We start from the raw sequence: 144,179 nt of genomic DNA on the forward strand, positions 1-144,179 counted from the left end.
CTCCTAATTTTTATGTCCTGAGAGCGTGCACGTGGCGATAAAAACTGTATTCATGAAATGGAACAGGGATTATTATCCCCGGGCCACACGAGCCCTCGAGTTGCTGATGAAAGACCAATTATGTTACATGTGACGAATCCATTTTTTGTCGGTTATGAACAAATCCTGTTGTAAACGTGTACCTACGTGGTGGCTTTTTATCGGGCTAAATTGTGACAATGTTTATTCTCTTTACAATTGGTAGTCACGCTAAAAATGGGTGAACAAATGACTAAAATATTTCTTTTACATAATACAAGTTTCAACTTACTTTTGTAAAACAGGCCTCATGTACATTAGGAAATGTACACTATTTGGTATATAACATTTGTTTTGCGTTACAACTGGCTGTGGCAGGTCTCCGGGTTTTCGCCGCGCGAAGTGATGCATTATCTTTACTATTTCCATGTAATAGTAGCTGTATTTACGAGAGCGAAAGTGTGTTCTTCGTGTAGTGAATATTGTTTTTAATTGTTGACTGCAGTGTACATGACAACACCCTAAGCATACGGGCATCGTGGACATCGCTGTGGCATCGTAGTACAACGATACGAGGGTGGCAAAATGTACATGAAACGACAAATCTGCATTTCAGACGAACGCCATTAATGAAATAAACACAATTCAAAGAAATAATCAATGCCACATGACTTTGTATTGTTCCATATTAGTTCCGTTATCAATTTTCTCATTGGAATGCCAAAGTAGATAAGGTCTGTACTTGTGCACTATGGAAGCAAGTCTTATTGGCTCGTTATACACTTGATACCCATGGGTATTAGTGCTATCGGCTCGTAAATATATTACGAGTTCCTGTAAACATAGGCTATGTAAGGGATTAATAACAGTTATTAGCATATCCACACCTCCATTCTTCCTATTAACGTAATTATCGAAAATAAGCCACGTGTAACATCACACTTTAGTTTCTTTAGCGACGATCCCCTGCTCTACAACCACCTTCCTACAGAGTTACATTTATTATTATCGTGTATCGCAATGCCAAGACTCATAGGTACCACCCAATCAGTGGCCTCGACAAATTTAAAAGCACACGTGTGTTTCAAATCGGTCCTGCTTATCGGTCCTGTACTGTTTCGCGGGATCAACAGAACTACGACATGCGAATTTGTTGTGGCAGAGACGATCGATCTACACTTTGCCAGTTCGTATGCGTGCAGAAAATGTAGACTGAGAGCGTCAACTCTGCATAAAACATGGATGAGTTCAGGAAGGAATTTCAGAAAGCTAAGCGAGAGTTATTAGAAAGGTCGCAGGCGACTGAATGGCAACTGAAAGTGAGGGATCCCTGCTTTCGAAACGAGTTTCTTTTGATTAGACGAATGTCAACACGGCACGCAGACGAACACATCTCCCCCTTCTGTGTAGTTTGCGATAATAATTACTCGCTTGTATTCTTTGCAAGAAATATCATGGTAGTCTAAACGTTCCAGCACTTTTATAATGCATTCGTCAAGATTTGTTTGTGTTATGATATCAAAAACTGCTGTGGAAATTGTCGCGATCGCATACAGTCAAAACAAACTTCGCGTAAGTCGTTATCGATTCTAGTCGCCAGCGACCCCTGGTCCTTTTTACGATTGGCCACTGTAAAAATGATAGACATCTGCGTGACTATTCATTTGCATATGAAAGTACCCGGATCTGGTAAGAAATCTTACCAGTGAATTGCAGCACCGGACAGTCGGTCGTGCCTTACGGCACTCCATACTTTCTGTCCCAGCGTTTGCAATTATTTCAGGCCTATTACGTTTATACACAATTTTTATTAATAATAACAGATTAATATTAGGTACGACCGACTTTCGACAGTCCAATCTCGATTTCACTACACTGAAATATCCTGGTTAGTTGTGTCACACAATTCCGGGAACTTTGTGAAAGACCTTAAACTTTTATAACTTCCAGTCCAGTATACACATGTACTTCCGGGCTAAAAATATCAATGACCAAAGCGTGGTATGAATTCAATACGAATAATATACCACGAGTTTCCGCTGATGAGAATGTCACCATACTTGTCCATGTAAGAAAATTATAATCCAATTTTAAGTATTACATCCACTTGATGTACGAAAAGAACACTTAATGACAAATTAAATGAATAGCTAACATATCACACAAATAATTATCAGCCACAGAATGAAATATTATTGTAATCATCTTTAACTATTGTTATTAATAATAATTCATTGACAGTGTACTAAATGCCTCTACCAGCAGACTACTGGGTAACAATCTAAAACAAACTTTAAAATATTATAATTACATTATGTGTATATTTTCAAAATACAAATTTACTCACACTCAGATTCCTGTTTAATGTTGACATTTGTTGCATAAATGTATCTAGATTGGAACGTATGCAGTAATAAACTGGAATACTTTTCTAATATTGCATACTAAATATGACAGTACAAAATAAAATTAAAATAAAAGTTGTTTTTCAATGATACATGACTAATAATAATCCTACTGTACCAATACCTATACCTTGGGACCAGATGTGAATGGCAACACACACTAGATTGCTATCCGCTATATTTAAAAACAAACATGTACATGTTTACAATCCTATAATCATCTTTATTCAATAAAAAACGTTGTCTGTTGTATTTCATATCAAAATATCATGATCTAAATGTCATCACACGTTTTGATACATGGCAAATTAGAAAAATACCACATGTCTGAAGGTTTCTGTGCCCTTACTTTTTACAAAATGTTGGTCCAGTTTATTAATTTTATAGCTCAACTTCTCATTCCCTTTTAATGCCTTCTTATTTCTAGAACGAAAGCACATTCTGAATGTCTCTGTTCCCTGGCTCAATTTTTTAATGCCACTCCTATTGTCCTCTTGAGTACTTTTCAAAAATTCTAACCCGACCAATGATCTCTTCTCCAGCTGATTAGCGTTCTTTATGAACTGGATATTTCGAGTGTGCCTTTGCTCTCCTAGATCGCTTTAATATACAAAACTCTTGTCATATTCTTTGCACTGGAATAACTTCAGCCCTGTATGTGTATGCATGTGATTTTTAGACGACCAGACTGGGTGAAGCATTTCCCGCGTTGTTTGCACTGAAATGGCTTCAATCCTGTATGTGTAAGCATGTGATTATTTAGGTTACCAGACTGAGTGAAGCATTTCTCGCATTGTTTGCACTGAAATGGCTTCAATCCTGTATGTATAAGCATGTGATATTTTAGACTACTAGACTGAGTGAAGCATTCCTTGCATTGTTTGCACTGAAATGGCTTACATCCTGTATGTGTATGCATGTGCTGTTTTAGATTACCCGACTGAGTGAAGCATTTGTCACATTGTTTGTACTGAAATGGCTTCACCCCTGAATGTACAAGCATGTGGTCTTTTAGATGGCACGACTGAGTAAAACACTTCTTACATGTTTTGCACTGGAATGACTTCGATCCTGTATGTGTAAGCATATGATGTTTTAGACCACCAGACTGAGTGAAGCTATTTTTACATTGCATGCACTGAAACACCTTTTCCATGGACTGCACACATTTAGGTTCTCTGTTGATTTTGTCAAATCCTCTACTGGTATATGGCATTTTGCAGTCTGTATTTACTTTCATTATGAGGTTATATAAGTATAGCTGAGCGTACGGGTTAGAATGCAGTATGAAGGTAATCTTATTGGATGTGGTCAATTTGAAATATACTAGATTGTAATAAATCAACAAAACTCAGCAAGCAATCACATTACACATTTCCCCCCAATGAACTAATATACAATTCTAATATCGCACATATTAGTTGTGTTGTTGTTTTCATTAATAATTCAAAGCATACCATGTGACATTGCAAGCATAATTCTCTATGTGTATATGTTGGTAAGTTTCATATATATTTTCAGTGACTTGAGTATACAAATGTTTAGGAATTCGTCTCACTTCTCTGGAAATCTTGAAAATCTTGGGAAATGAAATGTACTGCATTGTGTTCCAGGGCTTCATTGTGTGAAGTGTTCTTCATCTATAAATTGGCAGCAAGTTCAGTTTTCACCTACAAAATAACAGAATGAAACAATACAACAAAATATATTTGGAGTGCAACATCATAAAATGATGGTTATCTAACTGCAGTTTACCATGTCTTTATGTGCTTCTACAAAACCTATCCTAAACCTATCAAAATATTATTAACTGGCATTGTAGATTGTTATCTGACAAGAATGATTCCAGCATAATAAGCGGGTCTAGCTCGAATGCTAGTTTTATATGTGTCTTTACAGAACCTAAGATAAAACATGCATGTAAATACATTGTAAGTGGAATGTATCTAAATAAAAATACGGTGTGATAACAATGCAGCCTATCTATCTATAATACAACATTTCTATGTGTCTCTACAGAGTTTATCAACATAGCTACATGTAAATACTATTTAGAGATAACGTATCAATGTAAAAGTATTATGTGATCACAAAGCACCATATCTAGCTAATTTTCTGTGTGTCTCAGAGTCTATGAAAATAGCTACATGTGGTACAATAAAAAAATGATAATAAAAGGAAGGTGTGATATCAGAGCAGCCTACATAGCTAGAATGCTAGTTATTTACGTTTCTGTTTGGAGCTTGGAATATTACCTACATATCTTCACAGAACTATGGATAATACAATGTAGATGCAATGTATTAAAGTAAACGTATGGTATGATGTGATATCAGATCAGCTTATCTGGCTAAAATGCTCGTTGCATATTTGTTTTATTAGAGCCTGGATTATTACCTACATGTAGATACAATGTATTAACGATCGACGTAGTTTATAAATAGGCGCGGGTGGAGTTTACTATTCAAGTAAAGTCTCCTCTCTCAATTAATATCTGTGTATAAAAGCTCCACAAAAAATATTATATTTCTGTTTTTCAAACGTGAGTGGCGCCATGAATGTTCAGGTTAGTTAAAAATAAAAAATGAATAGTAATGAATTTTGCCGGAAAAATGGGTTTCAAAAGCGTCGAGTTTCCAATTTGCCGGCACTGTAAGCCCCACCCACATCGTTTTCAAAATGCCTACTTTGAATATGAGGTACAATAAACGCTACCAGTGCATTGCTGATACATACAATGGAATGAATTACAGGAAAGAAAACAGAGTTTGTCAAAACCAGACAGAATATAAAGTGTCTGTCTGAAAACACAGACGGTGGTTGATGTCAACTTGTCTACGATAAACGGCATTGTTAAGCCGTAATAACAATTTTGCCTGTAATTATGATATATTAGTATATGCACTCGATGTACATTTTTATTTATTCAACAATCTTCGCTCACTGCGCTCATCAGGAAAAGTTCACACGATGGTGTGTTGTCGATCGACAATCTCGTTCCATTCACGGTTATTAGTAATTATGTTCAATGTAGAACCGCTTGGAATAAAATTCTATGCGCATGTCATGAAAAACAATCAACAATTTGTTGACGCTTTCCACATAACTTATACAGTAAAAGTATGGTGTGATGTGATATCAGAGCAGCCTATCTAGCTCGAATGCTAGTTATCTAAGTGTCTTTGTAGAACAAAGAACAATATCTAATTGTGGATGTAATTTATTAAAATAAAGATAAAGTATGGTGTGATATCAGAGCAGCCTAACTAGCCAAAATGCTAGTTATCTATGTGTCTTTGTAAAACCAAAAATATTACATGTATATACAATGTACTAAAGTAAACGTATTATATAATTTGATGGGCTTAGCTTGCTAGAATGCTCGTTATATGTTTGACTTTTTTGAGCCTGGATTATTACCTACATGTAGTTGCATTGCATTAAAGTGAAAGTATGTTATTAAATCAGAGCAGCCTATCTAGCTAGTATGCCCCTTATACATGCGTCCCTTTAGGGCCTGGAATCTTACCCACATGTAGATGCACATGTATTAAAGTAAAAGTATGGTGTGATGTAATAGGCTATCTAGTTAGAATGTTCATTATATACATGTCCTTTTGGGGCCTGGAATGTTACATACATGTAGATACAGTGTATTACAGTAATAGTATGGTGTGATACCATAGCAGACTATATAGCTAGAATTAGGCAGAGTGTTTTCAACCCATCTATTCACATAGTTCATACCCACCATAGACTCATGTCAGTCAACACTATCTGCGATTCAGCCAGCAACAGAGAGAGAAATCTAGGTCAGGGGAAGCCCCATGACCTCCTAGATTTTCTTCCACAGTGGGGACCTTGTGTCTATGTTGGGTAAGAACTGTGTGAATAGGCGGGTTGAAAACCCACTGCAAAAATTCACTATGTTAAATTACCCACCTTAGACTCCAGTCAGTTAGAATGACCATTTTGAGTCAGACGCAGAAAGGTTGTGGGTTTCCATGCAAAAAAGGGTGTCCCAGCCCTGCACAATATTCCCTACTTACGACTACCACTTAGATAAGACCAGTGACAGTGTCTTAACTTGACAGTGTCGTGCCCAAAACAAAGCAACTGCAGATAGGGTGACAGAGTTGCCCGACAATGCTAGACCCAAACTCAGATGCTTGGGTGACTAGCATTCCGAAAAGAAAAGAGGCTGAAACAGTTCTGCATGAGGGCATAGGCCGAAAATGAGACCTGGATATGTCCAAGGAGTGCTGACGGGAGAAACTTCTCTGCACAAATCTGTAGCAGAGACTACTCTTTCCCCTATGCGCAGTGATCCCTTGTTCAACTGGGCTTGCTCAGTAACCAAAGTCTCACCCACTAGAACGGGTCCCACCGTAAAAAGACCTTCCTCAATTGTTTGGGTGTCTCTTTGGTAATAAATGCCCGCCCTCAGTATATGCTAGAGTGGGAGGGCACCTGATGCAAGAGCCAGTGATTCAGTGATCGCACAAAGCCCATGTGCTCGTACTCTGTGTCTCTGTAGACCCTGTGTCGAGGATGCCAGATGGTCACAGACCTTGCACACTTATGCAGTGATTCACCTGGAAATGAAGTCGGGTAGACTGATCTGTCCTACTTACTCTGGTCATAACATATGAACATGTGCTTGCTGCCATGCCTCGATTCCCTAGTACGATTCTTGTAGTAACTCAACGCTCGAACTGGGCATAGAGGCAATTCTCTATGATGGGTGACAATGCTGGCCTATAGCCAATAGTAATAAATCCTGCACACTGCCGCAGTGATCCACCTGGAAATGGAAGTCGGGGAGAATGGTTTGTTCTGCTTACCCTAGTCATAACACATAAACATGCACTTGCTGCCATGCCTCGATTCCTTAGTACGATTCTCGTAGTAACTCAACACCCAAACTGGGCATAGAAGCAATTCTCGATGGTGGGTAACAAGGCCAATGATCGCTGCATAAGACAAGCCCAACTCGTCAAACAAATGGATGAAAACGTTAGCTACATGGTCAACAGAGATGGCATGGATCAACCTCCCTTCCACTACACCAACGTATGCCCGCCATTTTAGGACGCAGGCTGCATTGGTGGAATCCCTATTTGCCTTGGCCAGATTGATTGCAGCTCGCTCAGATAAACCTGAGTTCCTTTGCACACACAAAAATAAGAAAAAAAACTTAGCCTACCAGCCACTACGCCTACTGTTACCAACGGTTCACAGCTTCTTCAGAAATCTCAGTCGAAAAACTGGAGACTGAAGCACACTGTTTTTGCTAGGATGCTCACTTGATGCATAGAAAAACAGAAGTGAAGTCATAAGGCAAGATGATATCCCCTGCCTTGCCTCGGTGACGTGGTTCATGATGTGGAAGAAAATATATGAAGTCATGGGACTTTCCCTGACATAGATTTTTGTCTTAGTCCTTGGTTGAATGGCAGAATAATGCCTACATTTTGACTGACCAGAGTCTATGGTGGTAATTGAACGTAGTGCATGCTTGTTTTCTCTGTGTCTTTACAGAAGCATGGATAATATACAATGTAGATGCAATGTACCAAAGTAAAAGTATGGTGTGATATCAGAGCAGCCTATTTAGGTAGAATACAAGTTTCATGTGCAGAACCAATATGTAGACACAATGTATTGAGATATCTTTCTATAGAACGCTAGTTTTCTATGTATCCACAAAACCTGGCATGATAGCTACATGTGGATAAAATGTTGGTAGAATGTATGAAAGTAAAATAAGACATAACAATCTACATATATACATATTTAAAATTATCGAAATGACTTAACTGAAGTGGATTCTGCATGTGAAACCTTTAGTCTGTACACTACACTACACTACACTACACTACACTATAAAATCTGATTCTATCCAATATATATATCTAAGTTAAAATAGTATAAAAGATTATGTTGTTATTAAAGGACTTAAAGTATAAATGATAATAAATACCAGTGTTTGGTTGTGTCAAGAGTGGCGAACAATTTGTCTCATATTTAGCAAGCAATTTGCTTAATTTATTCTTCAGTACGAGTAGCACTTTTATTTTCAACACCAGAATTAGTATTATTTCAAAAGTTTTTTTTTCCAAATCAGATGTTGGTCGTGATTTCTACGTGATTTATGAAGTACCATAAGCATGTTGTACATTTCGACATAAATTTGCTATTTTTCATTTTCTTTAAATATTTTCTTTGGCATCCAGATGATTAGCCAGTCACGTACCAGACTAATTACATATACATGTTGAACTAATTGAACTTAGCTGCTTTCTGACTTATAGAACAATAATCAATTGAAATTATTAACAATAGATCTGAAATGGTTTGGAGCGTGGCATTGACCACCAAGCATGACAATGCTACCAGCTGTTTGTGACCTTGGGAAAACACTGATTACACACAAAAGATTAACAATAAAGCAAACAAAATCATTGAAACTACAAAGAGTTCAGAAATTTGAATGATGAATACAAGTCATTGGTATAACCCAGTCTCCAACAGCTCTTCTACATAAAATAAAATAATATAAAATCATAACTTTGAAATCATCATTAAATCATTTTGGTGTGAATTATGTAAATTTGAGCCCTTCTGTCACTAAGCCTTTGTTTTACTGCTCCGCTGTTAGCGTTGAACACGTGCTGGTAATTTGCATACCATACATCTAATGCAAAACAAAGTAGTTAGGAAGTATCCATCTAAGTCGGAGATTGTTAATTATTTTCCTACTCAAATTAATTGTGCTTGCTAAACAATTAAACCGTACTCTTGATCTAATTAGTGAGCAAATATATAGCTGATTAAAATGTGTTTCTGGTTACCAATAAGCATCCTTTATTGTGTTAAGTCTTCCATGGGCAACGACGTGATGGTAGATCCATTGATAGTTAATTACTTTTCAAATTTATCATTTCCTTCAAGAAGTCTCGGTTTTAGTATTTTTTGTTGTCATATTTATTTTCTTTATACTTTTGAACGCAAGTTGTTAAATTGAGAAAAAAAAAATTATGGTGTAAATACCTCGTTCGATTAATTTCCACAACTGCAAGTTCATAAGATAAAGAAATAAATCCTTAGAATGAATATTTGATGTTGAAAAAATGTTAACTTCTGAATTCAAACCCTTAATGAATTCCACATAGGGTATAAATACCTCTATACCACAGAGGGTATTCCTCTCTCTCCTGAATTGATTTTGCAAATATAGGGCACACCATTTCGACACTTTAATATCGAGCAAAACTAACTTTGTTTCTGTTTATTTCTTGTCAAAATCAGGTAATTGTCAGTTTAATTACCATGTTTACTTAATATGCTGTTTTCTTACTTATTTTTTTAGTTCTGCATGGCAGCGTATCATGCGGTTTTTCTTTTCTAATATTCTTTATTTACATTTTATGGTTTGATATTTTTCAGTTTATTAGATTTTAAAGCTAATTTTGTTTTATCGCAATGGCATATTTGTGTACCATTCCACAGGGTTGTTCTTTGACTAGTGTTCATTTTGCTGACTACTTCAATGTTCTGATTAGTTGAATGGGAAAGCTATAACGATTGATTTGGTATTTGCATCTGTTTATCCAGTTTAATCCACACCCCTGGCGTTTGTATTTTGTTTTTTTATTTCCCATTTTGCTACGTTGTAATATGCTACCACTTCCCTGTTTTATTGTAATATTTGAGTGTTGATGATGTCTTCTTTGTCTGTCTCGCCATGACCTAGTTTTAAAATCACGGCCAGGTTGCAACAAAGTGCATGACCTTTGACTTTGAATTTGACAACTGACCCACAAGACCACGATGGATTGACTGGTTGTGTTTGCATTTGATGAGACTATACAGTGTGTATATATATAGAAAAAATATAACACGTTTCTATTTTTGAATTACAATTGTCCAAAAAATTGCCAATTTTGTGTTTTTACTTGTGTAAACTATATACATCCCATAACCCGTTAGTGTACATCCTGCCAATTGGGTGTTTTCCATTTGCGTTGTTCATACCTGACCCGACCCTAACCCTAATGCCAAGACACGTTCCTGTTAATAATTGTTCAATAATGATACTCTGTTGTGCACTGTCTGCGAGTAAGTTGCATTGATGTCAACTGATTGAACAAGTTGTGTTTAAGTAATTTCCACTATTAACAAGTGGTTAAATTGTGACAATAAATGTGTGGAAATATATTTGAGACTTATTTTGGTGTAGACAAGTTGCGCGTAATTAATTTCCACCAGTACAATTTGTTAAATTGAGGAAATAAATGTATGGACTAATATTTGAGTCTTATTTTGGTGTAAACAACTCGCGTTTGATTAATTCCCACAATTACAAGTTGTTAAAGTGAGAGAATAAATGTGTCAACAAATTATTTTGGTGTAGACAACTCTCATTTAATAATTTTACACCATTTAATAATTTTACACCATAACAAGTTGTTAAATTGTGAAAATAAATGTGTGGACAAAAAATCGAGACTTATTTTGGTGTAGGCAACTCTCGTTTAATAATTTTACACCAGTACAACTTGTTAAATTGAGGAAATAATTTGTATGGACTAATATTTGAGTCTTATTTTGGTGTAAAGAACTCACGTTTGATTAATTCCCACAATTACAAGTTGTTAAATTGAGAGAATAAATGTCTCAACAAATATTTAATACTTATTTTGGTGTAAAGAACTCACGTTTGATTAACTCCCACAATTACAAGTTGTTAAATTGAGAGAATAAATGTCTCAAAAAATATTTAATACTTATTTTGGTGTAAACAACTCATGTTTGATTAATTCCAACAATTACAAGTTGTTAAATTGAGAGAATAAATGTCTCAACAAATATTTAATACTTATTTTGGTGTAAACAACACACGTTTGATTAACTGCCACAATTACAAGTTTTTAAATTGAGAGAATAAATGTGTGAACAAATTATTTTGGTGTAGACAACTCTCATTTAATAATTTTAAATGACCATACGACCATTTTGCAACGAAGTGCGTGACCCTTCATCGTTCTGTTCAACTTTTAAGCTATGATTTATTACCGTTATTATCATTATATTGTCACGTGATTTGTTTTACCTTATGTGTAACATCTTAAGTATTGTAATTGTATTGTTATTGTAATTTGTATATACAAATTCGTATATACTGAAGAAACGACCCCGATTCTGTGAGACTATTACCATCAGTTATTCCTCACCAGTGCAAAGCAAGAAACGGAATGGTCGCATGTGTTGAGATTACACGCCGCTGAGACAACAAACGCGTTCTGTTCATACATACAGTGTTCACATGTATTAATTATAATTTCACGAGGTCCATAACTCAAACATGAATATCTAACGAGTATACTCTAATCGTAGATATAGATCACTTACTTCGCTCGGAATATTCCTCAGTCCTGACATAAGCTCGTCCTGTAAATTCTGTTTCATGCACGCAATCGCACAATGGCGGAAACCCCGTTAACCTCAAATTAATGCCCTCTACGGTGACAACATTAATTAACAGTGGTATTGCCTCTAGATGGCGCTCTTGTTAAATGATTTTGTATCACAGGTCATCACAGGTTAATTCTGCATAGTAGTCACGCTTTAGACAGGTATTGTTATTGTATTGTATTGTGATTTTTGATTTACGGGTATGTAAAACGAAATTACATTAACGGATGTAACTGATAACTTTTCCAATGAAATCGTTAGCACCCCGTTGACAGTCCAGTCACACTGGTTCTCACCACAAGAGGTTACGACCCCCCCCCCCTGCCAAATGCTAAGAACAACTGAAACTAATAAATACATATTTACATGACAAATTTTCCACCTATGCGGATCTGTTTGTGCAGGAGTTTTACGACCGTGTGCCTTTACTGACGTCAACCAAACTTGTTATATGGGAAGTTGGCACCCAAGGCTCACAAGTGCTACACCTTCCCCAAGGGTGACCTGGAGGTAGTTGTGGCAAAGGGTAACCTCATTCTCCCACGTACATAGACTCCACAATCGGATGTAGTTTAAAATGTATTTGTATTGTATTGCACTGAAAGAAAACCTTACCTTCTGTACCTCTTGTATATCTGAAAATCATGACGATCTACTGTACAAGGCCTTACCCTTGCTCAAAATAATGGAAATCATATAGTAAATACAGTTTGGTAAATAAAGCAATCATACATCATTAAATTGAAGTACCAACGACCTGAAACCCCGAAAATCACTAATACTTTTTTCCGATCAATCAGCCTGCACTATATATATGCACACATTTTTATAAGATAGATACTGGGCTATTCAAACAGTTATACGATTCACGCGTTTATGACAAGTTCTGTTTTTTTGTATATATGTATATATGTAAATATGTGTGCGCAGACTGTATATAATTTCACTAATTCTTATCGACATTTTATGAAAAAAATATATTCATATATGACCCACTAAAAGTATTTACGCACCGCACTACACAAAGTGGCTAACTACGATATCGTATAATAAAATAGCGAGTTAGAATAACAAAATTATAAACTATGGCGGCATTTTGAAACGATATGTTATGACTTTGAAATTATTATTTTTTGGAATCAAATTTTCGCAAGTTTCTCCCCATGAATATTGTTTTATTTTCAGTTTGTTAGTTAGTCTGGCATTTAGATCAGACAATACTAATTTATAATTTAAAAAAAAAATGCGCGACAAACTCTCAAAAGTGTGTGTATTTGAAATGAGTTGTAAGATGTTATCTGTTGCACCATGTTTTCTGCCGGTAATGCTGAGAGGAACGTGGGATATTTGCCAACTTTTATGGTGGCCTATATATATATACAAATTTGTCCGCTACATGAAAATTCGTCCACTACTTGAACACCGCTGTGCTACTTGAAAAAAAATCTGTCGGCTACTTGGGAATTGCTCCGCTACATGTAAATCGATTGGCTACTTGGCAATTGCTCCGCTACATGTAAATCATTGGCTACTTGGGAATTGCTCCGCTACATGTAAATCGATTGGCTACTTGGGAATTGCTCCGCTACATGTAAATCGATTGGCTACTTGGGAATTGCTCCGCTACATGTAAATCGATTGGCCACTTGGGAATTGCTCCGCTACATGTAAATCGATTGGCTACTTGGGAATTGCTCCGCTACATGTAAATCAATTGGCTACTTGGAAATTGCTCCGCTACATGTAAATCGATTGGCTACTTGGGAATTGCTCCGCTAAATGTAAATCGATTGGCTACATGAAAATCAGCGGCTACATGAAAATCGGTTGGCTACTTGAAAATCATGGTAACACATAATCATTCAATTTGTAAATACATATAACACAAAGGGGAAACCGCATTGTAACCAAAACATGTCTTCCTAACGTTATTTGTAGGACCCCGAGTGTGGATGGGCTTTGTGTGTCGTGCCAAAAGCGCACACATTGCAATTATTTTAGATAACTTAGTGTTTTTCTGTGTAATTAGATTTAGTGGTTCAATCGCCTTTGCGATGATAATCGAAAAACAAAATCATGACCATTAGTGTGACCTACGTACAACTTACAGTTGCGAATAATGTGTAATGTGAACAACGTGTAGACACTCTTTTTACAGATGAACTAAAACCAAACTTAGTAGTATTAAAGTGTTTCATGTTTGCTCAATATTCGGATGCCATGAAACTCATTTTTACTTATGTAACCGTGATACACGCTACAGTCGAATTTGGCAACGAGTTGTACTTTTTAGAAGTATGTACTGTGAAATTTGTAATTGTATAGGGTTAAAATGACCTACTGACTTGTAACCTGTTTATCTTCAAAGCCTAGAGTCTGTATGCATTAAATTAATTAAACACATGCAAGTAGGATTCAAGCTGGCAGGTTGCTTGAATTCATTATATTTAACAAACATATAGGAGCTTTGCTTCACCAGTCGATTCACCGTAAATTCGTCCAAATTCAAACTCGTCCCACGAGTTGATTCGTCCCGATTCGCATTCGTCCCATTGTGTGGTCAGCATTACGATCTTGGACAAAGTGATGTCGATTCATGTTTGTGTGCTATGAATTTTTGGCAGCAGATGACTGCATTCATTCCGTGCTTTACGCTTTCTAGAATCACTTTACTTTGAGATGAATACTCGCGTATAACTAGCATTTCAATTACTTTGAGCATTACACCATTCGTAATTTCTCACTTACATTTTATTGTCAAAGGGATGTTTAAATGTTCTTGCTTAGTATCTGTATATTCACGCATCGGCTATCAATCATGTTATTTGCTATAAATAGTTGTTACTTTCGCAGGTTACTTGAACAATTCAGCATCATCATCAATATTAAGATGTAACCTTTTGCTGTAGCTTTCATATTTTATTTTCATATTTGAATATATCCGAGAACTATGATGTGATTTGTATTTACCTTAGTAGTAGCTTCGCGATGAGTGCCTTCGCAATGATTGGTTTCTGCGATGAGTGGCAAAAACTTTTCATCAGTTTGTGTCATTAACAACCAGTGTTATCTAGAATACAATATATAATTAAAATGATATAAAGTATATGAGATATATAATTATATGCATAAATGATACACACAAATGAGAAAACGCTTTCCGTGTTAAGAGTTATTTAAATTAATGTTTGTTAACAATTTTATAAACTGGCTTGGAAATTCCCACCACCAATACAAATTTGCATAATTCTGTTTACTTTGCATGTGTACTATGAATGTATATTTTAATACATATTGTCATATAACATAGACAATAATAATTTGTCCATTCCATGAGACATTTCCTCTATCTGTGTAACTTCATATTTTAGTGTAAAGTAATAAAAATGATATACGTTACTTGGGATGTAATATATCCTAGCTAGTTTCTAGTGGAACCCCTCATATTACTTGACAATAGTCTATGAATATGTTGCGAACGATGAAAGTGGTATACGTTAACTGGAGGAGACAACTTAACACATACTGTCCATCAATTACTGAGATACAAAGGGTGGCAGCCGCATGACTCAAGCTTTTGACAGGGTGTAAAATCGCGACTTTACGTACCTCTTGGTCTTTGATATAGCTCTATAAAATTCACTACATTGTGTTGAATCCATGTGGGCATGGAAGCTGTGATGTTTTCCACTGAAGAAAACTTACTGTGAGCACATGTGTGTATAAGTGCTATTTATCCGTTTTCAACGCATGACCCCCTCCCCGCCACCTTCACGAACTCCAATATGTCGCGTTTTTTGTTTGGATCAGGACAACTGCGATTTAGCGAGGGGTCACTGTATCACTAATGTATTGCAATTCAACAAAATAAAATTAAGAAATTGCAATATAAAATATTCCACCAGTGACAATGATGGGTGTATTTCACGGTTAGTGTTGGTTAAATAAATATTTGCTCACTATTTTAGAAAATGGCTTGGTAGTTCCCACCACCATCATATATAATGTTACATCATGTTGGCAAAAGTTTAACTACCGGTAAACGAAAGTCACTCAAGATAATTTTGTTTACTCTGTATGTGTACTACGGTTGCATTTTGTTATTTGCTATCATTTTAATGGTGTGCATATTTTACCGGCAATACATAACGGTACACTTTACAAAAATACCCATTATATATTTATCAATTATAGTTACCATTATAAAACCAGAACAAAAGAAATAATGATAACGTGTTATTTCATGCGGAAATTCTAATGAGATGCATTTTTATTTTGAAGTATCATGTTCATGTATACCATAGGGTCCATAGTATCGTTTACTTACTGATACTACTGACTACACTTTGTACTTGGCAGTTCCCATCATAATTATCGAATTATTTGGAAACATAATATTGTAATGTAAATTTCTTTTACTAATGTTTACTAATGTTGACGCTACCTTCAGAGACTCATGTTGACTATGCGCCGGATCGTTTACTAATTTAATACTTATCAGTGTAAAATTCGACGGAGGAAAAGTCAGGAAAAGTCATAATAGTCAAGAAAACTTAAAGAATGAGAATAGTCTATCAGCCGTTGCTGTCCACACCAGCGATATTTGCACATAGAAATTGAGAATCATAATTGCATATAAATGAGCAATACAGCTATTCCGGCCATCAATCGAATCATCAGTCTTTATGATTGATTTAACTGATAATTGCTTAGATGTCTGAGACCGAATGTTGAGTTGAGTTCGAGAGTGTGTTTACATTTACCGCGATGTCAACGTTATTGATTACATCACAGCCCCCAACACTGATTGCTTTAGAGGCGCGTTGAAAAGGAAGCCTATTTTGGGCTAGTTCCATTGTCGCATTTCGGAGTGTAGAGAGAGAGGAATTTGGCCCTATGTCCTATGGCTCTTGTGTTTCAAGCCAAAAAAACAACACAGATTCCCGGGGATGTGGGAATAGGTGACAAATTCCAAAACAATGAAAGAAAATCGTAACTTACTGCACATGAATTTCATGATGAAGTTTTCAACATTGTGGTGCGTGACTGCAGTCATTGAAACAAAAATAAGGGATTCTAAAAACGCAATTGATGGCATGACAAAAAACGCAATGTAATGCAAGTTATGCAATATCACGACGAATGTGTATATTTTCAAAATATAAATTTACTAACACTAAATTCTTGTTATTTACATTCGTTGAATAAATGTATCTAGAAGAGGATGTATGTAGTAATACGTTGGAATAGTTTTCTAATAATGCATAGTAAATGTTACATTACAAAATATATTTCAATGATACACGACAAACAAAAATCATACTGTACCAATATACTACTAGCTGGAGACCAGGTGTGAATAGATAGATACACTAGATATATATCCAGCATATTAAAGGCAAACATGTACATGTTTACAATCCTATGATCACCTTCATTCAATAGAAAACGTTGTCTGTTTCATCTATTTCATATCAAAACATTATGATCTAAACGTCATCACGCTTTTGCATATATGACGAATTAGAAAAATACCACATGTCTGAAGGTTTCTGTGCCCTTACTTCTTACAACATTTTGGTCCAGTTTATCGATTTTATAACTCAACTTCTCATTCCCTTTCAATGCTATCTCATTTTTAGAAAGAAAGTACATTCTGAATGTCTCTGTTCCCTGACTCACTTGTTCAATGCCACTCATGTTATCCTCTTGAGTACTTTTCAAAAAATCTAACACGACCAATGATCCCTTCTCCAACTGATCAGCTTTCTCTATGGACTGGATATTACGAGTGTGCATCTGTTCTCCTAGATCGCTTGAATAAACAAAACTCTTCTCACATTCTTTGCACTGGATGTGATTTTTTAGACCACCAGACTGATTGAAGCATTTCACGCATTGTTTGCACTGAAATGGCTTCAATCCTGTATGGGTAAGTGTGTGATATTTTAAACCACCAGACTGAGTGAAGCATTTCTTGCATTGTTTGCACTGAAATGGCTTCAATCCTGTATGTGTAAGCATGTGAGTTTTTAGATTACCAGACTGAGTGAAGCATTTCTTGCATTGTTTGCACTGAAAAGGCTTTAATCCTGTATGTGTACGCATGTGCTTCTTCAGATTCCCCGACAGAGTAAAACACTTCTGGCATTGTTTGCACTGAAATGACTTCAATCCAGTATGTGTAAGCATGTGATATTTTAGACTACCAGACTGGGTGAAGCATTTCTTGCATTGTTTGCACCGAAATGGCTTCAATCCCGTATGTGTAAGCATGTGCTGTTTTAGATTACAAGACTGAGTGAAGCATCTGTCACATTGTTTGCACTGAAATGGCTTTACCCCTGTATGTACACGCATGTGCACTTTTAGATAACTTGAACTAGTATAAGGCTTCGCACATTGTTTGCACTGAAATGGCTTCAATCCTGTATGTGTAAGCATGTGATATTTTAGACCAACAGACTGACTGAAGCATTTGTTGCATTGTTTGCACTGAAATGGCTTCAATCCTGTATGTGTACGCATGTGAGTCTTCAGATTCCCCGACTGAGTAAAACACTTCTCGCATTGTTTGCACTGAAATGGCTTCAATCCTGTATGTGTACGCATGTGAAGTTTTAGATCACAAGACTGAGTGAAGCATTTCTCGCATTGTTTGCACTGAAATGGCTTCAATCCTGTATGAGTACGCATGTGCGTCTTCAGATTCCCCGACTGAGTAAAACACTTCTCGCATTGTTTGCACTGGAATGGCTTCAATCCTGTATGTTTTTCCATGGACTTCACACATTTAGGTTCTCTGAACTAATATACAATTCTAATATCGCACATTTCAGTTGTGTTGTTGTTTTCATTAATAATTCAAAGCATACCATGTGACATTAAAAGCATAATTCTCCAAGTGTATATGTTGGTAACTTTCATATAAATTTTCAGTGACTTGAGTATATAAGTGTTTAGGAATTTGTATCACTTCTCTGGAAATCTTGAAAATCTTGGGAAATGAAATGTACTACATTGTATTCCAGGGCTTCATTGTGTGAAGTGTTCTTCATCTATAAATTGGCAGCAAGTTCAGTTTTCACCTACAAAATAACAGAATGAAACAATATAACAAAATATATTTGGAGTGCAACATCATTTTATGATGGATATCTAACTGCAGTTTACCATGTATTTATGTGCTTCTATAGAGCCTAGCCTTAACCTATCAAAATATTATTAACTGGCAATGTAGAATATTAGATGGCAAGAATGATTCCAGCATAATAAACGGGTCTAGCTCGAATGCTAGTTTTCTATGTGTCTCTACAGAACCTAGGATAAAGTGGAATGTATCTAAATAAAAATACGGTGTGATAACAATGCAGCCTATCTATCTATAATACAACATTTCTATGTGTCTCTACAGAGTTTATCAACATAGCTACATGTAAATACTATTTAGAGATACCGTATCAATGTATAAGTATTATGTGATCACAAAGCACCATATCTAGCTAATTTTCTGCGTGTCTCAGAGTCCACGAAAATAGCTACATGTGATACATTAAAAAATAAAAATAAAAGGAAGGTGTGATATCAGAGCAGCCTACTTATCTAGAATGCTACATGTAGATGCAATTTATTAAAGTAATAGTATGATGTGATATCAGAATAGCCAATGACTAGGAATGCTTGTTTTTCCATATCTTTGCAGAACTATGGATAATACAATGTAGATGCAATGTATAAAAGTAAACATATGGTATGATGTGATATCAGATCAGCTTATCTGGCTAAAATGCCCGTTGCATATTTGTCTTATTAGAGCCTGGATTATTACCTACATGTAGATACAATGTATTAAAGATCGACATGGTTTATAAACAGGCGCGGTTGGAGTTCATTATTCAAATAAAGTCGCCCTCACTCACATTAATATCTGTGTATAAAAGCTCCACAAAACATATTATATTTCTGTTTTTCAAATGTGAATGGCGCCATGAATATTCATGGTAGTTATAAATAAAAAACGGATTGAATTTGGCAGGTAGACCATTTACTTTTGCCGGAAAAATGGGTTTCAAAAGCGTCGAGTTTCCAATTTGCCGGCAGTGTAAGTCCCACCACATCGTTTTCAAAATGCCTACTTTGAATATGAGGTAAAATAAACGCTACTCGTGCGTTGCTGATACAAACAATGGAATGAATTACCAAAAAGAAAACAGAGGTTGTCAAAACCAGACAGAATATAAAGTGTCTCTCTGAAAACACAGACGGTGGTTGAAGTCAACTTGTCAACGATAAACAGCATTCATAAGCCGTAATAACAATTTTGCCTGAAGTTATGATATACTAGTATATGCACTCGATGTACATTTTTATTTATTCAACAATCTTCGCTCACTGCGCTCATCAGGAAAAGTCCACACGATGGTGTGTGGTCGATCGACAATCTCGTTCTATTCACGGTTATTTGTAAATCAATGTAGAATAGCTTGGAATAAAATTCTATGCACATGTCATACAAAACAATCAACAATTTGTTGAGGCTTTCCACATAACTATTACAGTAAAAGTATGGTGTGATGTGATATCAGAGCAGCCTATCTAGCTCGAATGCTAGTTATCTAAGTGTCTTTGTAGAACAAAGAATAATATCTAATTGTGGATGTAATTTATTAAAATAAAGATAAAGTATGGTGTGATATCAGAGCAGCCTAACTAGGCAAAATGCTAGTCATCTCCGTGTCTTTGTAAAACCAAAAATATTACATGTATATACAATGCACTAAAGTAAAAGTATTGTATAATGTGATGGGCTTCGCTTGATAGAATGCTCGTTATATGTTTGACTTTTTAGAGCCTGGATTATTACCTACATGTAGAAGCAATGTATTAAAGTTAAAGTATTGTGTGATATCAAAGCAGCCTAACTAGCCAAAAGGCTAGTTGTCTATGTGTCTTTTTAAAATCTGGAATATTACCTACATGTAGATGCATTGCATTAAAGTAAAAGTATGTTGTGATATTAGAGCAGCATATCTAGCTAGAATGCCCCTTATATATGTGTCCCTTTAGGGCCTGGAATCTTACCCACATGTAGATGCACATGTATTACAGTAAAAGTATGGTGTGGTGTAATACGAGAGCAGGCTATCTAGCTAGAATGCTCGTTATACACATGTCCTTTTACAGTGTATTACAGTAATAGTATGGTGTGATACCATAGCAGACTATATAGCTAGAATTAGGCAGAGTGTTTTCAACCCGACTATTCACATAGTTTATACCCACCATAGACTCATGTCATTCAAAATTATCTGTCATTCAGCCGGCAACAGAGAGAGAAATCTAGGTCAGGGGAAGCCCCGTGACCTCAGAGATTTTCTTCCACAGTAGGGACCTTGTGTCTATGTTGGGTAAGAACTGTGTGAATAGGCGGGTTGAAAACCCTCTGCAAAAATTCACTATGTTCAATTACCCACCTTAGACTCCAGTCAGTTAGAATGACCATTTTGAGTCAAACGCAGAAAGGTGGTGGTTTTCCATGCATAAAAGGGTGTCCATAGCCCGGCACAATATTCCCTACTTACGACTACCACTTAGATAAGTACAGTGACAGTGTCTTAACTTGACAGTGTCGTACCCATAACAAAGCAACTGCAGATAGGGTGACAGGGTTGCCCGACAATGCTAGACCCAAATTCAGATGCTTGGGTGACTAGCATTCCAAAAGAAAAAGAGGCTGAAATAGTTCTGCATGAGGGCATAGGCCTAAAACGAGACCGTGACATGTCCAAGGAGTGCTGACGGGAGAAACTTCTCTGCACAAATCTGTAGCAGAGACTACTTATTCGCCTATGCGCAGTGATTCTTGTGTTTATCTGGGCTTGGTCAGTAACCAAAGTCTCATCTACTAGAACGGGTCCCACTGGAAAAAGACCTTCCTCAATTGTTTGGCCCTTTGGTAATGACTGGTAAACCCGTTTGCGCTCTCCTAAAGCCCGCCCTCAGTATATGATAGAGGGGGGGGGGCACCTGAGGCAAGAGCCAATTATTCAGCGATCGCACAAAGCCCATGTGCTCGTACTCTGTGTCTCTGTAGACCCTGTGTCATGTCTTGATTCCTTAGTACGATTCTCGTAGTAACTCAACCCTCGAACTGGGCATAGAGGCAATTCTCGATGATGGGTGACAAGGCTGGCCTGTAGCCAATAGTCATAAATCTTGCACACTGTCGCAGTGATCCACCTGGAAATGGAAGTTGGGGAGAATGGTCTGTCCTGCTTACCATAGTCATAACACATAAACATGTGCTTGCTGCCATGCCTTGAATCCTTAGTATGAGTCTCGTAGTAACTCAACACCCAAACTGGGCATAGAAGCAATTCTCGATGGTGGGTAACAAGGCCAATGGTCGCTGCCTAGGACAAGCCCAACTCGTCAAACAAATGGATGAAAACGTCAGCTACATGGTCAACAGAGAGATGGCATGGATCAATCTCCCTTCCACTACACCAACATATGCCCGCCATTTTAGGACGCAGGCTGCATTGGTGGAATCCCTATTTGCCTTGGCCAGGACGTTGGCAGCTCGCTCAGATAATCCTGAGTTTTTTGCACACACAAAAATAAGAAAACAAACTTATCCTACCAGCCACTACGTCTACTGTTACCAATGGTTCACAGCTTCTTCAGAAATCTCAGTCGAAAAAATGGAGACTGAATCAAACTGGTTTTGCTAGGATGCTCACTTGATGCAGAGAAAAACAGAAGTGATCATAAGGCAAGATGGTGTCCCCTGCCTTGCCTCGGTCACGTGGTTCGTGATGTGGAAGAAAATATATGAAGTTATGGGACTTTCCCTGACATAGATTTTTGTCTTCGTCCTTGGTTGAATGGCAGAATAATGCCTACAGTGAACGTAGTGCATGCTTGTTTTCTCTGTGTCTTTACAGAAGCATGGATAATATACAATGCAGATGCAATGTATCAAAGTAAAAGTGTGGTGTGATATCAGAGCAGCCTACCTAGTTAGAATACTAGTTTCATGTGTATCGCTACAGAATGCAATACAATGTAGATGTAAAAGTGTTGTGATATCTTTCTATAGAACGCTAGTTTTCTATATATCCACAAACCTAGCATGATAGCTACATGTGGATAAAATATTGGTGGAATGTATGACAGTAGGAAAAGACATAACCATCTACATATATACATATTTAAAATTGCCGGAATGAACTACACTTACCTAAAGTGGATTCTGCGTGTGAAACCTTTACTCAGTACACTATACAAAATGATTCTAACCCAAATATATATCTATATTAAAAGAGTATAAAAGATTATGTTGTTATTAAAGGACTGTATGGTAATAAAAAACAGTGTTAGGTTGTGTCAAGAGTGGCGAATAATTTACCTCATATTTAGCAAGCAATTTGCTTAATTTATTCTTCAGTACGAGTAGCACTTTTATATTCAACACCAGAATTAGTATTACTTCAAACGTTTTTTTTTTTTCAAATCAGATGTTAGTCAAAGGAGGCGGCAGGTTTTTTTTGACTGTGCGGCGAATATTTTACGTAAATGTAAACAAATCGATTTTTCCGGGGGGGGGGGGTCCGGGGAGCATCCTGCCCTTGGGAAAATGTTGATATCTAGACCCTCTGAAACGCTAATTCCTGTATTTTGTCGACTGACCTTCCATTTGTTTATTGACTTTTCTTTTATATGATTCGCTGAGGGCGCGAAACACCGGTGTTTTTAACTAGGTGGGAACGCGAGCAGACAATTTAGCATAATATTTACACACAAAAAAAACAGTGCTAACACCGGCGTGTGAGAACGTATCTATAGTGATACTCCCCGCTCCATACTTTCCTGCATTAAGATAAGATTTGCTGATACAAGTTGATTCATCTTGTATCAACAAATATTTACATCATGCAGTCTCTGTCGCAGGAGACTCCAGATGTTACATTCTTTGGGACGGCCTGGATTCAGAAATACTCTAAAATTGCGAAGAAAACGAACATTTTGCTGAGAAAAAAAAACTATGAAAAATGTTGTATTGTTACGACGTGGAGATTTTATGAGAAAATGATTACGACTGTGACCGACCTCCACAGTTGCCCATGGAAGACTAGATACCAATAAAGGATGTTTACGGGTAAACAGAAGCTCTGTTATCAGGGATATATTTGCTCAATGATTAGGTCAAGAATACGGTGCAATGTTTGGCAAGCACAAGTAACCTTCAATTTGAGTAGGAAAATAATTAACAATCTCCGACTGATATGGATACTTCCTAACCACGTTGTTTTACAGTAGATATGTGGTATACAAATTACCAGCACGTGTTAAACGTTATTATAGAAGCAGTAAAACAAAGGCTTAGTGACAGAAGGTATCAAATTTACATTTAATTTATTTTATATTAAATAACTAATGTGTTGCACTGTGGAAGACCTGTTGGAGACTGGGTTATAACAAAAACTTCATCATTCAAATCTATGAACTCTTTGTAGTTTTGATGATTTTGTTTGCATTATTGTTAATCATTTCAATTGATTATTGTTCTATAAGTCAGAAGCAGCTATGTTCAATTAGTTAAACATGTATATGTATATGTAATTAGTTTGTCACGTAAATGGCTGATCATGTCACAGCCGATGTCAAAAACAAAACATTTAAAGAAAATGTGGAAAATAAATCGTAAATGAAAAACAGTAAATTTATGCCAAAATGTACAATATGCTCACGGTACTTCAAAAATCACCTAGGGGACATTGTCAGAGGCGGCGGCGGCGTTTTTTGACTGTGGGGGTGAATATTTTATGTAAATGTCAATTTAGTCTTCCATGGGCAACGGTGGAGGTCGGTCACAGATGTAATCATTTCCCTGGCACTCTCAGGTAACACTTTTACTTGAAAGCTAATTCAAAAGTGATGGTTAATTACTTCTCAATTTTATCATTTCCTTCAAACAGTCTCGGTTGGCCAAACTTGAATTTTATATTTCCAACAATTCTAGTCTATTGTGTTGTCATATTTATTTTATTTCTACTTTTCTTGAATTGAGAAAATAATTATTTCAAAAAAATATTTGAGACTTATTATGGGGTAAATAACTCTCGTTCAATTAATTTCCACAATTGTAAGTTCTTATGATTAAGAAGTTATTCTTTAGATTGGATATTTGATGTTGAAACAATGTTAACTCCTGAATTCAAACCCTCAATGAGTTCCACACATGGTATCAATACCATTATACCGCCGAGGATATTCCTCTCTTTCCTGAATTGTTTTTCGAAATATAGGATACACCATTGTGACACTTTAATATCGAGCAAAACTAACCTTGTTTCTGTGCTTTTTTGTCAAAATCAGGTAACTGTCAGTTTAATTACAATGTTTACTTAAGGTAGAGATGCAGTTTACCTGACAGGTATTTTAATTAGTTAATTAGGAAATCAAGATGACCTCCCTTGTCCACAAAACTATATATTTTCGGAAAGCTTATTGTATATTATTTTTTTGATTTTGTTAGTATTTGTTTATGGACACTGTAGTTTAAAATGTACACAAAAATGTGCTTTCTTGTTCAAAAGTGATTACAAAAAATTAGCTTCTAAACCATGCTTCTGTTTCCTGTCAAAATTGGTTTATGGGTACAACTGTTTACTCTGAAGAAAGTGCCGTCTTGAAAACTGTCTACCAGTTGTCAATTTTGCAGGGCAGCAGCTCAAATTTCACTACTTCAAGTTTATGTATAAATGAACACCCGGGCTAGTTGTCTGTAAGATTGTTGTAACACTGTTCAACCAAAAACAATGCCCCGGGGGCGTTTTGAAGATAAATACATTGTCAATTATTTGTGAAAATTTCAAAACAAAACGTCAAAACGTCACGGAGCTATTTTTTTAAAGTTCTGGGATGTGCACTAAAAAGAAGCTGAGATAATTGCTAATTTGCATAACAATTCACTCAGTAAGAAGTTTACTAATGCTCATAATTAAAATGACTGTAACAGTTCCAAATTTAAATGGATTATCGTTTTGTAAAAAAGTTAAATATAGTGCATAATATGGAGATCCTGCCATTTCTTTTTTTCACCAGGTTTCTTTTTTATTGTTTATGTACAGCCTTGCTAAATCTTGCTAAGCATTAAAAAGTTTGCACCTGTTATCTATATTTATTTGATTTTAAAACTAATTTTGTTTTATCGCAATGGCACACTTGTGTAACATTCCACAACGTTGTTCTTTGACTATTGTTTATTTTGACGACTACTTCAATGTTCTAATTAGTCGAATGGGAAAGCCAAAGCGATTGCGTTGGTATTGGCAAGTGTTTATCTATTGTGAGTCGCACCCTTGGCGTTTGTATTAGGCGGTTTTTCATTTCCAATGTTTGCTACGTTGTAATATGCAACCACTTCCCCCGTTTTATTGTGATGTTTCAGTGTTAAATGATGTCTTCTTTGTCTGTCACGCCATGACCTAATTTTACAACCACGGGCAGATTGCAACGAAGTGCATAACCTTCGGCTTGATTCGACTGGCTGTATAATTTTTCTGCCAACAAGCAAAGATTTATTACCGTTATTATCATTATTTTATCACGTGATTTGTTTGTTTGTATACAGCAATTCATATATAACGACCCTTAGTGAAGGGCATTTTTTGTGACATCAGCAATTTGTACAGTGTGGATTTGGATTCTCGAATTGTGCCTGGACTTTTAGCCAGTGTATATTTCATTATTAAAAAATCATGTCATATTATTATAACTGAAATTTTGAACATAATAATTTTGTCAATAAAAATATTGTTCTACCGTTAGACTATTACTAACCATTATTCTACACCAGTGCAAAGCAAGAAACGCAATGGTGGCATTGACGGTCGCATGTATTGAGATTACACGCCGCTGAGACAACAAACGCGATCGTTCATACATACATACAGTGTTCACAGGTATTATTTATAATTTCACGAGGTCCATAACTCTACAAACATGAATGTTTGACGAGTATACTTTAATCGTAGATATATATCACTTACTTCGCTCGGAATATTCCTCAATCCTGACATAAGCTCGTCCTGTATAATCTGCACTAAATTGCACAATGGCGGTAACCCCGATGACCTCAAATTAATGCCCTCTACGATGACAACATTTTATTAACAGTGGTATCGCCTCCAGATGGCGCTCTTGTTAATTGCTTTTGTATCAAAGGATATCAAAGCACAGGTTGATTCTGCATCATAGTCCCGCTTTATACAGGTATTGTTAAATAAATAGATATTGTACTGTAAGAAAACCCTACCTTCAGTACCTCTTGGGTATCTTAAAATCATGGTGATTCACACAGGGACCTGATGAACTACTTACGTCAATACATGGACGTCTTTGGGGCGGAGCAACTATGTCCCAGTACAAGACCTTAACCATTCTCAAGATAATGGTAATTATATAATTAACACAGTTTGGTAAAGTATAGCAATACTACTTCATTAAATTGAATTATCAACGCTCCGAAACCTCGAAAATCACTATTACTTGTTAAGACCAATCAGCCTGCACTATATATTACAAGGGATGAAACAAAATATGCACATGTAACCCGGGCTTACTTTGGGTATTTTTAGATCCATGCTATATACGATTTTTGCCCATTGTTCGTCTTACATCGCTTAAATATCCACATATGCCGTTTTGTGATATAGCGCTCTCTTGTGGTACACTAGTGCTAGCCTTATGTGGTTTTCGATAGTATTGTATACGTTATATCACCCTGTAGCACGCTTGGTGAATTTTCCTAATTTTTTCTTGTGCGTTACTTGGGCCGTTCTGACTGCTGCTTGTTGTCATTTTTAACGGTCTTTTACTGTTTACGTATTTCGTTATAGGCCCATGCCCTGCGTTGTTTTGGCTGTTTTTTCTGGTGAAGTTCGTTTTATGGCATGAAAAAGTGTTGAACTTGAACGTACTTTTTTTCTTTAGTACACCGTCATTTTTGTTTTATTACCTAACACTTTTAGGTTCATGTGCTGCAAGTTACAGAGAACATACCTAATAGGCCGTCCCTCAGCAAATAACTAATCCAAGGCATTTTCAAAATCGGGAAACTTATTTATTTATTCATTCATTTATTTATTTATTTATTTATTTATTCATTCATTCATTCATTTTGAACAGCGGTGTCTTCCTTCAAGTATTGCATTGTGTTGTTGTGTGTTAAAACCATCAAGTACAATAGAATGATGGTCCAGTGGCCGACATCCTGTGTTTATAATAAACAAATAAAATAGTGTCGGTCTGCAACTTTTATTCCTGGTTGGAAATTCTGATTCCTGGACGGAACCGTCCGACGTGGGAAGAAACATGTGATATAAATGTTTGATGTGTAACAGATACACTAGTATGACTTTATGTCCGGAAATGAGGGTATTTACTCGGTGAAGTTAAACTATTCTGTAATTACGGCATTCATCGTACTTTATCCACCATGTAATATGTCAGGTATGTAATGGCAATCCTGAGCTTCAACCTGAGCTTGCTCAGAGTCAACCTGAGCTCCATTCTGAGCTTCAACTTGAGCTTGGGAAATTGCTTACAGCTCAGAGTCAACCTGAGCTCCATCCTGAGCTTCAACCTGAGCTCGGAATATCGTTGTTCACATCAGAAGCTCAAAACGAAGTTGGGCCACCGACTCCGAGCTCGCTATCGAAAACGAAGTTGGGGCGCCGAGTCTGAGCTCTAACCTGAGCGTCTAAGATCAAATCAGCTGCGTTGAAGTCACTTATTAAAATATACTCGCTAGCGAAAACAAAGTTGGGGCGCCGACTCTGAGCTCTAACCTGAGCGTCAACAATCAAACCTGCTGCGTTGAAGTCACTTATTAAAATATACTCGCTAGCGAAAACAAAGTTGGGGCGCCGAATCTGAGCTCTAATCTGAGCGTCTAAGATCAAATCAGCTGCGTTGAAGTCACTTATTAAAATATACTCGCTAGCGAAAATGAAGTTGGGGCGCCGACGATGAGCTTCAACCTGAGCGTCTAAGATCAAATCAGCTGTGTTGAAGTCACTTATTAAAATATACTCGCTAGCGAAAACAAAGTTTGTGCGCCGACGCTGAGCTTCAACCTGAGCTCAAATCAGCTGTGTTGAAGTCACTTATTAAAATATACTCGCTAGCGAAAACGAAGTTGGGGCGCCGACTCTGAGCTCGCTGGCGACAACAAAGTTGGGGTGCCGACTCTGAGCTCTAACCTGAGCGTCTAGGATCAAATCAGCTGTGTTGAAGTCACTTATTAAAAGCAGTCGTTTCACACGTGTGAAACACGTTTCCTGTTTTTATTATCTTTATTTCTGCTTTTACTGTTTTATTTTCTTCTGAATGTCTGTGTCAAAGTCAAATAGGATATTCTAAACACGTTTCCTGAGCTTGAACTTGGGAAATTGATTACAGCTCAGAGTCAAGCTGAGCTTCTATCCTGAGCTTCAACTTGAGCTTGGGAAATATAGTGCGACTCACCGAAAGGGTCGCAGTGTCGCTCTGCGAAACGGCATATTTTGTTGGGAAGACCAGTTGTCAAAGTGTAATTACGTTGGAACACATATGCGTGCATTGTTTTATGTTGATGTCAATACTTTTTTCTGAATTTCGAGTTGACATTTAATTTCGCGGTTTTGAGCTGTCCATGGACCATGAGCTGTCCAAGCCATTCGCGGTGTTTAAATTTTGCGGATTACCGGAAAACAAAACGAAGGATCACACCACAGGAAGCATAAATAAATCAATAGTTGCATAACATTTGTGTATCATTTTTTTATTGGAAATGTGTGACAGTGGGACAACTGGGAGTACTGTAGGTTGCTGAGAGCATTTTCATTGTTATTCATCTTCTCGTTTGTCGTGATAAAAACACTGGGAAATCGCAGTGTTTTCAAAAAACACGATCGACATGGAAATCAAGTCCAAGTTCCGGGTCCCCGTAAACTTCATTAGATTGTGTGTGTATGGCGGTCTGTGAACGTGCATGCACCTCCATGGTACTGTACTACCGTGCACTGGGTCTCAGACTAGTAATCTGAGACTGGGCACTGAGGAAAACGAACCGATATCAGGTTGTCATGACGTTGACCATTGCAGGCACAGTCAACCAATGGTATAAGTGGATTCACGCAACCATATTGCTACATTGTACCAAGCATGAAAAACTGGGAAAGACGTTTCACCGGTGAATTATTGGAGAGAAACGTTGTAAATCACAGCGTTCCACAAAGCCATGGTATTCATAATTATAATTGTTTATTGGAGGTGTTCATAGTTGCGAATTACTTGCATAGCTTCTATTTACAGAAACAAGCTGATAACACTAATCAATGTGTATAGCGAGCCTGGTATAGCAGTCCAGTCACGCTTGCTTCCATAAAGCGTTGATCTGATCTGAGCTGAGACATTATGTAACGATGAGATAGTTGGTGGGTATTTACAAACTACATAGTCCAAGTTGGCCACGTCGTGGACAACATGCATTCACCGTGACCACAGTGAGTTGGACAAACTTATGTATTTTAATAAATTATTAAATAATAAAATGTTATATAACTTTTCCCTTACCCCCTACCTGGTATTGATTTCAAGTAATCACTGATCTTTGTTAATACTACTCTTTCCTTTAATGCGCGATGTAGACACACTATAAAATTTGCATATAACATTAGCGCATAACAAAGATTGTGATTCGATATGGTGGTGTTGAATATCTGTGCAATATGGCAGTGTCGTCTGAAAACCACGCATCAAAATGGTTTCTGTTTATTTATTTACTGTTATAGATCCTGTGAACTAGCCATTGAATATGATGTCGGGAATAAATGGTTTTCTGAACAAGCTTTATTACTTATTGCTGGCAATATTCCAGTATGAATTGGGAGCAAACTGTGACACCAAATCCAGTCGTTGTTTTGTTATGCTTCTAAAATATATGCTTCTAAAATATATTTTTTAAATAAAATAAATTAAATAGAAATATTATGTGTATTTGTATGTGGAAACAAGACTGGCTCACTCAAAAATATAAAGAAATGAGGTCTGCAGTTTTTTTTAAGTTTTTTTATTTGTGAAAAAAAATGGCATTTTACAGTGTAAACAATTAAACACTCACAATGCGAGGCCAACATGTCAATTCTCTTGCTTGAGTGTGAAAGTACATGGTTTAGTGACTACCTCTTATATTTTTAAATTTTAGAATTTCATTTATTTGGGAAGGTTCTTCTATAAAAATAGAACAGATACATATATAGAAGCAATGTAAAAGTTGCTTTGTCGAAATGTGTTTGAGAACTTTCGAACCGTTTGGGTCCGCTTCTTGGCGCATGGCAAGTTATGCCCGTCTAATCGTTTAACAGGGGAAAGAGACTGCATATAAACTTGAAAAAAATGAATTTTTCTCGATGTCAAACCGGTTGCTATGTAGTAATTGTATGGAACAATGCATTCTGGTTGTCCAACTACGGAATGCGGTAAACCTATCCATAGCTATAGTACACTATTTTCAGAGACTCATTCTCGCCCCAGAGTTTATTTTCGCTTCGAGACTCAACTGAAGAAATCTGTGTAGGCTTGGCGTAAAAGAGGCCGGGGCCATGGCGTACGACGATGCGGCGACTTGGATTCAGTAATACTCCACTATTTGGCTCAAGCAAGACTGTAAGGCTGTATGTTAAACCATGGAGCTCCATGGTTAAACGTACGATGTATAAAACGCGTCGCCGTGTTCACATTACTAACTATTATCAGCTCATTACCGACTGGCACCGAACCAATTCTGTCGTCGTATCGCTTATTTGGAATAAAGACGTGTTTTAAGAGCAGGTCAAACCTTCCACCATTATTCGACTGAAGTCTGTCATATTGTATTGCTTAACTGAAGAATGACACCTCTTGGTGTGTGAATTGAGTCTTATCCATTTAACATCAACAAACCACCAACTATTAATTGCAGCGGATTTCCTAATTTGTAATACACATTTTAAATTTAAATATTTTATTATATTATTAACAGTTCCATAATGTCTCTCACACGGGCATAGTTGTACCAAGGCTTCGAATGTAATTTATTCCAGGGACGTAACGACAAGCGTATTTTATTTACGAATTGTACAGCTACCAGTCTTTTCAACATCAGCTTCCGCTATTGTTATTTGCACATGGTGGGATCTAGGCACGCGCCGAAATTTTTAAGCCTTTATGTTTGGAGAGAATTACAGCACTGGGTTTACGATTGTCCGGACCCACATCTTGACCCACTGGGCTCGTGCAGAAATCACGCTGTCATTCGTCGATCTGTTAGTTGAACCAAACATGGAAAGGGAAACACATATGATGAAAACAGTAATTGACATATTGAAATTAATTCCTTTTGTTATTATAGTATTTATTGCGAGTCATCGTGCAATGAGTGGCTTAGAAGTTTTGATATTTATTTGTTTACGTCAATGTAGCATTGCAAGAAAATATCGGTTGCAGCACATGAATATTCGTCGCCGACGACACAGTCACTCTACTCACCTAGTGGAGTGACTGTGATTTCAATCATTACTACTGTATCCGATCATATGTATATTTATGTGTTCTCTGAAAATTCACCACTGATTTCGTTTCGTGCCGAGCGTTCAAGTAGATCTCTAAGGTGAACGCCACTAATGTGTACCCGGCTGAGAAATGATTACGTACTACAATATACTAACACTGACACTCTTTTTCTAACTTTTGAAAGTAATAGTTTTAAGAAACATTCATTGTGTGTTTTAATCATAGGTTAATCAACAGTATGTTTATAAGTTCAGTCACATCAGACAAAACACATATCACTTGATGCCACAGTGGTAACACCTCTTTAATTGTAGAAGTAACACACATGATCATAAACAATTGCTATGTTCACTCGGCAGCATTTTATCGGAGCCGAACTACTGCTCCTCCCACGGATTAACAGGAGATTATCTACAATGCGTTCATTCGTTCGGGAGCCGAACGAGAGCCGAGATTTGCCAGAGTTAGATTTGGTTCGATCAGAGCCGAGCGGAACAGTGCCCTTGAATAATTAGTGACTGAAAACGATTTTAACGTCGTGCTTGTGTTTTTTCTTTACATGTCATGATGCTGTTGAGCTAGGAGAAAAAAGAGCCTGAGCATGGAGGTAGAAAAGACAATGACTGATATTATGATTTAGGCATATGTACTGGTATCTCGAATAAACAGGAAACACGGCAGCTAAAATGCGTTTAATACAGCCTATTCGCTCAAGATATCGTCATGCAAAATTATTCTATACCAGTGCAAAACAAGAAACGCAATGGTCGCATTCTTGGTCGCATGTGTTGAGATTACACGCCGTTGAGACAACAAACGCGATCGTTCATACATACAGTGTTCACAGGTATTATTTATAATTTCACAAGAACCATAACTCCACGAACATGAATGTTTGACGAGTATACTTCAATCGTAGATATATATCACTTACTTCGCACGGAATGTTCCTCAATCCTGACATATGCTCGTCCTGTAAAATCTACACTCAATCGCACAATGGCGGAAACCCCGTTGACCTCAATAAAATGTTGTCACCGTAGAGGGCATTAATTTAACAGTGGTATCGCCTCTAGATGGCGCTTTTGTGAATTCCTTGTATCACAGGTCATCACATCACAAGTTCATTCTGCACAGTAGTCACGCTTTAGACAGGTATTGTTAAATAGATATTGTACTGTTAGAAAACCTTACCTTCAGTACCTCTAGGGTATCTCATACGAAAATATCTGCTTACAACTGGTTTTAATCCATGTCGAACACGTGCGCAAAATGACCGTTTTCGGCAAGGCTTATCAGCCACCTCAAGTTAAAAAAAACATGAAATAAGAGCCAATGTCAATAGAGTAGCCTAGTTGTTAAAAGTGGATTAAGTACTGGCGGCTACCCGACTTCTGCATATGTATGTCTCTAAACGCTTGCTTTTCAGTTGATTTAGTCATCTTTTTTTAACTCAGAAGCCCTCAAAACGTAATATTACATGTGAGAACGAAACTAATCCGTCGAGATTTTACGTTTTCCTCGTAAAAGGGATGCTGGCTGTTCCCTTTCTGGACTCCCTCCCACGTATACTAGTACTTCCAATTCCTACCATGTTCTCAGTTGGTGACGCTTGTCAAGCTAAAAATGCGCAATCAGTACTCATTTTCAAATTGCCCAATCTCTCACTATTTTCGCATTCTAATCAGCCGCATATCGCTTAATTTTCGACCGAAAAACGACCATATTTTTATCACTTTCTTTTTTCACTCGCTTATTAAAAACACTGGCCGCTTGTTCAAACACTGATCACTGGCACATGAATTGTCGAAATGGTTGTTTTAGTGCTAAAGTTTGGGATTCAACGAGTGTTAACTATTATTTAATTTCGAACAACACTTCCAATCCATCATACCTTGTATCTTTCGCGAACGCAACTTGAACTATGACCTCTTGTTATGTGAACGTTCCACAACAAGCTGATAGAGCGGGACTGTGTTCCGTTTAAATCCAGGGCTGCTACTGCGATTCAAGAATATGATTATCGAGACATTAACGTGATACAGGCAGTGCTAATTCATTAGGACAGAGAGCAGAGAAACCAGGAACATATGCCACGGCCATGTATTTGAAATGTGAGCGAGCAGACGGGCGATATTTCTGGGTTCACGCGGTCAAAAAATAAAGCAGAAATTATTCAACAAGCGGTTGCAAAAGCGAGTGAAAAAAATGATCGAAAAGCAGAAGCGAGCAGGGTGTTTGGTGAAATTAGTGCTGTACATTCAGGTCCTTTGTAAAAACACGATCGGCCAAGATCTGTCATTCTGAAGCACGCCAGAGACATAAAAAATGCAGTTTTGAATATTGACACCGTTCGTATTTTTTAAATGACAAAAAAACAAAAAAAAGTGTATGCTGCTTAAGCGGTGATCGATCGAAACAGACTCGTTTTGCAAGTTTTAACGGCTACGTTTTGTTGAAGATATAACACTTCACTTTCGGAGTTATTGCCAAATATAATGTACGACAGCAAAAAACAACATTTGGTTATATGAAATTGATTAGCATTCATGTACGTCAGTACTGTTGAAATTGTATCGTCTGTTTCGTCAACCGAACGTTACAACCCGAACCTGTTCGACAATTATTATTGCAAATGTAATTTCTTTATCCCTGGTCAATAAATCCAAAATCAAATCAAAATCGTACTTATAGTACGTTATTTTAGAATGATTTTGATTTGGTTTCACGTGATAGTAATGCTAAATGATAAGTCAGACTATCTAACACTCGTTTTGATGAATGGTGTGGCTTGTGGGTAAGAATAGAAAATGGATATCGATGATGTTGTGATTATTACTTTTTCAAGGCCGATCAGCCTGCCCTATATATATATGACAAGGGATGAAACAAAATATGCACATGTTACCCCGCTTACTTTTCGCATATTTAGACTCGTACTATATGTCATTGTTTCCTATTGTTCGACTTAAATCGCTTAAATATCCACGTATGCAGTTTTGTGATATAGTGCCCTCTGTGGTACAATAGTGCGAGTCTTATGCGGTTTTTGATTTCGGAAGATTTCATCATCTGCCTCACCCCGTCGGGTTCCCATGAACGCCGAAGGGCGGCGGTGGCACACACATTTTTTTAGGTGCCGAAAATAATCCCTCAAATTACAAAGCACATTGTCAAAATCAGTTATGAGTGCTGATAAGATACTCGGTTATTGCACACTGTCGTCCGATTACATATAAATCATATGTTTTTCCAAATTTCACGCATTTATGACGAGATTTGACAATTTATGTTTCTTGTGATACCAGATACAACTGTGCATGCGTAGAGCGCCCACAAGAAGACAAAATTCACAGTCTTATAAATTGAGGGCGCTCCATGCATGCGCCGATTGACATAAACACCAGTATCTGGTATCACAAGAAACATAAATTGTCAAATTTATATGTTTGTGTGCTATGAATTTTTGGCAGCAGTTGGCATCGACTGCAAGTCATTCCGTTCTTTATTCATTCTAGTTTCACTGTACTTGGAAATTATTACTCGCGTATAACTTGCATTCCAATTATTTTGAGCATTACACCATTGGCTACTTCTCACATACATTTTATTGTCAAAGGTGTGTTTAACTGACATTACTTATTATCTGTATATAGCTACTTGAATTTGAACCAAAACGTTATTGGCAAGACTCAGAATACGGCAGTGACAGCCAACAACACGTAATTGAAGGCAAATAAACACTTGAAGCAGAAAGGGCTGTTTCGAGTCGTAAAAGAAAGGACGAAACCATTGTTGACTTTTGAGGGGAATGGAAATCAGTCGATTAAAGAGTGTCACAATAAGCGAGGGAGCAAATCGTTTTTATGCTATGAAATAGTGAAGACCTTGAACGTACTTTTTAACTTTAGTACAACGTCATTTTTGTTTTATTACCTAACGCTTTTAAGGTTCATGTGCTGCAAGTTACAGAGCACATACCTTAGCGACCGTCTCTCTGCAAATAATTAGGCAAAAGCATTTCCCGTTTCAAAATCGCGAAACTGTCCGTTTTTACGCTGTCTGGGAAGTTGCAATTACTAAACGAAGTGCAGAACGACGAAGCTGAAATATCCAATAACCAACACATACTAAACATTATATATGAATTTGTTACCACTCTTTTACTTACTACCTTATACTAACATATTATACATGGAATTAAACTGCAATGGTAAATATGCCTTGTTTATTTATTTATCACTCCCCCATTATCTTGATATACGACAAATTACGATCTGGTTCGTTTGTTTGTTAAAAGTAACAGAATATCAATCGCATTGGAGAAGGTTAAAACCAAAACACATTAGGCCGAATTCACACGTGTACGTTGATTTTGAAAAGCGGGAAATATACTTGCTAAGGGTAAACTATGTTATAATATTTACCATAGTTTATTCACTATGTGATAGATTGATAAATATATTTATGATATTCGTGATATATAAGCCGATATTTACTCGATTATACGATTCAACTGTATGTTGTATAATCACGGCATGTGCCGTGAATAGGGAATATTGCAAGGAGTTATATAAAAACATATAGGCTGATTTATCAGAGTACAACATTCATATACATTGTCCACATAAACACATGGTAATTATGCCTTTCAAAACTATGACGTCGACGTATTTCGAACAAAGTCATAACATATGTGAAAAAGATGGTCACATCAATCTAAATAAACGACTTTATTCTAATACATCGGGAGTTTTATAGCAAATACAAAAATATTCATGTGCCACATAGACATATTTCGATACCTGCATGTGAACCTAATATATTATTAGATTAAAGGAAGTTTAGAAAGAACTCCCGTGTGCTGAGAGTATTGGAGACACATTAAAATTAATTCAAAATTTAAGGTTTGCTTTTCAAACAAGTAGCTTGACAACAAATTTTTGTTTGCTATTTGAGATGCATAACATGAAAACAATGTGATTCATTATCAAAAATTATAGTACATACAGTTTTTAGTCCAATTAGAGCTAGAGCAATGAATTCAATTTAAATCTGAATTTGTTAGATATCAGAAATGGGCTAATAATAGTTAATCAAAATGCATGTTTATCAAAATTAAACTAATCACGTCCGTGGATTACCTCAATGAACTAAATGAATTATTATTAAAATTAAGCAATTATTATGCATAGATGCATGTATATTGTTTCAGGGTGCACATGTACACAGTTTCATTATAATGTGATGATTAATCCTAACAAAATTTGTGGAAAGCTGAAAGTAGATTATTATGCAAAATAGGTAATTATTATAGATGTATATAAACCTAAAATTAATTTGGTCATCACATTGTGTTAGAGTAATATGTAACAAGATTCATTGAATTGAGATAATTTACTGTCACAGACGATGTATGTGCGAAGTTTCATTGAAATATGATTAGAACAAAAAAATTATGATTTTTATGATCTGATTTTACCCAAAACTCAGCAGGTATGTGCATTGTTCTGGAGCATCAATATACAAAGTTTCATTGAAAGGAATAATTAGTACATGTGATATCAGTGTAAAAGCTGAAAATGTGCTCATTATGCAAATTAGGTAATTAAACATGCACTGATTTTAACCCAAAACTAATCACGTCTGTGCATTAGTTCAAAGCATCTATGTATCAAGTTTCATTAACATCTAATAAATGGCTCTTTAGATATCAATCGAACAGTCAAGGAACAGCTACAAAATAGCTAATTATCATGCAAATCATGTAATTAATATTTATGAATTTCAGCTAAAACCTAATCAAATCTGTGCATTAACCCAGAGTATCTATACACCAAGTTTTATTAAAAACCAATATACGGTTCTTGAGATATCTGTGGAGCAGTCAGACACACACACATACAAACAGGGTAACTGCAAAGACTCACATTGTCAAAAAATGAACAATATGTATAGTATTATAAAGCAATCGGATTCCTTTTTATCAAAAATGACAAAAATCAAAATTAAAGAATCAAAGATATCATCACAAAATGAACAAATCTGAGAGAAGTCCACATGTAGTATCTATATATATAATATCAGAGTAATCAGACTTGCGGTTTACAACAAGACGTCAAAAATATCCTTTTTGTACCAAAAATTACAAAAATTGAAAAAGTGACATGCAATTTTAACGAGTTGCGTATACTTGCTTGCAGTCTGTTGTCATTCTGAAAAATAAATATAAATTACTTAAACGAGTGATGAACGCGAAAGTCATGTGACTGCAAAATCCAAACAGACTTGCCATCAGTGTAAGCGCCCTCACATTACCGGCCATATTTGGGCTCGCAAATTTGCATGTACATCATACAGTGGATGGAGTAATCGTGCCACGGATCATAACAATAAAAAGCAAGTCTATGAATTGTGGTAAAATGACGTAATATCGAAATGTTGATTTAGCAAATCTGTCTTGTCATTGTTCATTTCCTGTTTTCACAATACTTGTCTGTCGCGTGCCAAAACAAATGCGCAGTTATCACCTGCATGACAAGACAAACTATATATCAGTATAACTTCATTGGTGTTATTTATTCATTTATTTATTTTCATTGAAATAATGACCACAATGAATGCGTTTATTTTTCTGTGTTAATTTACTTTTCAATAAAGTGTATTCATCATGTCAGTACGTTTACTTTGTGTTGTTTTTACAAATTGTGATTGAGGAAAAAAAGACGTTGTTTGGTGGACATTTTGAATTTATAATAAAGTCATTAGCTACATCTTGAATTAGCGAATCAGTTCTCTCGCTAAATTCGCTAAAAAGACATGCTCGCGAAAAAGACATGTTTTACAGTATTCATCAAAATTAGAGAATCAAAGATATAATCACAAAATGAACAAATCTGAGAGCAGTTCACATGTAATACCGATATGTATCAAAACAATCAGACTTAAAGTTTTCAGCAATAAGTCGAAAATATCACTTTTTACCAAAAAACACAAATATTCATCAAAATTAGAGAATTGAAGATATCATCATGAAATCAACAAATCTATGAGAGGTCTACCTGAGGTACATACACGCATTTTGTCATTTTCAATGAAATGATCATTACTAAACGCGTCAGAGTGGTTTCAAGAGTATGTTTTCAGGATTGGGTGATACCAAGGCGGAAAATGGGGGTTATTCCTGGAATTGCAATAGAGAGGGTTCAGGCTGTTATATAATATGTAGTGTTTTCATGTTTTGTCTGATATTTCTGCGGTATTCTGCTGTTCTAACTGATGTGAGATTTGTTCCGAAATTCGGTGGATTGTGTGCACCCCAGGGTTATTCGTTTTATGCTGAAACACCCCTATTTTTCGATGGAAGAGTCGAACCAGTTTCACTCCCACTGGGAAATCTGCATTCTTGCTTGAAAGAGAGCTAATTAAACAAATTTTCCAGACCGGCGGAAGAGTATGTAATTTCCTATCACGTGATTTTACTCAGAATGTTGACAAGGAAAGGGGCTATTCTATATTACGCAGGAATAATTGGGAGCAGAATATGTGGGGGATTGTATCAACAGAGATGTTTATACTTAAATACTTTTGTTTATACTTATATCTATCTTCCTTTTGCATTCCTAAGCATTTCTGTTTTAGTATACTGATTTGAAAATGTTGAATTTGTATGCTTTACGATGTTTTTTTTAACTGAAACGCCCCTACTGGTAGAATCCCGGGTTTGAACAGCGCACACGTCATTCGTTTGAATACAATGGCGAAGAATTGGCACGATAGGTCGCCGTCCGATCTCGATGGAACGTTTCGAAGTCAGTCGTTCGTGGACAACAATGTCGAAGCAACAACGTTCCTTTTACAATGAGATAAACTAATTTCAGCGATTTCGTAATGGAATAGTCTTCAACACAACTTAGAAAAATCACATAATAACAGGCTCTAAAATTATATATATATCAAAGGCAAAGGCCTTCAGATCTGGCTGTAGTAGGATGGTGAAAGTAATGGTACAGCATTGTAACAGTGAATAAGTACTGAGAAATAATTTTAAACTCATAGTTGCTGTTGACATAGGAAGTAAAGTAAGCAAATAGCACCGAATAAACGGCAAGGTAAAGACTATGTCTAATTATAGTAAATACGTACTGCGCGCGTGACTCGAACCGGCGCTCGCGTACGGCACCAAATCGCCTAGCTTCACGCCACTACACGTCTGTATGCACATTTTCCGCTAAAATAAATCCAAGTGAAAATGCCATTTCCGATATACTCTATGGAGACTTAACACTTTTTTTATAAGGCCTTTGCCGCATTCTGGCCATGTTGTGTGGCGCGTATCGCGTGGACGGGTTTCATGTTCTCTGCACGTAATAAGCTCGGTTATTAAGCATCCTTTTTTGGGGATGCCCGGTGGCCGATGGGAAGACGTGTAGTGGCGTGAAGCTAGGCGATTTGGTGCCGTACGCGAGCGCCGGTTCGAGTCACGCACGCAGTACGTATTTACTATAATTAGACATAGTCTTTACCTTGCCGTTTATTCCTATGTCGACAGCAACTATGAGTTTAAAATTCTGCAGGTTACTTGTTGTGGTTAGTATTGTTTACTCCTATTTTTTATGTCCCGAGAGCGTGCACGTGGCGATAAAAACAGTATTCATGAAATGGAACAGGGATTATCCTCGGGCCACACGAGCCCTCGAGTTGCTGATGACAGACCAATTATGTTACATGTGACGAATCCATTTTTTGTCGGTTATGAACAAATCCTGTTGCAAACGTGTACCTACGTGGTGGCTTTTTAACGGGCTAAATTGTGACAATGTTCATTCTCTTTACAATTGGTAGTCACGCTAAAAATGGGTGAACAAATGACTAAAATATTTCTTATACATAATACAAGTTTCGACTTACTTTTGTAAAACAGGCCTCATGTACATTAGGAAATGTACACTATTTGGTATATAACATTTGTTTTGCGTTACAAGTGGCTGTGGCAGGTCTCCGGGTTTTCGTCACGCGAAGTGATGCATTATCTTTACTATTTCCATGTGATAGTAGCTGTATTTACGAGAGCGAAAGTGTGTTCTTCGTGTAGTGAATATTGTTTTTAATTGTTGACTGCAGTGTACATGACAACACCCTAAGCATACGGGCATCGTGGTCATCGCTGTGGCATCGTAGTACAACGATGCGAGGGTGGCAAAATGTACATGAAACGACAAATCTACATTTCAGACGAACGCCATTATTGAAATAAACACAATTCAAAGAAATGATCAATGCCGCATGACTTTGTATTGTTCCATATTAGTTCCGTTATCAATTTTCTCATTGGAATGCCAAAGTAGATAAGGTCTGTACTTGTGCACTATGGAAGCAAGTCTTATTGGTTCGTTATACACTTGATACCCATGGGTATTAGTGCTATCGGCTCGTAAATATACTACGAGCATATCCACACCTCCACTCTTCCTATTAACGTAATTATCGAAAATAAGCCACGTGTAACATCACACTTTAGTTTCTTTAGCGACGATCCCCTGCTCTACAACCACCTTCCTACAGAGTTACATTTATTATTATCGTGTATCGCAATGCCAATACTCATAGGTACCACCCAATCAGTGGCCTCGACAAATTTAAAAGCACACGTGTGTTTCAAATCGGTCCTGCTTATCGGTCCTGTACTGTTTCGCGGGATCAACAGAACTACGACATGCGAATTTGTTGTGGCAGAGACGATCGATCTACACTTCGCCAGTTCGTATGCGTGCAGAAAATGTAGACTGAGAGCGTCAACTCTGCATAAAACATGGATGAATTCAGGAAGGAATTTCAGAAAGCTAAGCGAGAGTTATTGGAAAGGTCGCAGGCGACTGAATGGCAACTGAAAGTGAGGGATCCCTGCTTTCGAAACGAGTTTCTTTTGATTAGACGAATGTCAACACGGCACGCAGACAAACACATATCCCCCTTCTGTGTAGTTTGCGATAATAATTACTCGCTTGTATTCTTTGCAAGAAATATCATGGTAGTCTAAACGTTCCAGCACTTTTATAATGCATTCGTCAAGATTTGTTTGTGTTATGATATCAAAAACTGCTGTGGAATTTGTCGCGATCGCATACAGTCAAAACAAACTTCGCGTAAGTCGTTATCGATTCTAGTCGCCAGCGACCCCTGGTCCTTTTTACGATTGGCCACTGTAAAAAATGATAGACATCTGCGTGACTATTCATTTGCATATGAAAGTACCCGGATCTGGTAAGAAATCTTACCAGTGAATTGCAGCACTGGACAGTCGGTCGTGCCTTACGGCACTCCATACTTTCTGTCCCAGCGTTTGCAATTATTTCAGGCCTATTACGTTTATACACAATTTTTATTAATAATAACAGATTAATATTAGGTACGACCGACTTTCGACAGTCCAATCTCGATTTCACTACACTGAAATATCCTGGTTAGGTGTGTCACACAATTCCGGGAACTTTGTGAAAGACCTTAAACTTTTATAACTTCCAGTCCAGTATTCCCATGTACTTCCGGGCTAAAAATATCAATGACCAAAGCGTGGTATGAATTCAATACGAATAATATACCACGAGTTTCCGCTGATGAGAATGTCACCATACTTGTCCATGTAAGAAAAGTATAATCCAATTTTAAGTATTACATCCACTTGATGTACGAAAAGAACACTTAATGACAAATTAAATAAATAGCTAACATATCACACAAATAATTATCAGCCACAGAATGAAATATTATTGTAATCATCTTTAACTATTGTTATTAATAATAATTCATTGACAGTGTACTAAATGCCTCTACCAGCAGACTACTGGGTAACAATCTAAAACAAACTTTAAAATATTATAATTACATTATGTGTATACTTTCAAAATACAAATTTAGTCACACTCAGATTCCTGTTTAATGTTGACATTTGTTGCATAAATGTATCTAGATTGGAACGTATGCAGTAATAAACTGGAATACTTTTCTAATATTGCATACTAAATATGACAGTACAAAATAAAATTAAAATAAAAGTTGTTTTTCAATGATACAGGACTAATAATAATCCTAATGTACCAATACCTATACCTTGGGACCAAATGTGAATGGCAACACACACTAGATTGCTATCCACTATATTTAAAAACAAACATGTACATGTTTACAATCCTATAATCATCTTTATTCAATAAAAAACGTTGTCTGTTGTATTTCATATCAAAATATCAAGATCTAAATGTCATCACACGTTTTGATACATGACGAATTAGAAAAATACCACATGTCTGAAGGTTTCTGTGCCCTTACTTTTTACAAAATGTTGGTCCAGTTTATTAATTTTGTAGCTCAACTTCTCGTTCCCTTTTAATGCCTTCTTATTTCTAGAACGAAAGCACATTCTGAATGTCTCTGTTCCCTGACTCACTTGTTCAATGCCACTCCTGTTATCCTCTTGAGTACTTTTCAAAAAATCTAACCCGACCAATGATCTCTTCTCCAGCTGATTAGCGGTCTTTATGAACTGGATATTACGAGTGTGCCTTTGCTCTCCTAGATCGCTTGAATATACAAAACTCTTGTCATATTCTTTGCACTGGAATAACTTCAGCCCTGTATGTGTATGCATGTGATTTTTTAGACGACCAGACTGGGTGAAGCATTTCCCGCGTTGTTTACACTGAAATGGCTTCAATCTTGTATGTGTAACCATGTGCTGTTTTAGATTACAAGACTGAGTAAAGCGTTTGTCACATTGTTTGCACTGAAATGGCTTCAATCCTGTATGTGTAAGCATGTGATATTTTAGACCACCAGACTGAGTGAAGCATTTCTTGCATTGTTTGCACTGAAATGGCTTCAATCCTGTATGTGTAAGCATGTGATATTTTTGACCACCAGACTGAGTGAAGCATTTCTTGCATTGTTTGCACTGAAATGGTTTCAATCCTGTATGTGTAAGCATGTGATTATTTAGGTTACCAGACTGAGTGAAGCATTTCTCGCATTGTTTGCACTGAAATGGCTTCAATCCTGTATGTATAAGCATGTGATATTTTAGACTACTAGACTGAGTGAAGCATTCCTTGCATTGTTTGCACTGAAATGGCTTACATCCTGTATGTGTATGCATGTGCTGTTTTAGATTACCCGACTGAGTGAAGCATTTGTCACATTGTTTGTACTGAAATGGCTTCACCCCTGAATGTACAAGCATGTGGTCTTTTAGATGGCACGACTGAGTAAAACACTTCTTACATGTTTTGCACTGGAATGACTTCGATCCTGTATGTGTAAGCATATGATGTTTTAGACCACCAGACTGAGTGAAGCTATTTTTACATTGCATGCACTGAAACACCTTTTCCATGGACTGCACACATTTAGGTTCTCTGTTGATTGTGTCAAAACCTCTACTGGTATATGGCATTTTGCAGTCTGTATTTACTTCCATTATGAGGTTATATAAGTATAGCTGAGCGTACGGGTTAGAATGCAGTATGAAGGTAATCTGATTGGATGTGGTCAATTTGAAATATACTAGATTGTAATAAATCAACAGAACTCAGCAAGCAATCACATTACACATTTCTCCCCAATGAACTAATATACAATTCTAATATCGCACATTTTAGTTGTGTTGTTGTTTTCATTAATAATTCAAAGCATACTATGTGACATTGCAAGCATAATTCTCTATGTGTATATGTTGGTAAGTTTCATATATATTTTCAGTGACTTGAGTATACAAATGTTTAGGAATTCGTCTCACTTCTCTGGAAATCTTGAAAATCTTGGTAAATGAAATGTACTGCATTGTGTTCCAGGGCTTCATTGTGTGAACTGTTCTTCATCTATAAATTGGCAGCAAGTTCAGTTTTCACCTACAAAATAACAGAATGAAACAATACAACAAAATATATTTGGAGTGCAACATCATGAAATGATGGATATCTAACTGCAGTATACCATGTATTTATGTGCTTCTACAAAGCCTAGCCTAAACCTATCAAAATATTATTAACTGGCGTTGTAGATTGTTATCTGACAAGAATGATTCCAGCATAATAAGCGGGTCTAGCTCGAATGCTAGTTTTATGTGTGTCTCTACAGAACCTAGGATAAAACATACATGTAAATACACTGTAAGTGGAATGTATCTAAATAAAAATACGGTGTGATAACAATGCAGCCTATCTATCTGTAATATAAGATTTATATGTGTCTCTACAGAGTTTATCAACATAGCTACATGTAAATACTATTTAGAGATAACGTATCAATGTATAAGTATTATGTGATCACAAAGCACCATATCTAGCTAATTTTCTGTGTGTCTCAGAGTCTATGAAAATAGCTACATGTGGTACAATAAAAAATGATAATAAAAGAAAGGTGTGATATCAGAGCAGCCTACATAGCTAGAATGCTAGTTATTTACGTTTCTGTTTGGAGCCTGGAATATTACCTACATATCTTCACAGAACAATGGATAATACAATGTAGATGCAATGTATTAAAGTAAACGTATGGTATGATGTGATATCAGATCAGCTTATCTGGCTAAAATGCTCGTTGCATATTTGTCTTATTAGAGCCTGGATTATTACCTACATGTAGATACAATGTATTAAAGATCGACATGGTTTATAAACAGGCGCGGGTGGAGTTTATTATTCAAGTAAAGTCGCCTCACTCACATTAATATCTGTGTATAAAAGCTCCACAAAAAATATTATATTTCTGTTTTTCAAACGTGAGTGGCGCCATGAATGTTCAGGTTAGTTATAAATAAAAACAGAATAGTAATGAATTTTGCCGGAAAAATGGTTTTCAAAAGCGTCGAGTTTCCAATTTGCCGGCACTGTAAGCCCCACCCACATCGTTTTCAAAATGCCTACTTTGAATATGAGGTGTATTAAACGCTACCAGTGCATTGCTGATACATACAATGGAATGAATTACAGGAAAGAAATCAGAGTTTGTCAAAACCAGACAGAATATAAAGTGTCTGTCTGAAAACACAGACGGTGGTTGAAGTCAACTTGTCTACGATAAACGGCATTCTTAAGCCGTAATAACAATTTTTCCTGTAGTTATGATATACTAGTATATGCACTCGATGTACATTTTTATTTATTCAACAATCTTCGCTCACTGCGCTCATCAGGAAAACTCCACACGATGGTGTGTGGTCGATCGACAATCTCGTTCCATTCACGGTTATTAGTAATTATGTTCAATGTAGAATCGCTTGGAATAAAATTCTATGCGCATGTCATGAAAAACAATCAACAATTTGTTGACGCTTTCCACATAACTTATACAGTAAAAGTATGGTGTGATGTGATATCAGAGCAGCCTATCTAGCTCGAATGCTAGTTATCTAAGTGTCTTTGTAGAACAAAGAACAAAATCTAATTGTGGATGTAATTTATTTAAATAAAGATAAAGTATGGTGTGATATCAGAGCAGCCTAACTAGCCAAAATGCTAGTTATCTATGTGTCTTTGTAAAACCAAAAATATTACATGTATATACAATGTACTAAAGTAAACGTATTATATAATTTGATGGGCTTAGCTTGCTAGAATGCTCGTTATATGTTTAACTTTTTTGAGCCTGGATTATTACCTACATTTAGATGCATTGCATTAAAGTGAAAGTATGTTATTAAATCAGAGCAGCCTATCTAGCTAGTATGCCCCTTATACATGCGTCTCCTTAGGGCCTGGAATCTTACCCACATGTAGATGCACATGTATTACAGTAAAAGTATGGTGTGATGTAATACGAGAGCAGGCTATCTAGCTAGAATGCTCGTTGTATACATGTCCTTTTGGGGCCTGGAATGTTACATACATGTAGATACAGTGTATTACAGTAATAGTATGGTGTGATACCAGAGCAGACTATATAGCTAGAATTAGACACTGACTGGAGTCTAAGGTGGGTAATTTAACATAGTGAATTTATGCAGAGGGTTTTCAACCCATCTATTCACATAGTTCATACCCACCATAGACTCATGTCAGTCAACATCATCTGCGATTCAGCCAGCAACAGAGAGAGAAATCTAGGTCAGGGGAAGCCCCATGAGCTCATAGATTTTCTTCCACAGTAGGGACCTTGTGTCTATGTTGGGTAAGAACTGTGTGAATAGGCGGGTTGAAAACCTTCTGCATAAATTCACTATGTTAAATTACCCACCTTAGACTCCAGTCAGTTAGAATGACCATTTTGAGTCAAACGCAGAAAGATGGTGGGTTTCCATGCATAAAAGGGTGTCCATAGCCCGGCACAATATTCCCTGCTTACGACTACCACTTAGATAAGACCAGTGACGGTGTCTTAATTTGACAGTGTCGTGCCCATAACAAAGCAACTGCAGAAAGGATGACAGAGTTGCACGACAATGCTAGACCTAAACTCAGATGCTTGAGTGACTAGCATTCCGAAAAAAGAGGCTGAAACAGTTCTGCATGAGGGCATAGGCCGAAAATGAGACCTGGACATGTCCAAGAAGTGCTGACGGGAGAAACTTCTCTGCACAAATCTGTAGCAGAGACTACTCTTTCCCCTATGTGCAGTGATCCCTGTGTTCATCTGGGCTTGCTCAGTAACCCAAGTCTCACCCACTAGAACAGGTCCCACCGTAAAAGGACCTTCCTCAATTGTTTGGGTGTCTCTTTGGTAATAAATGCCCGCCCTCAGTATATGCTAGAGTGGGAGGGCACCTGATGCAAGAGCCAATGATTCAGTGATCGCACAAAGCCCATGTGCTCGTACTCTGTGTCTCTGTAGACCCTGTGTCGAGGATGCCAGATGGTCACAGACCTTGCACACTGACGCAGTGATTCACCTGGAAATGAAGTCGGGTAGACTGATCTGTCCTACTTACCCTGGTTATAACACATGAACATGTGCTTGCTGCCATGCCTCGATTCCCTAGTACGATTCTCGTAGTAACTCAACGCTCGAACTGGGCATAGAGGCAATTCTCTATGATGGGTGACAATGCTGGCATATAGCCAACAGTAATAAATCTTGCACACTGCCGCAGTGATCCACCTGGAAATGGAAGTCGGGGAGAATGGTTTGTCCTGCTTACCCTAGTCATAACACATAAACATGTGCTTGCTGCCATGCCTCGATTCCTTAGTACGATTCTCGTAGTAACTCAACACCCAAACTGGGCATAGAAGCAATTCTCGATGGTGGGTAACAAGGCCAATGATCGCTGCATAGGACAAGCCCAACTCGTCAAACAAATGGATGAAAACGTCAGCTACATGGTCAACAGAGATGGCATGGATCAACCTCCCTTCCACTACACCAACGTATGCCCGCCATTTTAGGACGCAGGCTGCATTGGTGGAATCCCTATTTGCCTTGGCCAGGTCGTTTGTAGCTCGCTCAGATAAACCTGAGTTCTTTTGCACACACAAAAATAAGAAAAACAAATTAGCCTACCAGCCACTACGTCTACTGTTACCAACGGTTCACAGCTTCTTCAGAAATCTCAGTCGAAAAACTGGAGACTGAATCACACTGTTTTTGCTAGGATGCTCACTTGATGCAGAGAAAAACAGAAGTGAAGTCATAAGGCAAGATGATGTCCCCTGCCTTGCCTCGGTGACGTGGTTCATGATGTGGAAGAAAAATATATGAAGTCATAGGGCTTTCCCTGACATAGATTTTTGTCTTCGTCCTTGGTTGAATGGCAGAATAATGCCTACAGTGGTAATTGAACGTAGTGCATGCTTGTTTTCTCTGTGTCTTTACAGAAGCATGGATAATATACAATGTAGATGCAATGTACCAAAGTAAAAGTATGGTGTGATATCAGAGCAGCCTATTTAGGTAAAATACAAGTTTCATGTGCAGAACCAATATGTAGACACAATGTATTGAGATATCTTTCTATAGAACGCTAGTTTTCTATGTATCCACAAAACCTGGCATGATAGCTACATGTGGATAAAATGTTGGTAGAATGTATGAAAGTAGAATAAGACATAACAATCTACATATATACATATTTAAAATTATCAAAATGAACTACACTTACCTGAAGTGGATTCTGCATGTGAAACCTTTAGTCTGTACACTACACTACACTACACTATACAATCTGATTCTATCCAATATATATATCTAAGTTAAAATAGTATAAAAGATTATGTTGTTATTAAAGGACTTAAAGTATAAATGATAAAAAAATACCAGTGTTTGGTTGTGTCAAGAGTGGCGAACAATTTGCCTCATATTTAGCAAGCAATTTGCTTAATTTATTCTTCAGCACGAGTAGCACTTTTATTTTCAACACCAGAATTAGTATTATTTCAAACGTTTTTTTTTTTTTCAAATCAGATGTTGGTCGTGATTTCTACTTGATTTCTGAAGTACCATAAGCATGTTGTACATTTCGACATAAATTTGCTATTTTTCATTTTCTTTAAATATTTTCTTTGGCATCGAGATGATTAGCCAGTCACGTACCAGACTAATTACATATACATGTTGAACTAATTGAACTTAGCTGCTTTCTGACTTATAGAACAATAATCAATTGAAATTATTAACAATAGATCTGAAATGGTTTGGAGTGTGGCATTGACCACCAAGCATGACAATGCTACCAGCTGTTTGTGACCTTGGGAAAACACTGATTACACACAAAAGATTAACAATAAAGCAAACAAAATCATTGAAACTACAAAGAGTTCAGAGATTTGAATGATGAATACAAGTCATTGGTATAACCCAGTCTCCAACAGCTCTTCTACATAAAATAAAATAATATAAAATCATAACTTTGAAATCATCATTACATCATTTTGGTGTGAATTATGTAAATTTGAGCCCTTCTGTCACTAAGCCTTTGTTTTACTGCTCCGCTGTTAGCGTTGAACACGTGCTGGTAATTTGCATACCATACATCTAATGCAAAACAACGTAGTTAGGAAGTATCCATCTAAGTCGGAGATTGTTAATTATTTTCCTACTCAAATTAATTGTGCTTGCTAAACAATTAAACCGTACTCTTGATCTAATTAGTGAGCAAATATATAGCTGATTAAAATGTGTTTCTGGTTACCAATAAGCATCCTTTATTGTGTTAAGTCTTCCATGGGCAACGACGTGATGGTAGATCCATTGATAGTTAATTACTTTTCAAATTTATCATTTCCTTCAAGAAGTCTCGGTTTTAGTATTTTTTGTTGTCATATTTATTTTCTTTATACTTTTGAACGCAAGTTGTTAAATTGAGAAAAAAAATAATTATGGTGTAAATACCTCGTTCGATTAATTTCCACAACTGCAAGTACATAAGATACAGAAATAAATCCTTAGAATGAATATTTGATGTTGAAAAAATGATAACTTCTGAATTCAAACCCTTAATGAATTCCACATTGGGTATAAATACCACTATACCGCAGAGGGTATTCCTCTCTCTCCTGAATTGATTTTGCAAATATAGGGCACACCATTTCGACACTTTAATATCGAGCAAAACTAACTTTGTTTCTGTTTATTTCTTGTCAAAATCATGTAATTTTCAGTTTAATTACCATGTTTACTTAATATGCTGTTTTCTTACTTATTTTTTTAGTTCTGCATGGCAGCGTATCATGCGGTTTTTCTTTTCTAATATTCTTTATTTACATTTTATGGTTTGATGTTTTTCAGTTTATTTGATTTTAAAGCTAATTTTGTTTTATTTGTGTACCATTCCACAGGGTTGTTCTTTGACTAGTGTTCATTTTGCTGACTACTTCAATGTTCTGATTAGTTGAATGGGAAAGCTATAACGATTGCTTTGATATTTGCATCTGTTTATCCAGTGTAATTCACATCCTTGGCGTTTGTATTTTGTTTTTTTATTTCCCATTTTCCTACGTTGTAATATGCTACCACTTCCCTGTTTTATTGTAATATTTGAGTGTTGATGATGTCTTCTTTGTCTGTCTCGCCATGACCTAGTTTTAAAATCACGGCCAGGTTGCAACAAAGTGCATGACCTTTGACTTTGAATTTGACAACTGACCCACAAGACCACGATGGATTGATTGGTTGTGTTTCATTTGATGAGACTATACAGTGTGCATATATATATAGAAATATAACACGTTTCTATTTTTGAATTACAATTGTCCAAAAAATTGCCAATTTTGTGTTTTTACTTGTGTAAACTATATGCATCCCATAACCCGTTAGTGTACATCCTGCCAATTGGGTGTTTTCCATTTGCGTTGTTCATACCTGACCTGACCCTAACCCTAATGCCAAGACACGTTCCTGTTTATAATTGTTCAATAATGATACTCTTTTGTGCACTGTCTGCAAGTAAGTTGCATTGATGTCAACTGATTAAACAAGTTGTGTTTAAGTAATTTCCACTATTAACAAGTGGTTAAATTGTGACAATAATTGTGTGGAAAAATATTTGAGACTTATTTTGGCGTAGACAAGTTGCACGTAATTAATTTCCACCAGTACAATTTGTTAAATTGAGGAAATAAATAAAACTCACGTTTGATTAATTCCCACAATTACAAGTTGTTAAAGTGAGAGAATAAATGTGTGAACAAATTATTTTGGTGTAGACAACTCTCATTTAATAATTTTACACCATTTAATAATTTTACACCATAACAAGTTGTTAAATTGTGAAAATAAATGTGTGGACAAAAAATCGAGACTTATTTTGGTGTAGGCAACTCTCGTTTAATAATTTTACACCAGTACAACTTGTTAAATTGAGGAAATAATTTGTATGGACTAATATTTGAGTCTTATTTTGGTGTAAAGAACTCACGTTTGATTAATTCCCACAATTACAAGTTGTTAAATTGAGAGAATAAATGTCTCAACAAATATTTAATACTTATTTTGGTGTAAACAACTCATGTTTGATTAATTCCCACAACAACAAGTTGTTATATTGAGAGAATAAATGTCTCAACAAATATTTAATATTTATTTTGGTGTAAACAACTCATGTTTGATTAATTCCAACAATTACAAGTTGTTAAATTGAGAGAATAAATGTCTCAACAAATATTTAATACTTATTTTGGTGTAAACAACTCATGTTTGATTAATTCCCACAACAACAAGTTGTTAAATTGAGAGAATAAATGTCTCAACAAATATTTAATATTAATTTTGGTGTAAACAACTCATGTTTGATTAATTTCCACAAATACAAGTTGTTAAATTGAGAGAATAAATGTGTGGAAAAATATTTGTGACTTATTTTGCTGTAGACAAGTTGCGTTTAATTAACTTTCCACCATTAACCAATGGTTAAATTGTGATAATAAATATGTGGACAAATATTTTAGACTTATTTTGGTGTAGACAACTCTCGTTCAATAATTTTACACCATTACAAGTTGTTAAATTGAGAGAATAAATGTATGGACTAATATTTGAGTCTTATTTTGGTGTAAACAACACACGTTTGATTAACTGCCACAATTACAAGTTGTTAAATTGAGAGAATAAATGTGTGAACAAATTATTTTGGTGTAGACAACTCTCATTTAATAATTTTAAATGACCATACGACCATTTTGCAACGAAGTACGTGACCCTTCATCGTTCTGTTCAACTTTTAAGCTATGATTTATTACCGTTATTATCATATTGTCACGTGATTTGTTTTACGATATGTGTAACATCTTAAGTATTGTAATTGTATTGTTATTGTAATTTGTATATACAAATTCGTATATACCGAGGAAACGACCCCGATTCTGTGAGACTATTACCATCAGTTATTCCTCACCAGTGCAAAGCAAGAAACGGAATGGTCGCATGTGTTGAGATTACACGCCGCTGAGACAACAAACGCGTTCTGTTCATACATACAGTGTTCACAGGTATTAATTATAATTTCACGAGGTCCATAACTCAAACATGAATATCTAACGAGTATACTCTAATCGTAGATATAGATCACTTACTTCGTTCGGAATATTCCTCAGTCCTGACATAAGCTCGTCCTGTAAAATCTGTTTCATGCTCTCAATCGCGCAATGGCGGAAACCCCGTTAACCTCAAATTAATGCCCTCTACGGTGACAACATTTATTAACAGTGGTATTGCCTCTAGATGGCGCTCTTGTTAAATGATTTTGTATCACAGGTCATCACAGGTTGATTCTGCATAGTAGTCACACTTTAGACAGGTATTGTTATTGTATTGTATTGTGATTTTTTGATTTACGGGTATGTAAAACGAAATTACATTATCGGATGTAACTGATAACTTTTCCAATGAAATCCTTAGCACCCCGTTGGCAGGCCAGTCACACTGGTTCTCACCACAAAAGGTTACGACCCCCCCTGCCAAATGCTAAGAACAACTGAAACTATACATATTTACATGACAAATTTTCCACCTATGCGGATCTGTTTGTGCAGGAGTTTTACGACCGTGTGCCTTTACTGACGTCAACCAAACTTGTTATATGGGAAGTTGGCACCCAAGGCTCACAGGTGCTACATCTTCCCCAAGGGTGACCTGGAGGTAGTTGTGGCAAAGGGTAACCTCATTCTCCCACGTACATAGACTCCACAATCGGATGTAGTTTAAAATGTATTTGTATTGTATTGTACTGAAAGAAAACCTTACCTTCAGTACCTCTTGTATATCTGAAAATCATGGTGATTCACACATGGACCTGACGATCTACTGTACAAGGCCTTACCCTTGCTCAAAATAATGGAAATCATATAATAAATACAGTTTGGTAAATAAAGCAATCATACATCATTAAATTGAAGTACCAACGACCCGAAACCCCGAAAATCACTAATACTTTTTTCCGATCAATCAGCCTGCACTATATATATGACAAGGGAGGAAACAAAATATGCACACATTTTTTATAAGATAGATACTAGGCTATTCAAACAGTTATCCGATTCACGCGTTTATGACAAGTTCTGTTTTTTGTGATACCAGATACCATAGCAGGAAATATGTGTGCGCAGACTGTATATACTTTCACTAATTCTTATCGACATTTTATGAATAAAATATATTCATATATGACCCACTAAAAGTATTTACGCACCGCACTACACAAAGTGGCTAACTACGATATCGTATAATAAAATAGCGAGTTAGAATAACAAAATTATAAACTATGGCGGCATTTTGAAACGATATATTATGACTTTGAAATTATTATTTTTTGGAATAAAATTTTCGCAAGTTTCTCCCCATGAATATTGTAATGGAAACCTGTGCTTTATTGCATTATTAAACTACGATATTTGTTAACCTAGGTAGAAATTTCGGGTCGCCAGGTAGTGGAGGAATATTCCACTCCATATATGTATTAGATGTACGCCTATTACAGATATTAGCCTATCGGGTTGAGTATATAATATCACATGACTATTTTTGATTGACATGTACACACTCTGTAATTCTGTTCGAGCAGCATGGCGTTGATGTGATGGTTCATGGAGAATATAACTACTCTGTTTTCATCCACAATCCGTGTGTGAATTGTTTTATTTAGATAACATCGTGAAGTGGTTGGACCGAGGCGGTATCAGGATCCCCCTGAGAAGAAAGTGCGTGCTGTGTGTCCGCCAAAACACCGTGCGACACGGTATCGCGGTAGAAAGTGTCGTCGTTTATCGCCCCTAAATTACTCGGCCGGGTAACGTTCATTTTTGTAGTGGAGCCCCGAATAAATTCCATTACATTTGGTGGGCAGCGGTGGCATGACTGTTGAGTTGTCAAGTTTTCCGATTCTCAGCCCAAAGCAGATTTTGTGCTTGGGTATTTAATTTGGCCGCTTGTAAGTACCACGTTACCATTTCAGTACATGTTGGTCGGCCATATTTGTGTTGACTCATCAGATTGCCAGTGGATACGAACGTTGTAATTTGGCGATTGAACGTCGGTGATTTTTGCACACTCGATGTGGTTTCCGACAGAAAGAAAAACGAATTGTCTTCTTTGTTTCAATGTTCTGGGTATTTGAACTACAGGGTCTGCTATCACGTTGTTTATTAGCTAGGGAAATTCTATCGAGTCGGTACGGTCACGCGTCACACCTCCTTCTTGTCTAAAAATACAATACTACTTTTTCTTCATTCCTTCTTTCATAACCGTGAGGTGATTGGTCCGATCGATGTAGTATGGAGGGTTCTGATAGCGAGATTGTATTTAATGTTGACTCTGGGTTTTCTGCATCGTCACAGAAACAAGTGAGCAGTACCCCTTTGGCGGTACAAGAAAGTGATAAAATGAAAAGAACGTCTTGAAAAGGAAAATAATGAATTAAGGAAGGCGTGACAATCTTTCTATTTGTCTGAGTCCGTATTGAAGGTAGCAGACAGAGAAAATCAACCTGTAGAGACAAGGCAGGAAAAGCATAGTGACGTGTTATTTTCACCACAAACCCCGATCATGCAAAATGCTGTTTTTAAACGTGAATTTGACAAGTCTGTGAACTTTTCCCCAGAATCGACTTGTAATAAAGTGAAGGAAAATACTAGTGATGTTTCTGTGCATGCGACTAATGTTGGTGTCCCGATGTACCCTGAACAGAAACCGCCTGTTGCTATGGGAACTAAATCCAGTCATCCTATGGTTAACAGTCCCAGTCAAACGGAGCATGTTACGAGTACCTGGGTTGACAATAAATTTAGGCACACTTCATATAGTTATAAGCTGACCCCTGAACGATATTCAGGAAATGTATCGTGGGATATATATCGAATCCATTTCAAGATTTACTGTGATATGCACAAACTTGAAGAAATGGAACGCAAAGAGTATTTGTTGGCATTGTTGACTGGCCCTGCACTGCAATTGTTGAATTCTCTGGATATTGAAAGTCTGACATATTCCCAACTTTGCCAAAAACTTGCTGATCGGTTTGGTTCCATAGGTAGAAGGGATATCTGTAGGTTGCGACTAAAACAGTGTGTGAGAAAAGATGGTGATTCTTTACAAGGTTTGGCACAAGAAATCAGAGAACTAGTTTCTGTTGGTTGTCCCGATACCAAGGGTGACATGTTTGAGCAGTTATGTATCGATGCCTACTTCAATGCAATAGATATTCCAGAAGTTCGTAGAAAAGTTAATGAAACTGCACGTAAACCAGGGTGTATGTTTGATGAAGTAGTGCGTGAGAGCATATTGGAGGAGAATTATTTGACACTAACTGGTCCCAGAAAACGACCTGTTGTACGAGTTGTTGGCGATAGAGAGGACTCCTCTGACAAAATAAATGAGTTGACTGGTGTTGTGAAACAGTTGCTGCAGAGTGTTGATAAAATGCAGGATGAAATTACTACTCTGAAAAATTCAACTTCGACTCGAGATCAAGGTCAGGGGAAAGGTCAAAGATATTCCAAGGGTAAAGTCAAAAACTTGGAGTGTTGGAATTGTCACTAACCTGGACACAAACGTTATGAATGTCCTGCATTAGAAGTAAAAGAGCAAAGTTTAAACACCAGCGGACTGGGTGTACGGGTCAACCCCCAGTCCAAATAGGTAATAAGAGTAATGTCAGGTTGGCCCAAGGTGTTATAAATGAAGCTACAAAGAATGATTTAAAACATGGTGGAACTACTTGGTGTGGTAAAACTAAACTATTCACTGAAGTAACAATTCAGGGTGTCAAAGGTCATATACAAGTTGACACAGGTGCCACAGATACCTTTCTTGCAGAACATTGGTTCCTCAAAATTCCAGAAAAAGATAGACCTCAGCTGAAGGCCATTCACGAGTCAGTTATTCTTTTTGGGGACAGTAAACAGGAAATTCTTGGAATGTGCCATTTAGACATTGCTTTAAATGGAAAGCATGTATTGGTACCAGTGTATATAATAGAGTTGGAACCTTGGGACATTGGTGTCTTGGGTCTTTCTTCTATTGGGCCATTGAATTGTAAAATTGATGCTTTTAATGGAGTGTTGGAGATGGATGGACAAATTATTACATGTTCTGATAAACTTGATAATAATGTTGAATTTAAACCTTATGTCTCGAGGATGAGTGTCACCAAAGACACATATATCCCTGCATTGAGCGAATCTTTGGTGATTGGTAGAAAGGTTAAACCACCAAGGATTGGTGAGGTTGGGTACTACTTGAAACCATGTTATAAAACTAATGGTGGGAAAGCTACAGATAGAGTCACTGCTTGTATGAAATGTGACACAGAGTACACTGCACTGTTGGGTCCTACGGTTTCAACTAAATCTTTCGAAAATGGGATTGGTGTGTGTAACGCTATTGTGAATCCCTGGAGTACCAGAATACCTGTCCGTGTGCTCAATGTGAATGAGATTGATCAGTTCTTAAAGGCAGGTACAGTTATAGCACTTTTGCGAGTTGGGACAGGAGAAGTTGAACAGTTTGATCTGCCTGAGGGCAATGTTAATAATAGTGGTGATTGTGAAGATAAACACTACTAGTTGTGAACCCTCTGTTATTAATATTTCGGAATCTTATGAGTCAATAGTTCCTAGTCATCTTCTTGAGTTGTTTAATAAGGGTAGCACAGAATTGAACCTTCAGCCGAAACATGAGTTTGCTGAATTGTTGAGAAAATCCGGTGACGTATTCAGTTGTGATGATAGAGACCTTGGTAGGACAGATTTAATAAAACATAAAATCATAGTACAGGGAAATCCTGTGAGACAGGTGCCTTATCGTACACCTAGATGGAAGCAAGAGGAGATATACAGGCAAACAAGCGATTTGTTGAAAAGAGGTTTAATAGAGGACTCTGTCAGTCCATGGTCTTCTCCTGTGGTGTTGGTAAAAAAAAGAGATGGATCTCAACGACTGTGCGTTGACTACAGAATATTGAATGCTGTAACAGTCAGAGACAGTTTTCCCCTCCCACGAATTGATGACATTCTAGAGTCTCTTCATGGTTCACAGTGGTTTTCCACGCTGGATTTGCAATCAGGTTATTGGCAAGTGGAAGTGGAACCGAAGTCCAAGCCTTACACTGCATTTTGTACTAAAACAGAATTGTATCAGTGGAATGTTTGTCCTTTTGGTCTTGCTAATGCTCCAAGCGCATTCGAACGAATAATGGAACGTTGCTTCAGTGGTCTGTCATGGAAGATACTACTCTTATATCTAGATGACATAATAGTCTTTGCTAGGACCTTTGGTGATGCATTGCTTCGACTGGAGACGGTTTTTACTCGATTAAGGCAAACAGGGTTGAAGCTCAAGCCTAACAAATGCATTCTGTTTGGTAAGGTTGTAGAATTTTTTGGTCACAGGATTTCAGCAAAGGGGGTTGAAACCGATCCTAGTAAAGTAGAGGTTCTGCAAAATTGGCCCACTCCTCAATCTGTATCCGAGGTACGTGCATTCATAGGTTTAGCGTCTTATTATCGGTGTTTTGTTGGAGGCTTTGCAGAGTTGTCTCACCCATTACATGACCTGACAAAAAAGAATGTTGTTTATAACTGGAACGAAAGATGCCAGAGTGCATTTGCTAGTCTAAAGAAAGCTTTGACTACAGCCCCAAGTCTAGGTTTTCCTTCTCAACATGGTACTTTTGTCCTGGACACTGATGCCAGCAATACTGGCATAGGTGCTGTCCTCTCTCAAGTCCAGGACAACAAAGAGAAATTCCAATTGGTTATGCTGGTCGTGTCCTGTCTGCTGCTGAACGTCGGTACTGTGTAACTAGGAGGGAGTTGTTAGCTGTAGTTAACTATGTAAAGTACTACCGTCATTATTTGTCTGGGAGGCATTTCATATTGCGTACAGACCATGCATCTCTAATTTGGTTGATGCGTTTCCGTAATCCTGAAGGACAACTAGCCCGTTGGCTAGAAATGTTACAACAATTTGATTTTAAAATCGTTCATAGACCAGGTCTGAAACATTTTAATGCAGATGCCCTCAGTCGCCTGCCATCATATCAGTGCAAACAATATGGACAGATTCACCCCAGTAGCTATATTTCTGAATGTCAGCAAAAGTTAGAGGAAACAAATGTGAGAACTTTTGCGTTAGATTCTAAAGCTCCACAGTATGTACCTGTAGCAGGTACAGAGCATAACAAAGATGTAGAAGTTGGTGATGCTGTTCAATCTCTATCTGTGAGGATGGGGACTGCAGGGAAGCCTTTGGTGGCCAAGAGCATGGATTCCCCTTCTGATAGTAATAAAGACCTTGATATTGGTCAGAAAAGCGAGCAGCATGATGTTGGGATACTGGTAGCAAAAGCACTATGGACCAACATGGAACTTCGTGTAAAACAACTTCAGGTGGATGGTATGAAAATTTTGATTTCTGCTGTGGAAACCGGTGCAGAGAGACCTGCTTGGAAGGACATTTCATTGTTCTCACATGAGGTTAAGATGTGCTGGGCTGTGTATGATCATCTGCGAGTAAATAATGGAGTTTTGTATCGCCTGTTTGAAACACCTGATGGTCTCAGGTTGAGGTGGCAATTGTTCCTTCCATTTGATTGTCGAGAACGTGTACTGCAAGAATTACATACTGCTAAATCTGGAGGTCACTTAGGAATGGAAAAATCCCTTTCTAGACTGAAAATGAGATATTTCTGGTATGGCATGGCTTCAGATGTGCGGGCATGTATGTGGTCTTGCGATGTTTGTGCTCAATGTCAATCTGCACGAAAACCAAGAAAGGCAACACTACAAACATACTTGGTAGGAAATCCAATGGAGCGAGTGGCAAATGACACATTGGGGCCTTTTACTGATAGTTCTGAGGGAAACAAAAAGGTCTTGGTCTTTGCTGACTATTTTACTAAGTGACTAGAATGTATACCCTTGAAAGATGAGAAAGCAACAACAGTTGCCAAAGCATTGGTTAGTGTTGTCTTCAGTCGTTTTGGTATGCCAGGTGAAATTCATTCAGACAGAGGACGAGATTTTATCTCATCTACCTTCCGGGAAGTGTGTTCATTGTTGGAAATTTCCAAAACTTACACCACTCCACGACACCCTCAAAGTGATGGAATGGTAGAAAGGCATATGAAGGTCGTAGTGGGAGTAATTAAGTCTTATCTAGACCCATTGGCCCACCAGCGTGATTGGGATCAGTTCTTGACATATGTGCCCATGGCCTATCGCTCATCCGTACATGAATCTACAGGGGAAAGCCCAAACTTTTTGATGTTGGGACGAGAAGTAACATTACCGGTAGATTTAATGTTTGAAGTCGACAACGATGAGTGTGACAGTGGTAAATCTGACTATGTTTTGGATCTAAAGGCCAAAATGCAGAGTGCACATGCATTGGCACGAGAACGACTAGGTGCAAGTGCTCGTCATCAAAAGAGACATTATGACCGTTACCTCGATAAGAAAGAGTATCTAGTCGGAGAGTTTGTGTGGCTAAAGGAAGAACGGAGGAGGAAAGGTCTCAGCCCCAAACTACAAATGAACTTTGAAGGTCCATATATGGTTGTCAGTAGAATATCTGATGTGGTTTACCGCATCCAGCGTAGTCTCCGCAGCAAGTTTAAAGTAGTTCATTATTAGAAACTGAAAAGATACCAAGGAAAACCAATCCCCCCTTGGCTAGACAGTGTACCATTATCACTCTTGGAACAGAGAATACAAGATGGTCACCCAGAAGAACTCCAAACTACGAAGGTGACGGACCAGATTTCTGCTGACCAATCATTAAGTCCTGTCATGTTGCCGGATGCACCAGTGGAATATTGTTCAACAACTTTATTGAAGCCCAATGTGAACACAGACGCTACCTGTGATCACCAACTGGATGTGACTGGTAGCACAGAGCAAGAAGCTGTTGAAACTCTACCTTTTGACCCACCTGGAGGGCCAGAAGAGTCAGCGAACTCTGAAACTGAGACCATGACTGTGCCTTGTGAAGATAATAATTGTGAGAAGAACAACCAGAGTGACAGACAGTCTAAGTACCCAAGACGAGATCGGAAACCAACACATTCTGTAATTCTGTTCGAGCAGCATGGCGTTGATGTGATGGTTCATGGAGAATATAACTACTCTGTTTTCATCCACAATCCGTGTGTGAATTGTTTTATTTAGATAACATCGTGAAGTGGTTGGACCGAGGCGGTACCAGGATCCCCCTGAGAAGAAAGTGCGTGCTGTGTGTCCGCCAAAACACCGTGCGACACGGTATTGCGGTAGAAAGTGTCGTCGTTTATCGCCCCTAAATTACTCGGCCGGGTAACGTTCTTTTTGTAGTGGAGCCCCGAATAAATTCCATTACAATATTGTTTTATTTTCAGTTTGTTAGTAAGTCTAGCATTTGGGTCAGACAATACTAATTTATAAATTAAAAAAAAAATGCGCGACAAATTCTCAAAAGTGTGTGTATTTGAAATGAGTTGTAAGATGTTATCTGTTGCACCATGTTTTCTGCCGGTAATGCTGAGAGGAACGTGGGATATTTGCCAACTTTTATGGTGGCCTATATATATACAAATTTGTTCGCTACATGAAAATTCGTCCACTACTTGAACACCGCTGTGCTACTTGAAAACAAATCTGTCGGCTACTTGGGAATTGCTCAGCTACATGTAAATCGATTGACTACTTGGCAATTGCTCCGCTACATGTAAATCGATTGGCTACTTGGGAATTGCTTAGCTACATGTAAATCGATTGGCTACTTGGGAATTGCTCCGCTACATGTAAATCGATTGGCTACTTGGGAATTGCTGCACTACATGTAAATCGATTGGCTACATGAAAATCAGCGGCTACATGAAAATCGGTTGGCCACTTGAAAATCATGGTAACACATAATCATTCAATTTATAAATACATATAACACAAAGGGGGAACCGCATTGAAACCAAAACATGTCTTCCTAAGGTTATTTGTAGGACCCCGAGTGTGGATGGGCTTTGTGTGTCGTGCCAAAAGCGCACACATTGCAATTATTTTAGATAACTTAGTGTTTTTCTGTGTAATTAGATTTAGTGGTTCAATCGCCTTTGCGATGATAATCGAAAAACAAAATCATGATCATTAGTGTGACCTACATACAACTTACAGTTGCGAATAATGTGGAATGTGAACAACGTGTAGACACTCTTTTTACAGATGAACTAAAACCAAACTTAGTAGTATTAAAGTGTTTCATGTTTGCTTAATATTCGGATGCCATGAAACTCATTTTTTCTTATGTAACCGTGATACACGCTACAGTCGAATTTGGCAACGAGTTGTACTTTTTAGAAGTATGTACTGTGAAATTTGTAATTGTATAGGGTTAAAATGACCTGCTGACTTGTAACCTGTTTATCTTCAAAGCCTAGAGTCTGTATGCATTAAATTAATTAAACACATGCAAGTAGGATTCAAGCTGGCAGGTTGCTTGAATTCATTATATTTAACAAACATATAGGAGCTTTGCTTCACCAGTCGATTCACCGTAAATTCGTCCAAATTCAAACTCGTCCCACGAGTTGATTCGTCCCGATTCGCATTCGTCCCATTTTGTGGTCAACATTACGATCTTGGACAAAGTGATGTCGATTCATGTTTGTGTGCTATGAATTTTTGGCAGCAGATGACTGCATTCATTCCGTGCTTTACGCTTTCTAGAATCACTTTACTTTGAGATGAATACTCGCGTATAACTAGCATTTCAATTACTTTGAGCATTACACCATTCGCTATTTCTCACTTACATTTTATTGTCAAAGGGATGTTTAAATGTTCTTGCTTAGTATCTGTATATTCACGCATCGGCTATCAATCATGGTATTTGCTATAAATAGTTGTTACTTTCGCAGGTTACTCGAACAATTCAGCATCATCATCAATATTAAGATGTAACCTTTTGCTGTAGCTTTCATATTTTATTTTCATATTTGAATATATCCGAGAACTGTGATGTGATTTGTATTTACCTTAAGTAGTTTAGGCGACACTATAGGTACGACCATGAGGGCGCTGTTCATGGGATGACGTCATTACGATGACGCCATATTGGGATAGGATGACGTCATCCCATCCAAATATGACGTCATCATATCCCAATATGACGTCATCGTAATGACGTCATCCCATGAACAGCGCCCTCAAGGCCGTACCTATAGTGTCGCCAGGATGACGTCACAATGGGAATATGTGAATAAATTATGACCTATAGTGTCGCCGGATGACGTCACAATGGGAATATGTGAATAAATTATGAGGGCGCTGTTTATGACGTCAAATTTGGATGGGGCGGTGACGTCATATTCGGGTGAAGACGTCATAAAATGTGACGTCATCTTATGAGGGCGCTGTTCATGACGTCATATTTGGATGGGACGGTGACGTCATATTGGGGTGATGACGTCGTAAAATGTGGCGTCATCATCATGAATTTTTCAGAACGAACGACAGAGGGCGCTCACACACAAATAAATACACGTCATTTTAGAAACTAACGTTTATTACACAAAAGAAGAATATTAGCATTAAAAACATGACATTTTAAAATAGTTGAAATACATAGGGTATACATTTTTGACAAAAAACTAGTAAGATCAGTTACATTACATATATTTTTTGTTTATTTGTTTTGTGTTTTGTTTTTGAAGTAATTAATCATAAATTGAAATGGTATACATTTTCAAACGCTGTTAAGTATTCACACTGATTAATATAAGAATGATATTATTAGATGACAAAAAACTAGTAAGATCAGTTACATTAAATATATATTTTGGTTTTTTGTTTTGTTGTTTTGAAGTAATTAATCGTAAATTGAAATAGAATACATCTTTTCAAACACTTAAGTATTCACACTGAGTAATATAAGTATGATATTATTAGAAGTAATATAAGAATGAGTTTGAAATACATACAGTATACATTTTCAAACACAGTAAAGTATTCACACTGAGTAAATAAAAATGGTTATACATGACATTTAAACAAATATTGCAAAACTAGGTTGAAATAAATGGAATAGGGTTAGGGTCAACAGAAAACTCCCAAGTTTCTACATTTCACTAAAAAATTGACATTTTTTTTTTTAAAAAAGAAAGTTGAAATACATTTTCAAAACGAAGTAAAGTATTCACACTGAGTAAATAAAAATGGTTATACATGACATTTAAAAATAATAGCAAAACTATGTTGAAATAAATGGAATAGGGTTAGGGTCAACAGAAAACTCCCAAGTTTCTACATTTCACTAAAAAATTGACATTTTTTTTTTAAAAAGAAAGTTGAAATACATTTTCAAAACGCAGTAAAGTATTCACATTGAGTAAATAAAAATGGTTATACATGACATTTAAAAATAATTGCAAAACTAGGTTGAAATAAAATGGAATAGGGTTAGGGGTCAACAGAAAACTCCTCAAGTTTCCTACATTTCACTGTACTATAGAGAATAACTGCTAAAGTATGAATGACATGTTTTATTCTATATATGCTGCTGTATGATGTCAAAGAGTTGGGAATCCATTTCGCGTGTTGATAACATGATTTTACAAGACGGTATGCATAATTCAGGGCTCGATTTATAAAGTTGGAATAACACACGATTATACTGTCTAGAATATTTTCCGACCAGTTCTGGGTGAATGCGTTGAAAGGCATCGTAACAAGTGGCAATTTTACGGATAACAATATCGCGCAAAGCTTTGACGATGTATTGGTGAATTTGGCTAACCTGGCTGTCTTTATCACAGAATCCACAAGATAAACAAGCGTGTCGTGTTTGTGAAGGATGGTCTATTTGACAACCTAGACAATTGGAGCGAACGATGTGTCTGACTTGTGAACAGATAAATTCAGCTACAATTTTTTTTAAAATCAGTTTATCCAATAGTTTTGTGTTTCCTGTGAAAAAAATATCTCTATCAACAGTTTCAAACGTATTGTGATAGGTATATTTGATGGTTAAAATCACCCGAGACAGCATTAAATTTCGACTAGCTCGCCATCTGACCTTGTCATTAACCTTTATCAGTAGATGTCATGGCAACCACTGTCAAAACTGACTGACCTCGTCATTTAACCCCTATCAGTAGATGCCATGGCAGCCACCGTTAGGCTGAAAATATAACTCATGACAGTATAGTGGGAAATCTGATTGCAATGTTACTGACTACTTGTGTTTTTCATTCTGAACGTATCGATATAACAGCAATGGATGTGAGGTGTTCACGACAGCTTACATAAATCATTGATTAATATGTTATTTGTTTGTAAAAAAAAAAAAAAAAAAAAAAAAAAAAAAACGTACCTGATAACACTGTTGATTTGGGGTAAAATTTCAATGAAATTGTTGTACTGTTCCATTGTTAATGCTACCCCACGCTTCGTAGGGTACCCATTGTAATATTCCCGAATATGTACATAACGTTTCCCACGGAATGAATTAATCGTTACGTAAAGGCATTTGCTCGTACAAATCAACCGGGTAAAGATGTTCTCACCTCGTGGGGCAATGGTGGAGGATTTAGCAGCCATTGCACTGACGTCAGGTGCTACCTTTTTAGAACATTCACCAGTTGATGAATGCATTGACTCAGATGTAGTAGTAGCTAGCGAATTAACGGTCGAACGCGATGAGCCGTCGGAAGCCAAATTAATAGCCCTGCGTTTCTTAGGACGACTCGTCATGTTGCCCTGTTCATACATTGGAGATGAAGTCACAACATCTTTCTTAGGACGACTCGTCATGTTGCCCTGTTCATAGATTGGAGATGAAGTCACAACGTCTTGTGCTAAAGACCCAGCGAACTCGTCTAAATACGTGTTTAGCGGATTCATCTTGAACCAAGGCTACTATCTGAAGAAATGACGTGATCCACTGACTACACGTGTTTCAAATTCTAATGTTCGCTCGCTGATTGGACAATGCATTATATTTTTAGATGTTGAGAATGAATCATCTTTTTTATTTTCCCACAGATACAACATTCCTTGAGACATTAATCTCGGTGATAATGTAGGTAGACTTTCACTACTGGTAAGGGGGGCTGGTAACCTAATTTGTATTTCCCACACATTCCTCGGAAGCACTTGCTCTTGTGTTGAACGATGAATGCGTACAACTGGTGTCCTGATACAATTGTATCAAGCCAAAACAGACATCAAAGACACCGTAAAATATCACAGCCGACTATGATGTTGAAATATGAATGCCAAAAGAGTTGGTTAAACTTCCGTGTTATACGAAGGCATTTACGCTCTATGACACCTAACTTCCAACACGATGTCCAAGCGGGCTCTAGAATTGGATCAAGTGGATCCCACTTTTAAAATGTATTCGATTCATTTTTTATTTTTGTTTTCACGTTTTCAAACACTAGTCAATGTTTTGTTTTGAAAAACTATCAGTTTAAATCACTGGGAAAAAATTTGCCACATAGACAGTGAGAAATGTCAAAACACATCTCAAATATGTAAGTCTAAGTAGTCAGAATGTATAATAATGGAGATTTGTTTACAGAAAAGGAATACTACAATGCTTTCAATTGATGTCATATCTCTCATTCACAAAAAAAATCATTTTTTTGAATCGAGTCATTGCTTGAACTCAATTACCGAGCGTACCCCTCAGCTTTAAACAATTATTATGTGTGGAGTTGCATTTTTCTAAATTACTTAGGGTGTCTTTTCACTAGACATGACCTTAGTTTGTTATGTAGGTCGCTACACAAACTCAAGACCACGCCGATATTCCAACGCTCACTAGGCTATATCTTTTGTGTTTTTGTATGTGTGAGTACGTTTTTTTTGAACTGGACTTAAGTTGGCGCTGTTTTCTGTTATGTAGGTCGCTACACTAACTCAAGACCACGCCTATATTCCAACGCTCACTAGGCTATATCTTTTGTTTTTTGTATGTGTGAGTACGTTCTTTTGAACTGGACTTAAGTTGGTGTTGTTTTCTGTTATGTAGGTCGCTACACTAACTCAAAACCACGCCGATATTCCCAATGCTCACTAGGTTATATCTTTTGTTTTTTGTATGTGTGAGTATGTTTTTGAACTGGACTTAAGTTGGTGCTGTTTTCATTTTTCAGACATATGGTAGAATATGACAATTCAGATGATGGGTAATTAATTAATTAAATATTTATTTATTTATTTATTTATTTATTTATTTATTTATTTATTTATTTATTTATTTATTTATTTATTTATTTATTTATTTATTTATTTATTTATTTATTTATTTATTTCATTCATCGAAATTTATCCGTGATATTGATTTTGCAAAATCTCTTTCATCAGGGCAGACAATCGAGAACCATCAGTCTCAACACGCACTACATTTTCCTGTTTAAAAATCCAAGGGACGCATCACAAGTCAACGTTCTGGCTAGGCAAATGTACCCCGGAAACATTAAGTTTCTTCAGGAGGCATTTACCGATGCCACCCAAGAACCTCACGGTTACCTCCTCGTGGATCTGATCCAGACACCCGTGAGGAAATACGCATTCGAACGAACATACTTTCATCTCAAGTACCGATAGTGTACGTGAGAAAGGTATAAAAAAAGACAGTCTTTCATCGTCAGTCATTTCACCATGTCATCCCGCATGCGCAAGAATGCTGATTTTCTCTCTGTATTGCAGAAGGCCAACTCGAAACAACAAAAGGGGATAATTGATGGAGCCTCTAGTGACTTGATACAGTGTCTGTGCGAATGCTCGCTCAATGTGTTGAAAGGGAACGTCCAGCTATCACCTAGTCAGAAACGAAAATTGGCGTTGTACGTGAAACATCTCCGAGCACTGTCCAATAAGAAAACTTCAGTAAAGAAAAAGAAAAAAATTCTGGTTCAGAAAGGGGGTTTCCTAACCGCCTTAATCGCTCCCTTAATTTCGAGCATACTCCCACCTTTACTCGGTCTTAAATAGATGGAATCCCTGAAGAAGATGGCTTTAGTCCCTGCTGAGCTATTATCTACCATTCAAAGCCAGAATGCTCAAATGACGAGACCTGTGGTGAAATCATTGACTTCGCTGGATAGAGACATGAATGACATAACGCAAATGGAAGAATTGCCTGAAGATGAAAAGTCAAACTGTACCAACAAGTTCTGCGCAAGTACTTGTTGTTGCGGGAGAAGAAAAACGAACCGATTCCAATCTCCGTTATGCAGCAATTACCCAGTGCTGTCCCTGTAGCCGATTGGGAAAATCACCCCGACAAAGACGGTGTACCAGATCAAATTACATCCGAAGTCTTACAAAGTGTTCCCAAGAGCGTGCCAGGCACGCACATCATCGATTTAGTCAATGATTTCTTGCGTAAAAGGAAGAATTTCACCCCCACAGGTTGGAGAGAATTTGCCGAAGTTATGAAAATGTCAAATGTACCTCAAGACCTAGTTGGCAATACTGATCGGTGGTCTTACATGCATACCAACACACTCAAGGGGAGAGTTCCGAAGAGACGTGGACCCCATGTGGTTTCCACTCCCATTCATCCTCGACACACGTGGGTGACGTATTAAATAGAACCTCTTCGTAACCGCTAGATCTCACTTTGGTTCAGTCGGTCGTGATGGATCCACGCTGTCCTGCTTTGCTTTCGTTTATCGAACATATCCACTGCCTCTGCGCGTGTGAAATAACCACACCCGTAAACAATGACGAAGAAGATGGACACCATCCTAGACGAACTGTTTTACAATGTCCAAAGTCCTGGAAGTTACGGGGGTTTGAATTCCCTTTACGCTGCCGTAAAAAAACAAAGAGAGGAAAAAAGATAACCAAGTCGGACATGAAGAAGTGGTTGAGTAAACAGGATACATACACTCTGCACAAACCCTCCAGACGGTCCTTTAAAAGAAGGAGGGTAGTGGTTTTCCAAGTGGACGAGCAGTGGGAGGCCGATCTATGCGATCTCTCCTCGATATCCAGATACAACAGAGGATACAAGTTCTTATTGACGTGTATCGACGTTTTTTTCGAAATATGCTTTCGTCGTACCTCTGAAAGACAAGAGAGGGGGGAGTTTGGTCGAGGCATTTCGGAAAATACTTAAGAAGGGGCGTCGCCCCGACGTTTTGCACACGGACAGAGGAACTGAATTCACCAACAGACTTTTTCAGAACTACCTCAAGAGCGAAGACATTAAGTTCTTCACTACAGGCAATGAGACTAAAGCCAGCGTTGTGGAGAGATATAACAGAACCATCAAGGGAAAAATTTTCAGATATTTCACGAAGAACAACACGTTGACTTATCTGCCTGTATTAGACGACATGGTACGTTCTTACAACAATACTCATCACAGAAGTATAAATACCAAACCCTCACTTGTTACCTATGCAAACCAGAAAAAGGTCAGAGACGTATTGTATGGTGATTTAAGCACAGAGAAAAAGGGTTGGAAGAAGATTTATAAACTCGGTGACAGAGTCAGAATCAGTAAAACCAAACACGTTTTCAAGAAAGGATACCTGCCCAATTGGACCGAAGAGGTATTCACGATTGTTGGACGCCTCAATACGCAACCACCTGTTTACAAAATTTCTGATTACAATGGTGAAATGTTGGAAGGTACTTTCTACGAAGAAGAACTTCAGAAAATAGTGAAGGACGATGATGCATTGTACATTGTGGAGAAAGTACTGCGCAAGAGAAAACGTAAAGGCCGTGTGGAATATTTCGTTAAGTGGCGTGGGTATGACGATTCGTTTAATTCTTGGATCAGAGACTTGGAACGTTTATAAATACCTTTCACACGATGACCTGATTCATTTCAAAGATCATCATGTCGGGGCAGGATTTCTTTTTGACGCTCCCTAGTAATGCCTCGCTTGATGTGTTCCCGAACAACACGTTGACAAAATACACTGTCAAACTACCGAGAACGGTTTTGTTAGATTGCAATTGGGAAGTAGTGTTGGCCGACATCCACTACCCAAATTCATGGTACAATGTTGTACATGGTGAAAATAGGATCTTTTACGATGCCTCACTCAGTCTGAGAGATCACGGAGAAGTGAAATTGAATCCGGGCTACTACAACTCGATCGAAATGATTTTAGACGCGATTCGAGAAAAAGGTCTGCCAGATGAAATACTGATGACATATAATTCGAGGTCTAGGAGAGTGACCATTGCGGTCGAAGAAGGAGCTCGTGTAATCTTGATGGGCGGATTGGCCGAACTGTTAGGATTTCCCACAAATACAACAATTACAAATGAAAGACGCACTAGTCCCTACCTTGCTGATGTTAGAAGTTTGTATTCTCTCTACGTGTATTGCATTATAGTCGAACACCAAATGGTCGGTGATGTTTCCGTACCTCTCTTGAGAATAGTCAACATTGAAGGAACCCACGGTGATAGCGTCAATCACACTTACAACAAACCATACTTTCTCCCAATTCGAACGTCAACATTCGAGACTGTGGAGATTGATATAAGGTCTGATACAGGGGAGAAGGTGCCATTTCAACGTGGGCGTGTGATCGTGACGCTGAGTTTTCGCAAAGCTCGTCCTTCGCTAGTGTGAAGAAAAGAAAATGAACAGACATCGACCTTACACTCCCCACGTGGGGGTTTATAGAAATTACTACATGAATCAGATTGGACGGGGATCTGTATTTTCTGGCGCAAGACTGCAACGCGGATATGGAATCGGAAGTATGTTTTCTGGATTGGCGAGATCGGCCGCACCTCTGTTAACACAGGGTCTGAAAGCAGTGGCAAAACCAGCGCTCGATGCCGGTTTGGGTATTCTAGGTGACGTTGTACAAGGGAAAAACTTTAAAAAAGCGGCTTCGAGTAGAGCAAAGACTGCAGGTCGTCAAATTACTTCTTCGGTATTGAGCAATTTATTTGGAAGACCCTCTCAAACAGGACGAGGACGCAGCATCAAAAGGAAGAAGACGACGAGACATGTCATTTCTTCCAAGGCTAAGAAGAGGAGAAGATCTCAGGATATATTCGACTGAACATCATGGCTTTTGTACACGAACACTCCTGCGAATGTGCAAAGACGGAACTCGATCTCTTTACTATTCCTCCGACACAGACAAGTATTGAAAAAGGAAGTTGTGAAGAGGTAAACCCACTCACGAATATAGCCGATGGTCCGATCGAATTCGTAATACCTTCGGCCGGAAGTGACTACATCGATATTGGTTCTACGCTTTTGCACATCAAGGCTAAAATCACGAATGCCAACGGAAGTAATTTGGCTGCGGACGCCACTGTAGGGCCTGCAAACTTGTGGTTGCATTCCCTCTTCAATCAAATCGATGTGTACCTGAATGGAAAGCAGATTTTGGACGCATCTCCTACTTATTCTTACAGAGCCATGATCGAAACGCTATTGAATTATGGAGGGGACGCCAAATCAACGCAGATTGGTGCTGCAATATTTGAGAAGGACACTGCTGGAAAAATGAATGTCGCACACCCGAGAGCTGATGATGGTGATGCTAACATGGGACTCAAACGTCGATACGCATATACATCGCTCAGTAAGACGGTCGACATGATCGGACGAATACACGGAGACATATTTTTTCAACCAAAGTATTTACTCAATGGGGTGGAAGTTAGACTGAAATTACATCGAAGTAAAAATCAGTTCTGCTTGATCAGTTCAACCGAAAATCCAGCATTCAAAGTAGTCATCACCGATGCTACCCTCCTAGTGAGAAAAGTCAAGTTGAGCCCCAGCGTACAACTGGGACACGTCGAAGCGTTGAAACAGGATACTGCAAAATACCCCATCGATCGATGCGTTATGAAAATCGCTTCCATCCCGGCTGGTACAATGTCATTAAACAAAGATTTGATCTTCCTCGGTCAGCTGCCCAAAAGGATCATCCTGTGTCTGGTTTCTAATACGTCTTTCAACGGATCCTACGAAACCAATCCATTCAACTTCCAGAATTACGGTATCACATCACTGGTTCTCAATGTTAGAGGTGAGGAAGTTCCGGCAAAGCCATTGAAGACGGACTTCACGGCAGGTGGTGGTAGAAGTTGCATCATGGCTTATTACAGTCTATTTACCGGTACAAATAAAATGGGTCAAGACCAAGGCAACGGCATCACTCGAGACGAATATCCCGAAGAGTACACAATCTTCGCATTTGACCTCACTCCCGACGAATCGGCCAGTGATTATCACCTCAATTTGATACAAGAAGGAAAGATTGGTCTTGAGATTCAGTTCAGACAAGCATTGACTGAGACTGTGTCTGTTTTGATTTATGCTGAATACGACAACGTTATCGAGATTGACAGAGACAGAAACGTATTGACCGATTTCTAGCTGCGATGGACACGAATCAACTGAATCATATTCTGTCGACTAATCCATACACTAGAAATGTGTTCTTCGGCGTTTATGCTAGAGATCAACTGCCTAAGGCAAAAGTGTTGGAGTATCCTGCAGCGTTCGTATCAAACACCGATGACAGTAGCGGAGGTGGGACACATTGGGTGGCTTTTTATCTAAAGGATCCCTACCACGGAGAATATTTTGACTCGTACGGATGTCAACCTTATTACGCGGAATTTAAGAGATTTCAAGATAAAAACGTTTGTACATGGATCTACAATCATCAAATACTACAAGCTCCGTTCTCTACAGTGTGTGGTCAATACGTCCTGTATTACTTGCTGCGCAGATGTCAAGGGGAACCTATGAAGTCCGTAGCCGACTCTTTTACGCATGATAGACATTTGAATGACATTTATGTGAACAGATATATCAAAAACGTAACCGGACTCAACCTCCCTATTTATGACAAATATTTGTTCCCACACAGTTTTACTAGACGACTTATACTTTTGAAATTCCACATGTATATATAACTTGTACCCTCTTTATGTAACTATCGATTTCATATTATTTCTCTTTTTTTCTTTTCATCACAGATGAGCGATTCTGATTCTGATTAGAAAAAGTGTGTATTGACTCTTCGATGTTACTCGTTTTTCTCGTTTTTTATTATAATCGAATACTTAACCGCATTTGAAAATGTATGTATTTCAATGTATGTATGTATCTATGTATTTTCAACCTTTTTTAAAAAATGTCGTTTTTAAATCATATTATTACTCTTAAGAATATTATTCTTATATTACTCCTAATAATATCATTCTTATATTACTCAGTGTGAATACTTAACAGCGTTTGAGAATGTATACCATTTCAATTTATGATTAATTACTTCAAAAAAGCAACAAAACACAAAAAACAAAAAAACAAAAAATATATTTCATGTAACTGATCTTACTAGTTTTTTGTCAAAAATGTATACCCTATGTATTTCAACTATTTTAAAATGTCATGTTTTTAATGCTAATATTCTTCTTTTGTGTAATAAACGTTAGTTTCTAAAATGACGTGTATTTATTTGTGTGTGAGCGCCCTCTGTCGTTCGTTCTGAAAAATTCATGATGATGACGCCACATTTTACGACGTCATCACCCCCAATATGACGTCACCGTCCCATCCAAATATGACGTCATGAACAGCGCCCTCATAAGATGACGTCACATTTTATGACGTCTTCACCCCAATATGACGTCACCGCCCCATCCAAATATGACGTCATAAACAGCGCCCTCATAATTTATTCACATATTCCCATTGTGACGTCATCCGGCGACACTATAGGTCATAATTTATTCACGTATTCCTATTGTGACGTCATCCTGGCGACACTATAGGTACGACCATGAGGGCGCTGTTCATGGGATGACGTCATTACGATGGCGTCATATTGGGATAGGATGACGTCATCCCATCCAAATATGACGCCAATCACGGGATGACGTCATCATATCCCAATATGACGCCATCGTAATGACGTCATCCCATGAACAGCGCCCTCATGGTCGTACCTATAGTGTCGCCTAAACTACTACCTTAGTAGTAGCTTCGCGATGAGTGCCTTAGCAATGATTGGTTTCTGCGATGAGTGGCAAACACTTTTCATCAGTTTGTGTCATTAACAACCAGTGTTATCTGGAATACAATATATAATTAAAATGATATAAAGTATATGAGATATATAATTATATGCATAAATAATACACACAAATGAGAAAACGCTTTCCGTTTATTTAAATTAATGTTTGTTAACAATTTTATAAACTGGCTTGGAAATTCCCACCACCAATACAAATTTGCATAATTCTGTTTACTTTGCATGTGTACTATGAATGTATATTTTAATACATATTGTCATATAACATAGACAATAATAATTTGTCCATTCCATGAGACATTTCCTCTATCTGTGTAACTTCATATTTTAGTGTAAAGTAATAAAAATGATATACGTTACTTGGGATGTAATATATCCTAGCTAGTTTCTAGTGGAACTCCTCATATTACTTGACAATAGTCTATGAATATGTTGCGAACGATGAAAGTGGTATACGTTAACTGGAGGAGACAACTTAACACATACTGTCCGTCAATTACTGAGATACAAAGGGTGGCAGCCGCATGACTCAAGGTTTTGACAGGGTGTAAAATCGCGACTTTACGTACCTCTTGGTCTTTGATATAGCTCTATAAAATTCACTACAATGTGTTGAATCCATGTGGGCATGGAAGCTGTGATGTTTTCCACTGAAGAAAACTTACTGTGAACACATGTGTGTATAAGTGCTATTTATCCGTTTTCAACGCATGACCCCCTCCCCGCCACCTTCACGAACTCCAATATGTCGCGTTTTTTGTTTGGATCAGGACAACTGCGATTTAGCGAGGGGTCACTGTATCACTAATGTATTGCAATTCAACAAAATAAAATTAAGAAATTGCAATATAAAATATTCCACCAGTGACAATGATGGGTGTATTTCACGGTTAGTGTTGGTTAAATAAATATTTGCTCACTATTGTAGAAAATGGCTTGGTAGTTCCCATCACCATTTATATATATAATGTTACATCATGTTGGCAAAAGTGTAACTACCGGTAATCCGAAAGTCACTCTAGATAATGTTGTTTACTCTGTATGTGTACTACGGTTGCATTTTGTTATTTTTTATCATTTTAATGGTGTGCATATTTTACCGGCAATACATAACGGTACACTTTACAAAAATACCCATTATATATTTATCAATTATAGTTACCATTATAAAACCAGAACAAAAGAAATAATGATAACGTGTTACTTCATGCGGAAATTCTAATGAGATGCATTTTTATTTTGAAGTATCATGTTCATGTATACCATAGGGTCCATAGTATCGTTTACTTACTGATACTACTGACTACACTTTGTACTTGACAGTTCCCATCATAATTATCGGATTATTTGGAAACATAATATTGTAATGTAAATTTCTTTTACTAATGTTTACTAATGTTGACGCTACATTCAGAGACTCATATTGACTATGCGCCGGATCGTTTACTAATTTAATACTTATCAGTGTAAAATTCGACGGAGGAAATGTCAGGAAAAGTCAGAATAGTCAAGAAAACTTAAAGAATGAGAATAGTCTATCAGCCGTTGCTGTCCACACCAGCGATATTTGCACATAGAAATTGAGAATCATAATTGCATATAAATGAGCAATACAGCTATTCCGGCCATCAATCGAATCATCAGTCGTTATGATTGATTTAACTGATAATTGCTTAGATGTCTGAGACCGAATGTTGAGTTGAGTTCGAGAGTGTGTTTATATTTACGGCGATGTCAACGTTATTGATTACATCACAGCCCCCAACACTGATTGCTTTAGAGGCGCGTTGAAAAGGAAGCCTATTTTGGGCTAGTTCCATTGTCGCATTTCGGAGTGTAGAGAGAGAGGACTTTGGCCCTATGTCCTATGGCTCTTGTGTTGCAAGCCAAAAAAACAACACAGATTCCCGGGGATGTGGGAATAGGTGACAAATTCCAAAACAATGAAAGAAAATCGTAACTTACTGCACATGAATTTCATGATGAAGTTTTCAACATTGTGGTGCGTGACTGCAGTCTTTGAAACAAAAATAAGGGATTCTGAAAACGCAATTGATGGCATGACAAAAAACGCAATGTAATGCAAGTTATGCAATATCACGACGAATGTGTATATTTTCAAAATATAAATTTACTAACACTAAATTCTTGTTATTTACATTCGTTGAATAAATGTATCTAGAAGGGAATGTATGTAGTAATACGTTGGAATAGTTTTCTAATAATGCATAGTAAATGTTACATTACAAAATATATTTCAATGATACACGACAAACAAAAATCATACTGTACCAATATACTACTAGCTGGAGACCAGGTGTGAATAGATAGATACACTAGATATATATCCAACATATTAAAGGCGAACATGTACATGTTTACAATCCTATGATCACCTTCATTCAATAGAAAACGTTGTCTGTTTCATCTATTTCATATCAAAACATTATGATCTAAACGTCATCACGCTTTTGCATATATGACGAATTAGAAAAATACCACATGTCTGAAGGTTTCTGTGCCCTTACTTCTTACAACATTTTGGTCCAGTTTATCGATTTTATAACTCAACTTCTCATTCCCTTTCAATGCTATCTCATTTTTAGAAAGAAAGAACATTCTGAATGTCTCTGTTCCCTGACTCACTTGTTCAATGCCACTCCTGTTATCCTCCTGAGTACTTTTCAAAAAATCTAACATGAACAATGATCCCTTCTCCAGCTGATCAGCGTTCTTTATGGACTGGATATTACGAGTGTGCATCTGTTCTCCTAGATCGCTTGGATAAACAAAACTCTTCTCACATTCTTTGCACTGGATGTGATTTTTTAGACCACGAGACTGATTGAAGCATTTCACGCATTGTTTGCACTGAAATGGCTTCAATCCTTTATGTGTAAGCATGTGATTTCTTAGACCACCAGAATGAGTGACGCATTTCTCGAATTGTTTACACTGAAATGGCTTCAATCCTGTGTGTGTAGCCATGTGGTGTTTTAGATTAAAAGACTGAGTAAAGCATTTATCACATTGTTTGCAGTGAAATGGCTTCAATCCTGTATGTATAAGCATGTGAGTTTTTAGACTACCAGACTGAGTGAAGCATTTCTTGCATTGTTTGCACTGAAATGGCTTCAATCCTGTATGTGTAAGCATGTGAGTTTTTAGACTACCAGACTGAGTGAAGCATTTCTTGCATTGTTTGCACTGAAAAGGCTTTAATCCTGTATGTGTACGCATGTGCTCCTTCAGATTCCCCGACAGAGTAAAACACTTCTGGCATTGTTTGCACTGAAATGACTTCAATCCAGTATGTGTAAGCATGTGATTTTTTAGACTACCAGAATGGGTGAAGCATTTCTTGCATTGTTTGCACCGAAATGGCTTCAATCCCGTATGTGTAAGCATGTGCTGTTTTAGATTACAAGACTGACTGAAGCATCTGTCACATTGTTTGCACTGAAATGGCTTTACCCCTGTATGTACACGCATGTGCACTTTTAGATAACTTGAACTAGTATAACGCTTCGCACATTGTTTGCACTGAAATGGCTTCAATCCTGTATGTGTAAGCATGTGATATTTTAGACTACCAGACTGACTGAAGCATTTGTTGCATTGTTTGCACTGAAATGGCTTCAATCCTGTATGTGTAAGCATGTGATTTTTTAGACTACCAGACTGAGTGAAGCATTTCTTGCATTGTTTGCACTGAAAAGGCTTTAATCCTGTATGTGTACGCATGTGCTCCTTCAGATTCCCCGACAGAGTAAAACACTTCTGGCATTGTTTGCACTGAAATGGCTTCAATCCTGTATGTGTACGTATGTGAGTCTTCAGATTCCCCGACTGAGTAAAACACTTCTCGCATTGTTTGCACTGAAATGGCTTCAATCCTGTATGTGTACGCATGTGAAGTTTTAGATCACAAGACTGAGTGAAGCATTTTTTGCACTGAAATGACTTCAATCCTGTATGTGTACGCATGTGCGTCTTCAGATTCCCCGACTGAGTAAAACACTTCTCGCATTGTTTGCACTGGAATGGCTTCAATCCTGTATGTTTTTCCATGGACTTCACACATTTAGGTTCTCTGTTGATTTTATCAACACCTCTATTGATATCTGGCTGTGATGTTATTTTGCAATCTGTATTTACTTCCATTTAGAGGGCATATAAGTATAGCTGAGTGTACGAGATTGAATGCAATATGAAGGTAGTCTTATTGGATGTGGTCAATTTGAAATGTGCTAGATTGTAATAAAATACTAAACTCAGCAAACAATCACATTACACATTTTACGCCAAAGAACTAATATGTAATTCTAAAATCACACATTTCAGTTGTGTTGTTGTTAATTCAAAGCATACCATGCGACATTAAAAGCATAATTCTCCATGTGTATATGTTGGTAGCTTTCATATAAATTTTCAGTGACTTGAGTATATAAGTGTTTAGGAATTTGTATCACTTCTCTGGAAATCTTGAAAATCTTGGGAAATGAAATGTACTACATTGTATTCCAGGGCTTCATTGTGTGAAGTGTTCTTCATCTATAAATTGGCAGCAAGTTCAGTTTTCACCTACAAAATAACAGAATGAAACAGTATAACAAAATATATTTGGAGTGCAACATCATGAAATGATGGATATCTAACTGCAGCTTACCATGTATTTATGTGCTTCTATAGAGCCTAGCCTTAACCTATTAAAATATTATTAACTGGCAATGTAGAATATTAGCTGACAAGAATGATTCCAGAATAATAAGCGGGTCTAGCTCGAATGCTAGTTTTCTAAGTGTCTCTACAGAACCTAGGATAAAGTGTAATGTATGTAAATAAAAATACGGTGTGATAACAATGCAGCCTGTCTAGCTATAATACAAGATTTGTATGTGTCTCTACAGAGTTTATCAACATAGCTACATGTAAATACTATTTAGAGATAACGTATCAATGTATAAGTATTATGTGATCACAAAGCACCATATCTAGCTAATTTTCTGTGCTTCATGTGATACAATAAAAAATAAAAATAAAAGTAAGGTGTGATATCAGAGCAGCCTACATAGCTAGAATGCTAGTTATCAAAGTGTCTTTTTAGAGGCTGAAATATTACCTACACTTGGATGTATTAAATGTATTAAAATAAAAGTATGGTATGATGTGATATCATATCAGCCTACATAGCTAGAATTAGGCAGAGTGTTTCAACCCACCTGTTCACATAGTTCATACCCACCATAGACTCAGGTCAGTCAAAATTATCTGTGATTCAGCCATCGACGGAGAGAGAATTACAGGTCAGGGAAGCCCCATGACCTCATAGATTTTCTTCCACAGAAGGAACCTGAAGTATATGGTAGGGTAAAAACTGTGTGAATAGGCGGGTTGAAAACCCTATGCCTAAATTCACTACATTCAATTACCCACCGCAGACTCCAGTCAGTGAAAATGACTATTTGAAACTGTAGAAACAGTAAAGGATGTCCCAGTCTGGGACAAACCCAGATGCGTAGGTGACTAGCATTCCAAAGAAAAAAGAGGCAGACACAGTTCTGCATGAGGGCATAGGCCGAAAACGAGACCATGACATGTCCAAGGTTTGCAGACGGGAGAAACTTCTCTGCACAAATCTATAGGAGAGACTACTCTTTCATCTATGCACAGTGAACCCTGTGGTCATCTGGGCCGGGTCAGTAACCATAGTATTACCCACTATTGAACCAACCTTTAAAAGGACCCTCTTCAATGGTTTGGGTGTCTCTTATAATAATAACTGGTAAAGACGTTTGCGCTCTCCAAAATGCTCAAGGGAGGCACCTAATGCAGCAGCCAATCGCAGTCAGCCAATCAGCAATCGCATAAACCCAAAGTGCTCGTACTTGGTGTCTCTGTAGACCCTTTGTCGAGAAAGTCAGATGGTCATAAACCTTGCACACTGTTACAGTGATCCACCTGGAAATGGAAGTCGGGAGGCTGGTCTGTCCTGCTTACCCTTGCCATAACACATAAACATGTGGTTGCTGCCATACCTCGACTCCCGAGTATGATTCTTGTAGTAACTCAACACTCGGACAAGGCATAAAAGCAACTCCTCGCTGACAATGTTGGCTAGACGGGGGATGATGATAGGATCTTGGTGAGAAACGCGTTTCACGTCTTTAACACAGCTTAATTGACCATAAAGGTGACACAATCATCTGAGAAGAACAATGCCCCTAGCTCAGAATGACGCCTACCAGAGACAAGAGCTAGTAGAAAGACTGTTTTCTATGTCAAATATTTTGAGGGTGCTGATCTCAGAGGCTTTAAGGGTGGTCTGCTTAAAGCTGACAGTAAAACAAGTCCCAATTGTGCAGTTCTATTGTGCAGGGTCTAGGCTGTAAACAGTAGGTGGGAAGCAGTAAACAGTCTCCAAATAAGAGGACTATCGCCTAGTCTTGTCACCAAAGAATTTTCGATGGTGGGTGAAAAGGCTGTCCTATAGCCAATGATCGCTGCATGTGACAAGTCAACTGATCAAAAAAAGAGAAGAATTTGCTCTGCCAGAACTAACAGCAATGGAGATCTGGTCCCCGCTACTTATTGATATAGAGACCACCACTGTGTTGTTTGTGTGAAGCAAGACTCTGTGGCCTCAAACTATGGGTAGGGAGTGTTTCAGTGCTAAGTGCACTGCTTTCAGTTTGAGCCAATTTATATGCTTGCAGGGCTTGTTAATATAACAGGTGCCTCTCCAATCTGTGAGGGAGGCAACTGCTATCAGAGTCTTAGCCGTGGCGAGTGGGACCAAGGTAATCCCTTCCTGAGGTTGGCAATTGCCTTTCATCAAGGCAAGGCATCCCACACGAGTTACTCACTACTTCAGCTCCCATAGGTGAGCCTAGTGCTGCAACCAAGTGCGAATGCATAACGCTGGGCAACTACCCTGTGAACTGAGGTCATCATTCCAATGATACAGATCAGCTATTGAAGAGACACAGAAGGAATGTTGACTAGAACTTTGGCTATGCCATTTAGTGTTAGGCAACGAGCCTGCAATGGTTGTACCAAGCCTAAGTCCATGTTGAACTCCATGCCCAGAAACCCAAACGCTGTATTGGGTGTGGATGGGACTTTTCTCGATTTACTAGGAAGCCCAAATGGTGTAGTAAATCCTGTATTAGCCTTAATTGCTCGGCCAACAACCACTTGTTGGTTGTGTAGCAACCAGTTGTTTAGGTACAGGTTGATGTGTACCTACATCCAGTGCAGCAGTAGCACCACCACCTGTATTAACCCAGTTTCACCTTTCCAAAAAACAAACACATAGCAAAACTATTGAAACCTTTTCCGCAAGTTGAGACCAAGAATTGGCTAAATTTTTTGAAATAGTGACACGCGAACAACAACGACGATGCCAAAACCTTTCCTATACTATACATTCCCCTTTGTTTACACTACACTACGGGAAATGGAAAAAAAAATGAGCAAGGGCGTGTCTGAGACACCTCTGATGGCCTACATGGGGGTACAAAACATATATGCCTTGCTTGTTCCCCTCCAATCGGAGGCCGGAGAGCCAAATCCATCTGGTATCCCAGGAGGAAGCATTCCCTGCACACGAATATCTCTTGCTGGTGTGCTTCTTCCCCCTTGCTGAACAAGGAGCTACTGCAGGGGAGGCAACCTGCTATACCTGTATATGGTCTACCAGACAGGCAGGTTCTCAACCAAAGCCAGAATCCCGCAGGCAAACTCTGGCATGCTGCATGGAGTAGTCCACAAAGGTACCCACAGGAGCAACATGTTCCAGGGGCACAGGCGAATCAGTTTTTGGGGAACAACCTAGGAGGCGAAGGCGTTCAATGGACTGCTCCATCTGTAAAATGAACAAGGTATGCATGAGTGAAATTATTTACAGTTAAAAGCTGACACAAAGAGACCAAACAACATGGCACACAAAAAAATACACGGGGCTCAAAATAGGAAAAACTTAGCCCACCAGCCACTACACGTCTACTACCAATGGCTCACACTTACTTCAGAAATCTGAAAAACTGGAGACTGAATCACACTGTTCTTGCTACGATGCACACTTGACGCGGAGAAAAGCAAAAGTGATCATAAATCAAGATGGTGTCACCTGCCTTGTCTAGGTCATGTGATTCGTGACGTGGAAGAAAAAAAAATGGAGTCATGGGGCTTTCCCTGACATATATTTCTCTCCCCGTTGTTGGTTGAATCACAGATTAATGCCTACAGTTCAAAATAGTTATTTTGACTGACCAGAATCTATGGTGGGTAATTAAACGTAGTGCTTGCTTGTTTCCTCTTTGTCTTTATAGAACCATGGATTAATATACAATGTAGATGCAATGTATCAAAGTAAAAGTATGGTGTGATATCAGAGCAGCCTATCTAGTTAGAATACTAGTTTCATGTGTGTCACTGCAGAACCAATATGTAGATGTAAAAGTGTTGTGATATCTTTCTATAGAACCCTAGTTTTTTATGTATTCACAAACCTAGCATGATAGCTACATGTGAATACAATGATGGTGGGATGTATGAAAGTAGAGTAAGACATAACCATCTACTTGTATACATATTTAAAATTACCGAAATGAACTACACTTACCTGAAGTGGATTCTGCATGTGAAACCTTTACTCAGTACCCTATACAAACTGGTTCTAATCAAAATATATATCTATGTTAAAAGAGTAAACAGATTATGTTGTTATTCAAGGACTTAAAATATAAATGATAATAAATACCAGTGTTTGGTTGTGCCAAGAGTGGCGAATAATTTGCATCATGTTTAGCAAGCAATTTGCTTGATTTATTCTTCAGCATTTTTATAATCAACACAAGAATTAGTATTATTTCAAACGTTTTTTTTTTTTTTTCAAATCAGATGTTGGTCACTACGGGATATATGAAGTACCGTAAGCATATTGTACATTTTGACATAAATTTGCTATTTTCCACATTTTCTTTAAATATTTTTTTTGACATCGAGATGATCAGCCATCCACGTAACAGACTAATTACATATACATGTTGAACTAATTGAACTTAGCTGCTTTCTGACTTATAGAACAATAATCAATTGAAATTATTAACAATAGAAATGGTTTTGAGCGTAGCATTGACCACCAATCATGACAATGCTACCACGCTGTTTGTAGCTTTGGGAAAATCCTGATTACACACAAAAGATTAACAATAATGCAAACAAAATCATCAAAACTACAAAGAGTTCAGAAATTGTAATGATGAATACAAGTCATTGTTATAACCCAGTCGCCAACAGTGAAACACATTAGTTACTTAAAATATGATACATCAATATACTAGTTAATATTGCTTACAATTATATACGATTCATATAATCATTACAATTGTGGTGTGAATTATGTAAATTTGACCCCTTCTGTCACTAAGCCTTTGTTTTACTGCCCCTATTATAGCGTTGAACACGTGCTGGTAATTTGCATACCACATATCTATTGGAAAACAACTTGGTTAGGAAGTATCAATCTCAGTCGGAGATTGTTAATCATTTTCCTACTCAAATTGAAGGTTAATTGTGCTTGCTAAACAATTAAACCATACTCTTGACCTAATCAGTGACCAAATATAGAGCTGATTATTACAATGTGTCTCTGGTAACAGAGATTCTGTTTACCGATAAACATCCGTTATTGTGTCTAGTCTTCCATGGGCAAGGATGGAGGTCTGACACAGATGTAATCATTTCCCCAGCACCCTCGGGTAACACTTTTATTCCAAAGCATATTCAAAAGTGATGGTAGATTCATTTATAGTTAATTACTTCTCAATGTTATCATTTCCTTCAAGCTGTCTCGGTTTTAGTCTATTTTGTAGTCATATTTATTTTCTTTCCACTTTTGAACGCAAGTTGTTAAATTGAGAAAAAAATATCTCAAAAAATATTTGACACTTATTATGGTGTAAATAACTCGATCAATTAATTTCCACAATTGCAAGTTCGTAAGATAAAGAAATAAATCCTTAGATTGGATATTTGATGTTGAAAAAAACATTATAACGCCTGAATTCAAACCCTCAATGAATTCCACAGAGGGTATAATACCACTATACCGCGGAGGATATTTTTCTTTTTCTTGAATTGTTTTTGAAATATAGGCCACACCACTGTGACACTTTAATATCGAGCATAACTAACCTTGTTTCTGTTTATTTCTTGTCAAAATCAGGTAACTGTCAGTTTAATTACTTAATATTTACTTAATAAGCTGTTTTCTTACTTATTTTTTTAGTTTTGCGTGGTGGCGTTTTGTCAGGTTTATTATTCCTTCCTGATATTCTTTATTTACATTTTATGGTTTGATATTTTTCAGTTTATTTGATTTTAAAGCTAATTTTGTTTTATCGCAATGGCACACTTGTGTAACATTCCACAACGTTGTTCTTTGACTATTGTTCATTTTGACGACTACTTTTGATGTCCTAATTAGTTGAGTGGGAAAGCCAAAACGATTGCTTTGGTATTGGCGAGTGTTTATCTAGTGTGATTCGCATCTTTGGCGTTTGTATTAGGCGGTTTTTCATTTCCCATGTTTGCTACGTTGTAATATGCGACCACTTCCCCGTTTTATTGTGATGTTTGAGTGTTAAATGATGTCTTCTTTGTCTGTCTCGCCATGACCTAGTTTTAAAATCTCGGCCAGGTTGCATGATCTTTGGCTTGACCCGACTGAATGTGTGATCGTCCTGCTTAACAAGCTAGGATTTATTACCGTTATTATCATTATATTATCACTATATTATTTGTATACAGCAATTCATATATAACGACCACTATTGAAGGGCATTTTTTGTGACATCAGCAATTCGTACAGCGTGGATTTGTATTCTGGAATTGTACCTGGACTTTTAACCAGCGTAAACGGATATTGCATTATTAAAAAATCATGTCATATTATTATAACTGAAATGTTGAACGTACTAATTTTGTCAATAAAAATAACGTTCTACCGTGAGATTATAACCTCCCTTTATTCTATACCAGTGCAAAGCAAGAAACGCAATGGTCGCATTCTTGGTCGCATGTGTTGAGATTACACGCCGTTGAGACAACAAACGGGATCGTTCATACATACAGTGTTCACAGGTATTATTTATAATTTCACAAGGTCCATAACTCCACGAACATGAATGTTTGACGAGTATACTTCAATCGTAGATATATATCACTTACTTCGCATGGAATGTTCCTCAATCCTGACATAAGCTCGTCCTGTAAAATCTACACTCAATCGCACAATGGCGGAAACCCCGTTGACCTCAATAAAATGTTGTCACCGTAGAGGGCATTAATTTAACAGTGGTATCGCCTCTAGATGGCGCTTTTGTAAATTCCTTGTATCACAGGTCATCACATCACAGGTTCATTCTGCACAGTAGTCACGCTTTAGACAGGTATTGTTAAATAAATATTGTACTGTTAGAAAACCTTACCTTCAGTACCTCTAGGGTATCTCATACGAAAATATCTGCTTACAACTGGTTTTAATCCATGTCGAACACGTGCGCAAAATGACCGTTTTCGGCAAGGCTTATCAGCCACCTCAAGTTAAAAAAAAACATGAAATAAGAGCCAATGTCAATAGAGTAGCCTAGGTGTTAAAAGTGGATTAAGTACTGGCGGCTACCCGACTTCTGCATATGTATGTCTCTAAACGCTTGCTTTTCAGTTGATTTAGTCATCTTTTTTAACTCAGAAGCCCTCAAAACGTAATATTACATGTGAGAATGAAACTAATCCGTCGAGATTTCACGTTTTCCTCGTAAAAGGGATGCTGGCTGTTCCCTTTCTGGACTCCCTCCCACGTATACTAGTACTTCCAATTCCTACCATGTTCTCAGTTGGTGACGCTTGTCAAGCTAAAAATGCGCAATCAGTACTCATTTTCAAATTGCCCAATCTCTCACTATTTTCGCATTCTAATCAGCCGCATATCGCTTTATTTTCGACCGAAAAACGACCATATTTTCATCACTTTCTTTTTTCACTCGCTTATTAAAAACACTGGCCGCTTGTTCAAACACTGATCACTGGCACATGAATTGTCGAAATGGTTGTTTTAGTGCTAAAGTTTGGGATTCAACGAGTGTTAACTATTATTTAATTTCGAACAACACTTCCAATCCATCATACCTTGTATCTTTCGCGAACGCAACTTGCACTATGACCTCTTGTTATGTGAACGTTCCACAACAAGCTGATAGAGCGGGACTGTGTTCCGTTTAAATCCAGGGCTGCTACTGCGATTCAAGAATATGATTATCGAGACATTAACGTGATACAGGCAGTGCTAACTCATTAGGACAGAGAGCAGAGAAACCAGGAACATATGCCACGGCCATGTATTTGAAATGTGAGCGAGCAGACGGGCGATATTTCTGGGTTCACGCGGTCAAAAAATAAAGCAGAAATTATTCAACAAGCGGTTGCAAAAGCGAGTGAAAAAAAAATGATCGAAAAGCAGAAGCGAGCAGGGTGTTTGGTGAAATTAGTGCTGTACATTCAGGTCCTTTGTAAAAACACGATCGGCCAAGATCTGTCATTCTGAAGCACGCCAGAGACATAAAAAATGCAGTTTTGAATATTGACACCGTTCGTATTTTTTAAATGATAAAAAATCAAAAAAAAAGTGTATGCTGCTTAAGCGGTGATCGATCGAAACAGACTCGTTTTGCAAGTTTTAACGGCTACGTTTTGTTGAAGATATAACACTTCACTTTCGGAGTTATTGCCAAATATAATGTACGACAGCAAAAAACAACATTTGGTTATATGAAATTGATTAGCATTCATGTACGTCAGAACTGTTGAAATTGTATCGTCTGTTTCGTCAACCGAACGTTACAACCCGAACCTGTTCGACAATTATTATTGCAAATGTAATTTCTTTATCCCTGGTCAATAAATCCAAAATCAAATCAAAATCGTACTTATAGTACGTTATTTTAGAATGATTTTTATTTGGTTTCACGTGATAGATAGTCAGACTTATCATTTAGCATTACTAACACTCGTTTTGATGAATGGTGTGGCTTGTAGGTAAGAATAGAAAATGGATATCGATGATGTTGTGATTATTTGGATTTTTGAGAACGGATTTTTACTATTGAATTGAAATTAACACGTCTAGGGGTGAATTGTTAATAATATAGTAAACACGCAACAACAAAGAAATATTTTTCATCAGAGATCTCCAGTCAAGAGAGTGGCGTTTGGACGTAACCCCAATTGATAAGGAGTAAAACACAGAATTGGAAGAGCTGTCCATGCATTGACCAATCACACAAGAGCTCACAGACACCAACAAAATATTTGTTGTTGTACTTAACAAAGGGATTTGACACTGAAAACAATGGAATGTTTATAGGCTTAAAGTTGGATTTAGATCGTGTTATAATCAAAATACAGTATCCTGGAAAGAGTTGTAAACACAAATTTTCATATGCTGATAATCATGGTGATTCACAAAGGGACCTGATGAACTACCCACGTCAATACATGGACGTCTATGGGCCGGAGCGACTATGTCCCAGTACAAGGTCATCCCTTGCTCAAAATAGTGATAATTATATAATTAAAACAGTTTGGTAATGTAAAGCAATACTACTTCATTAAATTGAAGCACCAACGCTCCGAAACTCCGAAAATCACTATTACTTTTTCAAGGCCGATCAGCCTGCCCTATATATATGACAAGGGATGAAACAAAATATGCACATGTTACCCCGCTTACTTTTCGCATATTTAGACTCGTACTATATGTCATTGTTTCCTATTGTTCGACTTAAATCGCTTAAAGTGCCTGTGCAATGCCCACTCTCACGTTAACTATTTTAGATCCGTGTCCTACTGAAGTGGGCAGTTATTGATTGTTTTTGTCAAAATGGTTACTCCTATCCAAGTAAATTTAAGATATATCTCGTGCTGTAGCCACGCCCACCTATCCTGAAACGGTCGACTGTTTCCGGATTTCCGACTCTCGCCGAAAGTGCGCCACCAAATGCCAAAATATGAGAGGAAGCCATACTCCATACTATGTGAGGAAAATAATGTGAATAAAATATAATTTGTACATGGATTACTATTACTATAGTATATGGTTTTAATTGAGTGACACTGTGTGACAATGAAAAAAGGAAACACATCTTCAGATTTTGGAATCTATGAAAAACCAAGATTTGGTAATTTAAGTCCTAAATAATTCTCTGACATAAATATTGATAACTCTGTTACTGCTCACTCTGGTAGTACTGTAGTCTTTTTCAATGAACTTCAAGTATCCCCTCGTTAACCTGTGGAGGTTTAGAAAATAAATAAGGTCACAATCTTTATTTGGCATTTGTTTATACGTAATTCATTCGTTTTATGATGCATCTTTTTTTACTATAATAAAGGCAACTATTATTATGTTATATATGTGTTTGAATTATGGATGAAAAAAATATTGAACACATTTACAATTAGTACATAAGTATAAGCAATTGCCACCCAATCCTCTCAAACGATTATTCAAAAATTAATTAATTTTTTTTTCTTCATTTTCTTTTCATAATAATATGTCAATTTTATTTCACCAAACATTTTTCAAATTTACGTTTAAAATTTTGAAACTTGCGGATGTAATGCACACCCGCGCTTCGTGTGAAGGGAAGCCAGGTCAAAACATTGGGCATTTTACGTGTGTAGAGCAGCCCACAGAGACGTCGGCCGATCCCAACAACCATATCAGAAATTGTTGATGGTGGAAAAAAATAAGAGTTTCATTTGTGCAAAAAAAAAAAATCAAACGTGATAAAGTAAAACGCCGATGACATTCGGGCCACACGAGACACTCACGCCTTCGACCATGAACGAAAATCCAATATATGGATGCCAATGCACGTTTGAACGAAGCAGGCAATATTTCTGAGGAAATTCGCGATCTAAGTTTATCGAGCATAATAAAGAGTTCACACATACCTCTTTGAAATTATCGATAAGATATTTTATAAAGAGTAGTAAGCTCAACTAGAACAAAAAAAAACTAGAACTTCTTACCGACTCGAAAGTTGTCCAGTGCCGAGGTTCAGCGATAGTTTACAAACGTGCGCCGGGGACGGTGACATCACTGCGACCAGCCACACCAGAACGGACATATCTCGCATCTAACTCAACCCCATGCAACAAATTTGATATCCAAGTGTTCATTATGGCCCGTTCTTCCTCGACGAAAAAGTACATAAGTGACAATTTAGTCAAAGACGAGAAAACTGCACAAGAAATTTGCCTTATTTACACGTATCGGCAATGCGAGCTGCCCAGCAACTTCCCTTTCTGACGTCACAAGGGGAATTTCTGTATGGCAATGAATAGCTAATGAGGAGCCTCGTTTTAAAATACAAAAAATAAAGTTGCTGTAGACTGAGTTTAAAACACATTTTTTCACTTAAAAAAAATAATTTATGCTTAGAAACATAAAAATTAATAATATTTATGTATCAATTGATAATTTTAGACGTGAAAATAGCAGCCATTTCACAGGCACTTTAAATATCCACGTATGCAGTTTTGTGATATAGTGCCCTCTGTGGTACAATAGTGCTTGTCTTATGCGGTTTTCGAGTTGTAAACACAAATTTTCATATGCTGAAAATCATGGTGATTCACAAAGGGACCTGATGAACTACCCACGTCAATACATGGACGTCTATGGGCCGGAGCGACTATGTCCCAGTACAAGGTCATCCCTCGCTCAAAATAATGGTAATTATATAATTAAAACAGTTTGGTAATGTAAAGCAATACTACTTCATTAAATTGAAGCACCAACGCTCCGAAAACCCGAAAATCACTATTACTTTTTCAAGGCCGATCAGCCTGCACTATATATATGACAAGAGATGAAACAAAATATGCACATGTTACCCGAGCTTACTTTGCACATTTTTAGACTCGTACTATATGTCATTGTTTCCTACTGTTCGACTTAAACCGCTTAAATATCCACGTATGCAGTTTTGTGATATAGTGCCCTCTGTGGTACAATAGTGCGAGTCTTATGCGGTTTTTGATTTCGGAAGATTTCATCATCTGCCTCACCCCGTCGGGTTCCCATGAACGCCGAAGGGCGGCGGTGGCACACACATTTTTTTAGGTGCCGAAAATAATCCCTCAAATTACAAAGCACATTGTCAAAATCAGTTATGAGTGCTGATAAGATACTCGGTTATTGCACACTGTCGTCCGATTACATATAAATCATATATTTTTCCAAATTTCACGCATTTATGACCAGATTTGACAATTTATGTTTCTTGTGATACCAGATACAACTGTGCATGCGTAGAGCGCCCACAAGAAGACAAAATTCACAGTCTTATAAATTGAGGGCGCTCCATGCATGCGCCGATTGACATAAACACCAGTATCTGGTATCACAAGAAACAGAAATTGTCAAATTAATATGTTTGTGTGCTATGAATTTTTGGCAGCAGTTGGCATCGACTGCAAGTCATTCCGTTCTTTATTCATTCTAGTTTCACTGTACTTGGAAATTATTACTCGCGGATAACTTGCATTTCAATTACTTTGAGCATTACACCATTGGCTACTTCTCACTTACATTTTATTGTCAAAGGTGTGTTTAACTGACATTGCTTATTATCTGTATATAGCTTCTTGAATTTGAACCAAAACGTTATTGGCAAGACTCAGAATACGGCAGTGACAGCCAACAACACGTAATTGAAGGCAAATAAACACTTGAAGCAGAAAGGGGTGTTTCGAGTCGTAAAAAAAAGGACGAAACCATTGTTGACTTTTGAGGGGAATGGAAATCAGTCGATTAAAGAGTGTCACAATAAGCGAGGGAGCAAATCGTTTTTATGCTATGAAAGAGTGAAGAGCTTGAACGTACTTTTTAACTTTAGTACAACGTCATTTTTGTTTTATTACCTAACGCTTTTAGGTTCATGTGCTGCAAGTTACAGAGCACATACCTAAGCGGCCGTCCCTCTTCAAATAATTAGGCAAAAGCATTTCCCGTTTCAAAATCGCGAAACTGTCCGTTTTTACGCAGTCTGGGAACTTCCAATTACTAAACGAAGTGCAGAACGACGAAGCTGAAATATCCAATAACCAACACATATCAAACATTATATCTGAATATTCGTCATGTATTTTAAGTCTTACCGGACCGGAAGTGGGAATTTGTTTCCAGTCTGTTACTTACTACCTTATACTAACATATGTTTGGATATTTAGACAAATTATACACGGAATTAAACTGCAATGGTAAATATGCCTTGTTTATTTATTTATCACTCCCCCCATTATCTTGATATACGACATATTACGATCTGGTTCGTTTGTTTGTTAAAAGTAACAGAATATCAATCGCATTGGAGAAGGTTAAAACCAAAACACATTAGGCCGATGTCACACGTGTACGTTGATTTTGAAAAGCGGGAAATATACTTGCTGAGGGTAAACTATGTTATAATATTTACCATAGTTTATTCACTATGCGATAGATTGATAAATATATTTATGATATTCGTGATATATAAGCCGATATTTACTCGATTATACGATTCAACTGTATGTTGTATAATCATGGCATGTGCCGTGAATAGGGAATATTGCAAGGAGTTATATAAAAAATATATAGGCTGATTTATCAGAGTACAACATTCATATACATTGTCCACATAAACACATGGTAATTATGCCTTTCAAAACTATGACGTATTTCGAACAAAGTCATAACATATGTGAAAAAGATGGTCACATCAATCTAAATAAACGACTTTATTCTAATACATCGGGAGTTTTATAGCAAATACAAAAATATTCATGTGCCACATAGACATATTTCGATACCTGCATGTGAACCTAATATATTATTAGATTAAAGGAAGTTTAGAAAGAACTCCCGTGTGCTGAGAGTATTGGAGACACATTAAAATTAATTCAAAATTTAAGGTTTGCTTTTCAAACAAGTAGCTTGACAACAAATTTTTGTTTGCTATTTGAGATGCATAACATGAAAACAATGTGATTCATTATCAAAAATTATAGTACATACAGTTTTTAGTCCAATTAGAGCTAGAGCAATGAATTCAATTTAAATCTGATTCTGTTAGATATCAGAAATGGGCTAATAATATATAATCAAAATGCATGTTTATCAAAATTAAACTAATCACGTCCGTGGATTACCTCAATGAACCAAATGAATTATTATTAAAATTAAGCAATTATTATGCATAGATGCATGTATATTGTTTCAGGGTGCACATGTACACAGTTTCATTATAATGTGATGATTAATCCTAACAAAATTTGTGGAAAGCTGAAAGTAGGTAATTATTATAGATGTATATCAACCTAAAATTAATTTGATCATCACATTGTGTTAGAGTAATATGTAACAAGATTCATTGAATTGAGATAATTACTGTCACAGACCATGTATGTGCGAAGTTTCATTGAAATGTGATTAGTACAAAAAAATATGATTTTTATGATCTGATTTTACCCAAAAACTCAGCAGGTATGTGCATTGTTCTGGAGCATCAATATACAAAGTTTCATTGAAAGGAATAATTAGTACTAGTGATATCAGTGTAAAAGCTGAAAATATGATCATTATGCAAATTAGGTAATTAAATATGCACTGATTTTAACCCAAAACTAATCACATCTGTGCATTAGTTCAGAGCATCTATGTATCAAGTTTCATTAACATCTAACGAATGGCTCTTTAGATATCAATCGAACAGTCAAGGAACAGCTACAAAATAGCTAATTATCATGCAAATCATGTAATTAATATGTATGAATTTCAGCTAAAACCTAATCAAATCTTTACATTAACCCAGAGTATCTATACACCAAGTTTCATTAAAAACCAACATACGGTTCTTGAGATATCTGTGGAGCAGTCAGACACACACACATACATATAGGGTAACTGCAAAGACTCCCATTGTCAAACAATGAACAATATGTATAGTATTATAAGGCAATCGGATTCCTTTTCATCAAAAATGACAAAAATCAAAATTAAAGAATCAAAGATATCATCACAAAATGAACAAATCTGAGAGAAGTACACATGTAGGATATTTTTATATAATATCAGAGTAATCAGACTTGCGGTTTACAACAAGACATCAAAAATATCCTTGTTTTACCAAAAATTACAAAAATACTGTAAAACACATTGAAAAAGTGACATGCAATTTTAGCGAGTTGCGTTGACTTGCTTGCAGTCTGTTGCCATTCTTGAAAAAATAAATATAAATTACTTAAACAAGTGATGAACGCGAAAGTCATGTGACTGTGAAATCCAAACAGACTTGCCATCAGTGTAAGCGCCCTCACTTTACCGGCCATATTTGGGCTCGCAAATTTGCATATACATCATACGGTGGATGGAGTAGTCGTGCCACGGATCATAACAATAAAAAGCAAGTCTATGAATTGTGGTAAAATGACGTAATATCGAAATGTTGATTTAGCGAATCTGTCTTGTCATTGTTCATTTCCTGTTTTCACAATACTTGTCTGTCGCGTGCCAAAACAAATGCGCAGTTATCACCTGCATGACAAGACAAACTATATATCAGTATAACTTCATTCGTGTTATTTATTCATTTATTTATTTTCATTGAAATAATGACCACAATGAATGCGTTTATTTTTATGTGTTAATTTACTTTTCAATAAAGTGTATTCATTATGTCAGTACGTTTACTTTGTGTTGTTTTTACAAAGTGTGATTGAGGAAAAAAAGACGTTGTTTGGTGGACATTTTGAATTTATAATAACGTCATTAGCTACATCTTGAATTAGCGAATCAGTTCTCTCGCTAAATTCGCTAAAAAGACATGCTCGCGAAAAAGACATGTTTTACAGTATTCATCAAAATTAGAGAATCAAAGATATAATCACAAAATGAACAAATCTGAGAGCAGTTCACATGTAATACCGATATGTATCAAAACAATCAGACTTAAAGTTTTCAGCAATAAGTCGAAAATATCACTTTTTACCAAAAAACACAAATATTCATCAAAATTAGAGAATTGAAGATATCATCATGAAATCAACAAATCTATGAGAGGTCTACCTGAGGTACATACACGCCTTTTGTCATTTTCAATGAAATGATCATTACTAAACGCGTCAGAATGGTATTAAGAGTATGTTTTCAGGAGTGGGTGATACCAAGGCGGAAAATGGGGGTTATTCCTGGAATTGCAATAGAGAGGGTTCAGGCTGTTATATAATATGTAGTGTTTTCATGTTTTGTCTGATATTTCTGCGGTATTCTGCTGCTCTAACTGATGTGAGATTTGTTCCGAAATTCGGTGGATTGTGTGCACCCCAGGGTTATTCGTTTTATGCTGAAACATCCCTATTTTTCGATGGAAGAGTCGAACCAGTTTCACTCCCACTGGGAAATCTGCATTCTTGCTTGAAAGAGAGCTAATTAAACAAATTTTCCAGACCGGCGGAAGAGTATGTAATTTCCTATCACGTGATTTTGCTCAGAATGTTGACAAGGAAAGGGGCTATTCTATATTACGCAGGAATAATTGGGAGCAGAATATGTGGGGGATTGTATCAACAGAGATGTTTATACTTAAATACTTTTGTTTATACTTATATCTATCTTCCTTTTGCATTCCTAAGCATTTCTGTTTTAGTATACTGATTTGAAAATGTTGAATGTGTATGCTTTACGATGTTTTTTTTTAACTGAAACGCCCCTACTGGTAGAATCCCGGGTTTGAACAGCGCACACGTGATTCGTTTGAATACAATGGCGAAGAATTGGCACGATAGGTCGCCGTCCGATCTCGGTGGAACGTTTCGAAGTCAATCGTTCGTGGACAACAACGTCGAAGCAACAACGTTCCTTTTACAATGAGATAAACTAATTTCAGCGATTTCGTTATGGAATAGTCTTCAACACAACTTAGAAAAATCACATAATAACAGGCTCTAAAATTATATATATATCAAAGGCAAAGGCCTCCAGATCTGGCTGTAGTAGGATGGTGAAAGTAATGGTACAGCATTGTAACAGTGAATAAGTACTGAGAAATAATTTTAAACTCATAGTTGCTGTTGACATAGGAAGTAAAGTAAGCAAATAACACCGAATAAACGGCAAGGTAAAGACTATGTCTAATTATAGTAAATACGTACTGCGTGCGTGACTCGAACCGCCGCTCGCGTACGGCCCCAAATCGCCTAGCTTCACGCCACTACACGTCTTTATGCACATTTTCCCCTAAAATAAATCCAAGTGAAAATGCCATTTCCGATATACTCTATGGAGACTTGACACTTTTTTTATAAGGCCTTTGCCGCATTCTGGCCATGCTGTGTGGCGCGTATCGCGTGGACGGGTTTCATGTTCTCTGCACGTAATAAGCTCGGTTATTAAGCATCCTTTTTTGGGGATGCCCGGTGGCCGAGGGGAAGACGTGTAGTGGCGTGAAGCTAGGCGATTTGGTGCCGTACGCGAGCGCCGGTTCGAGTCAAGCACGCAGTACGTATTTACTATAATTAGACATAGTCTTTACCTTGCCGTTTATTCGGTGTTATTTGCTGACTTTACTTCCTATGTCGACAGCAACTATGAGTTTAAAATTATGCAGGTTACTTGTTGTGGTTAGCATTGTTTACTCCTAATTTTTATGTCCCGAGAGCGTGCACGTGGCGGTAAACACTGTATTCATGAAATGGAACAGGGATTATTATCCTCGGGCCACACGAGCCCTCGAGTTGCTGATGAAGGACCAATTATGTTACATGTGACGAATCCATTTTTTGTCGGTTATGAACGAATCCTGTTGTAAACGTGTACCTGCGTGGTGGCTTTTTAACGGGCTAAATTGTGACAATGTTTATTTTCTTTACAATTGGTAGCCACGCTAAAAATGGGTGAACAAATGACTAAAATATTTCTTTTACATAATACAAGTTTCGACTTACTTTTGTAAAACAGGCCTCATGTACATTAGGAAATGTACACTATTTAGTATATAACATTTGTTTTGCGTTACAAGTGGCTGTGGCAGGTCTCCGGGTTTTCGCCGCGCGAAGTGATGCATTATCTTTACTATTTCCATGTGATAGTAGCTGTATTTACGAGAGCGAAAGTGTGTTCTTCGTGTAGTGAATATTGTTTTTAATTGTTGACTGCAGTGTACATGACAACACCCTAAGCATACGGGCATCGTGGACATCGCTGTGGCATCGTAGTACAACGATACGAGGGTGGCAAAATGTACATGAAACGACAAATCTGCATTTCAGACGAACGCCATTATTGAAATAAACACAATTCAAAGAAATGATCAATGCCACATGACTTTGTATTGTTCCATATTAGTTCCGTTATCAATTTTCTCATTGGAATGCCAAAGTAGATAAGGTCTGTACTTGTGCACTATGGAAGCAAGTCTTATTGGCTCGTTATACACTTGATACCCATGGGTATTAGTGCTATCGGCTCGTAAATATACTACGAGTTCCTGTAATCATAGGCTATGTAAGGGATTAATAACAGTTGTTAGCATATCCACACCTCCATTCTTCCTATTAACGTAATTATCGAAAATAAGCCACGTGTAACATCACACTTTAGTTTCTTTAGCGACGATCCCCTGCTCTACAACCACCTTCCTACAGAGTTACATTTATTATTATCGTGTATCGCAATGCCAATACTCATAGGTACCACCCAATCAGTGGCCTCGACAAATTTAAAAGCACACGTGTGTTTCAAATCGGTCCTGCTTATCGGTCCTGTACTGTTTCGCGGGATCAACAGAACTACGACATGCGAATTTGTTGTGGCAGAGACGATCGATCTACACTTTGCCAGTTCGTATGCGTGCAGAAAATGTAGACTGAGGGCGTCAACTCTGCATAAAACATGGATGAGTTCAGGAAGGAATTTCAGAAAGCTAAGCGAGAGTTATTGGAAAGGTCGCAGGCGACTGAATGGCAACTGAAAGTGAGGGATCCCTGCTTTCGAAACGAGTTTCTTTTGATTAGACGAATGTCAACACGGCACGCAGACGAACACATCTCCCCCTTCTGTGTAGTTTGCGATAATAATTACTCGCTTGTATTCTTTGCAAGAAATATCATGGTAGTCTAAACGTTCCAGCACTTTTATAATGCATTCGTCAAGATTTGTTTGTGTTATGATATCAAAAACTGCTGTGGAAATTGTCGCGATCGCACACAGTCAAAACAAACTTCGCGTAAGTCGTTATCGATTCTAGTCGCCAGCGACCCCTGGTCCTTTTTACGATTGGCCACTGTAAAAATGATAGACATCTGCGTGACTATTCATTTGCATATGAAAGTACCAGGATCTGGTAAGAAATCTTACCAGTGAATTGCAGCACCGGACAGTCGGTCGTGCCTTACGGCACTCCATACTTTCTGTCCCAGCGTTTGCAATTATTTCAGGCCTATTACGTTTATACACAATTTTTATTAATAATAACAGATTAATATTAGGTACGACCGACTTTCGACAGTCCAATCTCGATTTCACTACACTGAAATATCCTGGTTAGTTGTGTCACACAATTCCGGGAACTTTGTGAAAGACCTTAAACTTTTATAACTTCCAGTCCAGTATACCCATGTACTTCCGGGCTAAACATATCAATGACCAAATCGTGGTATGAATTCAATACGAATAATATACCACGAGTTTCCGCTGATGAGAATGTCACCATACTTGTCCATGTAAGAAAAGTATAATCCAATTTTAAGTATTACATCCACTTGATGTACGAAAAGAACACTTAATGACAAATTAAATAAATAGCTAACATATCACACAAATAATTATCAGCCACAGAATGAAATATTATTGTAATCATCTTTAACTATTGTTATTAATAATAATTCATTGACAGTGTACTAAATGCCTCTACCAGCAGACTACTGGGTAACAATCTAAAACAAACTTTAAAATATTATAATTACATTATGTGTATATTTTCAAAATACAAATTTACTCACACTCAGATTCCTGTTTAATGTTGACATTTGTTGCATAAATGTATCTAGATTGGAACGTATGCAGTAATAAACTGGAATACTTTTCTAATATTGCATACTAAATATGACAGTACAAAATAAAATTAAAATAAAAGTTGTTTTTCAATGATATATGACTAATAATAATCCTACTGTACCAATACCTATACCTTGGGACCAGATGTGAATGGCAACACACACTAGATTGCTATCCACTATATTTAAAAACAAACATGTACATGTTTACAATCCTATAATCATCTTTATTCAATAAAAAAACGTTGTCTGTTGTATTTCATATCAAAATATCATGATCTAAATGTCATCACACGTTTTGATACATGGCGAATTAGAAAAATACCACATGTCTGAAGGTTTCTGTGCCCTTACTTTTTACAAAATGTTGGTCCAGTTTATTAATTTTATAGCTCAACTTCTCATTCCCTTTTAATGCCTTCTTATTTCTAGAACGAAAGCACAATCTGAATGTCTCTGTTCCCTGGCTCACTTTTTTAATGCCACTCCTATTGCCCTCTTGAGTACTTTTCAAACATTCTAACCCGACCAATGATCTCTTCTCCAGCTGATCAGCGTTCTTTATGAACTGGATATTTCGAGTGTGCCTTTGCTCTCCTAGATCGCTTGAATATACAAAACTCTTTTCACATTCTTTGCACTGGAATAACTTCAGCCCTGTATGTGTATGCATGTGATTTTTTAGACGACCAGACTGGGTGAAGCATTTCCCGCGTTGTTTACACTGAAATGGCTTCAATCTTGTATGTGTAAGCATGTGCTGTTTTAGATTACAAAACTGAGTAAAGCGTTTGTCACATTGTTTGCACTGAAATGGCTTCACCTCTGTATGTACAAAGCATGTGCTCTTTTAGATACCTTAAACTAGTATAACGCATCTTACATTTTTTACACTGAAATGGCTTCAATCCTGTATGTGTAAGCATGTGATATTTTAGACCACCAGACTGAGTGAAGCATTTCTTGCATTGTTTGCACTGAAATGGCTTCAATCCTGTATGTGTAAGCATGTGATATTTTTGACCACCAGACTGATTGAAGCATTTCTTGCATTGTTTGCACTGAAATGGCTTCAATCCTGTATGTATAAGCATGTGATATTTTAGACTACTAGACTGAGTGAAGCATTCCTTGCATTGTTTGCACTGAAATGGCTTACATCCTGTATGTGTATGCATGTGCTGTTTTAGATTACCCGACTGAGTGAAGCATTTGTCACATTGTTTGTACTGAAATGGCTTCACCCCTGAATGTACAAGTATGTGGTCTTTTAGATGGCACGACTGAGTAAAACACTTCTGACATGTTTTGCACTGGAATGACTTCGATCCTGTATGTGTAAGCATATGTTGTTTTAGACCACCAGACTGAGTGAATCTATTTTTACATTGCATGCACTGAAACACCTTTTCCATGGACTGCACACATTTAGGTTCTCTGTTGATTTTGTCAAAACCTCTACTGGTATATGGCATTTTGCAGTCTGTATTTACTTCCATTATGAGGTTATATAAGTATAGCTGAGCGTACGGGTTAGAATGCAGTATGAAGGTAATCTTATTGGATGTGGTCAATTTGAAATATACTAGATTGTAAAAAATCAACAAAACTCAGCAAGCAATCACATTACACATTTCCCCCCAATGAACTAATAGACAATTCTAATATCGCACATTTTAGTTGTGTTGTTGTTTTCATTAATAATTCGAAGCATACCATGTGACATTGCAAGCATAATTCTCTATGTGTATATGTTGGTAAGTTTCATATATATTTTCAGTGACTTGAGTATACAAATGTTTAGGAATTCGTCTCACTTCTCTGGAAATCTTGAAAATCTTGGGAAATGAAATGTACTACATTGTGTTCCAGGGCTTCATTGTGTGAAGTGTTCTTCATCTATAAATTGGCAGCAAGTTCAGTTTTCACCTACAAAATAACAGAATGAAACAATACAACAAAATATATTTGGAGTGCAACATCATGAAATGATGGATATCTAACTGCAGTATACCATGTATTTATGTGCTTCTACAAAGCCTAGCCTAAACCTATCAAAATATTATTAACTGGCATTGTAGATTGTTATCTGACAAGAATGATTCCAGCATAATAAGCGGGTCTAGCTCGAATGCTAGTTTTATATGTGTCTCTACAGAACCTAGGATAAAACATACATGTAAATACACTGTAAGTGGAATGTATCTAAATAAAAATACGGTGTGATAACAATGCAGCCTATCTATCTGTAATATAAGATTTATATGTGTCTCTACAGAGTTTATCAACATAGCTACATGTAAATACTATTTAGAGATAACGTATCAATGTATAAGTATTATGTGATCACAAAGCACCATATCTAGCTAATTTTCTGTGTGTCTCAGAGTCTATGAAAATAGCTACATGTGGTACAATAAAAAATGATAATAAAAGAAAGGTGTGATATCAGAGCAGCCTACATAGCTAGAATGCTAGTTATTTACGTTTCTGTTTGGAGCCTGGAATATTACCTACATATCTTCACAGAACAATGGATAATACAATGTAGATGCAATGTATTAAAGTAAACGTATGGTATGATGTGATATCAGATCAGCTTATCTGGCTAAAATGCTCGTTGCATATTTGTCTTATTAGAGCCTGGATTATTACCTACATGTAGATACAATGTATTAAAGATCGACATGGTTTATAAACAGGCGCGGGTGGAGTTTATTATTCAAGTAAAGTCGCCTCACTCACATTAATATCTGTGTATAAAAGCTCCACAAAAAATATTATATTTCTGTTTTTCAAACGTGAGTGGCGCCATGAATGTTCAGGTTAGTTATAAATAAAAACAGAATAGTAATGAATTTTGCCGGAAAAATGGTTTTCAAAAGCGTCGAGTTTCCAATTTGCCGGCACTGTAAGCCCCACCCACATCGTTTTCAAAATGCCTACTTTGAATATGAGGTGTATTAAACGCTACCAGTGCATTGCTGATACATACAATGGAATGAATTACAGGAAAGAAATCAGAGTTTGTCAAAACCAGACAGAATATAAATTGTCTGTCTGAAAACACAGACGGTGGTTGAAGTCAACTTGTCTACGATAAACGGCATTCTTAAGCCGTAATAACAATTTTTCCTGTAGTTATGATATACTAGTATATGCACTCGATGTACATTTTTATTTATTCAACAATCTTCGCTCACTGCGCTCATCAGGAAAACTCCACACGATGGTGTGTGGTCGATCGACAATCTCGTTCCATTCACGGTTATTAGTAATTATGTTCAATGTAGAATCGCTTGGAATAAAATTCTATGCGCATGTCATGAAAAACAATCAACAATTTGTTGACGCTTTCCACATAACTTATACAGTAAAAGTATGGTGTGATGTGATATCAGAGCAGCCTATCTAGCTCGAATGCTAGTTATCTAAGTGTCTTTGTAGAACAAAGAACAAAATCTAATTGTGGATGTAATTTATTTAAATAAAGATAAAGTATGGTGTGATATCAGAGCAGCCTAACTAGCCAAAATGCTAGTTATCTATGTGTCTTTGTAAAACCAAAAATATTACATGTATATACAATGTACTAAAGTAAACGTATTATATAATTTGATGGGCTTAGCTTGCTAGAATGCTCGTTATATGTTTAACTTTTTTGAGCCTGGATTATTACCTACATGTAGATGCATTGCATTAAAGTGAAAGTATGTTATTAAATCAGAGCAGCCTATCTAGCTAGTATGCCCCTTATACATGCGTCTCCTTAGGGCCTGGAATCTTACCCACATGTAGATGCACATGTATTACAGTAAAAGTATGGTGTGATGTAATACGAGAGCAGGCTATCTAGCTAGAATGCTCGTTGTATACATGTCCTTTTGGGGCCTGGAATGTTACATACATGTAGATACAGTGTATTACAGTAATAGTATGGTGTGATACCAGAGCAGACTATATAGCTAGAATTAGACACTGACTGGAGTCTAAGGTGGGTAATTTAACATAGTGAATTTATGCAGAGGGTTTTCAACCCATCTATTCACATAGTTCATACCCACCATAGACTCATGTCAGTCAACATCATCTGCGATTCAGCCAGCAACAGAGAGAGAAATCTAGGTCAGGGGAAGCCCCATGAGCTCATAGATTTTCTTCCACAGTAGGGACCTTGTGTCTATGTTGGGTAAGAACTGTGTGAATAGGCGGGTTGAAAACCTTCTGCATAAATTCACTATGTTAAATTACCCACCTTAGACTCCAGTCAGTTAGAATGACCATTTTGAGTCAAACGCAGAAAGATGGTGGGTTTCCATGCATAAAAGGGTGTCCATAGCCCGGCACAATATTCCCTGCTTACGACTACCACTTAGATAAGACCAGTGACGGTGTCTTAACTTGACAGTGTCGTGCCCATAACAAAGCAACTGCAGAAAGGATGACAGAGTTGCACGACAATGCTAGACCTAAACTCAGATGCTTGAGTGACTAGCATTCCGAAAAAAAGAGGCTGAAACAGTTCTGCATGAGGGCATAGGCCGAAAATGAGACCTGGACATGTCCAAGAAGTGCTGACGGGAGAAACTTCTCTGCACAAATCTGTAGCAGAGACTACTCTTTCCCCTATGTGCAGTGATCCCTGTGTTCATCTGGGCTTGCTCAGTAACCCAAGTCTCACCCACTAGAACAGGTCCCACCGTAAAAGGACCTTCCTCAATTGTTTGGGTGTCTCTTTGGTAATAAATGCCCGCCCTCAGTATATGCTAGAGTGGGAGGGCACCTGATGCAAGAGCCAATGATTCAGTGATCGCACAAAGCCCATGTGCTCGTACTCTGTGTCTCTGTAGACCCTGTGTCGAGGATGCCAGATGGTCACAGACCTTGCACACTGACGCAGTGATTCACCTGGAAATGAAGTCGGGTAGACTGATCTGTCCTACTTACCCTGGTTATAACACATGAACATGTGCTTGCTGCCATGCCTCGATTCCCTAGTACGATTCTCGTAGTAACTCAACGCTCGAACTGGGCATAGAGGCAATTCTCTATGATGGGTGACAATGCTGGCATATAGCCAACAGTAATAAATCTTGCACACTGCCGCAGTGATCCACCTGGAAATGGAAGTCGGGGAGAATGGTTTGTCCTGCTTACCCTAGTCATAACACATAAACATGTGCTTGCTGCCATGCCTCGATTCCTTAGTACGATTTTCGTAGTAACTCAACACCCAAACTGGGCATAGAAGCAATTCTCGATGGTGGGTAACAAGGCCAATGATCGCTGCATAGGACAAGCCCAACTCGTCAAACAAATGGATGAAAACGTCAGCTACATGGTCAACAGAGATGGCATGGATCAACCTCCCTTCCACTACACCAACGTATGCCCGCCATTTTAGGACGCAGGCTGCATTGGTGGAATCCCTATTTGCCTTGGCCAGGTCGTTTGTAGCTCGCTCAGATAAACCTGAGTTCTTTTGCACACACAAAAATAAGAAAAACAAATTAGCCTACCAGCCACTACGTCTACTGTTACCAACGGTTCACAGCTTCTTCAGAAATCTCAGTCGAAAAACTGGAGACTGAATCACACTGTTTTTGCTAGGATGCTCACTTGATGCAGAGAAAAACAGAAGTGAAGTCATAAGGCAAGATGATGTCCCCTGCCTTGCCTCGGTGACGTGGTTCATGATGTGGAAGAAAAATATATGAAGTCATAGGGCTTTCCCTGACATAGATTTTTGTCTTCGTCCTTGGTTGAATGGCAGAATAATGCCTACAGTGGTAATTGAACGTAGTGCATGCTTGTTTTATATGTGTCTTTACAGAAGCATGGATAATATACAATGTAGATGCAATGTACCAAAGTAAAAGTATGGTGTGATATCAGAGCAGCCTATTTAGGTAAAATACAAGTTTCATGTGCAGAACCAATATGTAGACACAATGTATTGAGATATCTTTCTATAGAACGCTAGTTTTCTATGTATCCACAAAACCTGGCATGATAGCTACATGTGGATAAAATGTTGGTAGAATGTATGAAAGTAGAATAAGACATAACAATCTACATGTATACATATTTAAAATTATCAAAATGAACTACACTTACCTGAAGTGGATTCTGCATGTGAAACCTTTAGTCTGTACACTACACTACACTACACTATACAATCTGATTCTATCCAATATATATATCTAAGTTAAAATAGTATAAAAGATTATGTTGTTATTAAAGGACTTAAAGTATAAATGATAAAAAAATACCAGTGTTTGGTTGTGTCAAGAGTGGCGAACAATTTGCCTCATATTTAGCAAGCAATTTGCTTAATTTATTCTTCAGCACGAGTAGCACTTTTATTTTCAACACCAGAATTAGTATTATTTCAAACGTTTTTTTTTTTTCAAATCAGATGTTGGTCGTGATTTCTACTTGATTTCTGAAGTACCATAAGCATGTTGTACATTTCGACATAAATTTGCTATTTTTCATTTTCTTTAAATATTTTCTTTGGCATCGAGATGATTAGCCAGTCACGTACCAGACTAATTACATATACATGTTGAACTAATTGAACTTAGCTGCTTTCTGACTTATAGAACAATAATCAATTGAAATTATTAACAATAGATCTGAAATGGTTTGGAGTGTGGCATTGACCACCAAGCATGACAATGCTACCAGCTGTTTGTGACCTTGGGAAAACACTGATTACACACAAAAGATTAACAATAAAGCAAACAAAATCATTGAAACTACAAAGAGTTCAGAGATTTGAATGATGAATACAAGTCATTGGTATAACCCAGTCTCCAACAGCTCTTCTACATAAAATAAAATAGTATAAAATCATAACTTTGAAATCATCATTACATCATTTTGGTGTGAATTATGTAAATTTGAGCCCTTCTGTCACTAAGCCTTTGTTTTACTGCTCCGCTGTTAGCGTTGAACACGTGCTGGTAATTTGCATACCATACATCTAATGCAAAACAACGTAGTTAGGAAGTATCCATCTAAGTCGGAGATTGTTAATTATTTTCCTACTCAAATTAATTGTGCTTGCTAAACAATTAAACCGTACTCTTGATCTAATTAGTGAGCAAATATATAGCTGATTAAAATGTGTTTCTGGTTACCAATAAGCATCCTTTATTGTGTTAAGTCTTCCATGGGCAACGACGTGATGGTAGATCCATTGATAGTTAATTACTTTTCAAATTTATCATTTCCTTCAAGAAGTCTCGGTTTTAGTATTTTTTGTTGTCATATTTATTTTCTTTATACTTTTGAACGCAAGTTGTTAAATTGAGAAAAAAAATAATTATGGTGTAAATACCTCGTTCGATTAATCTCCACAACTGCAAGTACATAAGATAAAGAAATAAATCCTTAGAATGAATATTTGATGTTGAAAAAATGTTAACTTCTGAATTCAAACCCTTAATGAATTCCACATAGGGTATAAATACCTCTATACCACAGAGGGTATTCCTCTCTCTCCTGAATTGATTTTGCAAATATAGGGCACACCATTTCGACACTTTAATATCGAGCAAAACTAACTTTGTTTCTGTTTATTTCTTGTCAAAATCAGGTAATTGTCAGTTTAATTACCATGTTTACTTAATATGCTGTTTTCTTACTTATTTTTTTAGTTCTGCATGGCAGCGTATCATGCGGTTTTTCTTTTCTAATATTCTTTATTTACATTTTATGGTTTGATATTTTTCAGTTTATTAGATTTTAAAGCTAATTTTGTTTTATCGCAATGGCATATTTGTGTACCATTCCACAGGGTTGTTCTTTGACTAGTGTTCATTTTGCTGACTACTTCAATGTTCTGATTAGTTGAATGGGAAAGCTATAACGATTGATTTGGTATTTGCATCTGTTTATCCAGTTTAATCCACACCCCTGGCGTTTGTATTTTGTTTTTTTATTTCCCATTTTGCTACGTTGTAATATGCTACCACTTCCCTGTTTTATTGTAATATTTGAGTGTTGATGATGTCTTCTTTGTCTGTCTCGCCATGACCTAGTTTTAAAATCACGGCCAGGTTGCAACAAAGTGCATGACCTTTGACTTTGAATTTGACAACTGACCCACAAGACCACGATGGATTGACTGGTTGTGTTTGCATTTGATGAGACTATACAGTGTGTATATATATAGAAAAAATATAACACGTTTCTATTTTTGAATTACAATTGTCCAAAAAATTGCCAATTTTGTGTTTTTACTTGTGTAAACTATATACATCCCATAACCCGTTAGTGTACATCCTGCCAATTGGGTGTTTTCCATTTGCGTTGTTCATACCTGACCCGACCCTAACCCTAATGCCAAGACACGTTCCTGTTAATAATTGTTCAATAATGATACTCTGTTGTGCACTGTCTGCGAGTAAGTTGCATTGATGTCAACTGATTGAACAAGTTGTGTTTAAGTAATTTCCACTATTAACAAGTGGTTAAATTGTGACAATAAATGTGTGGAAATATATTTGAGACTTATTTTGGTGTAGACAAGTTGCGCGTAATTAATTTCCACCAGTACAATTTGTTAAATTGAGGAAATAAATGTATGGACTAATATTTGAGTCTTATTTTGGTGTAAACAACTCGCGTTTGATTAATTCCCACAATTACAAGTTGTTAAAGTGAGAGAATAAATGTGTGAACAAATTATTTTGGTGTAGACAACTCTCATTTAATAATTTTACACCATTTAATAATTTTACACCATAACAAGTTGTTAAATTGTGAAAATAAATGTGTGGACAAAAAATCGAGACTTATTTTGGTGTAGGCAACTCTCGTTTAATAATTTTACACCAGTACAACTTGTTAAATTGAGGAAATAATTTGTATGGACTAATATTTGAGTCTTATTTTGGTGTAAAGAACTCACGTTTGATTAATTCCCACAATTACAAGTTGTTAAATTGAGAGAATAAATGTCTCAACAAATATTTAATACTTATTTTGTTGTAAAGAACTCACGTTTGATTAACTCCCACAATTACAAGTTGTTAAATTGAGAGAATAAATGTCTCAAAAAATATTTAATACTTATTTTGGTGTAAACAACTCATGTTTGATTAATTCCAACAATTACAAGTTGTTAAATTGAGAGAATAAATGTCTCAACAAATATTTAATACTTATTTTGGTGTAAACAACACACGTTTGATTAACTGCCACAATTACATGTTTTTAAATTGAGAGAATAAATGTGTGAACAAATTATTTTGGTGTAGACAACTCTCATTTAATAATTGTAAATGACCATACGACCATTTTGCAACGAAGTGCGTGACCCTTCATCGTTCTGTTCAACTTTTAAGCTATGATTTATTACCGTTATTATCATTATATTGTCACGTGATTTGTTTTACCTTATGTGTAACATCTTAAGTATTGTAATTGTATTGTTATTGTAATTTGTATATACAAATTCGTATATACTGAGGAAACGACCCCGATTCTGTGAGACTATTACCATCAGTTATTCCTCACCAGTGCAAAGCAAGAAACGGAATGGTCGCATGTGTTGAGATTACACGCCGCTGAGACAACAAACGCGTTCTGTTCATACATACAGTGTTCACATGTATTAATTATAATTTCACGAGGTCCATAACTCAAACATGAATATCTAACGAGTATACTCTAATCGTAGATATAGATCACTTACTTCGCTCGGAATATTCCTCAGTCCTGACATAAGCTCGTCCTGTAAATTCTGTTTCATGCACGCAATCGCACAATGGCGGAAACCCCGTTAACCTCAAATTAATGCCCTCTACGGTGACAACAATAATTAACAGTGGTATTGCCTCTAGATGGCGCTCTTGTTAAATGATTTTGTATCACAGGTCATCACAGGTTATTTCTGCATAGTAGTCACGCTTTAGACAGGTATTGTTATTGTATTGTATTGTGATTTTTGATTTACGGGTATGTAAAACGAAATTACATTAACGGATGTAACTGATAACTTTTCCAATGAAATCGTTAGCACCCCGTTGACAGTCCAGTCACACTGGTTCTCACCACAAGAGGTTACGACCCCCCCCTGCCAAATGCTAAGAACAACTGAAACTAATAAATACATATTTACATGACAAATTTTCCACCTATGCGGATCTGTTTGTGCAGGAGTTTTACGACCGTGTGCTTTTACTGACGTCAACCAAACTTGTTATATGGGAAGTTGGCACCCAAGGCTCACAAGTGCTACACCTTCCCCAAGGGTGACCTGGAGGTAGTTGTGGCAAAGGGTAACCTCATTCTCCCACGTACATAGACTCCACAATCGGATGTAGTTTAAAATGTATTTGTATTGTATTGCACTGAAAGAAAACCTTACCTTCAGTACCTCTTGTATATCTGAAAATCATGACGATCTACTGTACAAGGCCTTACCCTTGCTCAAAATAATGGAAATCATATAATAAATACAGTTTGGTAAATAAAGCAATCATACATCATTAAATTGAAGTACCAACGACCTGAAACCCCGAAAATCACTAATACTTTTTTCCGATCAATCAGCCTGCACTATATATATGCACACATTTTTATAAGATAGATACTGGGCTATTCAAACAGTTATACGATTCACGCGTTTATGACAAGTTCTGTTTTTTTGTATATATGTATATATGTAAATATGTGTGCGCAGACTGTATATAATTTCACTAATTCTTATCGACATTTTATGAAAAAAATATATTCATATATGACCCACTAAAAGTATTTACGCACCGCACTACACAAAGTGGCTAACTACGATATCGTATAATAAAATAGCGAGTTAGAATAACAAAATTATAAACTATGGCGGCATTTTGAAACGATATGTTATGACTTTGAAATTATTATTTTTTGGAATCAAATTTTCGCAAGTTTCTCCCCATGAATATTGTTTTATTTTCAGTTTGTTAGTTAGTCTGGCATTTAGATCAGACAATACTAATTTATAATTTAAAAAAAAATGCGCGACAAACTCTCAAAAGTGTGTGTATTTGAAATGAGTTGTAAGATGTTATCTGTTGCACCATGTTTTCTGCCGGTAATGCTGAGAGGAACGTGGGATATTTGCCAACTTTTATGGTGGCCTATATATATATACAAATTTGTCCGCTACATGAAAATTCGTCCACTACTTGAACACCGCTGTGCTACTTGAAAAAAAATCTGTCGGCTACTTGGGAATTGCTCCGCTACATGTAAATCGATTGGCTACTTGGCAATTGCTCCGCTACATGTAAATCATTGGCTACTTAGGAATTGCTCCGCTACATGTAAATCGATTGGCTACTTGGGAATTGCTCCGCTACATGTAAATCGATTGGCTACTTGGGAATTGCTCCGCTACATGTAAATCGATTGGCTACTTGGGAATTGCACCGCTACATGTAAATGGATTGGCTACTTGGGAATTGCTCAGCTACATGTAAATCGATTGACTTCTTGGCAATTGCTCCGCTACATGTAAATGGATTGGCTACTTGGGAATTGCTCAGCTACATGTAAATCGATTGGCTACTTGGGAATTGCTCCGCTACATGTAAATCGATTGGCTACTTGGGAATTGCTCCGCTACATGTAAATCGATTGGCTACTTGGGAATTGCTCAGCTACATGTAAATCGATTGGCTACTTGGGAATTGCTCCGCTACATGTAAATCGATTGGCTACTTGGGAATTGCTCCGCTACATGTAAATCAATTGGCTACTTGGAAATTGCTCCGCTACATGTAAATCGATTGGCTACTTGGGAATTGCTCCGCTAAATGTAAATCGATTGGCTACATGAAAATCAGCGGCTACATGAAAATCGGTTGGCTACTTGAAAATCATGGTAACACATAATCATTCAATTTGTAAATACATATAACACAAAGGGGAAACCGCATTGTAACCAAAACATGTCTTCCTAACGTTATTTGTAGGACCCCGAGTGTGGATGGGCTTTGTGTGTCGTGCCAAAAGCGCACACATTGCAATTATTTTAGATAACTTAGTGTTTTTCTGTGTAATTAGATTTAGTGGTTCAATCGCCTTTGCGATGATAATCGAAAAACAAAATCATGATCATTAGTGTGACCTACATACAACTTACAGTTGCGAATAATGTGGAATGTGTACAACGTGTAGACACTCTTTTTACAGATGAACTAAAACCAAACTTAGTAGTATTAAAGTGTTTCATGTTTGCTTAATATTCGGATGCCATGAAACTCATTTTTCTTATGTAACCGTGATACACGGTACAGTCGAATTTGGCAACGAGTTGTACTTCTTAGAAGTATGTACTGTGAAATTTGTAATTGTATAGGGTTAAAATGACCTGCTGACTTGTAACCTGTTTATCTTCAAAGCCTAGAGTCTGTATGCATTAAATTAATTAAACACATGCAAGTAGGATTCAAGCTGGCAGGTTGCTTGAATTCATTATATTTAACAAGCATATAGGAGCTTTGCTTCACCAGTCGATTCACCGTAAATTCGTCCAAATTCAAACTCGTCCCACGAGTTGATTCGTCCCGATTCGCATTCGTCCCATTGTGTGGTCAGCATTACGATCTTGGACAAAGTGATGTCGATTCATGTTTGTGTGCTATGAATTTTTGGCAGCAGATGACTGCATTCATTCCGTGCTTTACGCTTTCTAGAATCACTTTACTTTGAGATGAATACTCGCGTATAACTAGCATTTCAATTACTTTGAGCATTACACCATTCGCTATTTCTCACTTACATTTTATTGTCAAAGGGATGTTTAAATGTTCTTGCTTAGTATCTGTATATTCACGCATCGGCTATCAATCATGTTATTTGCTATAAATAGTTGTTACTTTCGCAGATTACTCGAACAATTCAGCATCATCATCAATATTAAGATGTAACCTTTTGCTGTAGCTTTCATATTTTATTTTCATATTTGAATATATCCGAGAACTATGATGTGATTTGTATTTACCTTAGTAGTAGCTTCGCGATGAGTGCCTTCGCAATGATTGGTTTCTGCGATGAGTGGCAAAAACTTTTCATCAGTTTGTGTCATTAACAACCAGTGTTATCTAGAATACAATATATAATTAAAATGATATAAAGTATATGAGATATATAATTATATGCATAAATGATACACACAAATGAGAAAACGCTTTCCGTGTTAAGAGTTATTTAAATTAATGTTTGTTAACAATTTTATAAACTGGCTTGGAAATTCCCACCACCAATACAAATTTGCATAATTCTGTTTACTTTGCATGTGTACTATGAATGTATATTTTAATACATATTGTCATATAACATAGACAATAATAATTTGTCCATTCCATGAGACATTTCCTCTATCTGTGTAACTTCATATTTTAGTGTAAAGTAATAAAAATGATATACGTTACTTGGGATGTAATATATCCTAGCTAGTTTCTAGTGGAACCCCTCATATTACTTGACAATAGTCTATGAATATGTTGCGAACGATGAAAGTGGTATACGTTAACTGGAGGAGACAACTTAACACATACTGTCCATCAATTACTGAGATACAAAGGGTGGCAGCCGCATGACTCAAGCTTTTGACAGGGTGTAAAATCGCGACTTTACGTACCTCTTGGTCTTTGATATAGCTCTATAAAATTCACTACATTGTGTTGAATCCATGTGGGCATGGAAGCTGTGATGTTTTCCACTGAAGAAAACTTACTGTGAACACATGTGTGTATAAGTGCTATTTATCCGTTTTCAACGCATGACCCCCTCCCCGCCACCTTCACGAACTCCAATATGTCGCGTTTTTTGTTTGGATCAGGACAACTGCGATTTAGCGAGGGGTCACTGTATCACTAATGTATTGCAATTCAACAAAATAAAATTAAGAAATTGCAATATAAAATATTCCACCAGTGACAATGATGGGTGTATTTCACGGTTAGTGTTGGTTAAATAAATATTTGCTCACTATTTTAGAAAATGGCTTGGTAGTTCCCACCACCATCATATATAATGTTACATCATGTTGGCAAAAGTTTAACTACCGGTAAACGAAAGTCACTCAAGATAATTTTGTTTACTCTGTATGTGTACTACGGTTGCATTTTGTTATTTGCTATCATTTTAATGGTGTGCATATTTTACCGGCAATACATAACGGTACACTTTACAAAAATACCCATTATATATTTATCAATTATAGTTACCATTATAAAACCAGAACAAAAGAAATAATGATAACGTGTTATTTCATGCGGAAATTCTAATGAGATGCATTTTTATTTTGAAGTATCATGTTCATGTATACCATAGGGTCCATAGTATCGTTTACTTACTGATACTACTGACTACACTTTGTACTTGGCAGTTCCCATCATAATTATCGGATTATTTGGAAACATAATATTGTAATGTAAATTTCTTTTACTAATGTTTACTAATGTTGACGCTACCTTTAGAGACTCATGTTGACTATGCGCCGGATCGTTTACTAATTTAATACTTATCAGTGTAAAATTCGACGGAGGAAAAGTCAGGAAAAGTCATAATAGTCAAGAAAACTTAAAGAATGAGAATAGTCTATCAGCCGTTGCTGTCCACACCAGCGATATTTGCACATAGAAATTGAGAATCATAATTGCATATAAATGAGCAATACAGCTATTCCGGCCATCAATCGAATCATCAGTCTTTATGATTGATTTAACTGATAATTGCTTAGATGTCTGAGACCGAATGTTGAGTTGAGTTCGAGAGTGTGTTTACATTTACCGCGATGTCAACGTTATTGATTACATCACAGCCCCCAACACTGATTGCTTTAGAGGCGCGTTGAAAAGGAAGCCTATTTTGGGCTAGTTCCATTGTCGCATTTCGGAGTGTAGAGAGAGAGGACTTTGGCCCTATGTCCTATGGCTCTTGTGTTTCAAGCCAAAAAAACAACACAGATTCCCGGGGATGTGGGAATAGGTGACAAATTCCAAAACAATGAAAGAAAATCGTAACTTACTGCACATGAATTTCATGATGAAGTTTTCAACATTGTGGTGCGTGACTGCAGTCATTGAAACAAAAATAAGGGATTCTGAAAACGCAATTGATGGCATGACAAAAAACGCAATGTAATGCAAGTTATGCAATATCACGACGAATGTGTATATTTTCAAAATATAAATTTACTAACACTAAATTCTTGTTATTTACATTCGTTGAATAAATGTATCTAGAAGGGGATGTATGTAGTAATACGTTGGAATAGTTTTCTAATAATGCATAGTAAATGTTACATTACAAAATATATTTCAATGATACACGACAAACAAAAATCATACTGTACCAATATACTACTAGCTGGAGACCAGGTGTGAATAGATAGATACACTAGATATATATCCAACATATTAAAGGCAAACATGTACATGTTTACAATCCTATGATCACCTTCATTCAATAGAAAACGTTGTCTGTTTCATCTATTTCATATCAAAACATTATGATCTAAACGTCATCACGCTTTTGCATATATGACGAATTAGAAAAATACCACATGTCTGAAGGTTTCTGTGCCCTTACTTCTTACAACATTTTGGTCCAGTTTATCGATTTTATAACTCAACTTCTCATTCCCTTTCAATGCTATCTCATTTTTAGAAAGAAAGTACATTCTGAATGTCTCTGTTCCCTGACTCACTTGTTCAATGCCACTCCTGTTATCCTCTTGAGTACTTTTCAAAAAATCTAACATGAACAATGATCCCTTCTCCAGCTGATCAGCTTTCTTTATGGACTGGATATTACGAGTGTGCATCTGTTCTCCTAGATCGCTTGAATAAACAAAACTCTTCTCACATTCTTTGCACTGGATGTGATTTTTTAGACCACCAGACTGATTGAAGCATTTCACGCATTGTTTGCACTGAAATGGCTTCAATCCTGTATGGGTAAGTGTGTGATATTTTAAACCACCAGACTGAGTGAAGCATTTCTTGCATTGTTTGCACTGAAATGGCTTCAATCCTGTATGTGTAAGCATGTGAGTTTTTAGATTACCAGACTGAGTGAAGCATTTCTTGCATTGTTTGCACTGAAAAGGCTTTAATCCTGTATGTGTACGCATGTGCTTCTTCAGATTCCCCGACAGAGTAAAACACTTCTGGCATTGTTTGCACTGAAATGACTTCAATCCAGTATGTGTAAGCATGTGATATTTTAGACTACCAGACTGGGTGAAGCATTTCTTGCATTGTTTGCACCGAAATGGCTTCAATCCCGTATGTGTAAGCATGTGCTGTTTTAGATTACAAGACTGAGTGAAGCATCTGTCACATTGTTTACACTGAAATGGCTTTACCCCTGTATGTACACGCATGTGCACTTTTAGATAACTTGAACTAGTATAAGGCTTCGCACATTGTTTGCACTGAAATGGCTTCAATCCTGTATGTGTAAGCATGTGATATTTTAGACCAACAGACTGACTGAAGCATTTGTTGCATTGTTTGCACTGAAATGGCTTCAATCCTGTATGTGTACGCATGTGAGTCTTCAGATTCCCCGACTGAGTAAAACACTTCTCGCATTGTTTGCACTGAAATGGCTTCAATCCTGTATGTGTACGCATGTGAAGTTTTAGATCACAAGACTGAGTGAAGCATTTCTCGCATTGTTTGCACTGAAATGGCTTCAATCCTGTATGTGTACGCATGTGCGTCTTCAGATTCCCCGACTGAGTAAAACACTTCTCGCATTGTTTGCACTGGAATGGCTTCAATCCTGTATGTTTTTCCATGGACTTCACACATTTAGGTTCTCTGAACTAATATACAATTCTAATATCGCACATTTCAGTTGTGTTGTTGTTTTCATTAATAATTCAAAGCATACCATGTGACATTAAAAGCATAATTCTCCAAGTGTATATGTTGGTAACTTTCATATAAATTTTCAGTGACTTGAGTATATAAGTGTTTAGGAATTTGTATCACTTCTCTGGAAATCTTGAAAATCTTGGGAAATGAAATGTACTACATTGTATTCCAGGGCTTCATTGTGTGAAGTGTTCTTCATCTATAAATTGGCAGCAAGTTCAGTTTTCACCTACAAAATAACAGAATGAAACAATATAACAAAATATATTTGGAGTGCAACATCATGAAATGATGGATATCTAACTGCAGTTTACCATGTCTGTATGTGCTTCTACATAGCCTAGCCTTAACCTATCAAAATATTATTAACTGGCATTGTAGAATATTAGCTGACAAGAATGATTCCAGCATAATAAGCGGGTCTAGCTCGAATGCTAGTTTTCTATGTGTCTCTACAGAACCTAGGATAAAGTGGAATGTATCTAAATAAAAATACGGTGTGATAACAATGCAGCCTATCTATCTATAATACAACATTTCTATGTGTCTCTACAGAGTTTATCAACATAGCTACATGTAAATACTATTTAGAGATACCGTATCATTGTATAAGTATTATGTGATCACAAAGCACCATATCTAGCTAATTTTCTGCGTGTCTCAGAGTCCACGAAAATAGCTACATGTGATACATTAAAAAATAAAAATAAAAGGAAGGTGTGATATCAGAGCAGCCTACTTATCTAGAATGCTACATGTAGATGCAATTTATTAAAGTAATAGTATGATGTGATATCAGAATAGCCAATGACTAGGAATGCTTGTTTTTCCATATCTTTGCAGAACTATGGATAATACAATGTAGATGCAATGTATAAAAGTAAACACATGGTATGATGTGATATCAGATCAGCTTATCTGGCTAAAATGCCCGTTGCATATTTGTCTTATTAGAGCCTGGATTATTACCTACATGTAGATACAATGTATTAAAGATCGACATGGTTTATAAACAGGCGCGGGTGGAGTTCATTATTCAAATAAAGTCGCCCTCACTCACATTAATATCTGTGTATAAAAGCTCCACAAAACATATTATATTTCTGTTTTTCAAATGTGAATGGCGCCATGAATATTCATGGTAGTTATAAATAAAAAACGGATTGAATTTGGCAGGTAGACCATTTACTTTTGCCGGAAAAATGGGTTTCAAAAGCGTCGAGTTTCCAATTTGCCGGCAGTGTAAGCCCCACCACATCGTTTTCAAAATGCCTACTTTGAATATGAGGTAAAATAAACGCTACTCGTGCGTTGCTCATACAAACAATGGAATGAATTACCAAAAAGAAAACAGAGGTTGTCAAAACCAGACAGAATATAAAGTGTCTCTCTGAAAACACAGACGGTGGTTGAAGTCAACTTGTCAACGATAAACGGCATTCATAAGCCGTAATAACAATTTTGCCTGAAGTTATGATATACTAGTATATGCACTCGATGTACATTTTTATTTATTCAACAATCTTCGCTCACTGCGCTCATCAGGAAAAGTCCACACGATGGTGTGTGGTCGATCGACAATCTCGTTCCATTCACGGTTATTTGTAAATCAATGTAGAATAGCTTGGAATAAAATTCTATGCGCATGTCATACAAAACAATCAACAATTTGTTGAGGCTTTCCACATAACTATTACAGTAAAAGTATGGTGTGATGTGATATCAGAGCAGCCTATCTAGCTCGAATGCTAGTTATCTAAGTGTCTTTGTAGAACAAAGAATAATATCTAATTGTGGATGTAATTTATTAAAATAAAGATAAAGTATGGTGTGATATCAGAGCAGCCTAACTAGGCAAAATGCTAGTCATCTCCGTGTCTTTGTAAAACCAAAAATATTACATGTATATACAATGCACTAAAGTAAAAGTATTGTATAATGTGATGGGCTTCGCTTGATAGAATGCTCGTTATATGTTTGACTTTTTAGAGCCTGGATTATTACCTACATGTAGAAGCAATGTATTAAAGTTAAAGTATTGTGTGATATCAAAGCAGCCTAACTAGCCAAAAGGCTAGTTGTCTATGTGTCTTTTTAAAATCTGGAATATTACCTACATGTAGATGCATTGCATTAAAGTAAAAGTATGTTGTGATATTAGAGCAGCATATCTAGCTAGAATGCCCCTTATATATGTGTCCCTTTAGGGCCTGGAATCTTACCCACATGTAGATGCACATGTATTACAGTAAAAGTATGGTGTGGTGTAATACGAGAGCAGGCTATCTAGCTAGAATGCTCGTTATACACATGTCCTTTTACAGTGTATTACAGTAATAGTATGGTGTGATACCATAACAGACTATATAGCTAGAATTAGGCAGAGTGTTTTCAACCCGACTATTCACATAGTTTATACCCACCATAGACTCATGTCATTCAAAATTATCTGTCATTCAGCCGGCAACAGAGAGAGAAATCTAGGTCAGGGGAAGCCCCGTGACCTCAGAGATTTTCTTCCACAGTAGGGACCTTGTGTCTATGTTGGGTAAGAACTGTGTGAATAGGCGGGTTGAAAACCCTCTGCAAAAATTCACTATGTTCAATTACCCACCTTAGACTCCAGTCAGTTAGAATGACCATTTTGAGTCAAACGCAGAAAGGTGGTGGGTTTCCATGCATAAAAGGGTGTCCATAGCCCGGCACAATATTCCCTACTTACGACTACCACTTAGATAAGTACAGTGACAGTGTCTTAACTTGACAGTGTCGTACCCATAACAAAGCAACTGCAGATAGGGTGACAGGGTTGCCCGACAATGCTAGACCCAAATTCAGATGCTTGGGTGACTAGCATTCCAAAAGAAAAAGAGGCTGAAATAGTTCTGCATGAGGGCATAGGCCTAAAACGAGACCGTGACATGTCCAAGGAGTGCTGACGGGAGAAACTTCTCTGCACAAATCTGTAGCAGAGACTACTTATTCGCCTATGCGCAGTGATTCTTGTGTTTATCTGGGCTTGGTCAGTAACCAAAGTCTCATCTACTAGAACGGGTCCCACCGGAAAAAGACCTTCTTCAATTGTTTGGCCCTTTGGTAATGACTGGTAAACCCGTTTGCGCTCTCCTAAAGCCCGCCCTCAGTATATGATAGAGGGGGAGGGCACCTGAGGCAAGAGCCAATTATTCAGCGATCGCACAAAGCCCATGTGCTCGTACTCTGTGTCTCTGTAGACCCTGTGTCATGTCTTGATTCCTTAGTACGATTCTCGTAGTAACTCAACCCTCGAACTGGGCATAGAGGCAATTCTCGATGATGGGTGACAAGGCTGGCCTGTAGCCAATAGTCATAAATCTTGCACACTGTCGCAGTGATCCACCTGGAAATGGAAGTTGGGGAGAATGGTCTGTCCTGCTTACCATAGTCATAACACATAAACATGTGCTTGCTGCCATGCCTTGAATCCTTAGTATGAGTCTCGTAGTAACTCAACACCCAAACTGGGCATAGAAGCAATTCTCGATGGTGGGTAACAAGGCCAATGGTCGCTGCCTAGGACAAGCCCAACTCGTCAAACAAATGGATGAAAACGTCAGCTACATGGTCAACAGAGAGATGGCATGGATCAATCTCCCTTCCACTACACCAACATATGCCCGCCATTTTAGGACGCAGGCTGCATTGGTGGAATCCCTATTTGCCTTGGCCAGGACGTTGGCAGCTCGCTCAGATAATCCTGAGTTTTTTGCACACACAAAAATAAGAAAACAAACTTATCCTACCAGCCACTACGTCTACTGTTACCAATGGTTCACAGCTTCTTCAGAAATCTCAGTCGAAAAAATGGAGACTGAATCAAACTGGTTTTGCTAGGATGCTCACTTGATGCTGAGAAAAACAGAAGTGATCATAAGGCAAGATGGTGTCCCCTGCCTTGCCTCGGTCACGTGGTTCGTGATGTGGAAGAAAATATATGAAGTTATGGGACTTTCCCTGACATAGATTTTTGTCTTCGTCCTTGGTTGAATGGCAGAATAATGCCTACAGTGGTAATTGAACGTAGTGCATGCTTGTTTTCTCTGTGTCTTTACAGAAGCATGGATAATATACAATGCAGATGCAATGTATCAACGTAAAAGTGTGGTGTGATATCAGAGCAGCCTAACTAGGCAAAATGCTAGTCATCTCCGTGTCTTTGTAAAACCAAAAGTTTCATGTGTATCGCTACAGAATGCAATACAATGTAGATGTAAAAGTGTTGTGATATCTTTCTATAGAACGCTAGTTTTCTATATATCCACAAACCTAGCATGATAGCTACATGTGGATAAAATATTGGTGGAATGTATGACAGTAGGAAAAGACATAACCATCTACATATATACATATTTAAAATTGCCGGAATGAACTACACTTACCTAAAGTGGATTCTGCGTGTGAAACCTTTACTCAGTACACTATACAAAATGATTCTAACCCAAATATATATCTATATTAAAAGAGTATAAAAGATTATGTTGTTATTAAAGGACTGTATGGTAATAAAAAACAGTGTTAGGTTGTGTCAAGAGTGGCGAATAATTTACCTCATATTTAGCAAGCAATTTGCTTAATTTATTCTTCAGTACGAGTAGCATTTTTATATTCAACACCAGAATTAGTATTACTTCAAACGTTTTTTTTTTCAAATCAGATGTTAGTCAAAGGAGGCGGCAGGTTTTTTTTGACTGTGCGGCGAATATTTTACGTAAATGTAAACAAATCGATTTTTCCGGGGGGGGGTCCGGGGAGCATCCTGTTGATATCTAGACCCTCTGAAACGCTAATTCCTGTATTTTGTCGACTGACCTTCCATTTGTTTATTGACTTTTCTTTTATATGATTCGCTGAGGGCGCGAAACACCGGTGTTTTTAACTAGGTGGGAACGCGAGCAGACAATTTAGCATAATATTTACACACAAAAAAAAACAGTGCTAACACCGGCGTGTGAGAACGTATCTATAGTGATACTCCCCGCTCCATACTTTCCTGCATTAAGATAAGATTTGCTGATACAAGTTGATTCATCTTGTATCAACAAATATTTACATCATGCAGTCTCTGACGCAGGAGACTCCAGATGTTACATTCTTTGGGACGGCCTGGATTCAGAAATACTCTAAAATTGCGAAGAAAACGAACATTTTGCTGAGAAAAAAAAACTATAAAAAATGTTGTATTGTTACGACGTGGGGATTTTATGAGAAAATGATTACGACTGTGACCGACCTCCACAGTTGCCCATGGAAGACTAGATACCAATAAAGGATGTTTACGGGTAAACAGAAGCTCTGTTATCAGGGATATATTTGCTCAATGATTAGGTCAAGAATACGGTGCAATGTTTGGCAAGCACAAGTAACCTTCAATTTGAGTAGGAAAATAATTAACAATCTCCGACTGATATGGATACTTCCTAACCACGTTGTTTTACAGTAGATATGTGGTATACAAATTACCAGCACGTGTTAAACGTTATTATAGGAGCAGTAAAACAAAGGCTTAGTGACAGAAGGTATCAAATTTACATTTAATTTATTTTATATTAATTAACTAATGTGTTGCACTGTGGAAGACCTGTTGGAGACTGGGTTATAACAAAAACTTCATCATTCAAATCTATGAACTCTTTGTAGTTTTGATGATTTTGTTTGCATTATTGTTAATCATTTCAATTGATTATTGTTCTATAAGTCAGAAGCAGCTATGTTCAATTAGTTAAACATGTATATGTAATTAGTTTGTCACGTAAATGGCTGATCATGTCACAGCCGATGTCAAAACAAAACATTTAAAGAAAATGTGGAAAATAAATCGTAAATGAAAAACAGTAAATTTATGCCAAAATGTACAATATGCTCACGGTACTTCAAAAATCACCTAGGGGACATTGTCAGAGGCGGCGGCGGCGTTTTTTGACTGTGGGGGTGAATATTTTATGTAAATGTCAATTTAGTCTTCCATGGGCAACGGTGGAGGTCGGTCACAGATGTAATCATTTCCCTGGCACTCTCAGGTAACACTTTTACTTCAAAGCTAATTCAAAAGTGATGGTTAATTACTTCTCAATTTTATCATTTCCTTCAAACAGTCTCGGTTGGCCAAACTTGAATTTTATATTTCCAACAATTCTAGTCTATTGTGTTGTCATATTTATTTTATTTCTACTTTTCTTGAATTGAGAAAATAATTATTTCAAAAAAATATTTGAGACTTATTATGGTGTAAATAACTCTCGTTCAATTAATTTCCACAATTGTAAGTTCTTATGATTAAGAAGTTATTCTTTAGATTGGATATTTGATGTTGAAACAATGTTAACTCCTGAATTCAAACCCTCAATGAGTTCCACACATGGTATCAATACCATTATACCGCCGAGAATATTCCTCTCTTTCCTGAATTGTTTTTCGAAATATAGGATACACCATTGTGACACTTTAATATCGAGCAAAACTAACCTTGTTTCTGTGCTTTTTTGTCAAAATCAGGTAACTGTCAGTTTAATTACAATGTTTACTTAAGGTAGAGATGCAGTTTACCTGACAGGTATTTTAATTAGTTAATTAGGAAATCAAGATGACCTCCCTTGTCCACAAAACTATATATTTTCGGAAAGCTTATTGTATATTATTTTTTTGATTTTGTTAGTAATTGTTTATGAACACTGTAGTTTGAAATGTACACAAAAATGTGCTTTCTTGTTCAAAAGTGATTACAAAAAATTAGCTTCTAAACCATGCTTCTGTTTCCTGTCAAAATTGGTTTATGGGTACAACTGTTTACTCTGAAGAAAGTGCCGTCTTGAAAACTGTCTACCAGTTGTCAATTTTGCAGGGCAGCAGCTCAAATTTCACTACTTCAAGTTTGTGTATAAATGAACACCCGGGCTAGTTGTCTGTAAGATTGTTGTAACACTGTTCAACCAAAAACAATGCCCCGGGGGCGTTTTGAAGATAAATACATTGTCAATTATTTGTGAAAATTTCAAAACAAAACGTCAAAACGTCACGGAGCTATTTTTTTAAAGTTCTGGGATGTGCACTAAAAAGAAGCTGAGATAATTACTAATTTGCATAACAATTCACTCAGTAAGAAGTTTACTAATGCTCATAATTAAAATGACTGTAACAGTTCCAAATTTAAATGGATTATCGTTTTGTAAAAAAGTTAAATATAGTGCATAATATGGAGATCCTGCCATTTCTTTTTTTCACCAGGTTTCTTTTTTATTGTTTATGTACAGCCTTGCTAAATCTTGCTAAGCATTAAAAAGTTTGCACCTGTTATCTATATTTATTTGATTTTAAAACTAATTTTGTTTTATCGCAATGGCACACTTGTGTAACATTCCACAACGTTGTTCTTTGACTATTGTTTATTTTGACGACTACTTCAATGTTCTAATTAGTCGAATGGGAAAGCCAAAGCGACTGCGTTGGTATTGGCAAGTGTTTATCTATTGTGATTCGCACCCTTGGCGTTTGTATTAGGCGGTTTTTCATTTCCAATGTTTGCTACGTTGTAATATGCAACCACTTCCCCCGTTTTATTGTGATGTTTCAGTGTTAAATGATGTCTTCTTTGTCTGTCTCACCATGACCTAGTTTTACAACCACGGGCAGATTGCAACGAAGTGCATAACCTTTGGCTTGATTCGACTGGCTGTATAATTTTTCTGCCAACAAGCAAAGATTTATTACCGTTATTATCATTATTTTATCACGTGATTTGTTTGTTTGTATACAGCAATTCATATATAACGACCCTTAGTGAAGGGCATTTTTTGTGACATCAGCAATTTGTACAGTGTGGATTTGGATTCTCGAATTGTGCCTGGACTTTTAGCCAGTGTATATTTCATTATTAAAAAATCATGTCATATTATTATAACTGAAATTTTGAACATAATAATTTTGTCAATAAAAATATTGTTCTACCGTTAGACTATTACTAACCATTATTCTACACCAGTGCAAAGCAAGAAACGCAATGGTGGCATTGACGGTCGCATGTATTGAGATTACACGCCGCTGAGACAACAAACGCGATCGTTCATACATACATACAGTGTTCACAGGTATTATTTATAATTTCACGAGGTCCATAACTCTACAAACATGAATGTTTGACGAGTATACTTTAATCGTAGATATATGTCACTTACTTCGCTCGGAATATTCCTCAATCCTGACATAAGCTCGTCCTGTATAATCTGCACTAAATTGCACAATGGCGGTAACCCCGATGACCTCAAATTAATGCCCTCTACGCTGACAACATTTTATTAACAGTGGTATCGCCTCCAGATGGCGCTCTTGTTAATTGCTTTTGTATCAAAGGATATCAAAGCACAGGTTGATTCTGCATCATAGTCCCGCTTTATACAGGTATTGTTAAATAAATAGATATTGTACTGTAAGAAAACCTTACCTTCAGTACCTCTTGGGTATCTTAAAATCATGGTGATTCACACAGGGACCTGATGAACTACTTACGTCAATACATGGACGTCTTTGGGGCGGAGCAACTATGTCCCAGTACAAGACCTTAACCATTCTCAAGATAATGGTAATTATATAATTAACACAGTTTGGTAAAGTATAGCAATACTACTTCATTAAATTGAATTATCAACGCTCCGAAACCTCGAAAATCACTATTACTTGTTAAGACCAATCAGCCTGCACTATATATTACAAGGGATGAAACAAAATATGCACATGTAACCCGGGCTTACTTTGGGTATTTTTAGATCCATGCTATATACGATTTTTGCCCATTGTTCGTCTTACATCGCTTAAATATCCACATATGCCGTTTTGTGATATAGCGCTCTCTTGTGGTACACTAGTGCTAGCCTTATGTGGTTTTCGATAGTATTGTATACGTTATATCACCCTGTAGCACGCTTGGTGAATTTTCCTATTTTTTTCTTGTGCGTTACTTGGGCCGTTCTGACTGCTGCTTGTTGTCATTTTTAACGGTCTTTTACTGTTTACGTATTTCGTTATAGGCCCATGCCCTGCGTTGTTTTGGCTGTTTTTTCTGGTGAAGTTCGTTTTATGGCATGAAAAAGTGTTGAACTTGAACGTACTTTTTTTCTTCAGTACACCGTCATTTTTGTTTTATTACCTAACACTTTTAGGTTCATGTGCTGCAAGTTACAGAGAACATACCTAATAGGCCGTCCCTCAGCAAATAACTAATCCAAGGCATTTTCAAAATCGGGAAACTTATTTATTTATTCATTCATTCATTCATTTATTTATTTATTTATTTATTTATTTATTTATTTATTCATTCATTCATTCATTTTGAACAGCGGTGTCTTCCTTCAAGTATTGCATTGTGTTGTTGTGTGTTAAAACCATCAAGTACAATAGAATGATGGTCCAGTGGCCGACATCCTGTGTTTATAATAAACAAATAAAATAGTGTCGGTCTGCAACTTTTATTCCTGGTTGGAAATTCTGATTCCTGGACGGAACCGTCCGACGTGGGAAGAAACATGTGATATAAATGTTTGATGTGTAACAGATACACTAGTATGACTTTATGTCCGGAAATGAGGGTATTTACTCGGTGAAGTTAAACTATGCTGTAATTACGGCATTCATCGTACTTTATCCACCATGTAATATGTCAGGTATGTAATGGCAATCCTGAGCTTCAACCTGAGCTTGCTCAGAGTCAACCTGAGCTCCATTCTGAGCTTCAACTTGAGCTTGGGAAATTGCTTACAGCTCAGAGTCAACCTGAGCTCCATCCTGAGCTTCAACCTGAGCTCGGAATATCGTTGTTCACATCAGAAGCTCAAAACGAAGTTGGGCCACCGACTCCGAGCTCGCTATCGAAAACGAAGTTGGGGCGCCGAGTCTGAGCTCTAACCTGAGCGTCTAAGATCAAATCAGCTGCGTTGAAGTCACTTATTAAAATATACTCGCTAGCGAAAACAAAGTTGGGGCGCCGACTCTGAGCTCTAACCTGAGCGTCAACAATCAAACCTGCTGCGTTGAAGTCACTTATTAAAATATACTCGCTAGCGAAAACAAAGTTGGGGCGCCGAATCTGAGCTCTAATCTGAGCGTCTAAGATCAAATCAGCTGCGTTGAAGTCACTTATTAAAATATACTCGCTAGCGAAAATGAAGTTGGGGCGCCGACGATGAGCTTCAACCTGAGCGTCTAAGATCAAATCAGCTGTGTTGAAGTCACTTATTAAAATATACTCGCTAGCGAAAACAAAGTTTGGGCGCCGACGCTGAGCTTCAACCTGAGCTCAAATCAGCTGTGTTGAAGTCACTTATTAAAATATACTCGCTAGCGAAAACGAAGTTGGGGCGCCGACTCTGAGCTCGCTGGCGAAAACAAAGTTGGGGTGCCGACTCTGAGCTCTAACCTGAGCGTCTAGGATCAAATCAGCTGTGTTGAAGTCACTTATTAAAAGCAGTCGTTTCACACGTGTGAAACACGTTTCCTGTTTTTATTATCTTTATTTCTGCTTTTACAGTTTTATTTTCTTCTGAATGTCTGTGTCAAAGTCAAATAGGATATTCTAAACACGTTTCCTGAGCTTGAACTTGGGAAATTGATTACAGCTCAGAGTCAAGCTGAGCTTCTATCCTGAGCTTCAACTTGAGCTTGGGAAATATAGTGCGACTCACCGAAAGGGTCGCAGTGTCGCTCTGCGAAACGGCATATTTTGTTGGGAAGACCAGTTGTCAAAGTGTAATTACGTTGGAACACATATGCGTGCATTGTTTTATGTTGATGTCAATACTTTTTTCTGAATTTCGAGTTGACATTTAATTTCGCGGTTTTGAGCTGTCCATGGACCATGAGCTGTCCAAGCCATTCGCGGTGTTTAAATTTTGCGGATTACCGGAAAACAAAACGAAGGATCACACCACAGGAAGCATAAATAAATCAATAGTTGCATAACATTTGTGTATCATTTTTTTATTGGAAATGTGTGACAGTGGGACAACTGGGAGTACTGTAGGTTACTGAGAGCATTTTCATTGTTATTCATCTTCTCGTTTGTCGTGATAAAAACACTGGGAAATCGCAGTGTTTTCAAAAACACGATCGACATGGAAATCAAGTCCAAGTTCCGGGTCCCCGTAAACTTCATTAGATTGTGTGTGTATGGCGGTCTGTGAACGTGCATGCACCTCCATGGTACTGTACTACCGTGCACTGGGTCTCAGACTAGTAATCTGAGACTGGGCACTGAGGAAAACGAACCGATATCTGGTTGTCATGACGTTGACCATTGCAGGCACAGTCAACCAATGGTATAAGTGGATTCACGCAACCATATTGCTACATTGTACCAAGCATGAAAAACTGGGAAAGACGTTTCACCGGTGAATTATTGGAGAGAAACGTTGTAAATCACAGCGTTCCACAAAGCCATGGTATTCATAATTATAATTGTTTATTGGAGGTGTTCATAGTTGCGAATTACTTGCATAGCTTCTATTTACAGAAACAAGCTGATAACACTAATCAATGTGTATAGCGAGCCTGGTATAGCAGTCCAGTCACTCTTGCTTCCATAAAGCGTTGATCTGATCTGAGCTAGACATTATGTAACGATGAGATAGTTGGTGGGTATTTACAAACTACATAGTCCAAGTTGGCCACGTCGTGGACAACATGCATTCACCGTGACCACAGTGAGTTGGACAAACTTATGTATTTTAATAAATTATTAAATAATAAAATGTTATATAAGTTTTCCCTTACCCCCTACCTGGTATTGATTTCAAGTAATCACTGATCTTTGATTTTACTACTCTTTCCTTTAATGCGCGATGTAGACACACTATAAAATTTGCATATAACATTAGCGCATAACAAAGATTGTGATCGATATGGTGGTGTTGAATATCTGTGCAATATGGCAGTGTCGTCTGAAAACCACGCATCAAAATGATTTCTGTTTATTTATTTACTGTTGTAGATCCTGTGAACTAGCCATTGAATATGATGTCGGGAATAAATGGTTTTCTGAACAAGCTTTATTACTTATTGCTGGCAATATTACAGTATGAATTGGGAGCAAACTGTGACACCAAATCCAGTCGTTGTTTTGTTATGCTTCTAAAATATATATATTTTTTAAATAAAATAAATTAAATAGCAATATTATGTGTATTTGTATTTGTATGTGGAAACAAGACTGGCTCACTCAAAAATATAAAGAAATGAGGTCTGCAGTTTTTTTTTTTTAAGTTTTTTTATTTGTGAAAAAAAAATGGCATTTTACAGTGTAAACAATAAAACACTCACAGTGCGAGGCTAGTTCACCAACATGTCAATTCTCTTGCTTGAGTGTGAAAGTACATGGTTTAGTGACTACCTCTTATATTTTTAAATTTTAGAATTTCATTTATTTGGGAAGGTTCTTCTATAAAAATAGAACAGATATATATATAGAAGCAAAGTAAAAGTTGCTTTGTCGAAATGTGTTTGAGAACTTTCGAACCGTTTGGGTCCGCTTCTTGGCGCATGGCAAGTTATGCCCGTCTAATCGTTTAACAGGGGAAAGAGACTGCATATAAACTTGAAAAAAATGAATTTTTCTCGATGTCAAACCGGTTGCTATGTAGTAATTGTATGGAACAATGCATTCTGGTTGTCCAACTACGGAATGCGGTAAACCTATCCATAGCTATAGTACACTATTTTCAGAGACTCATTTTCGCCCCAGAGTTTATTTTCGCTTCGAGACTCAACGGAATAAATCTGTGTTAGGCTTGGCGTAAAAGAGGCCGGGGCCATGGCGTACGGCGATGCGGCGACTTGGATTCAGTAATACTCCACTATTTGGCTCAAGCAAGACTGTAAGGCTGTATGTTAAACCATGGAGCTCCATGGTTAAACGTACGATGTATAAAACGCGTCGACGTGTTCACATTACTAACTATTATCAGCTCATTATCGACTGGCACCGAACCAATTCTGTCGTCGTATCGCTTATTTGGAATGAAGACGTGTTTTAAGAGCAGGTCAAACCTTCCACCAGTATTCGACTGAAGTCTGTCATATTGTATTGATTAACTGAAGAATGACACCTCTTGGTGTGTGAATTGAGTCTTATCCATTTAACATCAACAAACCACCAACTATTAATTGCAGCGGATTTCCTAATTTGTAATACACATTTTAAATTTAAATATTTTATTATATTATTAACAGTTCCATAATGTCTCTCACACGGGCATAGTTGTACCAAGGCTTCGAATGTAATTTATTCCAGGGACGTAACGACAAGCGTATTTTATTTACGAATTGTACAGCTACCAGTCTTTTCAACATCAGCATCCGCTATTGTTATTTGCACATGGTGGGATCTAGGCACGCGCCGAAATTTTTAAGCCTTTATGTTTGGAGAGAATTACAGCACTGGGTTTACGATTGTCCGGACCCACATCTTGACCCACTGGGCTCGTGCAGAAATCACGCTGTCATTCGTCGATCTGTTAGTTGAACCAAACATGGAAAGGGATACACATATGATGAAAACAATAATTGACATATTGAAATTAATTCCTTTTGTTATTATAGTATTTATTGCGAGTCATCGTGCAATGAGTGGCTTAGAAGTTTTGATATTTATTTGTTTACGTCAATGTAGCATTGCAAGAAAATATCGGTTGCAGCACATGAATATTCGTCGCCGACGACACAGTCACTCTACTCACCTAGTGGAGTGACTGTGATTTCAATCATTACTACTGTATCCGATCATATGTATATTTATGTGTTCTCTAAAAATTCACCACTGATTTCGTTTCGTGCCGAGCGTTCAAGTAGATCTCTAAGGTGAACGCCACTAATGTGTACCCGAAAGTGACTTGGTTGAGAAATGATTACGTACTACAATATACTAACACTGACACTTTTTTTCTAACTTTTGAAAGTAATAGTTTTAAGAAACATTCATTGTGTGTTTTAATCATAGGTTAATCAACAGTATGTTTATAAGTTCAGTCACATCAGACAAAACACATATCACTTGATGCCACAGTGGTAACACCTCTTTAATTGTAGAAGTAACACACATGATCATAAACAATTGCTATGTTCACTCGGCAGCATTTTATCGGAGCCGAACTACTGCTCCTCCCACGGATTAACAGGAGATTATCTACAATGCGTTCATTCGTTCGGGAGCCGAACGAGAGCCGAGATTTGCCAGAGTTAGATTCAGTTCGATCAGAGTCGAGCGGAACAGTGCCCTTGAATAATTAGTGACTGAAAACGATTTTAACGTCGTGCTTGTGTTTTTTCTTTACATGTCATGATGCTGTTGAGCTAGGAGAAAAAAGAGCCTGAGCATGGAGGTAGAAAAGACAATGACTGATATTATGATTTAGGCATATGTACTAGTATCTCGAATAAACAGGAAACACGGCAGCTAAAATGCGTTTAATACAGCCTATTCGCTCAAGATATCGTCATGCAAAATTACCATTTAGTAACTATTCAACTGTAGTGATATCTAAACTACTAGGAAGAATCACAGATTCTCTCTATCTATCATAGAGGGACTATGGAAGAATCTAAACCTATCAGGAACACGTCACCGTACCGCGATCGCTTCTACGATTTTTATATTTAGTGTCTTTAAAAAGTTTCCGTTCTGTCGTTCTTTCAAGTTGTTGTCGCATAATTTCGTACGCCATTTTTTGTTTCCCGTTGAGCTAACAATCTATCGCAATGATTCGTTACTATTAGGACGTGTACCTCTTATTCAAGCGGGAAATTGCGTGAAATTATGAAAGATGTTGTCTCCGCCATAATTGAAATAAGAGGTTACTCGAAGAAGACGATTGAGGGCCTGATTTCGGCTCCGATATTTGGGTCCGATGCGTTTTCACGATCGGAGCCATGTCGGGACTCAACCCTATCGGAGTTCAACCCCAAGGGTTTAGTGGAGCCGAACTTGGCTCGAGCCGGCTCGAGCCGAACGCGTTTACACGGCCATTTTTGCTGGCTCGAGCCGTTGGGCTCCGATAAAATGCTGTCGTGTGAACGTAGCAAATGTATTAACCAACAAGTGTGAGCGTCTTGGCTTAGTTCAAGTACAGCCCCTTTCACGTTTTTTTTTTTCAAAACATAAAATATGTCGGAACTTCGTTCTATCATAGCCCAACTAGACTTTTTTTTAGATTTTTGAAATGTCATACATTTGATCTAATAAAGACGTACAAAGAAGCGTGATGTATTGGAGCTAAGCACGTCTGGGGTACATCAATTATCAAGCCACGACTGTGTTTGTCGTTGATTGCGGGATCATGACCAGTAATTGTACTTAAGCAATTTAAAAACATGTTGTATGAGGGCGCTATATACGAACATGGAATAATTTTATATGTGGACAACGCTTATACCTAATGCACATTTAAATTGTAAACGGTTATATACACCATGTAAGGATAAATATTAAAAGACAGTTCCCGGAAAACGTCAAAATAAGTTAATTTACAATGGGCGTACTCTGCGTACATGACGTGGAAGAACACAAGAATACACCGGAAACCGTTAACATAATAATCGGTAACCCAGCTGTATATGTTGTTTCAGTTTCAACGTAAATTGGCGTATATTTTTGCATTTACGTTTCTTCCGCCCAACTTAATCAGCGGTTATTTAAAATTATACGTTATAAACGTTGAACGGAAATCTGCGGTTTTTCAGAAATTACCGTTGATTTACGTTGCACTGAATGGACGATAAACGTAGCATTTCCGGCTGCCGGTTACGCGACGGATATGCCACCCCCATAGTCCGATGGTTACGCAACGGTTACACTGCATAACCGCCATGTAACCGTTGTGTAACCGTACCGGAAACACGCGATTTTATGCCGTTTTCTGGGCTAAAAATATCAAGCACCACAGCGTGGCTTGAATTCAATACGAATATTACATCACTAGTTTCCGCTGATGTCACCATACTTGTCCATATCATATTAGTATAAGCCAATTTAAAGTATTACAGGCACTTGATATGTGAAAAGAACATTTAATGACAAATTAAATAAATGGATAACATATCACACAAATAATGTTCAGCCATATAATGAAATATTATTGTAATCATCTTTAACTATCGTTTTTAATAATAATTCATTGACAGTGTACAAAATGCCTCCAGCAATAAATTTAAGTACTGGGTAACAATACAAAACTAAATCAAACTGTGAAATATTATAATTACATAACGTGGTACTTTCAAAATGAAAATTTACTCACACTCAGATCCATGTTTATAGTTGACATTTGTTGCATAAATGTATCTAGTTTGGGATGTATGCAGTAATATACTGTAATATTTTCTAACAATGCATACTAAATATGGCATTGCAAAATAAAATTTAAATTGTCATTCAATAAAATGTATGTTTTATCTATTTTATATCAAAACATCTTGATCGAAACGTCATCACACTTTTGCATACATGACGAATTAGAAAAATACCACATGTCTGAATGTCTCTGTGCCTTTACTTTTTAAAATGTTTTGGTCTAGTTTATCGATTTTATAGCTCAAATTCTCATTCCCATTCAATGCCTTCTTATTTCTAGAAAGAAAGCACATTCTGAATGTCTCTGTTCCCTGACTCACTGTTTTAATGCCACTCCTGTTATCCTCTTGAGTACTTTTCAAAAAATCTAACACGACCAATGATCTCTTCTCTAGCTGATCAGCGTTCTTCATGGATTGGATATTTCGAGTGTGCATTTGTTCTCCTAGATCGCTTGAATGAACAAAACTATTGTCACATTCTTTGCACTGAAATAGCTTCAGCCCTGTATGTATATGCATATGATTTCTTACACCCCCAAGCTGATTGAAGCATTTTTCGCATTGTTTACACTTAAATGGCTTCAATCCTGTATGTGTAAACATGTGCTTTTTTAGACTACCAAAATGAGTGAAGCATTTCTCGCATTGTTTGCCCTGAAATGGCTTCAATCCTGTATGTGTATGCATGTGCTCCTTCAGATGGCCAGACTGAGTGAAGCTTTTCTTGCATTGTTCGCATTGAAATGGCTTTAATCCTTTATGTGTAAGCATGTGCTGTTTTAGATATGTTGAACGAGCAAAACGCTTCTCACATTGTTTGCATTGAAATATTTTCAATCCTGTATGTGTAAACATGTGATTTCTTAGACTACCAGACTGAGTGAAGCTTTTCCTGCATTGCTTGCACTGAAATGGCTTCAATCCTGTATGTGTACGCATGTGCTCATTCAGATGCCCCGCCTGAGTAAAACACTTCTCACATTGTTTGCACTGAAATGGCTTCAATCCTGTATGTGTAAGCATGTGATTTTTCAGACCACCAGACTGAGTGAAGCATTTTTCGCATTGTTTACACTTAAATGGCTTCAATCCTGTATGTGTAAGCATGTGATTTTTCAGACCACCAGACTGAATAAAGCATTTGTCACATTGTTTGCACTGAAATGGTTTCCCCCCTGTATGTGCAAGCATATGCTGTTTTAGATAGCTAGAGCGAGTGAAACACTTCTCACATTGTTTGCACTGAAATGGCTGCAATCCTGTATGTGTAAGCATGTGATTTTTCAGACCACCAGACTGAGTGAAGCATTTTTCGCATTGTTTACACTTAAATGGCTTCAATCCTGTATGTGTAAGCATGTGATTTTTCAGACCACCAGACTGAATAAAGCATTTGTCACATTGTTTGCACTGAAATGGTGTCCCCCCTGAATGTGCAAGCATATGCTGTTTTAGATAGCTAGAGCGAGTGAAACACTTTTCGCATTTTTTGCACTGAAATGGGTTCACCTCTGTATGTACAAGCATGTGCTCTTTCAGATACCATAATCTAGTATAACGCTTCTCACATTGTTTGCACTGAAATGGCTTAAATCCTGTATGTGTAAGCATGTGCGTTTTTAGACTACCAGAGTGAGTGAAGCATTTCTTGCATTGTTTGCACTGGAATGGCTTCAATCCTGTATGTGTACGCATGTGCTCCTTCAGATGCCCCGACTGAGTAAAACACTTCTCGCATTGTTTGCACTTATATGGCTTCAAGCCTGTATGTGTACGCATGTGACGTTTTAGATTACAACACTGAGTAAAGCATTTCTCACATTGCTCGCACTTGAATGGTTTCAGTCCTGTATGTGTAAGCGTGTGATATTTTAGACCACCAGAAGAAGTGAAGCGTTTCTTGCATTGTTTGCACTGAAATGGCTTCAGTCTTGTATGTGTACGCATGTGCTTTATTAGACCACCAGACTGAGTGAAGCTTTTCTTGCATTGTTTACACTGAAATGGCTTCAGCCCTGTATGTGTAAGCATGTGCTGTTTTAGAAGGCACGACTGAGTGAAATACTTCTCACATTGCGTGCACTGAAACCCTTTTTCCATGGACTGCACACATTCAGGTTCTCTGTTGATTTTGTCAACACCTCTACTGGTATCTGTCTTCGATGGCATAATGCAATCTGTATTTACTTCCATTATTAGGTTCTATAAGTATAGCTGAGTGTACGAATTAGAATGCAGTATGAATGTAATCTTAAATGTACTACATTGTATTCCAGGGCTTCATTGTGTGAAGTGTTCTTCATCTATATCTTGGCAGCAAGTTCAGTTTTCATCTACAAAATAACAGAATGAAACAATATAACAAAATACATTTGGAGTGCAACATCATGAAATGATGGATATCTAACTGCAGTTTACCATGTATTTATGTGCTTCTATAGAGCCTAGCCTTAACCTATCAAAATATTATTAACTGGCAATGTAGAATATTAGCTGACAAGAATGATTCCAGCATAATAAGCGGGTCTAGCTCGAATGCTAGTTTATCCTAGGTTCTGTAGAGACACTTAGAAAAGTGTAATGTATGTAAATAAAAATACGGTGTGATAACAATGCAGCCTGTCTAGCTATAATACAAGATTTGTATGTGTCTCTACAGAGTTTATCAACATAGCTACATGTAAATACTATTTAGAGATAACGTATCAATGTATAAGTATTATGTGATCACAAAGCACCATATCTAGCTAATTTTCTGTGTGTCTCAGAGTCCACGAAAATAGCTTCATGTGATACAATAAAAAATAAAAATAAAAGTAAGGTGTGATATCAGAGCAGCCTACATAGCTAGAATGCTAGTTATCAAAGAGTCTTTTTAGAGGCTGAAATATTACCTACACTTGGATGTATTAAATGTATTAAAATAAAAGTATGGTATGATGTGATATCATATCAGCCTACATAGCTAGAATTAGGCAGAGTGTTTCAACCCACCTGTTCACATAGTTCATACCCACCATAGACTCAGGTCAGTCAAAATTATCTGTGATTCAGCCATCGACAGAGAGAGAATTACAGGTCAGGGAAGCCCCATGACCTCATAGATTTTCTTCCACAGAAGGAACCTGAAGTATATGGTAGGGTAAAAACTGTGTGAATAGGCGGGTTGAAAACCCTATGCCTAAATTCACTACATTCAATTACCCACCGCAGACTCCAGTCAGTGAAAATGACTATTTGAAACTGTAGAAACAGTAAAGGATGTCCCAGTCTGGGACAAACCCAGATGCGTAGGTGACTAGCATTCCAAAGAAAAAAGAGGCCGACACAGTTCTGCATGAGGGCATAGGCCGAAAACGAGATCATGACATGTCCAAGGTTTGCAGACGGGAGAAACTTCTCTGCACAAATCTATAGGAGAGACTACTCTTTCATCTATGCACAGTGAACCCTGTGGTCATCTGGGCCGGGTCAGTAACCATAGTATTACCCACTATTGAACCAACCTTTAAAAGGACCCTCTTCAATGGTTTGGGTGTCTCTTATAATAATAACTGGTAAAGACGTTTGCGCTCTCCAAAATGCTCAAGGGAGGCACGTAATGCAGCAGCCAATCGCAGTCAGCCAATCAGCAATCGCATAAACCCAAAGTGCTCGTACTTGGTGTCTCTGTAGACCCTTTGTCGAGAAAGTCAGATGGTCATAAACCTTGCACACTGTTACAGTGATCCACCTGGAAATGGAAGTCGGGAGGCTGGTCTGTCCTGCTTACCCTTGCCATAACACATAAACATGTGGTTGCTGCCATACCTCGACTCCCGAGTATGATTCTTGTAGTAACTCAACACTCGGACAAGGCATAAAAGCAACTCCTCGCTGACAATGTTGGCTAGACGGGGGATGATGATAGGATCTTGGTGAGAAACGCGTTTCACGTCTTTAACTCAGCTTAATTGACCATAAAGGTGACACAATCATCTGAGAAGAACAATGCCCCTAGCTCAGAATGACGCCTACCAGAGACAAGAGCTAGTAGAAAGACTGTTTTCTATGTCAAATATTTTGAGGGTGCTGATCTCAGAGGCTTTAAGGGTGGTCTGCTTAAAGCTGACAGTAAAACAAGTCCCAATTGTGCAGTTCTATTGTGCAGGGTCTAGGCTGTAAACAGTAGGTGGGAAGCAGTAAACAGTCTCCAAATAAGAGAACTATCGCCTAGTCTTGTCACCAAAGAATTCTCGATGGTGGGTGAAAAGGCTGTCCTATAGCCAATGATCGCTGCATATGACAAGTCAACTGATCAAAAAAAGAGAAGAATTTGCTCTGCCAGAACTAACAGCAATGGAGATCTGGTCCCCGCTACTTATTGATATAGAGACCACCACTGTGTTGTTTGTGTGAAGCAAGACTCTGTGGCCTCAAACTATCGGTAGGAAGTGTTTCAGTGCTAAGTGCACTGCTTTCAGTTTGAGCCAATTTATATGGTTGCAGGGCTTGTTAATATAACAGGTGCCTCTCCAATCTGTGAGGGAGGCAACTGCTATCAGAGTCTTAGCCGTGGCAAGTGGGACCAAGGTAACCCCTTCCTGAGGTTGGCAATTGCCTTTCATCAAGGCAAGGCATCCCACACGAGTTACTCACTACTTCAGCTCCCATAGGTGAGCCTAGTGCTGCAACCAAGTGCGAATGCATAACGCTGGGCAACTACCCTGTGAACTGAGGTCATCATTCCAATGATACAGATCAGCTATTGAAGAGACACAGAAGGAATGTTGACTAGAACTTTGGCTATGCCACTTAGTGCTAGGCAACGAGCCTGCAATGGTTGTACCAAGCCTAAGTCCATGTTGAACTCCATGCCCAGAATCCCAAACGCTGTATTGGCTGTGGATGGGACTTTTCTCAATTTACTAGGATGCCCAAATGGTGTAGTAAATCCTGTATTAGCCTTAATTGCTCGGCCAACAACCACTTGTTGGTTGTGTAGCAACCAGTTGTTTAGGTACAGGTTGATGTGTACCTACATCCAGTGCAGCAGTAGCACCACCACCTGTATTAACCCAGTTTCACATTTCGAAAAAAAAAACACATATCAAAACTATTGAAACCTTGTCTGCAAGTTGAGACCAAGAATTGGCTAAATTTTTTGAAATAGTGACATGCGAACAACAAAGACGATGCCAAAACCTTTCCTATACTATACATTCCCCTTTGTTTACACTACACTACGGGCAAGGGAAAAAATGAGCAAGGGCGTGACCGAGACACCTCTGATGGCCTACTTGGGGGTACAAAACATATATGCCTTGCTTGTTCCCCTCCAATTGGAGGCCGGAGAGCCAAATCCATCTGGTATCCCAGGAGAAAGCATTCCCTGAACACGAATATCTCTTGCTGGTGTGCTTCTTCCTCCTTGCTGAACAAGGAGCAACTGCAGTGGAGGCAACTTGATCCACCTGTATTTTGTCTACCAGACATGCAAGAGACAAAATTGGACCTGGCTGGTCCTCAACCAAAGCCCGAATCTCGTAGGCAAACTCTGGCATGCTGTAAGGTGTAGTCCACACAGGAACCCACAGGAGCAACATGTTTCAGGGGCACAGCCAAATCAGTTTTGGGGGAACAACCTAGGAGGTGAAGGCTATAAATGGACTGCTCCATCTGTAAAATGAACAAGGCATGCATGAGTGAAATTATTTACAGTTAAAAGTTGACACAAAAAGACCAAACAAAATGGCGGGCCCAAAATAAGAAAAACTCAGCCCACCAGCCACTATACGTCTACTACCAACGGCTCACAGAAATGAAATTTGAAAAACTGGAGACTGAATCACACTGTTCTTGCTACGATACACACTTGATGCGGTGAAAAACAAAAGTGATCATGAAGCAAGATGGTATCACCTGCCTTGTCTCGGTCATGTGGTTTGTGACGTGTAAGAAAAAAATGGAGTCATTGGGGGGACATATTTTTCTCTCCTCGTCGTTGGTTGAATCACAGATTAAGGCATACAGTTCAAAACAGTAATTTTGACCGACCAGAGTCACTCTATGGTGTGTAATTGGACGCAGTGCTTGCTTGTTTTCTCTTTGTCTTTATATAACCGTGGATTAATATACAATGTAGATGCAATGTATCAAAGTAAAAGTATGGTGTGATATCAGAGCAGCCTATCTAGTTAGAATACTAGTTTCATGTGTGTCACTGCAGAACCAATATGTAGATGTAAAAGTGTTGTGATATCTTTCTATAGAACCCTAGTTTTTTATGTATTCACAAACCTAGCATGATAGCTACATGTGAATACAATGCTGGTGGGATGCATGAAAGTAGAGTAAGACATAACCATCTACTTGTATACATATTTAAAATTACCGAAATGAACTACACTTACCTGAAGTGGATTCTGCATGTGAAACCTTTACTCACTACCCTATACAAACTGGTTCTAATCAAAATATATATCTATGTTAAAAGAGTATAACAGATTATGTTGTTATTCAAGGACTTACAATATGAATGATAATAAATACCAGTGTTTGGTTGTGCCAAGAGTGGCGAATAATTTGCATCATGTTTAGCAAGCAATTTGCTTGATTTATTCTTCAGCATTTTTATATTCAACACAAGAATTAGTATTATTTCAAATGTTTTTTTTTTTGTTTCAAATCAGATGTTGGTCACTACGGGATATATGAAGTACCGTAAGCATATTGTACATTTTGACATAAATTTGCTATTTTCCACATTTTCTTTAAATATTTCTTTTGACATCGAGATGATCAGCCATCCACGTAACAGACTAATTACATATACATGTTGAACTAATTGAACTTAGCTGCTTTCTGACTTATAGAACAATAATCAATTGAAATTATTAACAATAGAAATGGTTTTGAGCGTTGCATTGACCACCAATCATGACAATGCTACCACGCTGTTTGTAGCTTTGGGAAAATCCTGATTACACACAAAAGATTAACAATAATGCAAACAAAATCATCAAAACTACAAAGAGTTCAGAAATTGTAATGATGAATACAAGTCATTGTTATAACCCAGTCGCCAACAGTTCTTCTACAGTGAAACACATTAGTTAATTAAAATATGATACATCAATATACTAGTTAATATTGCTTACAATTATATACGATTCATATAATCATTACAATTGTGGTGTGAATTATGTAAATTTGACCCCTTCTGTCACTAAGCCTTTGTTTTACTGCCCCTATTATAGCGTTGAACACGTGCTGGTAATTTGCATACCACATATCTATTGTAAAACAACTTGGTTAGGAAGTATCAATCTCAGTCGGAGATTGTTAATCATTTTCCTACTCAAATTGAAGGTTAATTGTGCTTGCTAAACAATTAAACCATACTCTTGACCTAATCAGTGACCAAATATAGAGCTGATTATTACAATGTGTCTCTGGTAACAGAGATTCTGTTTACCGATAAACATCCCTTATTGTGTCTATTCTTCCATGGGCATCGATGGAGGTCGGACACAGCACCCTCGGGTAACACTTTTACTCCAAAGCAAATTCAAAAGTGATTGTAGATTCATTTATAGTTAATTACTTCTCAATGTTATCATTTCCTTCAAGCTGTCTCGGTTTTAGTCTATTTTGTAGTCATATTTATTTTCTTTCCACTTTTGAACGCAAGTTGTTAAATTGAGAAAAAAAATATCTCAAAAAATATTTGACACTTATTATGGTGTAAATAACTCGATCAATTAATTTCCACAATTGCAAGTTCGTAAGATAAAGAAATAAATCCTTAGATTGGATATTTGATGTTGAAAAAAACATTATAACGCCTGAATTCAAACCCTTAATGAATTCCACAGAGGGTATAATACCACTATACCGCAGAGGATATTTTTCTTTTTCTTGAATCGTTTTTGAAATATAGGCCACACCACTGTGACACTTTAATATCGAGCATAACTAACCTTGTTTCTGTTTATTTCTTGTCAAAATCAGGTAACTGTCAGTTTAATTACTTAATATTTACTTAATAAGCTGTTTTCTTACTTATTTTTTTAGTTTTGCGTGGTGGCGTTTTGTCAGGTTTATTATTCCTTCCTAATATTCTTTATTTACATTTTATGGTTTGATATTTTTCAGTTTATTTGATTTTAAAGCTAATTTTGTTTTATCGCAATGGCACACTTGTGTAACATTCCACAACGTTGTTATTTGCCTATTGTTCATTTTGACGACTACTTTTGATGTCCTAATTAGTTGAGTGGGAAAGCCAAAACGATAGCTTTGGTATTGGCGAGTGTTTATCTAGTGTGATTCGCATTTTTGGCGTTTGTATTAGGCGGTTTTTCATTTGCCATGTTTGCTACGTTGTAATTTGCGACCACTTCCCCGTTTTATTGTGATGTTTGAGTGTTAAATGATGTCTTGTTTGTCTGTCTCGCCATGACCTAGTTTTAAAATCGCGGCCAGGTTGCATGATCTTTGGCTTGACCCGACTGAATGTGTGATCGTTCTGCTTAACAAGCTAGGATTTATTACCGTTATTATCATTATATTATCACTATATTATTTGTATACAGCAATTCATATATAACGACCACTATTGAAGGGCATTTTTTGTGACATCAGCAATTCGTACAGTGTGGATTTGTATTCTGGAATTGTACCTGGACTTTTAACCAGCGTAAACGGATATTGCATTATTAAAAAATCATGTCATATTATTATAACTGAAATGTTGAACGTACTAATTTTGTCAATAAAACTAACGTTCTACCGTGAGATTATAACCTCCCTTTATTCTATACCAGTGCAAAGCAAGAAACGCAATGGTCGCATTCTTGGTCGCATGTGTTGAGATTACACGCCGTTGAGACAACAAACGCGATCGTTCATACATACAGTGTTCACAGGTATTATTTATAATTTCACAAGAACCATAACTCCACGAACATGAATGTTTGACGAGTATACTTCAATCGTAGATATATATCACTTACTTCGCACGGAATGTTCCTCAATCCTGACATAAGCTCGTCCTGTAAAATCTACCCTCAATCGCACAATGGCGGAAACCCCGTTGACCTCAATAAAATGTTGTCACCGTAGAGGGCATTAATTTAACAGTGGTATCGCCTCTAGATGGCGCTTTTGTGAATTCCTTGTATCACAGGTCATCACATCACAGGTTTATTCTGCACAGTAGTCACGCTTTAGACAGGTATTGTTAAATAAATATTGTACTGTTAGAAAAACTTACCTTCAGTACCTCTAGGGTATCTCATACGAAAATATCTGCTTACAACTGGTTTTAATCCATGTCGAACACGTGCGCAAAATGACCATTTTGCGCACGTTTTCGGCAAGGCTTATCAGCCACCTCAAGTTAAAAAAACATGAAATAAGAGCCAATGTCAATTGAGTAGCCTAGGTGTTAAAAGTGGATTAAGTACTGGCGGCTACCCGACTTCTGCATATGTATGTCTCTAAACGCACGCTTTTCAGTTGATTTAGTCATCTTTTTTTAACTCAGAAGCCCTCAAAACGTAATATTACATGTGAGAACGAAACTAATCCGTCGAGATTTCACGTTTTCCTCGTAAAAGGGATGCTGGCTGTTCCCTTTCTGGACTCCCTCCCACGTATACTTCCAATTCCTACCATGTTCTCAGTTGGTGACGCATGTCAAGCTAAAAATGCGCAATCAGTACTCATTTTCAAATTGCCCAATCTCTCACTATTTTCGCATTCTAATCAGCCGCATATCGCTTAATTTTCGACCGAAAAACGACCATATTTTTATCACTTTCTTTTTTCACTCGCTTATTAAAAACACTGGCCGCTTGTTCAAACACTGATCACTGGCACATGTATTGTCGAAATGGTTGTTTTAGTGCTAAAGTTTGGGATTCAACGAGTGTTAACTATTATTTAATTTCGAACAACACTTCCAATCCATCATACCTTGTATCTTTTGCGAACGCAACTTGAACTATGACCTCTTGTTATGTGAAAGTTCCACAACAAGCTGATAGAGCGGGACTGTGTTCCGTTTAAATCCAGGGCTGCTACTGCGATTCAAGAATATGATTATCGAGACATTAACGTGATACAGGCCGTGCTAACTCATTAGGACAGAGAGCAGAGAAACCAGGAACATATGCCACGGCCATGTATTTGGAATGTGGGCGAGCAGACGGGCGATATTTCTGGGTTCACGCGGTCAAAAAATAAAGCAGAAATTATTCAACAAGCGGTTGCAAAAGCGAGTGAAAAATAAAATGATCGAAAAGCAGAAGCGAGCAGGGTGTTTGGTGAAATTAGTGCTGTACATTCAGGTCCTTTGTAAAAACACGATCGGCCAAGATCTGTCATTCTGAAGCACGCCAGAGACATAAAAAATGCAGTTTTGAATATTGACACCGTTCGTATTTTTTAAATGACAAAAAAACAAAACAAAAAGTGTATGCTGCTTAAGCGGTGATCGATCGAAACAGACTCGTTTTGCAAGTTTTAACGGCTACGTTTTGTTGAAGATATAACACTTCACTTTCGGAGTTATTGCCAAATATAATGTACGACAGCAAAAAACAACATTTGGTTATATGAAATTGATTAGCATTCATGTACGTCAGTACTGTTGAAATTGTATCGTTTGTTTCGTCAATCGAACGTTACAACCCGAACCTGTTCGACAATTATTATTGCAAATGTAATTTCTTTATCCCGGGTCAATAAATCCAAAATCAAATCAAAATCGTACTTATAGTACGTTATTTTAGAATGATTTTTATTTGGTTTCACGTGATAGATAGTCAGACTTATCATTTAGCATTACTAACACTCGTTTTGATGAATGGTGTGGCTTGTGGGTAAGAATAGAAAATGTATATCGATGATGTTGTGATTATTTGGATTTTTGAGAACGGATTTTTACTATTGAATTGAAATTAACACGTCTAGGGGTGAATTGTTAATAATATAGTAAACACGCAACAACAAAGAAATATTTTTCATCATAGATCTCCAGTCAAGAGAGTGGCGTTTGGACGTAACCCCAATTGATAAAGAGTAAAACACAGAATTGGAAGAGCTGTCCATGCATTGACCAATCACACAAGAGCTCACAGACACCAACAAAATATTTGTTGTTGTACTTAACAAAGGGATTTGACACTGAAAACAATGGAATGTTTATAGGCTTTAAGTTGGATTTAGATCGTGTTATAATCAAAATACAGTATCCTGGAAAGAGTTGTAAACACAAATTTTCATATGATGATAATCATGGTGATTCACAAAGGGACCTGATGAACTACCCACGTCAATACATGGACGTCTATGGGCCGGAGCGACTATGTCCCAGTACAAGGTCATCGCTTGCTCAAAATAGTGGTAATTATATAATTAAAACAGTTTGGTAATGTAAAGCAATACTACTTCAATAAATTGAAGCACCAACGCTCCGAAACCCCGAAAATCACTATTACTTTTTCAAGGCCGATCAGCCTGCCCTATATATATGACAAGGGATGAAACAAAATATGCACATGTTACCCCACTTACTTTTCGCATATTTAGACTCGTACTATATGTCATTGTTTCCTATCGCTTAAATATCCACGTATGCAGTTTTGTGATATAGTGCCCTCTGTGGTACAATAGTGCGAGTCTTATGCGGTTTTTGATTTCGGAAGATTTCATCATCTGCCTCACCCCGTCGGGTTCCCATGAACGCCGAAGGGCGGCGGTGGCACACACATTTTTTTAGGTGCCGAAAATAATCCCTCAAATTACAAAGCACATTGTCAAAATCAGTTATTAGTGCTGATAAGATACTCGGTTATTGCACACTGTCGTCCGATTACATATAAATCATATATTTTTCCAAATTTCACTCATTTTTGACGAGATTTGACAATTTATGTTTCTTGTGATACCAGATACAACTGTGCATGCGTAGAGCGCCCACAAGAAGACAAAATTCACAATCTTATAAATTGAGGGCGCTCCATGCATGCGCCGATTGACATAAACACCAGTATCTGGTATCACAAGAAACAGAAATTGTCAAATTTATATGTTTGTGTGCTATGAATTTTTGGCAGCAGATGGCATCGACTGCAAGTCATTCCGTTCTTTACTCATTCTAGTTTTACTGTACTTGGAAATTATTACTCGCGGATAACTTGCATTTCAATTACTTTGAGCATTACACCATTGGCTACTTCTCACTTACATTTTATTGTCAAAGGTGTGTTTAACTGACATTGCTTATTATCTGTATATAGCTACTTGAATTTGAACCAAAACGTTATTGGCAAG

The 144,179-nt window shown here is 37.3% G+C and overlaps 6 protein-coding genes and 5 long non-coding RNA genes across 11 annotated transcripts; 2 read left to right on the forward strand and 9 right to left on the reverse strand.

The window, feature by feature from the left end:
- Window positions 1–17,423: 17,423 nt before the first annotated feature.
- On the reverse strand, window positions 17,424–18,512 carry LOC146731558 (uncharacterized). The gene has a single exon (XM_085492925.1). It carries the CDS (start codon window positions 18,510–18,512, stop codon window positions 17,424–17,426), a length of 1,089 nt encoding a protein of 362 aa, XP_085349051.1.
- A 221-nt stretch (window positions 18,513–18,733) lies between these two features.
- Window positions 18,734–27,044, reverse strand: LOC144356043 (uncharacterized). The gene is made up of 3 exons (XR_014927026.1): window positions 26,957–27,044; window positions 23,143–23,213; window positions 18,734–18,988 (listed from the first exon to the last, which is right to left on the reverse strand). It is a non-coding gene; the product is annotated as an uncharacterized LOC144356043 (long non-coding RNA).
- An 18,104-nt stretch (window positions 27,045–45,148) lies between these two features.
- LOC146731559 (uncharacterized) lies at window positions 45,149–53,586 on the reverse strand. Its single transcript, XR_014927069.1, has 3 exons — window positions 53,498–53,586; window positions 49,591–49,676; window positions 45,149–45,403 (listed from the first exon to the last, which is right to left on the reverse strand). It is a non-coding gene; the product is annotated as an uncharacterized LOC146731559 (long non-coding RNA).
- A 15,537-nt stretch (window positions 53,587–69,123) lies between these two features.
- LOC146731560 (uncharacterized) lies at window positions 69,124–70,212 on the forward strand. The gene is made up of 2 exons (XM_085492926.1): window positions 69,124–69,216; window positions 69,589–70,212. Exons 1-2 carry the CDS (start codon window positions 69,124–69,126, stop codon window positions 70,210–70,212), a joined length of 717 nt encoding a protein of 238 aa, XP_085349052.1.
- Window positions 70,213–71,447: 1,235 nt separating this feature from the next.
- On the forward strand, window positions 71,448–72,776 carry LOC146731561 (uncharacterized protein F54H12.2-like). Its single transcript, XM_085492927.1, has one exon. It carries the CDS (start codon window positions 71,448–71,450, stop codon window positions 72,774–72,776), a length of 1,329 nt encoding a protein of 442 aa, XP_085349053.1.
- Window positions 72,777–76,929: 4,153 nt separating this feature from the next.
- On the reverse strand, window positions 76,930–78,606 carry LOC146731562 (uncharacterized). Its single transcript, XM_085492928.1, has one exon. The coding sequence runs from the start codon at window positions 78,604–78,606 to the stop codon at window positions 76,930–76,932; it is 1,677 nt and encodes a 558-aa protein (XP_085349054.1).
- Window positions 78,607–78,739: 133 nt separating this feature from the next.
- Window positions 78,740–85,780, reverse strand: LOC146731563 (uncharacterized). Its single transcript, XR_014927024.1, has 3 exons — window positions 85,678–85,780; window positions 83,069–83,139; window positions 78,740–79,026 (listed from the first exon to the last, which is right to left on the reverse strand). It is a non-coding gene; the product is annotated as an uncharacterized LOC146731563 (long non-coding RNA).
- Window positions 85,781–100,329: 14,549 nt separating this feature from the next.
- On the reverse strand, window positions 100,330–108,396 carry LOC146731564 (uncharacterized). The gene is made up of 3 exons (XR_014927099.1): window positions 108,311–108,396; window positions 104,722–104,807; window positions 100,330–100,533 (listed from the first exon to the last, which is right to left on the reverse strand). It is a non-coding gene; the product is annotated as an uncharacterized LOC146731564 (long non-coding RNA).
- A 7,071-nt stretch (window positions 108,397–115,467) lies between these two features.
- Window positions 115,468–123,788, reverse strand: LOC146731565 (uncharacterized). The gene is made up of 3 exons (XR_014927025.1): window positions 123,701–123,788; window positions 119,912–119,982; window positions 115,468–115,722 (listed from the first exon to the last, which is right to left on the reverse strand). It is a non-coding gene; the product is annotated as an uncharacterized LOC146731565 (long non-coding RNA).
- A 7,765-nt stretch (window positions 123,789–131,553) lies between these two features.
- Window positions 131,554–133,017, reverse strand: LOC146731566 (uncharacterized). Its single transcript, XM_085493368.1, has one exon. The coding sequence runs from the start codon at window positions 132,963–132,965 to the stop codon at window positions 132,018–132,020; it is 948 nt and encodes a 315-aa protein (XP_085349494.1). The 5' UTR covers window positions 132,966–133,017; the 3' UTR covers window positions 131,554–132,017.
- Window positions 133,018–133,057: 40 nt separating this feature from the next.
- LOC144358849 (uncharacterized) lies at window positions 133,058–140,941 on the reverse strand. The gene is made up of 4 exons (XM_085492929.1): window positions 140,855–140,941; window positions 138,251–138,321; window positions 133,091–134,191; window positions 133,058–133,065 (listed from the first exon to the last, which is right to left on the reverse strand). The coding sequence occupies exons 3-4, from the start codon at window positions 134,049–134,051 to the stop codon at window positions 133,058–133,060; spliced, it is 969 nt and encodes a 322-aa protein (XP_085349055.1). The 5' UTR covers window positions 134,052–134,191; window positions 138,251–138,321; window positions 140,855–140,941.
- Between the last annotated feature and the right edge of the window lie 3,238 nt (window positions 140,942–144,179).

This window comes from Saccoglossus kowalevskii, chromosome 18 (genome assembly GCF_978046115.1).
Source record: "Saccoglossus kowalevskii chromosome 18, keSacKowa6.1, whole genome shotgun sequence".
NCBI lineage: Eukaryota > Metazoa > Hemichordata > Enteropneusta > Harrimaniidae > Saccoglossus > Saccoglossus kowalevskii.

Excerpts from the sequence above, each read along its gene's own strand:
- LOC146731562 (XM_085492928.1), bottom strand. The coding sequence starts at position 78,606 with ATGGAAGTAAATACAGATTGCAAAATAACATCACAGCCAGATATCAAT.
- LOC144358849 (XM_085492929.1), bottom strand. The coding sequence starts at position 134,051 with ATGGAAGTAAATACAGATTGCATTATGCCATCGAAGACAGATACCAGT.
- LOC146731560 (XM_085492926.1), top strand. The coding sequence starts at position 69,124 with ATGACGAAGAAGATGGACACCATCCTAGACGAACTGTTTTACAATGTC. Across the intron at positions 69,217-69,588 it reads TGAATTCCCTTTACGCTGCC|AACTACCTCAAGAGCGAAGA; the intron begins GTAAAAAAACAA and ends AGACTTTTTCAG.
- LOC146731566 (XM_085493368.1), bottom strand. The coding sequence starts at position 132,965 with ATGCTTACACATACAGGATTGAAGCCATTTAAGTGTAAACAATGCGAA.
- LOC146731561 (XM_085492927.1), top strand. The coding sequence starts at position 71,448 with ATGGCTTTTGTACACGAACACTCCTGCGAATGTGCAAAGACGGAACTC.
- LOC146731558 (XM_085492925.1), bottom strand. The coding sequence starts at position 18,512 with ATGCGTACACATACAGGATTGAAGCCATTTCAGTGCAAACAATGCGAG.